Source organism: Tripterygium wilfordii, chromosome 6, assembly GCF_013401445.1.
Source record: "Tripterygium wilfordii isolate XIE 37 chromosome 6, ASM1340144v1, whole genome shotgun sequence".
Lineage (NCBI taxonomy): Eukaryota > Viridiplantae > Streptophyta > Magnoliopsida > Celastrales > Celastraceae > Tripterygium > Tripterygium wilfordii.
The window spans coordinates 6400756-6539362 of NC_052237.1; the positions used below are offsets into that span (position 1 = coordinate 6400756).

At 37.0% G+C, this 138607-nt stretch overlaps 16 protein-coding genes, 3 long non-coding RNA genes and 1 pseudogene across 33 annotated transcripts; 11 read left to right on the top strand and 9 right to left on the bottom strand.

Annotated features, from left to right (window-relative positions):
• Positions 1-3098: 3098 nt before the first annotated feature.
• LOC119999892 (glutamate--glyoxylate aminotransferase 2) lies at positions 3099-10451 on the bottom strand. Of its 2 annotated transcripts, none has more exons than XM_038847688.1 (14): positions 9331-10451; positions 8449-8588; positions 7609-7674; positions 7365-7482; positions 6677-6758; positions 6077-6164; positions 5817-5975; positions 5313-5486; positions 5083-5214; positions 4521-4586; positions 4355-4419; positions 3878-3969; positions 3633-3789; positions 3099-3435 (listed from the first exon to the last, which is right to left on the bottom strand). In XM_038847688.1, the coding sequence occupies exons 2-14, from the start codon at positions 8563-8565 to the stop codon at positions 3306-3308; spliced, it is 1446 nt and encodes a 481-aa protein (XP_038703616.1). In that variant the 5' UTR covers positions 8566-8588; positions 9331-10451; the 3' UTR covers positions 3099-3305. The 2 variants fall into 2 exon arrangements, with proteins under 2 accessions (XP_038703616.1, XP_038703617.1); XM_038847689.1 differs by lacking the exon at positions 9331-10451 and adding an exon at positions 9048-9195.
• A 213-nt stretch (positions 10452-10664) lies between these two features.
• LOC119999891 (anthranilate phosphoribosyltransferase) lies at positions 10665-21539 on the bottom strand. Of its 3 annotated transcripts, XM_038847685.1 has the most exons (11): positions 21462-21539; positions 15028-15462; positions 13994-14473; positions 13753-13910; positions 13314-13400; positions 13158-13210; positions 12978-13059; positions 12601-12708; positions 12267-12390; positions 11983-12068; positions 10665-11257 (listed from the first exon to the last, which is right to left on the bottom strand). In XM_038847685.1, the coding sequence occupies exons 2-11, from the start codon at positions 15401-15403 to the stop codon at positions 11039-11041; spliced, it is 1773 nt and encodes a 590-aa protein (XP_038703613.1). In that variant the 5' UTR covers positions 15404-15462; positions 21462-21539; the 3' UTR covers positions 10665-11038. The 3 variants fall into 3 exon arrangements, with proteins under 3 accessions (XP_038703613.1, XP_038703614.1, XP_038703615.1); XM_038847686.1 differs by lacking the exon at positions 21462-21539 and having other exon boundaries at positions 11983-12071; positions 13317-13400; positions 15028-15403; XM_038847687.1 differs by lacking the exon at positions 21462-21539 and having other exon boundaries at positions 11039-11257; positions 13317-13400; positions 15028-15403.
• Positions 21540-21852: 313 nt separating this feature from the next.
• Positions 21853-25073, top strand: LOC119999489 (protein POOR HOMOLOGOUS SYNAPSIS 1-like). 3 transcript variants are annotated; one of them, XM_038847087.1, is made up of 8 exons: positions 21853-22139; positions 23005-23121; positions 23605-23670; positions 23787-23869; positions 23990-24189; positions 24305-24357; positions 24553-24580; positions 24932-25073. In XM_038847087.1, the coding sequence occupies exons 1-8, from the start codon at positions 21903-21905 to the stop codon at positions 25003-25005; spliced, it is 858 nt and encodes a 285-aa protein (XP_038703015.1). In that variant the 5' UTR covers positions 21853-21902; the 3' UTR covers positions 25006-25073. The 3 variants fall into 3 exon arrangements, with proteins under 3 accessions (XP_038703015.1, XP_038703013.1, XP_038703014.1); XM_038847085.1 differs by having other exon boundaries at positions 21855-22139; positions 23778-23869; XM_038847086.1 differs by having other exon boundaries at positions 21855-22139; positions 23778-23869; positions 24311-24357.
• Positions 25074-25889: 816 nt separating this feature from the next.
• Positions 25890-30506, top strand: LOC119999488 (lysM domain receptor-like kinase 3). Of its 3 annotated transcripts, none has more exons than XM_038847083.1 (12): positions 25890-26025; positions 26111-26240; positions 26929-27219; positions 27645-27848; positions 27952-28091; positions 28174-28263; positions 28354-28459; positions 28547-28698; positions 28996-29093; positions 29210-29348; positions 29843-29941; positions 30105-30506. In XM_038847083.1, the coding sequence occupies exons 1-12, from the start codon at positions 25987-25989 to the stop codon at positions 30267-30269; spliced, it is 1653 nt and encodes a 550-aa protein (XP_038703011.1). In that variant the 5' UTR covers positions 25890-25986; the 3' UTR covers positions 30270-30506. The 3 variants fall into 3 exon arrangements, with proteins under 3 accessions (XP_038703011.1, XP_038703012.1, XP_038703010.1); XM_038847084.1 differs by having other exon boundaries at positions 27055-27219; XM_038847082.1 differs by lacking the exons at positions 25890-26025; positions 26111-26240 and having other exon boundaries at positions 26558-27219.
• A 1202-nt stretch (positions 30507-31708) lies between these two features.
• Positions 31709-37434, top strand: LOC120000928 (AP-1 complex subunit mu-2-like). The gene is made up of 11 exons (XM_038849096.1): positions 31709-32166; positions 32490-32636; positions 32800-32862; positions 32970-33146; positions 33229-33332; positions 35460-35567; positions 35688-35784; positions 35876-35973; positions 36064-36205; positions 36326-36448; positions 37001-37434. The coding sequence occupies exons 1-11, from the start codon at positions 32038-32040 to the stop codon at positions 37097-37099; spliced, it is 1287 nt and encodes a 428-aa protein (XP_038705024.1). The 5' UTR covers positions 31709-32037; the 3' UTR covers positions 37100-37434.
• Positions 37435-38946: 1512 nt separating this feature from the next.
• LOC120000883 (L-tryptophan--pyruvate aminotransferase 1) lies at positions 38947-40991 on the bottom strand. Its single transcript, XM_038849052.1, has 5 exons — positions 40860-40991; positions 40476-40779; positions 39733-40013; positions 39332-39636; positions 38947-39242 (listed from the first exon to the last, which is right to left on the bottom strand). The coding sequence occupies exons 1-5, from the start codon at positions 40952-40954 to the stop codon at positions 39034-39036; spliced, it is 1194 nt and encodes a 397-aa protein (XP_038704980.1). The 5' UTR covers positions 40955-40991; the 3' UTR covers positions 38947-39033.
• A 2043-nt stretch (positions 40992-43034) lies between these two features.
• Positions 43035-46885, bottom strand: LOC120000817 (lipase-like). Its single transcript, XM_038848960.1, has 8 exons — positions 46266-46885; positions 46074-46168; positions 45867-45970; positions 45640-45740; positions 45438-45541; positions 44701-45138; positions 44263-44394; positions 43035-43671 (listed from the first exon to the last, which is right to left on the bottom strand). Exons 1-8 carry the CDS (start codon positions 46503-46505, stop codon positions 43512-43514), a joined length of 1374 nt encoding a protein of 457 aa, XP_038704888.1. The 5' UTR covers positions 46506-46885; the 3' UTR covers positions 43035-43511.
• Positions 46886-48418: 1533 nt separating this feature from the next.
• On the top strand, positions 48419-59609 carry LOC120001016 (pentatricopeptide repeat-containing protein At1g60770-like). Its single transcript, XM_038849230.1, has 3 exons — positions 48419-48711; positions 49530-49989; positions 58604-59609. Exons 1-3 carry the CDS (start codon positions 48460-48462, stop codon positions 59401-59403), a joined length of 1512 nt encoding a protein of 503 aa, XP_038705158.1. The 5' UTR covers positions 48419-48459; the 3' UTR covers positions 59404-59609.
• A 1535-nt stretch (positions 59610-61144) lies between these two features.
• On the bottom strand, positions 61145-64523 carry LOC119999813. Its single transcript, XM_038847569.1, has 7 exons — positions 63836-64523; positions 63648-63734; positions 63346-63558; positions 62912-63076; positions 62666-62719; positions 62425-62571; positions 61145-61755 (listed from the first exon to the last, which is right to left on the bottom strand). The coding sequence occupies exons 1-7, from the start codon at positions 64175-64177 to the stop codon at positions 61378-61380; spliced, it is 1386 nt and encodes a 461-aa protein (XP_038703497.1). The 5' UTR covers positions 64178-64523; the 3' UTR covers positions 61145-61377.
• A 10366-nt stretch (positions 64524-74889) lies between these two features.
• LOC120000508 (deSI-like protein At4g17486) lies at positions 74890-79542 on the top strand. 4 transcript variants are annotated; one of them, XM_038848603.1, is made up of 5 exons: positions 74890-75049; positions 75383-75613; positions 77519-77806; positions 78016-78096; positions 79173-79542. In XM_038848603.1, the coding sequence occupies exons 2-5, from the start codon at positions 75436-75438 to the stop codon at positions 79313-79315; spliced, it is 690 nt and encodes a 229-aa protein (XP_038704531.1). In that variant the 5' UTR covers positions 74890-75049; positions 75383-75435; the 3' UTR covers positions 79316-79542. The 4 variants fall into 4 exon arrangements, with proteins under 4 accessions (XP_038704531.1, XP_038704532.1, XP_038704535.1 ...); XM_038848604.1 differs by having other exon boundaries at positions 74903-75061; XM_038848607.1 differs by having other exon boundaries at positions 74910-75018.
• LOC120000632 lies at positions 79329-80745 on the bottom strand. Its single transcript, XM_038848757.1, has 2 exons — positions 80261-80745; positions 79329-79467 (listed from the first exon to the last, which is right to left on the bottom strand). The coding sequence occupies exons 1-2, from the start codon at positions 80743-80745 to the stop codon at positions 79329-79331; spliced, it is 624 nt and encodes a 207-aa protein (XP_038704685.1).
• A 10338-nt stretch (positions 80746-91083) lies between these two features.
• Positions 91084-93138, top strand: LOC119999685 (high affinity nitrate transporter 2.5). The gene is made up of 2 exons (XM_038847391.1): positions 91084-92367; positions 92446-93138. The coding sequence occupies exons 1-2, from the start codon at positions 91223-91225 to the stop codon at positions 92825-92827; spliced, it is 1527 nt and encodes a 508-aa protein (XP_038703319.1). The 5' UTR covers positions 91084-91222; the 3' UTR covers positions 92828-93138.
• Positions 93139-93521: 383 nt separating this feature from the next.
• Positions 93522-95311, top strand: LOC120001063 (protein transport protein SEC13 homolog B). The gene is made up of 2 exons (XM_038849299.1): positions 93522-93651; positions 94123-95311. Exon 2 carries the CDS (start codon positions 94171-94173, stop codon positions 95074-95076), a length of 906 nt encoding a protein of 301 aa, XP_038705227.1. The 5' UTR covers positions 93522-93651; positions 94123-94170; the 3' UTR covers positions 95077-95311.
• Positions 95312-96320: 1009 nt separating this feature from the next.
• Positions 96321-99167, bottom strand: LOC120000633 (polygalacturonase At1g48100). The gene is made up of 10 exons (XM_038848758.1): positions 98877-99167; positions 98643-98771; positions 98255-98434; positions 98115-98153; positions 97831-98038; positions 97634-97715; positions 97430-97538; positions 96945-97337; positions 96820-96859; positions 96321-96466 (listed from the first exon to the last, which is right to left on the bottom strand). Exons 1-10 carry the CDS (start codon positions 99165-99167, stop codon positions 96321-96323), a joined length of 1617 nt encoding a protein of 538 aa, XP_038704686.1.
• Positions 99168-102454: 3287 nt separating this feature from the next.
• LOC120000773 lies at positions 102455-104502 on the top strand. The gene is made up of 4 exons (XR_005468653.1): positions 102455-103073; positions 103388-103501; positions 103587-103840; positions 104206-104502. It is a non-coding gene; the product is annotated as an uncharacterized LOC120000773 (long non-coding RNA).
• Positions 104503-105986: 1484 nt separating this feature from the next.
• Positions 105987-109440, top strand: LOC120000769 (cysteine-rich receptor-like protein kinase 2). Of its 2 annotated transcripts, none has more exons than XM_038848886.1 (7): positions 105987-107126; positions 107253-107366; positions 107518-107654; positions 107767-107977; positions 108080-108314; positions 108501-108654; positions 108778-108963. In XM_038848886.1, exons 1-7 carry the CDS (start codon positions 106358-106360, stop codon positions 108823-108825), a joined length of 1668 nt encoding a protein of 555 aa, XP_038704814.1. In that variant the 5' UTR covers positions 105987-106357; the 3' UTR covers positions 108826-108963. The 2 variants fall into 2 exon arrangements, with proteins under 2 accessions (XP_038704814.1, XP_038704813.1); XM_038848885.1 differs by having other exon boundaries at positions 105992-107126; positions 108782-109440.
• Positions 109441-109603: 163 nt separating this feature from the next.
• Positions 109604-110784, bottom strand: LOC120000772. The gene is made up of 3 exons (XR_005468652.1): positions 110467-110784; positions 110228-110327; positions 109604-109760 (listed from the first exon to the last, which is right to left on the bottom strand). It is a non-coding gene; the product is annotated as an uncharacterized LOC120000772 (long non-coding RNA).
• A 7028-nt stretch (positions 110785-117812) lies between these two features.
• Positions 117813-120977, top strand: LOC120000768 (cysteine-rich receptor-like protein kinase 2). 2 transcript variants are annotated; one of them, XM_038848883.1, is made up of 7 exons: positions 117813-118857; positions 118984-119097; positions 119235-119371; positions 119484-119694; positions 119797-120031; positions 120221-120374; positions 120502-120977. In XM_038848883.1, exons 1-7 carry the CDS (start codon positions 118086-118088, stop codon positions 120838-120840), a joined length of 1962 nt encoding a protein of 653 aa, XP_038704811.1. In that variant the 5' UTR covers positions 117813-118085; the 3' UTR covers positions 120841-120977. The 2 variants fall into 2 exon arrangements, with proteins under 2 accessions (XP_038704811.1, XP_038704812.1); XM_038848884.1 differs by having other exon boundaries at positions 117814-118857; positions 120498-120681.
• Positions 120978-122859: 1882 nt separating this feature from the next.
• On the top strand, positions 122860-126434 carry LOC120000770 (annotated as a pseudogene).
• On the bottom strand, positions 124028-128422 carry LOC120000771. Of its 3 annotated transcripts, none has more exons than XR_005468651.1 (6): positions 128200-128422; positions 128028-128111; positions 127678-127745; positions 125575-125795; positions 125212-125397; positions 124028-124183 (listed from the first exon to the last, which is right to left on the bottom strand). It is a non-coding gene; the product is annotated as an uncharacterized LOC120000771 (long non-coding RNA). The 3 variants fall into 3 exon arrangements; XR_005468649.1 differs by having other exon boundaries at positions 125575-126491; XR_005468650.1 differs by lacking the exon at positions 125212-125397 and having other exon boundaries at positions 125575-126491.
• Between the last annotated feature and the right edge of the window lie 10185 nt (positions 128423-138607).

Here is a 138607-nt window from a genome sequence, read left to right on the forward strand (position 1 = left end):
GTATTTAAGTTTCCAAACTTTGACCGTTCGTAACTTTTGATCCGCTTGTGTGTTTTCTTATTATAATATGTTTCCGATGACTGGTTTTGAAGACCTAAAAGTTAATTTGGGGTTCACCCCAATTGAGATTCGGTAAGAGATAGAAAATGTGTCGTTTTGAATCATCTGTTAGAGTAATTGTAATTATCGGTTTGAGTAATTGTCATTATCTGTTCGAGTATTTGGATTTATAAAGTGCTTCTAAATGAATTTTACACTTTTCTTTTACAGAAATGGGTGTTTTTGACCTTGTTGTTATATACGGCGGAGACTGGGAATTTTCAGGAGGAATTTATAAATTCATTGGTGTTACTGGGAAATGTTTAGTAGTGAATGAGTCAATTTTCTATGAGGATTTTTTGGAGAAGATATACAATATTATGGGAATTGATCGAATTTCGAATGAGGTGGTCATGAAATTTGTCTATAAGACACATTTCCATATGAAACGGTTGATTGTATTACTCGAACCAAATATAGTATTACTCGAACATATACACCAATTCCATTTAGAAAAAAAATGTATTACTCGAACATATAAACTATATACTCAAACATATAAACTATTTACTCGAACAAATATTTGTAATACTCGAACATATACACCATTTACTCGAACAAGAAAATGTACAAAAAAAAATGTTCTTCACATCTCTTAATCTCTTATTAACTCCGTTAGACTTCAAAACGATACCTTTTCGATCTTCTTCAGAATCTCAACTGAGGTGAACTCCTAATTGAATTTTAGGTCTTCAAAATCAGTCCTCGAAAACATATTATAATAAGAAAACACACAAGCGGATCAAAAGTTACGGATGGTCAAAGTTGGAAAACTGAAATACTCGAACGTATAAAACAAAATACTCGAACAACAAATCTGAAATACTCGAACAATAAAATGAAATACTCAAATAACAAATCTGAAATAATCGAACAATAAATCTGAAATATTCGAACAGATAATTACAATTACTCGAACAAATAATTACAATTACTCTAACATGTAATTCAAAACGACGTCTTTTTGATCTCTTTCCGAATCTCAACTGAGGTGAACCCCAAATTGACTTTTAGGTCTTCAAAATCAGTCCTCGGAAACATATTATAATAAGAAAACACACGAGCGGATCAAAAGTTACGGATGGTCAAAGTTGGAAAACTTAAATACTCGAACATATAAAACAAAATACTCGAACAATAAATCCGAAATACTCGAACAATAAAATGAAATACTCGAATACATTTCCGAAATACTTGAACAGATAATTACAATTACTCTAACAGATAATTCAAAATGATGTCTTTTCGATCTCTTTCCGAATCTCAACTGGGGTGAATCCCAAATTGACTTTTAGGTCTTCAAAATCAGTCATTGGAAACATATTATAATAAGGAAACACACGAGCGGATCAAATAATGGGTTTTGAATGAAACGATGTGGAATAAGGGTATTTGAGACAATTCCTTTCAAAAAAGTGTTAGATTTCATGTTTTTAAAAAAGTGGGTTAGTTTTCAAAATTGGATTTTAAAAGGTGCTATTTTCCAAAAAACCCCTAGCTCAATTATTGTGTCCACAAAAACTTGAGATTGAAACTGGGTTTTATAAATATGAAGTCACGTAAAAGCATTGGCAATTTGATGTTGATGCATCATTGGCGATAGGTCCACATCAAAGGTAATCAACATCAATTTAGATTTTAGAGCCACTTGACAATAGTCTAACTGATCATCTCTTTGGACTTATTCCTTTATTCTGCTTCTGCCTCTCCAAGTCAATGTATTACACAATTCGAAAACTGGGCTCAAAATGTAAAGTAGGCCAAATATCTGGGCTTAATTTTCTAATGTCCATGGAGTCTAACGGAGGATCAAAGCCTCCGTTATGCAAACGACTTTGAGAATTACTTACTCTTAACTAAGCCTCGAATCAGAAGTTTCTCTGGCCATTAAAGCTCCAAGTCTCCAACTGTGTTTTTTGGAATCTTGTCGAATGGATACAGAAAACGACAACTCCAGGTCTTTAAGAGGATCTTAGCAACTCCCAAATTCTAGCTGCAATCATTATTTCAATGCATCGTGCTATTGCAGAATACTACTGACATCCCTCAGAAGAAATATAAGTGTTTACGTTAGCTGAGTTCTTGTTTAAGTGATGGAAAATGACAGAACATTCGTTTCCTTTTTAGCTTCTATCGGCTGGATGGATTGGCCTAAGCATAGCGGGAGGGAATTAATCATTTCAGTTTCTTGTGTTATATTGCGTAAGTGATCTGTGAATCTCTATTTCCACAACATTAAACATTTTCAAATTCATATCAACTTGATATGTCATAAATAGGACTGACCTATGAATAAGCAAAGTCAAACCGAGCTGAAGTAGACAGCTTTCTTCTTAATTGGTGAGTATATTCTTTCTTCCGTCTTGAACAAAGAACAAACGTAAGATATGGTAAGGCGTGCTCGGGAACCTCTCCGATGCTCAAGTCAATACCCAACTTAAGTTGGGATGATGGCTCGTTGCTCTATCTCTTGCTTAATAAGTAACAGTGCAGGAGTGGAGTTTACATGATGGTGAAGGTGCACTTTTTAAATGAGCTTAGGTATTTGAGTTGTAGTGGGAATTAGATTCTCTCATTGGATCTCATGAAGATCTCGCGGAAGGTAAATCCCATCCATATTCCTCTCCGAATGGGAGTTGGACTCCATTAAGAGTCGGTACTTGAGAAGATACCTCAATCGGTCCCGAGGTACTTCCTTACTTTTGCCTAGCTGGCTTGGGAGTGCCACTTGTCCATGTACAATTGGTGAGGTAACTTTGGTAATCTCACAACCAATCATAATTGACTTCAAAGACATCCCTTCTCCAGTAGCAAGTGCCACTGCTGAAAGGGAAGTTAGATCCAACAAACATGGAGGCCTTTGACAGTTCTTCAAGAGAAATGACTAAGATCATAAAGGTCCTGGGTCTATGGCAAATGATTGTTCTAAAATGGCTACTTCATCTCCACAACCACAATTGTAGAATATGCAAGTAAGGGGAAAAATTCAAATACTCAGAGGACTCCAAAAGAAGCTATATTCTCAGATCTTTTAGCGCTGATTTAAAGCAAGAACATGAGATAGCATGGTCATATAAGCGACAATCTTTAATAGGGTAAGTGAATAGCAGAGTGATTACAGAAAAGGTTTGAGATGGAGAACGGTATCAAATGCCAAGTATATAGGCCAAGTTATATGATACAAGTTATTCTACTCAAAGCATTTCTTACATCCTTGAATAGCCAGTGTGGTCCTCGTATTGCTCCATGAATTCATCGTTGAACTTCTTAAAACTGGACATGATCGCCGGCATGTCCTCTTCAGCCGGTAAAATCGTAGTCCTTAGATGGAAGACCCTACATTGAACAAATAGCCCATTAGAGAGGACAACAATGGCCTTATGCAATGAGAAACATAATCATCGGAGAATACACGACCGTGTTATTCATTAAGCAACAACATACAGGCAACACAATTTAAGATAATGTAATGGAAAAAAGCATAAAAGAGAGCAATTTGTGAGATGTTTTATAATGAATCAATGAGTAATTACCCTTCTTTCTGTCCAAATCCGGAACCAGGCACAGTGGAAATGCCAGTGGCTTCCACAAGCTTGATACAATAGAAAACATCAGGAACTTTTCCAGCCTTTTTGGCGGCCTCTATCGCTTTTGGTGGCAACCGTATTTGGGGGAATGAATACATTGCACCTACAAGGAAATTCACATTTCTCTGTCACATTTAAGAGAAGCCTCACAATGGAAGGAACAACTATGTTCAAGGAAATAAACTTTTTACCTTCTGTGAAATTGCAGACTACGTTTCTGCAGCTGTTGAATCCATCGGTCATCATCCTTGCTCTTCTTCTCAAAGATTCAAGGATGCCTTTGCTGCAAGTTTCATAATTCATAAAACACTACCATTCGAGCTCAAAGAGACTCTTAGCTAGACACCACTGAGGAAATTAACATCCCAAATTTCTCACCATCAAGTACTCTAACTTAGAATTCTGTTATTTCTATATGATGACATGTGTTTGAGATGAACTGTTTTTAATGATTGAAAATCCTGCTCAATGGTTTCCTCCAAAATTCTTCAAACAAAATTTGGCACCAGGATCTGGCATTTATTTCGAACTTCAAATAACCTTCAAAAGAATGAAATATTCCAGTTCTTTTCCATCAAATGCAGCAAGAATGAAATATTCCAGTTCTTTTCCATCAAATGCAGAAGCAAAAACATTGGACATAGAGAACCAAGTCTTAGCAGGCATACCTTTCCCTAACAAACTGCTCATATGAAATTTCTCCAGGTTTGAGTGGGTTGACCATCAAACCCATCTGTTGATGAAAGAAGGAAAACATATGTCATTGAACTAATAGCTGAAACGGACGACAAAAGCAGTATATATACTGCATAAGTATCAGTTCAGACTACTTACAAATATCTGGGCTGGAACATTTGGACTGAGTGATATTGATGCAACTTTGTATATTTCATCAACTGTCTGCATCATCAAATCATGATACAAGGAAACTGAAAATGAGAATTCCTATTTTAACTATTATTGAGTCAATGATTTCCTATTCTGCTGAATTTAAAATCCAAGCTGTACACAACGGCATTGGAAGAGAAGGAATAGAACTACAGTAACCAAAGAAAAGGAGAACAACCATTTTATCATGATAAAATTGAGCTGTTAATTAATATCATTCAACAGCATGGGTGAGCATCAAAGACCCTCAACAGATTAGCAACTGAGAATTAGAGAGGGTTGTTTACAATCAAAAGATTTTAACGTAATCTACGTAACTTTATGGAGTTCTATCCATTGTAATTATATGCATTTTCATTTAAACTTAGAACCTAATCAATTATAAAACCCCAATAAAAAAAAAGAAACTCAAATAAGCACAGATACAGTAAAAATTTCAAAATCCTGACACCGAATGAAATCCTTGGATTGGTATTTGAAAAAATACAAAATTCCTATCATGGCAAACCTTTGGAGGAATGTTGGTCATCTCAAAATATCCACCCCTCTGGCCACATTCACCCCAGTATCCTTTAGACACCGTATGGAAAGAAACAAGCTGGATCTCATTGCTTATGGGAGGCCCCATATCTAACAGAACCTTTGGACATTATAAGGAAAAAAATACATTGTCATACAAGCTGAAACCCCAACAAAAACATCAAATTTAATGAGATCTACCAGCAGAAGAATCCTTACCTTTCTAGCACTAATAAATGGGCGCTCATCCTGGTATACATTTTGCTGATAGACTTCATCTCCAAGTAAGACCAAGTTTTCTTGGTAACAGAAGTGCAATATTTCTCTTAAGTTAGCTACACTTAAACACTGACCAGTGGGGTTGCCTGGGTTGATGATCACCATTGCTCTTACCTGATCATATTTCCAGTATATAACAGATTCAGTTGGTGATACTAAAAGTTAAAGACTAGGAGACTAAGGGCTAAGCTAATCAAAAGCACACACCTGAAGAAAATATTACCCATACTCTCATACTCAGTAATGTCAAAGACGTGTTGCTGAATATATAATTGTTATCTTAAAGAAAATTGTTCATTGAGCAAGCCAAATTTGAACATCCAATAAATCCTAATACTAAGCAAAAGAAGGTAAGTCAGTGCCGATTTCACGCCTTTATTTGTTTAGTTTTCAATTTTCAACTTAGCTTTCAAATAGATTCAGCAATAAGCAACGCATACTAACAGTTATCCCCCTGGAACGAGCCTCTGAAACCGAGCGGCGAAGATCAATAATATCAAGGCCCCAGTTTTCTGTCTCTTCTAAGTAATATGGAACAAGGGAACCACCAAAAAGAGATATTGCTGCTGAGTAAAGTGGGTACTGAGGCACTGGAACCAAAACCTGTAATTCCACTAATTTGAATTAACATCTGGACATAGCATTGGGACCTCAAAAAACTCCTTAAGCTAAAGATATAGTTCTGTCAATATGTATGTTATTACCCCATCACCTTCCCCACGGATGATAGCATTCAACATCTGCATCACACCTTTGCTTGCACCATCAGTTAGAAATATGAGCTCAGGGTCACTGTCAATTGAGCAAGAAGAAAATAACCCCTTCAGTATTAACTCAGATACCTACACTAATGAAATTATCATTTAGGGGGAAAAAAAAAAGAGCTCTGCCCTTTAGGTCCTAAACTTGGTGTTTCCTTTATTTGATCTGTGCAGTGTTGAATTGTACTGATTAGGCATTGAGATTTCCCACATCTTACAAATATCATCCAAACTAGAATTGAAGCACATTAGACAGGAATTTTCCATATGATTGAACTCACAATAATGAATGTAACGTGGACATGACCATACATCCAGGTCACCCCATGTCAAATCTTGCAATTTTTTTTTTTTGCTTTTGCTTACACTCTATCCTTTTCTTAAAATATAGCCCTGTCTTGGATGGAATCAAAATGAGTGGAAACAGTGATGGAACAGTTCGTCGAAATTAGATTGTGAGAACCAAAGAGGAATAACTCCACATATGACAGAACAATTACTCTTAAAAAAATAAAAAATATATAGCAAGTAGTAATCTATCACCTTGGATACCCGTCACGTCTTCCAATGAATTCTGCCACCTCCTTTCTAATACCTGGCAGACCTCGAGAGTCACTGTAAGCACCTATATATAGGCATAAGGAATAGTTATTAACCAATTTAAAACCGGTCGAGAAAACTTCTCTGATAAGAGATCTTTGAGACAAATAGTTTGCATATCTATGTTTTGCGGAAAAAGAATAATGTTCAATGATGCAATGATAAGAACTAAAGACTTGAGAGGTACATATCAGAATGAAGGACTTAAAAGTATGAAAATTTGTGTCTGTTGTTAGCAGAACACTGCTTCTTATGAGGAATAAGGTTCATATTGCACCATCAATGAGATGAATGTAGAACATCATAGAGGGAATTGAAAAGGCCAACAAGCACACGCAATAAAAACAATTTCAAGTTCATATTTCAAAGAAATCTAATTTCAACAAACTGGAATGGTGGCTCAGCCATAGTTTTTGTCATAAAATGCTTGCTTGGTTCGATTTTTTTTCATTTCTTATATTATCAACACTCCTTTCAACCCACAATCCCACAATCCAAACTCACTCATTTAAAAAAGAGAGTGAGAGAGAAAAGAAGAAAAGCACACACATACATACGACAAAAAAAGAAAAAGAAAACACTTCCAAGTTCCAACCCATAGTAGTACAATCTTAAAATTCAAGATAGATACCTAGGCCACCAGAAGTCATTGAAAGATAATGTTTGGCTCTAGCAATTGCATCTGCTGGAAATAGTAATCCTACGTTAGGATCGTCTAGCAGAAATGGCGCTTGGCACAGAGCAACCACCTGCCATTAAACATCCATTGGATTAACAAAGACTATATACGCAAGTTACAGATAAGCAATAAAAACATTTAAATTTGAAGTTTACTGAACATTACAAACATACACACTAAAATATCAACAACTTACCTGGCGTGGGAAGGTCAGTGGCTTTTGTCCCAGAGCATGAGGGTTGCCAACATTGGTGAATATGATCTGTGGACATAAAATTTTGACGCTGTGAGAACAGCGAAGCATATATGAGGAGGAAAATGACATGTAATATGAGAGACTGAATTATTTTGAACAATTTAACCTTTATGTACTAGAGGAATACTTAAAGTGGCATAACCAACAATTTTGATAGCAATGGGATAAAAAAAAAAGAATTTTAAGCAAACAAAAAGCTATTTCAAAGAATTTCCTTCTGCATAGGAACTCAAGACTTACTATTTTTCCTCAAATAGTAAACTGGAATTACTCAAAATACTTTCTGGGGGGCAGCTCGGTGATTCATGCAAGAAAATGTACTGCCTTTACAGAAGGCCAACAAACAAAACGACACTGGTGCTGCTGTTTGCAACCTCATGTGCTTAGTTTAGTTCATACCCATAATTTTAACAAATATGCAATAGGAGTATGCCCCAAACTGCTTGTGATAAGAACTTGATAATGATGATGACACAAAAAGAATATGCAATGGAACTGATAAGGGCGCCCGTAGATCTAACATGTCAGCCATTGTTGACTGTGGCCACAACTCATATGCTGCAAGCTTGTCATTATCTGAGCTAAATTATGTCAGGTAAATAACTAATAACCACAACAGGAAGGTTGTTCAAGCTATACAGGCATATTAAGATTAAAGTGTAATTATCAAACTAAAATTTGATGATCTCACAAACCATAAATTGACACGAACTCAAAGCAATTTTCATTTGAAAATGTAAAAGGGTTCAGGAATACTGACAAAGGACAGAGCGTGTATACCTTCTTTCCCTCCTTCTGAAGCTCAGAAGCTCGAAGATACAACTCGCCTCTTACAGCGTATTGAACTTTCTTCACATTTTCATTTATTGATTCATAGTCTAATGCCTTAGGTGCCATGATGAATTAGTACCAAACGTTTCCTGTCATGGAAAATGATACAGACTTCAACTTAAAAAAGGCTCCCAAACTGAAATTTCAGAATAAGACATGATCTAAAAAATAAAAGGATGGATTTGAAAATTCCAAATCTATCAGGAGGTTGTGTTTTGTTTGACTATTCAAATGAAAAGAAAGAAATTTCACTGATTGTAAATAGCCTGATTAGTTTTGCATCCTGTCCCATAAATCTCACAGTGATAGCTCTCTAATGAAATAATAATATCAATCAGTGAGATTCACTCACTAAACATATCAACAAAATCACTAGAATTTTTTTAAAATCAATAGTGGACAAATATGCACACTTCCAAATGGTGGGCGTCTCTGTATCACCCACACAGATGCATAACGTAAGCACCATATACAGATATTGCATCACACAAATCCAATCCAATCCTAATAGTGAGCAAAAAGTGAAAGCACTGCAATAGTGGAATTACAGAAGTTCAAGACCCAGTTCCCCTGACGTATGTCAAGCACGAACAAATTGAAAACCTCCAAAAAAAAGCCTCTTTAGGCCAAAAAAACACACAGCGAAAACACAGAAAGAGTCGGAAAAACAGAGCAAACAAATCTAAGGATGCAGAAAGCACCAATTGACTCTCTCTACCATATAAGACTGATCACACAAATTCACAAAGTTCTCAGTTTTTCACCGTCTTTAACATTACAACAAAACCCAAATTGCCAATCGATAAGATAATGAACAGTATAAATAGCTACCTCTGTAGTTACCCAGGAAGTTTCTTCGGAGAACTCGCTTCAGTTGGGGCCGCTACCAAAGGAGGCAATAAGACCAAGACGCACAGAGACCCAATGAGCGTCAGACCAAATCAGGGAACATTTTTTTTCATTCAACTTATTGAGAATTTGAGATACAGTATATTAATATATTTATGTGGCACTACAGCACGTGAGGTGCCATGGCATGACCAGAACCACTGAAATGTGGCAGATGGATTATTGGAATTTCCCTTGTTGAAATATTTAGCGATTTAAAGGATAAAGTTGATGCGAGAAATGTGGTGTAGCTTCAAACTAGAAAGCTCTTGGTAGATATCAGACTTGTAGTGGTTCACATTTGTTTGTCTGGGCTATCTATTCTCTATGTGATCGGCTCTATGAGGGCATGACCAGTAATGCGGTCGTTGTATGTCTTGAAAAACATGTGATTATTTTGGATTCAATGAAAACTTAAACCTACCCAACTCCAATTTCTGTTTAGGAACGTAAGATTGGAACTAGAGGTAGGTCTTAAAAATGGAAAATTCTACTAGATTGAATCATTGTAGTTTGAAGTTTCTGAGGAGGAAAATGAATGTAGGTTCTGACCAAAGAGACAAAAATTTGGTAAATTTTAGTAGGAAACGGTACTCTGTACTCTGAAGCCACCTGCACTCCGTCAGGTCCACCTGACTGCCACATGGCCGCCAATTTGCCATTCCCGTCTCCACTCCGGAGCTCAAGCTTCTCTGCTACGCCCTCGCATGCATTGTCGTCCCCTGTGCCTTCTAATGTTCAATTCCGAATAGCTAATCCGAAGGGCGTGACCAAAATGCATCGTGTCTCGTGCGAGATCAAGAGCTTCGAGAATCAGCGCTCCCAAAATTGGAGTGTTTCCCTTCACTATGGTACTGACCCCATTCACTTGATTCACAATTATCCTTATTCGGTCTCAATGGCCGCCGCGTCATCGTCGGAATCACCCACTAAAAGGGTTTGCCTTTCTTCTGCGACGAGACCAGGGCCCTCGCTGCAGAGTCGGATGCCATTGACCTTTCGTAGCATCAACTGGAGACGTCGCAACTGCTTTCACTCTTGCTAGGATATTGTCCAGCATGATTGGGTGGTTATACATGGAGTAACGACGAGATTGAGAACTTAAATGTGGCTGATTTCTCTGAACTTATCTAGCTGAACAAATAAGCTGTTTAGCATTCTGAGTAAAAGAAAGCTGATTTGTTGATTTATGCTTTTCTTCAATTTAATGAACTCCATTGCAGTGTTGGGCTAGGGTTTTGATTAACCACAAATTTCTCTATCGTGAACAGAAAATCTATTTAAAACCATAAATTACAATTACAATTGTAACAACTCTCTCATTATCATTTGTACAAAACAATAAAATAGGTAGGGGGAAAAAAACAGCAAACTAGTTGCCAGGCTAATTTTACAATAATAAAAAACAAAACCTCTCCCCGAAGGAACCAAGCACCGCTGGGCAAGGTTCACTAAACTTTGTGAGAGACCTATCTGTGATTCAACCGCCTCACCAAAAAAAACAATTCAACAGCCTCACCAAATAACAATTCAACAGCCTCTTAAGGGCCTTGCCATTGTCAATGGCATCCTTTATGTGAATAATTAGAGGCAACAACAAAAGGGTTTACAGTAATAAACAGCAAAACCTCACACCGCAGAGCCAGGTTCACTATACTTTGTGAGAGACCTTTATGTAATTCAACAGCCTCTTAAGGGCCTTACCACTGTCAATGGCTTCTCTTGCTCTTTCCAGCGCTACAACTGCATCTTGTGCACCATCACATCCCAGTAAGTGATCCACCATTCCAGCGTTCAGGACAATTCGATCATATGCTGGTCCCTTCTGTCCACTAAGAGCTGCTAACCCAAGTTCTATGTTTTTCAAAACCTGACATGCAAGAAAAATGTATTCATACCTGGAATAACAAAAAACCCGTACCAAATATAATGCTGCATTGGCAATTTAATACTGAAGACAAGAATGTCCTGATTGGAAAGGAATTCATAAGCCATAGCAGAGCTGCAGAGAAAACGGCAAAACATGAAACAAACAGTGAACTTGACACATTCTCTATGAGTGAATTATAACCGTCACGAACATTTTACCAACACTTGCATAATGGTTAAATTTCTTTTGTGACCCCTGAATTATGTACATTGTTGAGAGAAGAAAACAAACTAAGCAAAGAGTTCCTCTTAAAAAGAGAGCTTTCACTAAGCTAGATTATGAGCACATCAAATGTTAAGTATTGAAAGTTTGACGATAATTTTAGAAAGTAGAAAGTAAGAAAGCAGCAAGTTGCTTTACAAAAGAGAGCAAGTAACAGGCAACAAGATTTGTTCGTGTTATATATCATCAAGCAATAGTTTCATATGATGTTCTGAAATCACTTACAATAAATATTACCCTTCCTAACTTACCAAGCCTGCGTAGAAAAGTTCAAAGCAAAACTTTGTTTAACCAGTCCATCAACGCACATTTTAAATACATAACGATCATATTAATCACTATCCACTGCCCACGCAGGGAGATGTATGATATCATCAAGCATGGGGAAGAATGATACAAGCAAAGAAGACATAGCAAATGATACAGGACATAGGAAGGTTTACCGATCTATCTGTTCTTGGAGTATCAGTGGGTTCAAACCCATAGTCCCCAGCATTAATTTCAACACTAAAAGTCTGACGCGAAACGCCTGCTAAACAAAGGTTAAGGCCTCAGTCCTAAAGTTAGAAGGATCAACCAAAACTTTCAATCATCTCAAACATTGCACAACCACTGATTACTGTTTTTGGATACACAATAACATCTCAGAAAACTTAACCTATAGATCCTATTACAATAACTAAGCGCTCTAATAAGGATTGGAGAAAAATGGTCCAAGCATGCAAACCATCAAGTTCAATGGCAGATGAGACGCTTGACGAACGAAACCCTGAACAGTAGTTCACAGGAAGTCCTCTTGAGGCATTAACTGACCGCAATCTTGTTGTCATTGATAGTGCCCCTTCCTCACCCTAAACCAACAAAATGGAGAGATAATGAAAAAGTGGTCTCTTCTGATTACTTAGATAAATTTAAATAACAAAAATCCTCTTACAAACTGTGCACGGACAGGTCAAGCCATGATTCAAATCAGAAGAGTCTCTCCAAAAACATGTGAACTAAAAGTTAATGCTAAGAAAGCCGATTATTCAATGATGTTTTAAAGGGGGACAAGCTCCAACCTTCACCACGAGACCAGAATGGACACCTCGTCTTTTCATAAGCATCAGTAGAGGCTCCTCAAAACCTTCATGATAAAATCCTGCAACAATAGATTCCCTCCCACTAGCCTGTTGAAAACAACATATTTAGAACAATCAGCATGGTCACCTTTGAAAACTCAGATGTCCTGCAACAATCAACTTCCTCATAAAAGAATTATAATGGAGAACCATGGAATTCTGTACTCAGATAATTCTTGCACATCAATGTAGGGGAACTTCAATTACTAAGGGTCACCCTTTGTAGATTCTATAGATTTTATGAGGTGCTACAAGTGTCGAAACATAAAAAAAATATTCAAGAAGTAGAAACTAATAGTAATATCTGAGGGGCTTACCCTCACAAATTGTTGAACCTTTTCAGTTGTAGCCAATGGAGGACGTTTCTTTATATGCTCCCTTAACCCAATTAATGAATATCTGGGGGGAAGCAAAAAAAAAAAAAACACAGAAACAAATTTACATTTCAGATTCATCCAGTTGACATTAAGTAAATATGATTGATCACATGTCCATACAGCGAGGGCTGCGATATTCGCTGACTTACGTAGGCAAAACCAACCTCCTCATCCTGAAATTAGATATAAGAACAGTTACAAACAGCTGGGGTGAGATGTGGTAGAGAGAGCATAAAGTTGGCACTGAAAGATAGCACATAGGAAATGAAATAACACCGCCTCTAGAAGTTCTTTCGCCTGTATGGGGGATAAGCTGGTATTTGCTCCCATATACTTCAGCATTTGTTCTTCAGTTACACCACCCTGGGAAGGGAGAAAAGCAAGAGATCGACAACCATCATAAATAAAGAGAGATCATGTTTCAAAGTACACTAGAAAATATTACCACCACCAGGGAAAATAACATGTCAAAACCAAACAAAAGAAGCATCATTCACATTTTAGAATAAAGTTGACTTTCTCCTAAGAAAATGAAATGCCTTGCTGGTATTACCAACATGTTTTACGTCAATGTCACTTTCAAATTGACTTTCTCATACGAAGCTTAAATGCGTTACCAGTATTACCAATGTCTCCTTGAGTTGTCTAAATTTCAGAAACATGGAGAATGATAACAATTGTTTTCATGCGGCATTATATATCAATAATGGCATACCTTTGGTGGCATCCATTCCACACCATGAAGCAAGCAAGATTCATTGTAACAGGATCTAACAGCAGCAACAAACAATGTGCTTCTAAAGTAACGTGTGTTCCCATCGTAAGGCTCACCATAATGAGTCAGTGATCTAACATCGGCAACCGGAGGAGGACCTGATGACCAGTTAATTAACGTATTGACAAGGAACTATGTGCTGATTTCAAATCTGCTGCTTGAACAACAATGTGAGACGTACCAAGTTCATTATCAAATGCAAGGCAGTATGCTTTTAGCTCACGATCCGTTTCCCTGTTCATTCTTTGACCAATTAAAAATGCTGATAACAGTGACTCGCTTACTCTGGATTTTCCATTTTCCACATCCAATGGGAGCACATCCCTCAGAACACCTTGGACTTCTTCGTATCCCAGGTGACCTCCTGCCAAAACTTCTCTGAGGGCACCAACCAATCTCATTTCATTAGTGCCACTGCCAACATATTGGGGGCCAATTGAACTTCCAGCTCCCATAATTGAGCCCTCAGGATCAGCAATAAAGATCAGGTCATGTGGGAGAACTCGAACTAAAAGCGGCCAGAATATGTTCATTGCACGCCTTTCCCCTTGGCTCCATTGGGTTACTTCTGGAAATGAATTTGCACGAATGGTCATTGCTGCAAAAAAGGCCCCAAGCTGTGCTCTAGAAACCTCCTCCTCATCTTTGAGGTTCCCCCCAACTGAAAATTGATGCAACTTTTTATACCTTTATTCCCAGGGAAAACAATTTCCAAGACATAACAATTGAGAATTTCCAGAAAATATAAGTCATTCCAAATATACATGTTACGCTATTGGTCAATACATTTTCATTGTCCATACATACTATAAATGGACAATTTGGAATCTATAGACCAGAAAATTGGTTCAATGAAACCCGTTTTTCTATGAGTAATAACATTAAAAGCTCACGATTGCTGAAAATTAAAACATCCAGATAGCTCAACATAAACCATTTTTGGTAGACACAACCAAATATTAAGGAATGCATTCGTCAAGGCTCTATCAATGCACAGATAACCAAAGACAGCTAGTGCCTTCCTATGATTACCGGGGAAGTTCACGTACTAATGTACCAGAGGCAGCATCTAAATTGTCGTGAATATAAATTTAAAGTGCTGAAACCTGAATCCAAAGATCATATCAAGTCATCAAAAGAAGCTATTCTTCCCACAAAAATTAAACTAATCAACGCGAATTTAGCTCTGTTTATATGCAAATGTATTGCGTCAACCTGATCTTAAGATGGTGTCCAGGACCTTAAAAGCCTGCTCCTCGGTGAGAGGCTTGGTCTGTGTGGGTCCGGTGCAAACCCTAGCATGCGCCTCCAGCACCGTTTGATTCGGCTTGGGTAACTTTGAGCCCCGGTACGTAGACGAAATCCCTGGATTTCTGATATCATGTACCGAGATCCCCAACTGGTCTATTGTGGACGAGTCCAATACGGCTTTCACTTTCAAACGAGAATTTCCTCCAATTGAACGGTTCTGATCTTTTACAGGGAACTTGAGGCGTGAATTGGTGTCTGAAATGGGAAATTTCGGGAACTTGTTGGTGCGAATGGAAGAGAAAGACGAGATGGAAGGTTCGGGATTGAGCAGAGATTTCATGGCGCTTTTTTTTCTCTCTATGTCAACGGAGTTCTGCTCAGGGAAGTTCGCCAACGGAGATTGATGACGTCAAAAATAGGCCCGACCCTACTGGACGAATCAGTTAGTCAGACCAAGTTCTTCCTTCCTGATCGGTTGCCTTCCTTTCTGCACATTAAGCAAACGTAAGCTTCGGTAGGGTCCGAGGGTGTGCTCAAGGGACCTCTCCGACGCTCAAGTCAGTACAGTACTAAACTTGGGAGGATGGCTCTCTATTTGGAGGGTCCCGAGGGTGTGCTCGGGGGACCTCTCCGACGCTCAAGTCAGTACAGTACTAAACTTGGGAGGATGGCTCTCTATTTGGAGCTCTGCCTCTTGGTCAGTAAGTAAATTTGAGTGCAAGAGTTAGGATGTTTATGGAGGTCCCCTTTTTATATGCGCTTGAGCAGTTTGAGTTGTAGTAGGTGTTAGACTCTCTCTCATTGGTTTGCTAGAGAGTCTTTCGGAGGGTAAATTCCCTATGTATACCTCTCCAAAAAAGAGTAGGACTCTGCTTGGGAGTTAATGTCCTGTTCGGACTCTTCCTTGGTAAATCTAACCTTAGTAAGGTATGGCCGAACCTTACTACTTAGGTCAGATGGGACAAACCACATTGGCATGAAGGAGTGTCTTAGGAAGGTCGGTCATGACCTTCCTACCACGCGGTCCAGACATCTTACTCCGATGAACGACCGAAGTAGTGCCTTCAATCCTGTAGTTCGGCCTCTTCTTGGCCATACCGAAGTAGCTACTTCGATCATACCGAAGTAGGAACTTTGGCTGCTGACTGGTCTTGGCATAGCTGTCACTTGTGTGCCAAATGTCCAACTTTTATTGGTGGGGTAATTTTGGTATTATCATATGCCCCCTACACTCTCATCGATACGTCTTTTGGCGAATTGATGGGAGGGTAATTATAGCCTGTATTTATCTCAATGTAGCTTGAGATTCATGACCTTTCACTCTCTATTTTAACGAGCCTTTCCGCACTATTTTTTATTTTTCCGTCTAAGTGGCGAAGTGCCTTCAACTGGGATGACCTAGCTTGGTTACTTTCCTCTGCGTATCTCCTTGGCCATTCTTTTGAGACTTGTGTATTTTAACCAAGTCATTTGTTCTGAGGAGACTTTATTGGGGGAAGAGCTTCTCTGGCTCGGTCTTTTCCCTTCCTTCATCTTTCTCTGTTATGAGCACATGGAGGACCGAACTGACCTGGAGGGCCGAACTGGTCTAGTTGGCCGAGCTGACCTAGTTGAATCACTCGGTCCTCTGAGTTGGACTTGTGATTTTTTACAAATCTTTTGGGTCGACTGACCTATTTGGCCGAACCGACCTATTTTGACTGAGCTAGTGTAGGTGGGACACTTTGGTCTTATTTTTGACTTGGAAAATTTTTACAAGTCTTTTGGGCAGGCCGACCTTACCGAGTTGAACTACCCTAGATGGGACACTTTGGTCCTATTTTGGGACTTAGAATTTTTCTAAGCCATTTTAGCCGAAGTGACACTTTGGGCTGAAGCGACCTAGGTTGGCCGAAGTGGCTTAGTTTAGCCAAAGTGGCATAGGTTAGCCAAAGTGACCTAGGTAGGCCGAAGCGACCTAATTGGCCGAAGCGTCCTAGGTTGACCGAAGCAACCTAGTTTGGATGAAGCGGTAGGTTGGCCAAAGCGTCCTAGATTGGACGAAGCGGCCTAGATTGGCCGAAGCTTCGTAGGTGGGCCGAAGCGGCCTAGGTTGGCCGAAATGTCTTAGATTGGACGAAGCGGCCTAGGTGGGACGAAGCGGCCTAGGTGGGTCGAAGTGGCCTACGTAGGACCTCTTTAGTCCTTTTTGGGACTTAGAATTTTTCTAAGCCATTTTGGCCGAAGTAACCCTTTGGGCCGAAGTGACCTAGGTGGGTCGAAGCGGCCTAGGTTAGCTGAAACGTCCTAGATTGGACGAAGCGGCCTAGGTTGGCCGAAGCGTCCTAGATTGGACGAAGCAGCCTTGGTGGGCCGAAGTGTCCTACGTGGGACCTCTTTAGTCCTTTTTGGGACTTCGAATTTTTCTAAGCCATTTTGGCCGAAGCGACCTACGTTGGCCGAAGCGAACTAGGTGGGCCGAAGCGGCCAAATTGGCCGAAGTGTCCTAGGTTGGACAAAGCGACCTTGGTGGGCCGAAGTGGCCTAGGTCGGACTTCTTTAATCCTTTTTTGAATTTGGAATTTTTCCCAAGTCTTTTGGGCCAAACTGGCCTAGGTGGGACACTTCGGTCTTGATTTGGACTTGGAATGTTCACACATATGCCCCCCGGACCGAGGAAGAGTATGCCCGCTCTGGTTCTATGTTGGTAAGAGGAGTCATCTGTTGCCAAGGAGGATTCCTTGTTGAGTAAAATTCTTTGCCGAGGAGGTCTCTTTCCTTCTGTCTGGCAATTGAAAGGCCGTATTGGAGCAAGTTAAACCGGGAGGACGAACTAGTTCGTGCTATACCAGGAGGGAGGCCGAACTGGTGGTGTGCTCTATCTGGTGGCTGAACTAGTGTGTGCTCAACTGGTATGTGCTCTATCGGGTGGCCAAATTGGTGAGCGCTGAACTAGTAGGCCGAAGTAGTGCATGCTATCCCAGGTGGCCGAACTAGTGAACACTAAACTAGTAGGCCGATCTAGTTTCGCATCCGATAATTTGTTGATGAAGATTTTTTTTTCAATGAGGTACATTTTCTTCTTTCTATTTGGTAATTTTCCTGAGGTAGATTTTTTGAGGAGGAAATGTTCATTTTTCTCTGAGGAGATCTTCCTTCTTCTTTGAGGAGACCTTCCTTATATGAGGAATTTTTCATTCTCTTCTGATGAGGTCATCCTTCTTCTGAGGTGACTTTCATTCTTTTTTGTATTCTTTCTTGGAGTAGACCTTCCTTCTCTTTTGAGGATGTATTCCTTCATCCGAGGAGACATTCCTTCTTTTGAGGAGGTCTTCCTTATTTGAGCAGACATTCATTCTCTTCTGAAGAGATCTACCTTCCGTGAGGAGACCTTCTTACTTCTCTAAGGAGGTCTACCTTCTTCCGAGGAGATCTTATTCCTTCTCTAAGGAGGTCTACCTTCTTCCGAGGAGACTTCCATTCTTCTGAGGAGATCTTCCTTCTCGAAGGAGGTCTACCGTCTTACGAGGTGACCTTCATTCTTTTGAGGAGATCTTCCTTCTCTTTTCTAAGGAGGTCTACATTCTTTCGAGGAGACCTTCATTAGTCGGAGGAGATCTTTCTTCTGTAAGGAGACCTTCTTCCTTCTCTATGGAGGTCTACCTTCTTCTGAGGAGACCTTCATTCTTCTGAGGAGATCTATCTTCCGTGAGGAGACCTTTTTCTTTCTCTATGGAGGTCTACCTTCTTCTGAGGAGACCTTCATTCTTCTGAGGAGATCTTCCTTCTGAGAGGAGACATTCCTTCCCTAAGGAGGTCTACCTTCTTCCGAGGAGACTTCCATTCTTCTGAGGAGATCTTCCTTCTCGAAGGAGGTCTACCTTCTTACGAGGTGACCTTCATTCTTTTGAGGAGATCTACCTTCCGTGAGGAGATCTTCCTTCTCTTTTCTAAAGAGGTCTACCTTCTTCCGAGGAGACCTTCATTCTTCTGAGGAGATCTTCCTTCTAAGAGGAGACCTTCCTTCCCTAAGGAGGTCTACCTTCTTCCGAGGAGACCTTCTTCCTTCTCGAAGGAGGTCTACCTTCTTCCGAAGAGACCTTCTTCCTTCTCGAAGGAGAACTACCTTCTTTTGAGGAGACCTTTATTCTTCTGAGGAGATCTATCTTCCGTGAGGAGACCTTCTTCTTTCTCTAAGGAGGTCTACCTTCTTCCGATGAGACCTTCATTCTTCGGAGGAGATCTTCCTTCTGTGAGGAGACCTTCTTCCTTCTCTAAGGAGGTCCAACTTCTTCTGAGGAAACCTTCATTCTTCTGAGGAGATCTACCTTCCGTAAGGAGACCTTCTTCCTTCTCTTAGGAGATCTACATTCTTCTGAGGTGACCTTCATTCTATTGAGGAGATCTACCTTCCTTGAGGAGACCTTCTTCCTTCTCTAAGAAGGTCTACCTTCTTCCGAGGAGACCTTCTTCCTTCTCTGAGGAGGTCTACCTTCTTTCGAGAAGACTTTCATTCTTCTGAGGAGATCTTCCTTCTCGAAGGAGGTCTACCTTCTTACGAGGCGACCTTCATTCTTCTGAGGAGATCTGCCTTCCGTGAGGAGACCTTCCTTCTCTTTTCTAAGGAGGTCTATCTTCTTCCGAGGAGACCTTCATTAGTCGAAGGAGATCTTCCTTCTGTGAGGAGACCTTCTTCCTTCTCTAAGGAGGTCTACCTTCTTCCGAGGAGACCTTCATTCTTCGGAGGAGATCTTCCTTCTGAGAGGAGACCTTCCTTCCCTAAGGAGGTCTACCTTCTTTCGAGGAGACCTTCTTCCTTCTCGAAGGAGGTCTACCTTCTTTCGATGAGACCTTCATTATTCGGAGGAGATCTTCCTTCTGTTAGAAGTCCTTATTCCTTCTCTAAGGAGGTCTACCTTCTTCCGAGGAGACCTTCATTCTTCTGAGGAGATCTTCCTTCTATAAGGAAGCCTTCTTCCTTCTCCAAGGAGGTCTACCTTCTTTCGAGGAGACCTTCATTCTTCTGAGGAGATCTCCCTTCTGAGAGGAGATCTTCTTCCTTCCCTAAGGAAGTCTACCTTCTTCCGAAGAGACCTTCTTCATTCTCGAAGGAGGACTACCTTCTTCCAAGTAGACCTTCATTCTTCTGAGGAAATCTTCCTTCTGTGAGGAAGCCTTCTTCATTCTCTAAGGAGGTCTACCTTTTTCCGAGGAGACCTTTATTCTTCTGAGGAGATCTTCCTTCTATGAGGAAGCCTTCTTCCTTCTCCAAGGAGGTCTACCTTCTTTCGAGGAGACCTTCATTCTTCTGAGGAGATCTTCCTTCTGAGAGGAGATCTTCTTCCTTCCCTAAGGAGGTCTACCTTCTTCCGAAGAGACCTTCTTCATTCTTGAAGGAGGACTACCTTCTTCCAAGTAGACCTTCATTCTTCTGAGGAAATCTTCCTTCTGTGAGGAAGCCTTCTTCATTCTCTAAGGAGGTCTACCTTCTTCCGAGGAGACCTTCGTTCTTCTGAGGAGATCTTCCTTCTATGAGGAGACCTTCTTCCCTCTCTAAGGAGGTCTACCTTCTTCCGAGGAGACCTTGTTATGAAGTATTGTTGTTTCTTCTTGGTCTGACTTTGTGAGTATCTTTTGGGAAGTTTACTTTCCTTCCCACAGACGGCGCCAAACTGATGACGTCAAAAATAGGCCCGACCCTACTAGACGAATCAGTTAGTCAGACCAAGTTCTTCCTTCCTGATCGGTTGCCTTCCTTTCTGCACATTAAGCAAACGTAAGCTTCGGTAGGGCCCCGAGGGTGTGCTCGTGGGGACCTCTCCGACGCTCAAGTCAGTACAGTACTAAACTTGGGAGGATGGCTCTCTATTTGGAGCTCTGCCTCTTGCTCAATAAGTAAATTTGAGTGCAAGAGTTAGGATGTTTACCTGAGAGTGGAGGTCCCCTTTTTATATGCGCTTGAGCAGTTTGAGTTGTAGTAGGTGTCAGACTCTCTCTCATTGGTTTGCTAGAGGGTCTTTCGGAGGGTAAATTCCCTATGTATCCCTCTCCAAAAAAGAGTAGGACTTTGCTTGGGAGTTAATGTCCTGTTCGGACTCTTCCTTGGTAAATCTGACCTTAGTAAGGTATGGCCGAACCTTACTACCTAGGTCAGATGGGACAAACCACATTGGCATGAAGGAGTGTCTTAGGAAGGTCGGTCATGACCTTCCTACCACGCGGTCCAGACATCTTACTCCGATGAACGACCGAAGAAGTGCCTTCAATCCTGTAGTTCGGCCTCTTCTTGGCCATACCGAAGTAGCTACTTCGATCATACCGAAGTAGGAACTTTGACTGCTGACTGATCTTGGCATAGCTGTCACTTGTGTGCCAAATGTCCAACTTTTATTGGTGGGGTAATTTTGGTATTATCAGAGATGGTGCAAGAACTCAAGCTGTGGCCGGTTATGACTTATGAGCACGAATTCAGCTTCAGCATTTAAAAATTGCAGTTGGAATTGACGTTTGAATCCAAACCAAAACGACTACAGTGGACAGTGTATTGGGAGTTGGAAAATCCGAGTCGGAATCCCATGCTGGTCTCGTTGACTGAGCAAAACCAGTGTATGCTAAACGCTGCAATCTGATTGGGTGACCAAAATAGTTGTGATAGTTAGTGCTGCACTGGATCTTCGTTGCTCGGCTTGGCCCAATTTTGAAGTATAGAGTGGGCCTAAATTAGAAATCTCTGTGGGCCTGATACATGTCATGGGCCCTTATAGTCCATGTACTCCCTAGTCCCTACATATTGTCATATTCATGTTTTCCGTCTCATTTTCAAATCGAGATTTGAGATTGCGAAACAAGAAAGCAAATACATGGCGGGCTCTCCGGTGGCCATTAGAGACCAGTGGCTTGTCGCATTCTCTCGCTTCTTCACCTTCCCCTCCCTCACCTCCACGAGTTCCTATCTCCTTCTTCCTCTTCCTAAAACCCGTTGCGGCAGAAAAGGCACCTGGATATCCACCTCTTCTCCCACCGCTTCCCTTCAACTCCTCAACTGCCACTTCAAGTCCGACGTGATACTCACTGTCTCTCTCCAAGAGACTGTACTTGTGAGTTTTTTGGTTATCGTAGCTCCAGATATATCTTCCTGTGATATCTTCAGTGGTTTCTTTGGATTACGCTTTAATTGATTAAAATTTTTTGAGAGGGAATAATTCGAATTCTGTGAAACTGAAGTGATTAAGAAAATATGTGACAAAAAATTTGATGCGATCATATCCATCGGTGCTTGGAATTTTTCCTGTGTTTTCTTTCGTGCAGTGTTCCTGAAACTTTCCATTCTGGATGTTTTGATGATAATTATAGTTCTATTTCTATGATCCGATTGTGATTGTATTGGAAAATTTCTTTAAATTTTGATCTCCAGAATTTCTGCATCAGCGCTTCTGAACTTGTTTATTATTAACTCTACTTAGTCGACGGGGAAAATTGCAAAGATAATTTCATAAGTTATTGTTATACGTCTCAACATCAAGAAACTTCGAGGAAATTAACTTCAAAATCCATGTTGGATAGTTCACATGTTGATGCTTAGCAATTTTGCTCCTGTAATGGCATCAATCTTCTTAGTTGGTCTAGATCTGCACTATCAATTTAATATACTGATATTTGTAATCCAAACGAGGGAATTATGAGCCAAATCATCTGTTCTTGGAATTTTTTTGATATGGCCTTTTACCATTGATAAATCAACTATGAGAATGTGCCAAGGAAGTTTGTGGTTCCGTTTTGTTTAGTTTTCCTTGCTTTTATGATTCTTCTTTGATGGTTTATGATTGTGTCAGGATTTGCTGCAGTAAGCTAACAGTTTATACAGTAGACTGTAGTATGTTAAGCCACAATGCCTTCGATATCTGGATTCTGGAGCAGAATTGGTACTCAGATACTGATCTTATATACGTTAATATGCTCTAGGAGGAGCACTATGTCTCGAAGCTGCACTTCTCTTGGCCTCAGATAACATGTGTCCCTGGATATCCGTCAAGGGGTAGCAGAGCTGTCTTTGTGAGCTACAAAGATTCTGTTGGAGAGGTAAGATGCTAACCCTCTCAAGTCTGCACCATAAGTTGTTCATTTCAAACTACAAAAATTTTGTTGGTGAGGAAGATGCTAACATCTGCACCATAAGTCGTACATGTCAAATTATTAGACAGAATATTTTTTTATGTTTCAACTGGAGGAAGTTAAATTAGAAAATGGATGGTGCATCCTGAAGTATTTTACCTGCCATGGCTGTTCTCAGACTGTATGCAGTAAGAGAAAGCATCCTGTTTCATCAATAATAGCTGAATCGTCCTCAATGAAAACTTTCAGTTAGCGGAGGTGGGGGTGGGGGTTCATCTCGTAAGCGTGAGTTGTGAATTATTGGTCAAATGTGGAGTTCTCATTTATTTTACCATTATTACTTCTTAGCAAAAGATTAAGTGGTTTCACTTGGATAATTCATTAAATCAGAGAAAAAATATTCTTAATATTGCTGCAAGCTCAGTAGTCTTTTCACATGAATGCGTGCAGATCCAGAAGTTTGCTTTGCGTTTTTCAACAATACAGGAAGCGGAGTCTTTTATGAATTGTTTGAGGGTATAACCAACTGCTGCTACTAGAGTTTGGACTGTTTCAGATCATTGTATAGATATTTATAATGACTAAGAAGCTGCTGCAGTGTGATCTTTTTGTACCTCTTGCGGGATGTGCAGGAAATTGAGCCTCTAAGTTCTGACTTTCGATCTGTAATTTCATCACAATCTGAATTAGTACCTTCTAACAAGACCCCTTCCAGGTGGAATAGGAGGATCATCTCCTAGTTTTCTTTGCAAAAGATCTTTTTCACTGGAAAATATGTATATATGCTGAATCAAATTTTTTAGGGAAGTACTAAATTGCTCTCTGGTGTCTGCAGAGCTTGTGAGGAGGAATTGAGCGTCATGAATCCTCTTACAGCCTATTCACCACAAATGGAAGAGAGCTTGAACCTTGAAGTTGAACAATGCTCATATAAACAGGAGACAGCTCTTAATCACAACACTGCAGGCACTATGTCAGGCTTACCTCCCAGCTTTGCATCATTTCTGACCAACTGCTACCCTGAGATCAACCAAGGTAATTAGGTTGCGTCCACTTCAAGCACAAAGAATCTTTTGCCGCTTCACTTATTCTTTGGTTGAATGCTTCTTGTCCAATTTGATGATACTTTTTCTTATTTGAATTAATGTAGCTGCAGCCCATCCAATTGTGTCTGAGGAAGTTGATCTGAAATCTCAAATTGTGGTATCTTTTCCATATTTGACCTAACATAATATAAGCATATCTGTTCGGTTTTTAAGATTGAATTGGTTATAGGCTGTTATCAAAATCAAAACTAGTGGTTAATACTTTTGAAAATGCACATCATCTATTTGGACTAATTGTTACTCCATAGCCCTACAGCTCCATTGACATTTTTTTTTTACCTTTTTTTGGCAGAAATATATGGAAGACTCTTCCTTTCAAGGTAAGCTTTTATCCCAGGCCCAGCCTTCATCGCAATGACTGAGTTGCATCTGTTTTTGGTTTTATCATGTTCGAGGATGTCTATGTGAGAAACAGACTTGCGTTTCTCTATCTGATAGTTCTAGCTGCCATTTTTTATACATGCTAATGTTCTCATGTTTGGAGCTTGCATATTGCTGTTAACTTAGAGTCAGAGATTCATTGTCTAACTCTGCAAATTCAAAGTTAAGCATCTCAAAGTGACTGGATGCAAAGCTGCTAAGTTTTGGAATTAATCAACTACTACTTGTTATGTTTCATTCATCTTGTCGATGAACATGCTAACTAGTGAAGCATTCTTTCCCATTATCAGAAATGTTAACGAAAGTCGAGAAAGTTATCAGCGAAATGGGAGATGACTTGATGCTGGAATTGCCTTTGGCTTGACTTTTTCTCAAGAAGAGCTTGCGGTCATTCTTGGGTTCGTGAGATGGTCTGTGTTACATACACCCCAAGGCATGTCCATCATAATTTTTTGATGTTTTTTTAAAAAAATTTGAAACTTCGTAAATAATAATCAGATTGTGTTGCATAGAATGTACATTTGTAGGGGTATTAAAGGCAGTTTATTTTCTCATGTTTTTTACTGTAATATAACTAAAATCTAGAGATGCTGCCCTCCTAAAATCAAATTTCAAACCTATATATAAATCAATCCCATTAAAGCATCAAAAAAAAAAACACAACGTTGTTAACTCTGCCCGAGTCAATAATCCTTGTAAGGACTAAGGACATCTATGTTCACGCATCTGGCTTGACCAAACCAAGGCAACAAGTGATCCATAGCCGTAATTGCTGGTTGCTTAGGTTGTTAAATATGGGTTTTGAGGTAGAAAATAAATAGTCATGTTTTCCTTATCCTTCATTGGATTATAAGCAGAATAGCGAGAAAAACATCTGGTTCTTTGATGGCCTACTCCGGGTGCGGAGCTAACAAGTCCAAAGTCCAAACCAAATAGTTGGACTGTAATGCCGATTGGGATCTTCCCATTGTCTGGGTACGACGATGCTCCAATGGAAAGCAACTGCTGTTAATGGAAAGCAAAAGTATTGCCAACATTCGACCGGCATTCCATAAATTCTTGGATTTCAAAAGTAATATGGAGTGCTTGGCCGGCAAAGAAAACTGTTTAAATCTTTGTCCACCTATATATGCTAATGAAAAAGTACTTGATCTGCACCTCATAATATTTTGATGATGTTTACTCGGTTGTTGCTTTCTTACCAAATTAAAATGTTTACACATATCTTTGTTGCATATTCTAACCAACTAAATCATATATACCTAAGAGTGCTGCTGCTAGGGTCAATTTGAAAATCTTAAACAGAACAAAAAAAGATTGCAGATAAACCAACACCCAACAGAAGATGACTGCTAAGGTCAATCGAATTCGAAACATTTACCAGGTTAGGGTTTTCTAAGGACAATTGTCAATTCGCATTGTAGAATATATTATACTCTTGACAACTGCTGTTATTACCAAGTAATTAGTTGTTGCTGGTGAGAAATGAAACTCCAAATGATCAAGTTAATAAGCCAGAGAATAATTGTCCCACTTTGAAGAGGCTACAAGATGCTGTGGTGTTTCCAGCTTCGTTAATCCTGTCACAGACACAACCTGGTGAGTCAAAGACAAACTTATCCTGGCAGCTAAATTGTAATCATCGATGATAATAGACTTGAACAAAACCATTATAATATCCCTCATACAGTGCTACTTCGCCGATTACAAGAATCATATAATTGCTTATAAGATAAGATTGCCAACATTATTCTAACTAACTATGTTGAAATGTATGAAAAATGTTGATTTTCCTGAATAAACTTTTGATTTCCCAAAAGATCCTAGCAGAAATGAAAAGACAAAGACAAAAGGCTCATTATCTTATTCCTCTGTTTCATCTCCTCTCTTGCTTCCTCTTTCTTTCTTCCCATCACTAAAAAAACTAAACTCTCATTTGTGAAAAACATGGCTTCTCGTTGTCTTTTTCCATCTCTTCTCCTTCTCCTTCTCCCTCTGTTAGCAACTGCAGTTTTTGCTGCAACAGATATGTTCCCTTACACTTGTTCTGAAAACATCAAAACATGTAATGCCTCACTTTACCATATCAACACCGGCTACCAGAAAGAACAGATTGCTTCGTTTTACTCTGTCAAAACATCCCAGATGACAAATATTTTTCATGGGGAAAAAACCGACTACCTTATAAAAGTACCTTGTTCTTGCCAGAATGTTAGTGGCACTTTAGCATACTTTTACAATACACCTTATTTGGTGAAAGATGGTGAAATATTTGCAAACGTTTCAGCCCAGATTTACAGTGGCCAGGTTTGGAGGATTGGAGGAGAAGATTTATTTATTGCAGGAAATACCACTATTATGCATCTTTTGTGTGGATGTGCGGAAAGTAGGGCTGAAATAGTGACATACACAGTGCAGAACCAAGATACATTATCGAGTATTGCTGGCTTGTTATCGGCTGACATAAGTAACATAGAGAGCATCAACAAAGTTTTCACTCAAAACCCGCAGTTCCTAGCTGTGGGTTGGGTGTTGTTTGTGCCAAAGGGAGCAGTTGGAATTCCAGGACAAGAGAAAGGTGAGTGTAATTTTGATCAATTTTTCTTCTACTAGGAAAAAAATGCATGAATGAAGTTATGACATTCTTGTTCATTACTTTGATGAACAGGGCAGGTTCAACATGAATTATACCAAAAAAGTTATTCTAAAAAGTTATTCTAATTTCTAAATTTAGATTTGCCTAAAAACTAAACTGTGTTGCACTTCTATAGACTTCCTAGGTCTTTTATAAAATCTTAATTTCTAAGCCTCCAATACAAGTGCCCTTTTTCCCTTAGCTTTTCATCTGTGAAAAACTTATGTCATTAACTGCAAAAAATCCTTGATAGCTCTGCAAAGATCTATTCATACAGCGGAAACAATTAAAAAACGCATATGAACTGATGAAGCCAATTTTCTTTTGAGTCAAATTTTCATTGCCTTGATTTCTCCTTTCTTTTTCAGGATATAGACACAAGGGGGCAATATTCATTGGCATATTATCAGTTGTGACAGTATTATCAATTTCTGCATTGGTGATTATTATTATCAGGAGAAGGAGACGTCAAAATTATAGTGAGGAAGATCACAAAGCTGTTTCCAAGATCTTGAGTTCAACCAGAAAATTTTCCTTTCCAAACCAGCAAATGAACATAGAAACCATGGAAGGTGAATATCTGAGATGATATAAAAAGAACTTGGAACTACGCAGAATCTTTATTAATTGTCTATCTGGTAAAAGTTATTACTTTAAATATATTGCAATGTGCAGATGTGACTGGCCTTGAATCAGAACGACCTGTAATATATACGCTCGAGGAGATTGAAGAGGCTACAAATGACTTTGATGAAACAAAGAAAATTGGAGAGGGTGGATATGGATGTGTCTACTTTGGAGTGCTTGGAAGGAAGGTAAGGCCTTTAGCTATTATATTTCTTACAATTTCTATCGGATGCAAAAACTCATTGAAGATACATATCTTATCAACATTAGGAAGTTGCAATAAAGAAGATGAGATCCAACAAATCGAAGGAGTTCTTTGCAGAACTTAAGGTCTTGTGCAAAATTCATCATATAAATGTGGTGAGTAATACGTTGTCTAGCAGTGAATGTCTAAAAGAGGCTGTAAAAGAAAACTATTTGTATATTCTCAGATGTGAAGTATATGTTCAGGTGGAGCTGCTAGGATATGCCAGCGGAGACGATCACCTCTACTTAGTTTATGAGTATGTTCAGAATGGGTCGCTCGATGAATACCTACATGATCCACTACTAAAAGGTACCTGAATAATTAGCATGCACATTTTATCAAGCTATGTTTATATAGCCTCTGCAAGGTCCTAACAGGATCATGCTTTTCAATCAGGTCGGCAGCCTCTCTCTTGGACAGCAAGAACGCAGATTGCCCTGGATGCTGCAAAGGGCATAGAATACATTCATGATCATACAAAAGCACGACATGTGCATCGAGATATAAAAACTAGCAACATTCTGCTTGACAAGGGACTACGTGTAAAGGTACCGGTTACATTTATGTGTATTGTTGACTTCATAAGGTGTCATGTTTGATACGGGTGAACATAAGGTTTTACATGAAAATGAAAATAGTGATAAATTACCTAATATCTAACTGAAAATGACAATGAAATCTTCCAATATCTAACTGCAATTACCTAATATACTGATAAATTTTTGCAAAAACAATTCAACTGTATTCCGAGATGCAATTCACCTCCTTTATTTACATATTTTATATTGTTTTGAACTTGCGTCATGTCAGTTTTCTTTATGCCATTAACTTATCTCTTCCAATAGGTTGCAGACTTTGGACTGGCAAAGCTTACTGAACGAACTAATGAAGAGGAAGTAATAGCAACAAGGCTGGTTGGAACACCAGGCTACCTTCCTCCAGAGTAAGTTCTAACAACCAGGCTGGTTGTTATGCTGGCATAAACTTTCACTCTCCTATCAGAGATTTTTTTTTTCCAATGTTGACTGACCTACTCATTTTTTGTGTACCTCTTGCAAGGTCTGTATTGGAGCTACAAGTGACCTCCAAAACTGATGTTTTTGCATTTGGAGTGGTTCTAGCAGAGCTTATAACAGGCCAACGAGCACTTACTCGAGATAACCGGGAGCCAAACAAGATGAGATCACTCATTGCAGTTGTGAGTAAACTATTTTTTAAGGAATCCATAAACTGATCAGGAATTACGGTTGAAAAAAATCATTTTAGGGACATTACTTGTACAATAAACTCTAGTTCAGATAAGTTAGAGGATGCTGCCAATAACTTTGTAGCCACAAATCGTCACCAACAAACATGGATCAGGGGATTGGGTTGCTGGTTTTACCCACCTCAACACAAGCCTATCAAAACCTAGGTGGAAGTATGGAGATGATTCACAGTTACTCCCTACACAAAATTTCCAATATATGTCTTACTATTTCAATTCCAATGGTGAACTGTCACATTTCATGCTGATAGTTGATATTTTTCTGCTACTAAGTATAGGCTGTCTAAGCGAGTATGGAAAAGTGTTTCTTAAAAGAAAAAAAACAACACATATTTGTATGGTTTACTTTAGTTATACACGTCATTCAATTTGATTGTCTTGATCAGACAAGAGGACTAACTCTTTTTTGTCCATCACATGTTCAGGTAAATAATATTTTCCAGGCTGACGATCCAGAGTCCGCTTTAGAAGAGGTCATAGATAAAAATCTTCAGGGCAGCTACCCTATAGATGAAGTCTTTAAGGTTGGCATGACTTTTGCTTATCTATCATTCTCCTATTCTTCAATTAGTGCAAAAACTTAAAAAATTTGAGGACGAAAGTTAGACTGATGGTGATGATCTTGTTGTTGTTGTTGTTGTCTTCTGCTTATGCTTTCTCATACTGTAAAACACACGACTCCTGCAGATGGCAGAAATTTCTGAGTGGTGTATAAGTGAAGATGCAGTGAACAGGCCTGAGATGCGAGAGATTGTCGTAACACTATCTCAAATAGCCATGTCCTCGATCGAGTGGGAAGCATCACTAGGAGGGAGCAGCCAAGTTTTTAGCGGGATATTTAATGGAAGATGAAGAAGTTATCTATGGTGTGATCTTGATGATGACTTATAAGCTAATGATGTAAAATCTGATATTTTATAGGGGGTGATTTTGATGTCTGGAATGTCAGTAGCAAGATGGCCTTAGAAAATACAAGAATACATGCTAATTTTTGCAGCATGAAGTGAACTAGTTTTTCTTGTTTTTTTATTTGAATGTTGCAGAAACTTTCCAATTTGGCTAAGAGAATTGTTCAGTTTCCAATTTGCCTATTTTTATTCTATCGTTTGGTAGACAATTTTGACGATAACATATATTGTAACATATATTTTATAGACAAAAGTGATAGTAGATATGGTGTCTAAAATACTGGTAGTGTTTAGCTCAACGTTTGCTAGTAGCATATATGGTTTTTTAAAATTGTTGTGGAAAATTACGTGACATATTATGCATTAAGGGTCCGTTTCGTGCACCATATATTGTCTTTTAACAATAAATTGTAAACCACAAACAAACAACAATTTCTAAACAATATATTGTCAATTTTCAAATGGTCTTATATGGGACAATTTGGAGACAATTTGCAACAATTTTCCTTTTTTAACCCTCACTTTATATTAGAGTGAATATAATACCCTCATTCTCTCCCCACCTTTTTTACCCCACATTTTTAGTTTGAATTAGTTAATAATTTAATTCTTTAAATAAAAATTATTAAAAATTATTTGAAAAGTAATTGCTGATAATATATTTATTTTATTTTTTATTAATTTTATAAATTATTTGTTATTTATTTTACCATTTATTTTAATATGTTTCAACTTTAATGCATAATACTCCTACTCGTAATTTACACAACTATTTTAACACTGTTTATGCTACCAGCAAAAGTACAACCAAACACCTACCAACATTTCAGAAACCATATCTACTACCATTTATTATTTACCATGTATGTTACAATATATGCTACTGTCAAAATTGTACGCCAAACACACCCTAAATGGTAACAAATTAAAATAAATTGAAAACAATTTATCGTCATGATTCATGAGTTTAAAAGGGTATTATAATCAATCCATTTAAAATTAAGGACATAATTAGAAAATTATGTCCAAATTATTTGAGAATTGTCCAAATTGCGAAATGATCATATTATTGTCATGAAATTGTCTTGGAACATGGGTCCCGAAATGGCCGTTTGGTTGAGCTTAATAATATATGGTTCAAGAAGCATAAATTGTTGTCCGAAATTGTCACACAAACGGGCACATATATGTAAAAATACACACATATAACATATTGACATATTTACTCATGTTGTGTAAAAATTAATTTTCTTTTTCTTTTTCTTTTTATGTTCTTCGTTAGCATATCAAAATACGTCGTCGTTTTCATAGCTCTATTTTTTTTTGTTGTCAAGCTCTATTTATACACGGGGGTATCACACACAACAACTGCTATGAAAATTGAAATGAAAGGAGTAAACCTGCGACTATTAAAACTAGGCTTGCGTTAGATCTGTGATATTAAAACTGCGTCGTTTAAAAGACACCCAGAAGAGAAGATCGTCGTTGAGCTCTCTCTACCCCTACGATCAAGACTACCAGACACAGAGAGACAAAAAAGAGAGAGCTCTCTGTGCAACACCTCCAACATCCTTCGAAAGCAATCCAATTTATGGTTTATCCCCCAAATCTGTAGCAGCTAAATGCCGTTCCGATCTCTACGATACTTACGTTTACATCATTTCCCTTCAGATCTTTCCGATTAATCTCAGTAACGCCGATCTGATCAGTGAATGGCAGGGGCGGTCTCCGCGCTGTTTCTTTTAGACATAAAGGGGCGTGTTCTTGTATGGCGCGACTACCGTGGGGATGTCTCTGCTGTCCAGGCCGAACGCTTCTTCACAAAGCTTATCGAGAAAGAGGTCTGATTCTGATTATTTTGTGATTGTTTTTCCTTAGTTTTGGCTTATATTTGATGACGCGTTTGATAGTTTCGAAGGTTTAGTTTAGTGATTGCTTTTTGTAAATAAATTGAAATTATGAGTGTGGTATTCATGATTGTGCTTGATTCCACTGCAATTGAGACTTTGAAGTTAGTTTGAGTGGTTCACCCCTCACCTCCTAAACATAGCACAATCAATTGCAATAGCTGGGTATTCTTAGCTTGGAATTACATGGCTTATGATTCCAATCCATATCTTTTATATTCACATTTTTATTGGTTGGTATTTTTTGCATGCATTAGGGTGATCCACAGTCTCAGGATCCAGTTGTTTACGATAATGGAATCACTTACATGTATATACAACACAGCAATGTTTTCCTAATGACAGCAACGAGACAGAACTGCAATGCTGCCAGCCTTCTTTCTTTTCTACACCGAGTGGTTGATGTAAGTCTAATTTGTAACTGTGGTTTGATCTTAATTCTTTTTCATTTCCGACCAGAAAAAATGTTTAAACCAATGCAGATGATTGTTTTAAGTGAACTAGGGCGTGTTTTTCCACCCCTTACTAACATGGTTGTGGTCGTTTGTGATTCCTTGTTGGCAACAGGTTTTTAAGCATTATTTCGAAGAGTTAGAGGAGGAGTCACTTAGGGATAACTTTGTTGTAGTGGTATGCTAAACTCTTCTTCTGATCCTTGTGTTGCCCAATTCTGTCACTTGTCTGTTGAAATATGAGTCAATTGTTTTAATTTACACAAATTGACATTTTTTTTGCAGTATGAGTTACTCGATGAAATGATGGACTTTGGTTATCCTCAATACACTGAAGCTAGAATTCTTAGCGAATTTATTAAGACGGATGCATACAGAATGGAGGTCACCCAGAGGCCTCCCATGGCTGTGACAAATGCAGTGTCCTGGCGAAGTGAAGGGATACATTACAAGAAGAATGAAGTAATTAACCCTCACCTTTTTCTTAATTGCTTGTTGGTGTATGAAGTCACCGGTTTGTAAAGTTCCATTCATGTTTGTTCAGGTTTTCTTGGACGTGGTTGAGAGTGTTAATATACTTGTTAACAGCAATGGACAAATTATTCGGTCTGATGTTGTTGGGGCATTGAAGATGAGGACTTATTTGAGGTGCGTTGTGCTTTGAAGTTTTGATTTATTTAGTCCTTAGCAAAGGAGAATGACTAGTCGTTTTTCTTTGTCATTCAGTCCTCTATGCATGGTCTTTGGTGAACACAACACTGATATACTTGTTTGTGATATGACTGTGGTGGACCATACGCCTTTTATTTCATTTAACTATATTTACAAAATGCTTCGTGTCAATCTTGTAAACCTAGTTATTTGGCTGGCCTTCATGTTGTAATACTTATAATATCTTGCTGTCTAATGTTATCTTTGTGAAAGTTGGGTCAAATTCTCTGGTTATAATGATAAAGGTAATGCTTTTTTTTTTTGAACGATGAGCAAAATTATAAAGGAAAAGAGAGCCTTTTGCAGGCCATAATAGTAATCGAATCAATTAAATCCAAAAATACAATTCCGTATATTGTACTATTCCCACTACCACTATTCCAAAGAAGTTATAACATTCACTCCTCCATTAGCCTAGTAAAGATGCCGTCGAATTAAAAATTATCACATTTTTCTCTCTCTACGTTTTCCACCATATAAGAACGTAACTTTTGAGCTATCTCTTTTCCGTCTCCAGGAAGTTCCTTTGAATTTGCAAGCTCTTAGTTCCTTTTCAATTGTGCCATCTTATATCCCAATGTAGACACATCCTATGATACCTGGACTTGGGTACGGGTTTTGGGCATAGGTACATATTCGTGTGTCGGGTTCTTCAAATTGAGAATTCATGGGTATGTAGACATAGTCCAAAAAGTAGGATACTGGCACGGGGACACCGTCCAAAAATTGGGTACGTCACACATCTTCCATTCTTCTTGTCCAAGAACCTTTAGGAGGAAAGTCCTTAAGGGAATAGTGAGCACTAAGGAGCCTATAAATACAAATTTAACCTCTCAAATTTAATGTGATATATTATGCAGCCTTGAGATAATTTCCCAGCAAGAGAGTTGCTTTGATTTTGTGATGCAAGGAGAATATCAATGTTTATGAATTTCGAGATTTGCTTGTATTGTTTTCATGTCTTAAATTCTTCTTTTCAAGAGCCCAAGCCATTACACCATCACAATGTTTGCCCAATAGCCTAAAATCTTCTAAAACATCCATTTCAACGTTCATGAGTTATTGTTCATGGTCCAAGAACAAATCGCAAAGTTCCTTTTCTTACTTTATGTCATTACCAATCATTGCCTAGTTTAACCCCTATAAAAGCCCAAAACTCCTAAACCTTTTTTAGCTTTAAAAACTGCCAAATTAGACCCTAAGGCAAAACCTAAGCACAGACCGTATTATTCGTTGTCCTATGTCAACCCCTTTTTGGTTGATTATGAAATTGTTTTCTTTCCAAAGCAGTTCAGATTGCTTTCCAGAGAAAACAAGCCATTCCCACAATCTCTGTACCTCTGAATGTGCATACGATAGTAATGCTCTGCACTAGAGCCGTCTAGAGGTACAGCTGTTTCACCCCAATGTAGACTTCTGTTAAATCTTATTAAAACATATTCAGCTTTTGGAAAATGCCTCTCCACCATATGGACTAATGCTACATAGATCTTAATCTTTCCCAAATCCCAACCGGCACCTACTCTAGGATGCATAAAGCCTTATGCATGAGAGTTGTGTACCTACTTTTCTTCCTTAATTATATTTCCATATTATGCTGTTTCTCTTATCCACGTTGTTAGCTGCTGAAATAGAATTGACACGATAGTACATTACATTACTTTTTTTTTCTTTTCCATAAGACTTGCTGTTATTGATGATTTCCTTGTAATAGCTTTTTCTGGCGAAGCTCTTTTGTTTGTAGAAGTTGCATTCTTGTTCATAACATTCAATCCGATAAGATGATAAAACGCTTGTCATATTGATATAATTAAATTTCAGAAACTCAAGTTGATAAACTTTTTAATGTCAGATTACTAGCTTATAGTGGACAACTACAAGAATGAGGCTCTCCAGAACATGTGTAGCACCTTAACTTTTAGTGTTCAAATATATGTAATTAAGAGTTGAATCAATTTAGACAGTAATTTCAGTTCAAATTCACGCCTTTATTAAAGCTTGCTATTCAACTCAATATGGTGGTTAGTAATACATGGAAACACAAAATGTTTTTCTATGTTGCAGTGGTATGCCTGAGTGTAAGCTTGGCTTGAATGACAGAGTACTTTTAGAGGCACAAGGTCGAGCAACAAAGGGAAAATCCATTGATTTGGAGGACATCAAATTTCATCAGTAAGTTGCTAGACTGTTGTGCTGTCTGAATTCTGTCCTGCTGATTCATTATGGACTGAGTTTGGAATCTTTTACACCACAATTTGGCTTTTTATTTGACTGTTCCAATTTTGAGTCTAGGTGTGTGCGTTTGGCCCGATTCGAAAATGATCGAACCATTTCCTTCGTACCACCTGATGGAGCTTTTGACCTAATGACATATAGACTCAGCACCCAGGTTCATCTTGTTATTATGGATGTTGATTTTCTCTTTATACAGTCTTTTCGTTTTCTCTTGACATTTGATGAGTTTTAATGTCTCCTTTCAGGTGAAGCCTTTGATTTGGGTGGAAGCTCAAGTTGAAAGGCATTCTAGAAGCCGTGTTGAGATCATGGTAAAGGCTCGGAGTCAGTTCAAGGAGCGTAGGTATTAAGTTCTCTGTAAACTATATTATTGTCTCGGATTACTGTGCCAATGATAAGATTTCCCAAGTCTCCTTATATTTTTACCTTGCAGCACTGCAACAAATGTAGAGATTGAGTTGCCTGTGCCATCTGATGCTTCTAGCCCTAATATTCGGACATCACTGGGATCTGCGTCATATGCACCTGAGAAGGACGCTTTGTTGTGGAAAATAAAATCTTTTCCTGGTGGCAAGGTCTGTTTTATTTTAAATGTTCATTGAGCAACTTCTTGTTGGTATCAGATAAGGTGCTGTGTTGTGTGCATCCATGAGTCACTTATGGTTTGGGTGCTCTTTTCAATCTTAAATTTTCAGGAGTATATGTTGAGGGCAGAGTTCAGTCTTCCTAGTATAACAGCTGAAGAAGCAGTTCCCGAGAGAAAAGCCCCTATACGCGTGAAGTTTGAGATACCCTATTTTACTGTTTCTGGGATACAGGTAATATCTTTAGCTTATTTTCTGTCTTTAGCTTATTTTCTGTCTTTAAGTGTTTTATATCTTGCTTCAATATTGGTCTCTTCTCACTCACACACACACCAAAGAAGTGGAGTAATTATTTTTAAATGAGTGAAAAATTATTTGGTGAATCTGCAAGCTGGTGAATTTGCTCTGCTGGTATTCTTATTCTTTACTTTTCCAGGTAGTAAATAATTTAATAGAGGACAATTACTGGTGATTACAAAGCTTTAGAAGAAGTTTAGTGTGAGTTTGATAGACCTGGAAAGAATATTGTAATTGTTGTGGAAAATGGGATGGTATAATATTAGTAGATCCAAACAAGTGAGCTTTAAGTGTTTGTTGAGCTTATAATTAAGCTGTGAAATAAGCTAGCTTATTAGCTGTGAATTTTTTTTTTAGGTATGCTTTTGGTTATAACATTGTTGACCGCGAACAGGTTTTATTTTAGTGTTTGACAAATGTTGAATTTTTTTCCAGCACTCTTTACGGGAAATAAATTTATAGTCATTTATATTTTTTGCGGATTTGTAGGTACGGTACCTGAAGATTATTGAGAAAAGTGGGTACCAGGCCCTTCCATGGGTCAGATACATAACAATGGCTGGCGAGTATGAACTGAGGCTTATATGAATGCTGCTCCTATCTATTGAACTTTCCAGTCTCTTGGTCTATGTATGAACCTACCTGAGGCATTAGGGCGAAATTTCTTCATATCGAAGAGTCTCAAAAGAAGTAATTTCCCGGAAGAATGTTTTGTTTCAAAAGATGTTCATTTTCCCCCGTCTCTCGGCCTCAATTTTTTTGGTTTGTGCATTATAATTGTTTAGTGTTTAAGGTTTGTAAGATTCGATGTTTACCTAGAAAGCCTGTTTATCGACTTTTTCTTACACAACTCAATAATCAATTTTTGTGTATCAAAACATTACAGATCATGGATGCTTTGGGAAAACAAATTTAGCTCTGTCTCTGTGCAAATGATTGGAATGCTAGAAGAAATTGGTTTGTAATGATTGATATGTGGGATAAGAGTTGCAAATGCAGGAATATATTAGTCTCCAAAATGGCACAAAATCAGTCTGGACTATGGAGTGTTGGATAATGGAAAAACAACCGAGCAAATGGATGTTATTAGAAAGAACTCCAATGGGGTTTGGAACGACAGTCTGCTCCGCATGGTTTTGTCACGAGTCATCAGTAAAATGCCAAGGTTCCCGAGTTTAATGCGATTCTTCATTTCTCTGTGTTTGGAGGTAAATTTTTTCTTCATTTGAAGGGTCTTGTCCATACATGGAAATGAGAGAGGTAAAAGAAAAAAAAAAAGTTTAGGGATGGTAAAATTCTATTCGATTCGGATGATCAAATTTGTCCACCTCAAGATTAAATCAAATTTAGACATTACTTATATATGTTCAAACTTTGGTCATAGAAGTTTTGTTTGATTAAAACTACGTCTGAGTTAGGAATCTGGACTAACCAGACATTACATGTGACTTTAAAGAATAAAAAATTATCCGTGGGCCAGCCCACATATATTCCACACGCCAAAATCTAAAAGCTGTCTTATGACTGTTTTCTTCTCAGTTTTAATTCCAACCTTTCATACTTATTGATTTGGATCCCAAACCATATAAAAAAGTCGATTAATGGCATATGATGAATCTATGTGGCAAGTCAATTCAAAACTACCAACAAGAGTTGACTTGATTGGCAATCAACAGGATTAGGTATATGTGTGTCCAAGGTTTAATTCCAACCGCAAATGTAATTCTCTGTGGTATTTAAAAAAAAAAATCAAAAATTAGTATTTGACATTAGTAGCTTATTATAATTTTCTTTATTTCTCAATTTGAATGTTATGTCATTATTAACTCGTTTTTTGTATTTCGAAGTAAACGATTATTTGTTCTATTTGTTGTTTTTAACTTTATTTTAAGGTTCTATAGATTGTTTCGATTAATTGTGATTTTATTTTAAGAAGGAAAAAAAATGTATGTCAGGTCATAAAGTATTATATCACAAAAAAAAATGAAATGACATGTGACCAAATTAGACAAATCAGACAACCTGAATTTGATCAACTAAGTACGTTCGAAATTCAATTTGAGTTAGGGTATGCACATGTAAATATTTTTTAAACTTCTGATAGGATATGGTACAACTTAAAATTGACTTCAAACCCATTTTTTTTTCCACTTCAACTTGCGTAGTTGACCAAAATAATAATAATAACAACACTGGTAGTTGTAGTAGTTGACAAATGGAGGTAAACCATTAAAATTTAAAAGCCACGTTTGTCGTGTTTTATCTGATGTTATTGGAAGTGGGAAGCCAATCTTTGAATTAAAAAGTCAAAATATCCCATTTAATCAACTGCATCATTTGTGGCTCCACTACACATTTTAATATTTGTTCATAAAATTAATCTATCTCGGACTTTGTTTTTTGCGGAAAATTCACTTCACCCTAACCCTAATGTATAAACTCATTAATTCTCGAGTACATAACCTCATTCTTCTTAAATAAAAGTTAAAGAAGGTGATAAACAGATAAGTACCAATTACAAATCAAACAACTTTCTCCACCATTGAATTGGCATTGACCAGTGCTGTTAGCCTCTCCAAGAAAATCTTAAACGCATCCTCTTGATGCAGCATACTTATCCTCACATATCTTTCATCAACCCCAAAACGCCTTCCACTTCTTGTTAACACCTTCTGCCCTTTCAATATCCCCTCCAAATCCTCATCCTCCTTCATCTTCAACCATGCAAATGCTGCCATAAAACCAGGACACACACATACATGTTATAGGAAAGTAGAAATCCAGTTATAACAAATTAATGGAAATTTTTCTTTACTTTACCGGGACTGGCTTCAGAGAATTCTCCACTAAAGTTGCAATACTCTTGTGGGTACTTGGGGAGACTGAAGACTTCACTGCCTTTAACAACCTTCCTCAACTTCTCCCATCTTTCGGCCATGGTTCTTTTGGAATATACAAAGAAGTTGTTTGAATCGTCAGCACAACCAAAACGTTCGCAGTCCTCAGCGACAACTCCTAGAATCTTCGATGCTCGAACTTGTGATTCCTTCGATACTCCGATGGATGAAATCTCCATGAATTTAGTCATTCTTTTAGCCACCTCTTTGTCCTTGACAATTGCCCATCTTTTAAGAATACAAAACAACCAAACAGTTTGACGTTACTAAAACTACTACTCATTGCGCTTCAACTGTAAATTAAGACAAGTGATTTTGAAATACCCGATTCGGGAGCCGGCATGACCAGTGCTTTTGGAGAGAGTGAAGAGCATGATGTCTTGATCAACTGCACAAGTAATGGGAGTGAATTGAGGCCAGTAGTAGGCAAAGTCATGAATAGTCTTTCCTTCTGCTCTGTTCACCACTGCTTCTCTAATGGTTCCGTCTGGATTATTGGGTGAAGTAACGAGTTCAATGTAAGGTTCATCCTTGTCAAATGTGTACGCATCACCTGCCCATTTGTATAGTCCTGAGAGAAGGAAAGTTGTCTCCTCCTCGTACGACTGCACCACCACCACAACCAAAACAAAACTAAACAATAATGATGAGGATCCAGCGACTGGTACCAATCCCAGCTGCTGAGTTGTAGGGTAACTAGGATACCAATCCTTATCATTTTCAAAAACCAAGTCTATTTTAAACTTGTAATTAATTAATGACTAAACTGCACATCTACTAGCAATTAATGTGACCACATGAATGAACAGAGGAGAGCAGAGCAGATCACATTCCCTTGTTTAATATGCCCATGTTACCATGCTGCTCTGTTTTTTTTTTTCCCCTTAAATCCAAAGTGTATGTATATGTTCAAGAAACATGTTTGTCACATTGTCTGGTGCCAACAATTGCATTAAACATACAAAACCCATGTTCAGTTGACTCGTAGTTTTTTTAAATCTTCAAGATCTAATAAAAAAAAGAGTCAAATGTGATTAAAGATGAAGGTTTTTATATGCAGTACTGACCGAGTAGTATGGGGCGGCACAGACGACGCTAATGGGGTCAGGCCCACCGGGAGAAGTGAGAGCGAAGAGCGCGGCCAGATAGAGCTGAGTAGAGCCCGTCCCAACCACGATATGGCGATCCTCCGTGACCGCATTCCCAACCGCACGGTGCAACCGTTTGATGGCCTCCGCCAGTTCAGGCAACAAGAACCAGCATGTGTTGCCGATATCACTGAAATAGCTCATGAAATCAGTCGCTGAAATCACCACCCTACACTTTTCCCCTTGTTTTCTCCAGTATGACTCGAACATCGTCGGATCACCACTAAAAAAACAAAACCCAGCATTAAAACTCTCAAATGAAGTTAATTAAAATCTTAACCCAAAAAGAACAAAAGAACTTACTGGTCAAGATTGATGACGGAGTCCGGCGAGACAGTAGTAGCCTTTGCGGTTTTGTTCAAACTGGATAGAGCAGAAGCTACCTCTTGAAAACCCATCTTCTTTCTCTGTTTCTCTCAAATCATTCAAATGTGCCTGTTGTATTTATAGGAGCAGAGCATGGGAGTGTGTGTTGCCGTGACAGCATCAGAAAGTGAAAAATAAAAAATAAAAATTGGTTGATGGGTTTCCTTTTTTTTTTTAAAGAATAAATTATATTATATCCAGTAGGGATCTAAATGTTTAGAAAGATGTTTTGAAGTCAGTGAAAAGTTGTTTCATTTGATTGACTTGGAACATGAAATTTTGGAAATACCATGAAAAGTTGAAAAGTCAGTGAAAAGTTGTTTTGGAACATGAAATTTTGGAAATACCATGAATTTCACACGTACGTTTATTATCATTGGGTTTATAAACTATGAACACGTGTCAACAAGGCGTTAGACTACCATTTTATTTTATTTTTTTTCCTTTGAATACGTTATAGCTGTTTTGTTTCGAAAGATGTAACCTTTGAAGTCTGTGAAAAAATTGCTTTGTTTAATTGGAGTTTCAACGTAAATTTAAAGGACATAACACACTTGTAACTTGTTGACAATGTTTAGAAAGATGTGTTTGAAGAATATGTGTAGAAAGTTGTGAATTCTATTTTCTAGTATTCAAGTATTGTCCACCTTCGGGGTAGTTTTACGGTTTTTTACTCTTGCTTCATGATTTTATTTGAAAAATAAACTTATTTTCTCACCTCTTTCGTGATTAGAAAAAAGGTAAATACCTCTCTAAATAATGGTGAAATTTTCAAATTGTCGACCCAAAATTTTGTAATCCCATAATCCTGTAGTGAGGTATTTGCTAGATTGAATATATATTTCAATATGGTTAAGTTTTATGTGAAACATTTAATTATTGATGTACATAGCGTTTTTGATTTTTTAGGGATATGTAGTGCTCTTGATTTTTTATTTTCATTAAAATTAATTTGCTTCATCTATAAAGCTTGTACTCTAACCCTAACATTTCATGATTAAAATAATAAGACAATTACTAATAGACACAATACAGTTTCAAAAGCCGGCCATAAACATCTAGAAACATGATTAGGAATCTATATATATTAATTAGGCTGGTCAAACAATAAATTGACTGAGTTTATCTCTTGAACCATAGATTAAGATTAGTGGCACTAATTAATCATGATTAGTGATTTACGTAAGATGAACATAAGAAAGAAAGTTTGGTCGACCAACACATGGAATTGTCTACCCACATGAGTTTTACTGTTTGTCGGCGTTAATTTCATGTGCCAGTGCCACACAAATGATGATTGCATGTGCCAATATCTGCTAACACAGATTGTAATCTACATGGTTTCCACAAGATTTGTTTTCTTCTTTATTTGGTAATTATCGTTAATTACCATAATTACTGACACAAAGTATGATTTTGGTTTACAATATCATTACATCAAGGTTAGTAATTAACATTCGTGAGTAGATTTTTCATGTTTGCTAGCAAATTCTTTAAGAAGAGTAGAGCAATCCGAATATCCAAATATTCACATGAGTCAAAGGTGTATAGATTCTTTGTCACCTTTCACACAATAGATAAAATCCCGAGAAATTTGACTTTTTTATACTCAACCATGTAGGTTGAAGGTTTTCGCGATCAAATATCAATTTGAATGGTTTTAGAGCATATATAGTATTTTGCTACCGATTGCATCTGGTTCGCAGTTTTCACAGTTTGACAGTTTGACTGACGGCATAACACAATTCTAAAAACTATGGTAAAAAGTAGAAAATTAGAAGTATTATATTACAGTGTAGGTCATTTATTAGTGGGCTTAACAAAAAAAAAAAAAACCTTATTGTCCTTGAGGCTTGAAGGCTTCAACAATAACCAAGATTTTGAAAACCGGATCGATCCTTGAATCGGAAAACTCTTCGATTCACGGTTTAAAAAATAAACCGGGGTCAAAACTAAATTTGACCGGTCAATTCTATCAAATTTACAGGACCGGACAAATACCCGGTCACCTATTGAACCGGTTCGATTGGCGGTCCGGTTTTCAAAACCCTGACAATATCTAGTATGGGCTACAAGGCCCTCCACAACTCTAAAATGTCCAAAAGCCTTGTTCCTTGTAATGGCATTGCACAGAATGAATCCAAATAATAAGAGGCATAAGGGATGAAGCAAGCAATCAAGCAACATATACATGAGACTCGGTGGCTTTCAAATTTCTGTGAGAAGCCCAACCCACGTAAACAGCTATATATATGCATACACCATTCTCCTCCAAATAACTAGTCCATAGTCTTCATCTTGTACAGGAAGGATGGAAGCAAAAGCTAGAACATCAAAAATGGCATGGCATGGCATCAAAAATGTAAGGATGGAATCATATATCATGCCTATCTCCATTATACGTCAAGCCGACTAAAATAGCTACAATCTAGGAAACTAGAGAACCTGCTACCTGTTGAATACAAAAGGGGTGCAACTTAAGAAAATTAACCATTTACAACAGCACCAAAAATGGCATGGCATGGCATAAATTTGTTTTCCAGCTCCCTCTTCTAGTTGGTGAATGAGAGAGGAGACACAGAACTAAGACTAATGGTGTGCTTCGTTTGGTAAAGTCTGTGGACTTTTCCTAAATACATGTTTCCTACAACGTTCAAAAATGCTGTCATATATCAAATCAAATTGAACTCCTGCTCTCTCCCGATTCACAATGAACAATATATGATCGGCTTCCACAAGCTTATAGTACCTGCATTGCATCGTATTCAACCTTAAGACTTACACAGTGGAAGAATCCATAATAAAGGGATAGGAAATTATTTGGAGAAGCTGGAAGTTAAACAGAGTACCAAATAATGAGGTTTTATACAGCATATGACTTGCCTGTTCTCAAATGAGTAAACGCTAGAATTGCATAATGCTTTCTAAATTGGTGTCCCATTACGATCTTGAAAAACAGCCATTCCAACTCATTCAAACAAATAGCAAATAAACAATGCCATGCTAGAGTGGTTCCCTACTCTAGCAATTTTCTAGTTTCTACCTAATCATATTTCATTATTGGTTCCGCTTTTAACATTTTTTTTCGCATTAGAATACAGTTTCATCTGTCAAATTACTAAGAAAGATATACTTTCTTCTCCTTGATTAAAAATTTATTAAAGAATTGTTAAATCTGATCAAAACTTTTAAACAATTGTAAATAAGGAGTCATTATAAAATGATAAACGAGTCTGAAAATCTTGAAACAATTGTTATGGTGATTGTGTATAACAATATAAATAACTGTCGATGACACAAAAAACACCCATTTCTATTAGTAGCGATAATAATAACTAACCAGATGCCCGGTTGCAAGGGTTGGCACTCGGAATCATTTTGAATGAAACGGTTTGGATGTTCAATTGGAAGTTGAGGGTGCGTCATCGATATAGTATTCAATGCTCCATCATTGTCCTCCCAATCCTCATCCCTGCACATGTACTTACACAAGTCAGCACTCAGAATCGCAGAAAAGGACTGTTCAAATTCATACAAGTTAGTCTTCCTTCAATTGAATGTCATTAGGGAGTTGAAGTCTATATGAAAATTTTAATCTTCCAATTGAAGCAAAATAGTAAAAGAATAATGCTGAGAAAAGGTCAAATCTTTAAGTTCTAGAGATTTCTATTCAAGTGCCCTGCAAAATACGTAAAAAAATTCAATTTAGCCAAGTTCTGCAAGATTCATATCTGAATAAAATAAACGCAATAAACATTGAATGTGTTTAGTATCCAACCTATAGCCTTTATACAGTGGAGGAATGTCCGGAGGATGACACCATTGACTCATCTGCAATACTCTGATAAATAACAGAGGGTGGATTCCAAGTATGCTTGAAGGAACTGTAATGCCCATGATCTTTCTAGTACGCTTGGTGGCATAGCTGAAATAGTATGTATTCGGAAACGTTTGTATATGGCAATTGAGCTGCATAGACCCTTGAATTGTAAGATCAGGGAGGATCCAATCTCCCGAAGCAAATGGGCCAGCATTACCAAGGAGGCAATCAACAAGACCCCAAACACCCATTTTCTTACATGACATGTTGAAGTGATCAAATCCAAAATTGTAATAAGCCTTCAGCCAGGGGATGTCAAGCCAATCATAAATTATCACTCCTACACGGCATAGCTGAAGAAGACATATGGGTTTCAAGGTTTTCCCATCTTCTGGCCTGACATCAATGGAAACCACAAAGGTTGTAGCAGAAACGAAAGTCTGATAAACTCAAGGTCCAGAGACTAGAATACCTCATAACAGAAATGAATATAACTTACCAAAAAAGTGAATATACCTTATATCTAATTTGCAATGTGTCAGAAGTCACAGTATTTTGCTATTCGAACACTCAAAAATTACATTTGCATATTAAAACTAACAATTTTTTTTTTTTTTTGGAATAAAACTATGAAATTATTGATATAGCAGAAACTTATAAAACTCATGATAAAGAATTCAGGGAAATGTACTCACCGCATTCCATCTAAGTAAGTTCTTGTGGTCCCGTTAAATGCTCCAGACAAGGATGTTATGCTTAAAATCCAGTTCTCAGAAGTGCTCTCATAATGCTTGAATGCCTAAGATATCATTAAGATTTAAGAACATATAACTAAGATCCAATGCTTTAAGACATATTTATTTATCTATGTAAATCCCAGATGCAAATTAGGCTAACCTTATCCGCAAGCATTTGCTGCAGCACGCGAACAACCTGTGCTCCGGCAGAATGTCCAACAAAGTGAAGCGGGTGATCCTCATCCCATTCAGGGTAATGCCCTGGACCCAATTATAACAGAAAGAAAAATTTTCTATTACTCCCACCACATTGGCCACATGGTTAATTTGAAGGAAAACAGAGAACTATTCTAAACTCAGTTAAAGTTTGGGTGTTGAATTACAAACCTTGTTCATAAATGCGCCCAAATTGGGAGTGGCCACAACCCTTGCTGTGTTCTTCACCATAATCAACGTGCCCACCTTTCAAATAATAGAACAGCTCGCGAGCCCTGAAACAGAAAACCTCCTTCAATATCCCTCAAGAATATGCACAAAACAAGGAAAATACATGAAAAATGAGATTGCAAGTTATAATGCTCTTCCAACCCCCACCTATCATATATGCTGGTTAAAGACCCTAAATCTGGCACAAGAACTCTCTCATCTTTCTTCTCTGCCCCAGCGAAATAAGATAAACCTCCCAATCTCTGAAAACAAGTAAAAGCAAACCAAAAAAAAGGGGATTAATTAAGAAGGCGAGAAATACAGCAACTGCAGAAGAAATGGAAACCCAATATCGCATACCCCTTTGCCGAATCCAAAGATTCCATGGACGAGGACGATAGGAGGGAGATCATCAGCATTGGTTGTTGTGCCTCTGGTCACCTCTTCCTTGACCACAGGCTTGAAAAACCCTTCACTCCATGCCTGAGCAAGATCACCAGCAACAGCACTGCTGAAAATGTAAAACCCATAAAGCAAATGCACCACCGAGCTCACGAAAAGCTCCGTTAATTGAAGCATAAGTATCCACCACCGTATCATCTCGTCCCAGATAGCAAAAAAAAAAATCGAGAAGAAGAAGAAAATAAAAAACAAGCCTTGTTCAGACCCAAAAAAAGAGAGAACAAAGAAGGCTCTCTGTATATATCTGCTCAAAGAATGAAAACCCTCTTCGTCAAACCCCTCCTATGAATGAAAGCGTAGAAGGGAATTGATAAGTGGAGGCGTCCTCCTCCTACTTGTCTTTCTTTCTTTTTCTTAATCCTTTGTTCTGGCTTCAAAGTCCGAAAATGGTAGTAGTACCGCACGATTTTCTAATTTCCTACCTCCCTCGCAGAGAAAAGTCACAGCCAACTAACCAATCAGAGAGATTGATGTTCGTTCATTCTGTTTTGTTTCCTCTCTCTCGCCAGAACAAGAAGAGAAGTGTCTTCTGGGTTGGTGACACGTGGCCTGTCAACGACCTTTCCTATGGGAAAAAAAAAATGGTGTAGAAGCTCCTCCTCCTACAAAGGAACCCCGCTAAATAGTAAATAGTAAATAGGGGACAAAAAAAAAAGCATAATTAAAATTTAAAACCAAAAACTCAACCTCGGACGGAATTTATGATAAACCAAATTTTGTAATTTAGGTAAAAGCAATAATAATGCTTTATTTAGGGATAGAATTGTTGGCGTCATTTTCTAAGCTGATGAGCTGGAACACCCAACCCCACCTCTATCCGCTCTTAATTCTATGTATTTTTACAAAATCCAAATTTTCATTTTCTATGAATAATATACTAATATAGGTATCTCCCATCACCAGCCTAATTATTAACGTCTATTACACTGTTTACTATAAAATATTAAAATCCAATATATTTTTGTTTCTCCAATAAAATTTTTATCGTTGTGTTGCTCTAACTAATTAGACTCAAAAATTTTAGGGTGAAGGAACCAATAAATTTATTTTTTATTTGGTCTAAAAGTTCCTTTTTAAGATTATACCAATAATAATAAAGTATTTTTGGATAATTTATTATTATACTCTAAACATTTGATGATGGTGAAGATGCGTGTTACAGGCGCTGTAAAAGATTTGCGCAACCAAAAACGGACATACCAACAAAGCAAATGTTTTCTACTTTTCTTGCACTCTTTTTTGTTTTGTTTTTGATAAACGTTGTCTTGCATTCTTTAAGAGAAAAGTAAAGAAAGATTGTCGATGAGAACCAAAAGGAGGCAGTTGGGGAGCTGGTCAGCTGGATAAGAAACGTCGTGATTGCTTTAATCCATAACACTATTTATTGAGGGTTTTTGCAAGGTATAGGAGGTGTTTGCTTATCCCCTGCAACTCTTTCAATTCCATGATTGAACTAGAAACATCTCAACGACATCACTGTAATTTTTAAAAAAATATATATATTAAATTATACTATCATTACTATAAAGTTAGGTGACCACAAAAAAGAAGCAAATCAAATTGACTAATCGAGAGGCCTAGATTTCCACATAATGGAGTTATGTGGGGGGTGGTGCGCGTTTTTCCACGTTCTTTGGAGAATCATAAGAGCTCCAACCAGAGGCTTCCAGACGATTTGACTTCAGATAATCGGATTTTCTGGAGTGCAATAGCGTATCATACTGTTTTTCAATTCCATTATTTCATGTCATTTGATAATCACTTGATTGATTTGCTATAAAGCTCAAACACCCATTATAATTTATAACAACGTGTTTTGTGTCTGTAATTAGGCCTTGATTTCTCCTTAACCGGCCGCAGGCCTCCCTTATGTGGGCTTATCGGCTAATCCAGTTTTGGGCTCATGACCAGCCAAGTTTCTACTTTCTACGAGGTGTCCGAGGGCCGAGTTTTAGTACTTGGGCCTTTTCGTGCATGCAATAATCCAGCCCAAAAATCGATGTTCAAAAGCCCAGACCAAAGCCCTCCTTGCTTGTGAACAATACTGAACATCGATTTTTGATTTTCCTTCAACGTTGAAAGAGCATCGACCATGGCATTTCAACAGTTTGGGCGAACTAAGAGTGTGGCCAAGAGGTCCAAGAAGTACCTGGAAGAGGCGCTTTACGTGAGGCTCTACAAGGATGGCAGCTCTGAATTGAGCGTTCGCCAACAGTTGAATCAGTTCATCAAGAGCAACAAGCGAGTCTACAAATGGGAAGTTGGAGACACTCTCAAGAAGCTTCGCCATCGCGAACTATACTACCCTGCTTTCAAGATTCACCTTCCCAAATTCCCACTCTTTGTAAAAGCTATTTCGTGCAGTGTTTGTTCGTGGGAATTGGGATTTATATGATTGAGCGATGTGAGGTACTAGCGTCTGCCAAGATTTCCTTTCTAAATACAAGCACACTCGCAAGAACAGTGCAGGCAATGTAATTAGCGGCATGAATAATGGCGATTATATTTATACTTCAATGTGGGCATAAGAAATGATGGTTAACTTACCAATCCCTCAATTTTGTTTGTACTACTTGCCATTTCTTTTGTTGTTTATAGTTTATTCTGTGTCTAATCAATTGATTGGAAGAAATTTGCATGTTCTTAAAACTTAATGGAGAAGATTTGAACACAGCATTTTGTTTCTTCAAACTGTTCAATCTCCTCACATACACGGAGAGGCTGTGGCCTTTGTTTCAATATATTCTCCTGGCCATTGTATCTTTTAACTTCGAGTTTCAGTCTTTTAGTTCTTCATTTAAGACAAATCTTATACAAGCTAATTCAAATGATCGGTATTTGATAATCTAAATTTATGGCATGGTACTTGCCGCATTTCCATTATCAATTGTATCTGAACTGAAAGTCAAGTATGTCCTCCAATTTTATGTAGGTTGGTGTCTAGATACTAGCATATAATAGTTGTTTTGTTGCACATATTCTGTTTTGAATTTCTTAATTTAGTAGAAAAAATATGCCTCTGTATTGCCAACTACTGATTATTAGCTTAGGAACTTTTTTGATCGAGTACTCTCTTTCGTCCTTTCAATGATTATTATTCTGGGATTATAGTTCTATTCTATGCAAGTTGAGTCATTGATATTTTTGTAGTAAAATTTACAGCTCTCTGACTATGTGTCTAAAATGAGGGGCATGAATAAGACAGTCAGTGATCAAGCCATCCATCTTGATTTAGTTGCCAAAGCTCAAGGTATTGATGCTGCTGAAAGTTACTTCATTGATCTTCCTGAAACATCAAAGAACCATCTCACCTATGGTGCCCTCTTCAACTGTTATTGCAAGGAATTAATGACTGAAAAAGCAGAAGCTCTCATGGAAAAAATGAAAGAACTCAATCTTGGTTTAACTTCCATGCATTATAACAGTCTTATGACCCTTTACACAAAAATTGATCAGCCGGAGAAGATTCCTGCCATCATTCAAGAAATGAGGTCTGAATATGTCATGCCAGATTCTTACACGTACAATGTGTGGATGAGGGCTCTTGCTGCTGTTAATGATATTTCTGGGGTCGAACAAGTCATTGAGGAGATGAAGCGGGATGGCCGAGTTGTTGGAGAGTGTGCACTAAAGTCAATCATATGATGATTCTTTAGCACATTATATTATCATGGATATTTTATTAATAAAGTTATTTTTTGGTTATTGCAATTATTTATATCTGTGTAGTATGAATTATTGTAATAATGTCCCTAGAATATAATGTATATTCTTAAATGTCCTTAGCCAAATATTATTGTTAACAGGGACGACAATAATATGTAGAGGCTAATATGTGCTTGATTAATATATGATATTAAGTCAACACGTAGGTACATAAATTGGAGAATTTATGTACTGGATCGACCCACCATGAAATCATTACATGGATCGTGTTATGGATGTCATAAATAATTTCATAGTGATGATGGTGTTATGTAGTCCTTCGACCTGAGATCACCATTGTTCCCGACATAAGAAATTGTTCATTTTGACACTGTCAAACGTTGCCCTTATAAAGGTGGCTATAAAGGTGGTGATCAGGTGTATAATAAATTATGTAGAGGGATATGAGTGATCAAGATGGAATTTATCCTTCTCATAACACGAGATTGATATCTAAGGCCTCTTGATTGAATAGAGCTGATAAATGCATGGCCATGCTCAAATGAGTTGATATAATGATATCAATGTCATTTGTTTTGATCAGCTTATTCGGGAATCAGGAAACATTGATTGAGCTATACGAGGGTGACATATCCATGTCTCGTGTTCAATCAAGATATCGAGGATAAAAGGATTTTACAACACAGTAACATTAGTCGCGGTAAAGGTTGAGTCAAAATATTGACTTTCTCGTAATTTGGGTAGCAATGATATGTTGCTAGACATCACTCACTGCTTGTAATTCTAAAATAGGATTTTATAATTACTACCAACATTACGGGAACCTACAGGGTCACACACTAAGAATGATAAGCAATACGGAACGTAAAATTCATGAGATGAATTTCATATTTAATGTGAGCATTTTTCGGTCCTAGTTGGACTAGGATATTTTGACTTTGGTATTAATAAATTTCTAGAAACCAAGATAAGTATTTGAGTAGGACTCAAACATTTTTTGGAATTCTATTTTATCTTATTTTCTTTATATATATAAAGAGATATATATATATATACACACACACGTTATAGATATATATATATATATATATATATATATAAACACAAAAGGTTTGAATGTGTTATATATATATATATGTATATGTTTACAAATATATATAAAGATATATATAATACATATATATATAGTACGTTGTATATATATATATATATAAAACAACAAAAGTGTTGAACGTGTATATATATATATGTTTACAAAGAGATAGAATTCGAGGGTGAATGGTCATCCATTCTTAATTATTATTATATATAATAATTTTGTTATTAAAAGAATAAGTTTTTGTGAAAACATAGAAGTCATACGTGAGTTTTTCTGAGAAAAGGCTGAGAGTCTTTCGAAAGGTGTTCACCTATTTTGCTCACTGTACTGATTCAAGGTGTTGAATTAGATTTGAAGACGGCGGGTTCGTTTCGGTCTAGCAACCGGAGGGCTCGTGAGTTTCGTTCGTGGACGTGAGACGTACACGAAGATTGCATCGTTCGTGTGGATACCGTAGAGGCACGATCAGAAAGTTCGTGTTCGTTGGATGCTTCGACAGTACGAAAGGCGCGCTACAAGGGTAACTATTCTAAACCCATAATCGAATGTTGTTTTTAAACAGATCCTCGGATTAGGAATCGAAAATTTTTATTCTTCCGCTGCTTGATCGTTGTTCGATTCCTTTCAGTGGTATCGGAGCCATGTTTAAAACATATTCGATTATGTCTAGAGGATTCCATGTGTGCTTTGATTGATTCAAATATATATTAGATATATAATATTTGATTAATTGAATTGGATTATATATTTAATCTGATAGTGCAAAAGTTGCATATGTAAGGATCTATAAAATCCAATTGGCCATAAAAGATTATTTTAAAGGTTAAAATAAATTGATTAGTTTATGCATTTTTGTGTGCTTGGTGAAGCATGGTGCATGATTATAGCCCTGAAGACCCTTGTGAATGATTTACTTTATTCAATATAATTTTATGGAAAATACGGCTTGCATGTCGTGCCTTACCTCCTATTTCTCATTGTAATTCCTTTTCTCATCTCTTCTCCCCTCGAATGTAACTCGAGGTTTTCTATTACATATGATGTAATTAGAATTAAGATTAAAATAGGATTAAAGCAACGGAGAATTCCCTTGGAGGATGGAGCGTTTTCTTAACCATATGAAGAAAAGATGACCGAAAGAAAGGACTTGCGAAGTTTTACCTAGGTTGACTTGTCGGTTCTCTCATTGGCTTGGGAGGACTGATGTAGCTGGGCTATAATCATGTCACGTTTAAATTTTATTGTTTTATTATTATTATGTGATAATAGATAATGATAGTGCATGCTAATCCATCTAGTTTAAAGGCCAATTAGGTAATATGGACTTAATTTGTTGAGATCAAATTAATTAGAATTAATGAGATTAATTCATGATATGGTGAGATGAAATCCCTCAATAAAATTATTAAGTTGATGCCTTCCAATGATTAACACTTGTCAAGCTCTCGATCGAACATAAGTAGTTTCTGCCAAAGCGGGGTGCTTTATTCTATCTTGTAGAAGGCATGAAGGAAAAGGTAGAGTCTGCCAAAGCAGGATGCCTTGTTCCGCTTGTTAATCATTGGGTTCAATTTAACTGGGACAAGTCCAATAGGATTGGAAGCCTAGAGTCAAAGAGTTGGGTTTAATCCATAAGATGAGATTAAACAAGAATTGTTTACCCAACTGATCCAAGAATTGCATGGAGATGCAATTAGCAAAAGTTGCTTACCTAAATAGCTTAGTCTTGGGTTTTTCAGCCAAAGCTGTCTCAAGAGTAAGTGAAATATGGATCTTGGCCCACTAGAAAGTTTAGAACTTTCCGAATTAATGTGAGGGTTATTAATTCGAATTAAATAGTGAGAGCATCATTTAATTAAAGTCCTATTAGATGATCTTAAAGCATGATATTTATTTTGCATATTTTCTGTTGTAGATCACTATGGCATCACAAAATCCAAATAATTTATCTCTGCGATCTGTCCTTGAGAAGGACAAGCTGAATGGGACAAACTTCATCAATTGGTACAGAAATTTGAGAATTGTTCTCAAACATGAAAAGAAGTTGTATGTCCTAGAGCGTGTTGTTCCTGAGGAACCTCCAGCTACTGCCCCTAGGGTAGAAAAAGATGTTTATAAGAAGCATCAAGATGATTCCTTGGATGTTGGATGCCTCATGTTGGCTACCATGAACTCTGAGCTTCAAAAGCAACATGAGAACATGGAAGCTTTTGAGATGATCGAGCACCTCAAGAAATTGTTTCAAGAGCAGGCTCGACAGGAGAGGTATGACATTTCCAAGGCATTGTTTCAGTGCAGAATGGCAGAAGGAAGCTCTGTCAATTCTCATGTGCTCAAGATGATTGGGTACATTGAGGATCTTGAGAGATTGGGCTTCAAGCTAAATAAAGATTTAGCCACTGACTTAGTGCTGCAATCGTTGCCGGACAATTATAGTCAGTTTGTTCTAAACTCTAACATGAATAGTTTTGAAAAAACTTTGCCAGAGCTTCTAAATATGCTGAAGACAGCTGAGCCTAGCATGAAGAAGCAGAAGCCCGGGTCCATCATGATGGTCCAAAAGGGCAAAGGCAAGGACAAGAAAATGGATAAGGGCAAAAAGAAAGATAAAAGGTCCAAATCCAAATCTGCTGCACTGAAACCCAAAGGAGGGGTTGCTAAGGATGCAAAATGCTTCCATTGCGGTGAGATCGGGCATTGGAAGAGGAACTGCAAGAAGTACTTGGAAGATCTTAAGAAGAAAAGAAGTGAGACTTCTGCTACAGGTATTTATGTTATTGAGATAAATCTTTCTGCTCCTACATCATGGGTATTAGATACTGCATGTGGTTCTCACATTTGTCAAAAAGTGCAGGAACTGAGAAGCAGTAGGATTTTGGGCAAGGGCGAGGTGGACCTACGAGTTGGGAATGGAGCAAAAGTTGCTGCCCTAGCTGTAAGAACTTATTTCTTGTCTTTACCCACTGGGCTTGTTTTAGAACTTAATAATTGTTATTATGTTCCTTCAATTACTAGAAACATTATTTCTATTTCTTGTTTGGACAAGGATGGTTTTTCATTTATAATAAAGAACAAAAGTTGTTCTATTTATTTCAATGAAATGTTTTACGGTAATGCTCAAATGTCGAATGGTTTATATGTTATAGACCTTGACATGCCCATTTATAACATAAATACAAAGAAGGTTAAATCAAAAGATTCAAACCCAACCTATCTTTGGCACTGTCGTTTGGGCCATATAAATGAGAAACGTATTTCCAAGCTTCATAAAGATGGATTTTTGGACTCATTTGATTTTGAATCATATGAGACATGCGAATCTTGTTTATTGGGAAAAATGACTAAAGTCCCATTCACTGGACACAGTGAACGGGCCATTGACTTATTAGGCTTAGTACATAGTGATGTATGTGGGCCGATGAGTACACAAGCTAGAGGAGGTTATTTGTATTTCATTACATTTACTGACGATTTCAGTAGATATGGGTACGTGTACCTAATGAGGCACAAGTCTGAATCATTTGAAAAATTCAAAGAATTCAGAAATGAAGTACAAAACCAACTTGGCAAAAGTATTAAAGTACTTCGATCAGATCGAGGTGGCGAATACTTGAGCAAAGAGTTTCGTGACTATCTAAAAGAGTGTGGGATTGTCTCACAACTCACTCCACCAGCTACACCACAGTTGAATGGTGTATCTGAAAGGAGGAATCGGACCTTGTTAGACATGGTTCGATCCATGATGAGTCATACAGATCTTCTATCTCTTTTTGGGGATATGCTCTGGACACAACTGCTTTTATACTGAACCGAGTTCCATCTAAAGCGGTTCAAAAGACGCCATACGAGTTATGGATTGGGAAACGTCCCAGTATGTCTTTCATCAGAATTTGGGGTTGTGAGGCTTATGTAAAACGTCAAGCCTCCGACAAGCTTGCACCTAAATCTGATAAATGTTTTTTTGTAGGATATCCTAAGGAAACCAAAGGATATTATTTCTACAATCCTGCTGAGGGCAAAGTGTTTGTCGCTAGAACTGGAGCCTTTCTAGAGAAACAATTTGTATCTCATGGTAACAGTGGGAGGAGAGTGGAACTTGAAACAGTTCAAGAACCACAAGAAAACAATGAACCATTGATGGAACCTGAGTTAGCTTCACAAATAGTTGTGGAACCTGAGCCCGCTCCACAAGTAGTTGTGGAACCTGAGCCCGCTCCAAGAGTAGTTGGGTGTAAGTGGGTTTTCAAAAAGAAAACCGACATGGACGGAAATGTGCAAACCTACAAAGGGCGATTGGTGGCTAAGGGTTTCAAACAAATTCATGGTATAGACTATGATGAAACTTTTTCACCAGTCGCGATGCTTAAATCCATTCGGATTTTGCTTGCTATTGCAGCACACCAAGATTATGAAATTTGGCAGATGGATGTCAAAACAGCTTTTCTTAATGGAAAGCTCCTTGAGGATGTGTACATGACACAACCTGAGGGTTTTGTAGCTCCAGACGCTACTGGAAAGGTGTGCAAATTGCAACGATCCATTTATGGATTGAAACAAGCTTCTCGGAGCTGGAATCTTCGTTTTGATGATGCAATCAAAGAGTTTGGTTTCATCAAGAACGAAGATGAACCTTGTGTATATAAAAAGTTCAGTGGGAGTACCATTATATTCCTGGTGTTGTATGTAGATGATATACTGCTCATCGGGAATGATATTCCAGCCTTACAATCTGTTAAGGTTTGGTTAGGGAATTGTTTTTCGATGAAGGACTTAGGCGAGGCTACCTATATTTTAGGTATCAAGATCTATAGAGATAGATCAAGGAGATTGTTGGGCCTCAGTCAAAGTACATACATTGACAAAGTGTTAAATCGGTTTAACATGCAAGAATCCAAGAGAGGACTTCTCCCCATGTCACATGGCAATACTCTCTCAAATGGCATGTGTCCTAAGACACAAGATGAGAGAGAACGCATGAGTAAGATACCCTATGCGTCAGCTATAGGGTCTATCATGTATGCCATGGTATGTACACGTCCTGATGTCTCGTATGCACTTAGTGTAACGAGTAGGTACCAAGGAAATCCTGGTGAATGTCACTGGATGGCCGTTAAGACAATTCTTAAGTACTTGAGAAGGACTAAGGATATGTTTTTGGTTTATGGAGGTGAGGAAGAGCTCAGGGTAAAGGGTTACATTGATGCCAGCTTCCAGTCTGACAAGGACAACTTCCGATCACAGTCAGGATATGTGTTTTGCCTAAATGGTTGTGCTGTGAGCTGGAAGAGTTCAAAACAAGAGACAGTAGCTGACTCTACAACAGAGTCTGAGTATATAGCAGCTTCCGATGCAGCAAAGGAGGCTGTTTGGATCAAAAAGTTCATAGCTGAACTAGAGGTTGTTCCTAGCATTGCGGATCCGATTGAGCTATATTGTGACAATAATGGAGCAATAGCACAGGCTAAGGAACCCCGATCTCACCAACGATCCAAACATATACTTCGGCGCTTCCATCTTATTCGAGAGATCATTAATCGAGGAGATGTGAAGATATGTAGAGTTTCCACAAACGAGAATATTGCCGACCTACTGACCAAGCCTCTGACACAGCAGAAGCATGATCAACACAACAATTCACTAGGTATTAGATACATGAGTGATTGGCATTAGTGCAAGTGGGAGTTTGTTGGAGAGTGTACACTAAAGTCAATCATATGATGATTCTTTAGCACATTATATTATCATGGATATTTTATTAATAAAGTTATTTTTTGGTTATTGCAATTATTTATATCTGTGTAGTATGAATTATTGTAATAATGTCCCTAGAATATAATGTATATTCTTAAATGTCCTTAGCCAAATATTATTGTTAACAGGGACGACAATAATATGTAGAGGCTAATATGTGCTTGATTAATATATGATATTAAGTCAACACGTAGGTACATAAATTGGAGAATTTATGTACTGGATCGACCCACCATGAAATCATTACATGGATCGTGTTATGGATGTCATAAATAATTTCATAGTGATGATGGTGTTATGTAGTCCTTCGACCTGAGATCACCATTGTTCCCGACATAAGAAATTGTTCATTTTGACACTGTCAAACGTTGCCCTTATAAAGGTGGCTATAAAGGTGGTGATCAGGTGTATAATAAATTATGTAGAGGGATATGAGTGATCAAGATGGAATTTATCCTTCTCATAACACGAGATTGATATCTAAGGCCTCTTGATTGAATAGAGCTGATAAATGCATGGCCATGCTCAAATGAGTTGATATAATGATATCAATGTCATTTGTTTTGATCAGCTTATTCGGGAATCAGGAAACATTGATTGAGCTATACGAGGGTGACATATCCATGTCTCGTGTTCAATCAAGATATCGAGGATAAAAGGATTTTACAACACAGTAACATTAGTAGTGGTAAAGGTTGAGTCAAAATATTGACTTTCTCGTAATTTGGGTAGCAGTGATATGTTGCTAGACATCACTCACTGCTTGTAATTCTAAAATAGGATTTTATAATTACTACCAACATTACGGGAACCTACAGGGTCACACACTAAGAATGATAAGCAATACGGAACGTAAAATTCATGAGATGAATTTCATATTTAATGTGAGCATTTTTCGGTCCTAGTTGGACTAGGATATTTTGACTTTGGTATTAATAAATTTCTAGAAACCAAGATAAGTATTTGAGTAGGACTCAAACATTTTTTGGAATTCTATTTTATCTTATTTTCTTTATATATATAAAGAGAGAGATATATATATATACACACACACGTTATAGATATATATATATATAAACACAAAAGGTTTGAATGTGTTATATATATATATGTATATGTTTACAAATATATATAAAGATATATATAATACATATATATATAGTACGTTGTGTATATATATATATATATATATATATATATATATAAAACCACAAAAGTGTTGAACGTGTATATATATATGTTTACAAAGAGATAGAATTCGAGGGTGAATGGTCATCCATTCTTAATTATTATTATATATAATAATTTTGTTATTAAAAGAATAAGTTTTTGTGAAAACATAGAAGTCATACGTGAGTTTTTCTGAGAAAAGGCTGAGAGTCTTTCGAAAGGTGTTCACCTATTTTGCTCACTGTACTGATTCAAGGTGTTGAATTAGATTTGAAGACGGCGGGTTCGTTTCGGTCTAGCAACCGGAGGGCTCGTGAGTTTCGTTCGTGGATGTGAGACGTACACGAAGATTGCATCGTTCGTGTGGATACCGTAGAGGCACGATCAGAAAGTTCGTGTTCGTTGGATGCTTCGACAGTACGAAAGGCGCGCTACAAGGGTAACTATTCTAAACCCATAATCGAATGTTGTTTTTAAACAGATCCTCGGATTAGGAATCGAAAATTTTTATTCTTCCACTGCTTGATCGTTGTTCGATTCCTTTCACGAGTTGCTGCAGATTGGACCACATATAGCAATCTGGCGTCAATTTATGCTGATGCTAGCTTATTTGAAAAGGCAGAAAATGCACTTAAGGAATTGGAAAAGAAAAATGCCCATCAAGATCTTTCTGTATATCAATTCCTGATAACCTTGTATGGTTGTACTGGGAACTTGCTCGAAGTTTATCGTATATGGCGTTCTTTGAGGCTGGCTTTTCGTAAAACTTCGAATATAAGCTATCTAAATATGATTCAGGCGTTGGTTAACTTGAAAGATTTACCAGGTGCTGAAAAATGCTTTAGGGAATGGGAATCTGGGTGTTCGACATATGATATTCGGATTGCAAATGTTCTAATTGGAGCTTATGCCCAAAAGGGTTTCCTAGAAAAGGCTGAAGAGATGAAGGAAAGGGCACGCCGTAGAGGGGCAAAGTCGAATGCTAAAACCTGGGAGCTCTTTTTAGATTATCATTTGAAAGATGGGAATTTTAAATTGGCAGTTGATTGTATTGCCAATGCAATATCCACAGGCAGAGGGAATGGTGGCAAATGGGTCCCATCACTTGGGGTTATTAAGACCATGATGACACATTTTGAGCAAGAAAAAGACGTTGATGGGGCGGAAGGTTTCCTGGAGATATTGAAGAAGGCTGTTGAAAATTTGGATGCAGAGGTGTTTGAATCTTTGATAAGGACGTATGCGGCTGCAGGAAGGACAAGCACTATGATGCATCGCCGATTGAAGACGGAGAAAGTGGAGGTCAATGAGGCAAGTAAAAAGTTGCTTGAGGCAATATGTGTGGAGTGAGTGAGTTTACGTCTCCTTTGTCCTTCACTTTTTCATAATGTGTGTTCATGTATTAAGGTTTTGTTGACGTGGTTTTAAAGTTCTAGTTATTTGATTAATAAAATTCTCTGCCAACATAGTAGATGAACACATAATGATGGGAAGAATAGTTTATTGTTTTGACTTGTCAACTGAAATCACATCTGTTATTTATTTTGGTTATGTTGTGCCAAGAGCTCTGAGCTCCACAATGCAAGGTATGAAAGTGCTAGTATGCATCAGCTGCTTGGCTGGCATATAAGCCGATTGATGGAAAATGAAGTCATTATGGAAAAATATGTACCAATACACACACAAACATCATGTATATAGTGAGTTTTCATTTGTAAGATTGTTCTCGTGGATAGTGATTTGGCTAGCAAAGAAAGTTCAACGTACCTGAGCGCTTTTGGCCCTGGTCACTCTTTGACAATTTTACATTCAGTGATACCTGCTACCTCTCTGCTTATAATATGCTTTATTTTCGTGGTATAGCACATAATTCAGCTCTTGTTACTCCATATCCGCTCTTGTTTATGTCTCATTACCTGCTACCTCTCTGCTTATAATATATCTTATAAATTCAAAGACTTGGTATTGAAAATTGGTCATGATTGATTGTTTCTCGAACCTCACGCATTCTTATGCAGAAAGAGTAACGCAAAGCAAGCTACTTCAACACAAAAGTCATACTGTATTTCATGCTTGGTTGCAAGTATTTATTACAGAATCTTGGGCTTGTATTTTTCAAATATACGCATCATAATGTATTGCCTTTGTCTTATATTACGTAGAGTTGAATAGTTGGCAAGGCATTGAATGATAAATCTTAGACTTAAAGAACAAGATACATAGTTGTAAAGATATCCAGTCACGTGGGTTTTAAGTCAAAATCATGTGCAAGGATTAACAAATATTAATGCTGAATCATGATCTTTGGTAATGATTCATTCATGCTAATATTAATTGCCATAAACTATGGAAGGCGTGGAAAAACTATGTCCAGTCAAAATGATTGAATTTGTTCAATCTTGATTAATAAACCAAGTTTGAACATAAGTTATATGTATGAAATTTGGATACAAATATAAAATTTTTGTCTGGTTTAAAATCGGGTCCGGGTCTAAACAAAGAAGTCTGACTCGATTTATTTGTCCGAACCTTAACCCGGATTAGGTTATTATCTGACGAATTTAAACCAATTCGGGTTTGGTCAATTAAATATAGCTGAAGTCCAATACGAATTATGATTCAGATATATAAATATTTCGTAAACACGTGTTGTTGTCCGACTCATAACCGATTTTTTCCCACCCCTTGCAATAATCAATTTCTACTCTGTTTTCATCTTTTTGTCAGTGGACAGGTTACAACTTTAAATTTTGTTTGTTGAGTTCTGTAGCAAGGATTGTCAACAGCCACTTTAAGTTTCAAACTTTCAGTGAGGCCAATAAAAAAAATTCAATGCATGAAAATGGCAAAAATAACTTTCAGATATGGAGTTCTAACTCCTAACTAGAATGAAAGAAAGTGCTCTAATGGTAATATATGGGGCCCTCTGCATTTATCAAATGACTGTGAAGGATTAATGAGTGTATTAAGACAGTGGTTAGATTTCATCAGTATGTATGGGCCCCTAATTAAATGCACCATTAACTTTTGCTCTTAATGTGTATATATATATAATTATATATAGCCAGTGACAACAAGGACAGAAATAAAAATCACAAACAATAGTATTCATATTTCACTATTTTCTTTTGGATCTCCACATTTACATAATTCATCACCAGTTAGTTTCTCTTAAAAAATTTGGATTAACTTAGTAAATAACTATAAGAAATTAAGAATAACCCAACCCAACCCATAAGCAGCCAATTGCAAACCCAACAAGAAAATTAAGAAAAAAAAAATTATAAAAGAGAAAAGAATAAATATTCTGCACTGTTGATCCCACTAGGGACACCTGACATTTCTTCCTGGTCCTCCATAGTAAAAGTAATTGCCCCAAACCCTATTGATGCCTCCTTGTATGTCATAGCAATGGGGGTGGTCAGCCAAAACCTTCAGATTTGATAGAGGGATTAAATTGTTGTCCCAATCAACAACCTGTAGATTTCTAAAATATGATGCTTTTCCAAACCCTTCTCCTGCAAAATGTCCGCTCCCCATTTGTGTTGAAGTGTGAGACCCTGTTTGCCTGGAATTCACAACTTCTCCTCCAAATTGTACCATAGTTGCATGATCCCTCAAGTGGGTAAACAAGAATGATGGCCAATACCCAACTAGAATTCCTGATCCAAATTCTAGCCACCAATTCCCATGCTTTGGATCCTGCACCAAATGAATCTAAGTTAATTAATTGGAGTTGGAGTCAGCCCTCATTCTGGATCATTTTATGCGTCGACTATAACCCATGTGTGCATGCTTAAAATTGTTCAGAATGTCTAGTCTGGTGGGTCAAAAAGCTTGGAGAATTCAAGTTAATGATGATTTTTCTTTTTTTTTTAAAAAAAAGATTTGAATTGAGTGGACTGTAGAGGTCAGGATGACTAAGGTAGGTCTCTCTCTTTCACTTGGAAAAGAAGAGAATCTCACAAAGTGAAAAGGCAAGAAAGAACTTGCAGACACCATTTGTAGTTATCAATGCAGGTGGTGGGTGGTAATGTTCCAATGCTTGCAGTGCATGTTTTTAGATGTATGTGAAAGTTAAGCATATGATGTTAGTCCATAAAAGTGACTAGCAATAATGGTTCTTAAGCTCAAAAATGGTCTCAACCAAGCATTATCTTGGTTTCTAGAGCGGTCCACCACCACTGAGGACTTTCGTCAAATACTTTCTGTGCTTCACAGAAAGCGTTGATTCAATGGTTAATTCAGTGTCTCTGGCTCTCTATGCCACCAAGTCATGCCAACCCAACTTTACCAAATAACTGTAAAAACTGCCGATGTAGTTCAAGAACAATAAAAAGGGAAAATTTGGTGTTGATCCAATTTGTTTACCTTCCAAATCAAAATGCTAATATCGAATTGTCCGCCATTGTAAGATGAGGTTGGAGAGATGGCAGCCCCAATTGCAATTCTGTTGTTGGTTTGTACAAACCCTGAACACAGCAGATTGTAACATCCGGTTGCTTGATACGCGTCGGTCTGCAGATTATTAATTAACATGAATGATTGGTGAAAATAATCAATGAGAAATTATACAGGCGTATGTAACGAATTTTCTGTTGCTGGTACTTACTGTCCAATAAGTAAAGAATCTGGGGTAGCCGTCACCATATAGTTCTGGACTAACCTGCACGAGTAGAGTAAAACAGTGAGTTAATTGAGCTGTATTTTTAGGTCCTTTAATGAGAAAACAATGTTGTTACTTGTAATGTAATGAATAACACAGAATTAGTACACTTGCAGAGGAAACAGAAAACAAACCAAACGATAAAGTTTTCAATTATATTAAATTTTGATAGCAGTAGGGGATGTGACAAACCTGCCAACCAGCTTCAATGGTGTTAAGATCATCACCAAATGAACCAGAGATGACCCACAACTGTGATAGGCTGAATTCATATTGATTGGAGACTCGAGGTACCCACACATTTATGCTTGCTTTTGTTCCATAATATTGTTCTCCAGATACATACCCAACTGCATGCTGTAACCCCAAAAATGACCAAGTAAATATTCAGTCATTCATATAGAAACTACTTGTATTTTGATTTTTCAAGGGTACTGAAACCATGAAAGTTTGTGATAACAGACTGAAGGAAGGAAAAGACAAGAACTCCACAGCCTTAGTTGTTTGGTTTGACTACTTTGTTGTGTGTTTTTGGCTTGATTAAGGCTGTGTTTCTTGAGAGAAAAGAACAAAAAAAAGAGATGAGACTGAGAGAGAACTTTTTTCTGAGAAAGAAAATTAAATACCTCATGACCATTGCTGCTTGTGTCTCTTCTAACATGTCTTCTTAACTTCCTCCCAAATCTTCTAACAGAACTTGCTCTTAACATGTCTTGTTCTGTTGTTCTTCTTATTGGAATTGTTCCTTCTGGACATGATTCACCAGACAAACTCCACAACTGAAAATTTTCAGATGCCATTGCTGCTGGGCTATGCCCTTTTGGCCTCTCTGGTGGATCCTGCAATTTCATAATAAAAATTGAAAATCCTTAATATCACCAATTAAAAGAACATAAAAGGAATGCATTTTATAGTTTATACTGCATACCAATGGTTTTTTTCCTTCCCATAGAGGATGATCGAAAGCCGGTTGCTGATGAGATAAAACACAATCTATGATATCACCATCTGGACTCTGGAAACCCAACAAAAAAAATCAAACCCAACATGTTAAGACAGTACAAAAAACAGAGTAGAAACAGAGCAAAATCAAAGGCAGAGTCTTTAAAAAAATGCCTGAATTGTCTTGACAGCAGGCTTGTTAATCTTCTGGAGATGGGCTCTTATAAATCTCAACTTGTGCAACTCTCTTTGTGGCTTGAAAGTTTGATTGGTATCCGAGGATTGGGCAGGACAAAGTGAAGAAGAAACAACAAGTAGAGTACATACAAAAATTGAGATATTGTTACACCAGCTGCTGCTGCTAGAGTCCATCCTTGAGGAGAAACTTCCTGGCGCTTTCTGTTTAGCTAAAGAATCTGCATATTGGCTTTGTGTACATTGTCTTCTTCTACTTGTATGATAAAAACTACACCATTTATTACTCCATGAATCCATCATCCAACACATGATGACCATTCAAAAATGAATATCATAAATCTCTCACACCATTTCCAAAGCTCTTGAAAACACCCAACAATAACAGTTGCTTCAATTCCTTCCAACCTCTCTCAGGCTTCCAGCTTCTAATGCTGCCTTGGGTTTATGTCTCTGACAAAATTTGGGACTTCTAGGCAGAAGAAAAACTTAAATAACTCAACTGGGTTTGGTTTTCTCAAAGTTTTGCCCATGTGAATGTGGAGATATAAATACTGGGTAGTGATGAAGTCATGGCCCTAGGTAGTTTAGGGAAAAAGAAAATTAGAAAAAAAAAAGAAAAGAATGACGAATATGAGAGATAGAGAGAGATGAGAGAATATGTTTCCAGTCTCCAATACAAAGACTGAACCTTTAACTTTGTAATGTGTAAATAATGTTAGAAGGCAAAACCGGTATCAAGTGTTGTCCTGTTATTCTTTACTTTTGGTGGAGGAGGACAGATGGGAATTACACTTGATTCTGGGTTTTTCTAAAGTTGTTTGCTTTAGAGCGTGTCCTCTCCTTACTCACTTCCCTAGATGTTCTTTGTGTCAGCTGCTCTCTTTTTTAAATTCTTGTAGGTATAATATTTTGCCATTTCACACAACTATTACCTAAAAAAATTTCCACCCCACAAAATTATAATTAAGTTTAAAATGATAAATGGTTAACCATTCAACGATGACTTCATCTAATTGATACACCTCCTAAATCATTGGATTTAAATCCATTGTAGATTCAAAAATTTTAAACAAATTGTGAAATTCTCAAATCTATATGTATGTGATGAATATTTTCAAATACAAGACTCGAATTTAATTTTTTTTTCATTTTTTAAATTTGTCAGAATAATTAAAAGAGTGGCACTATTCAAAAATATGGATTATGGAGTGTAAATCGTTACCAATATAAAAAAAATTAGAAATAATAAATAGTAGTTTGGTGGGTCCCACTTTGTATGCGTGGGGAATCCGTTGTTCATAGCTTCTAAAAATTGTCGTTTTGTGCGGAGTAATTAGTAATTAGCAATTAGTGTGTCTGTGTGCGTGTCGGCACGCGTAGTTGCATGCACATTTTGCGGCATCACTTAAACGTTTTTGGTGGCTCAATCTTGATTTTGTTGGCTTGGCTGATTACTAATTACCTCCCCATCTTAATTATTTTCTTTCTACCAAACTCTTTCAAGATTTATTTAATTAAAAAAATGAAATGATTTGTTATTTTTTTAAAAAAATAATTTAATTTACTAATTTATCATTGTTTTTATGTTAGAGTATTACGTATAAGGATAAAATAAGTTTTTAATTTAGACATAACTTTTGATATAAAAAATGTATAGATAACAAAACTCTCCCTTCCCTTCAAATATCTTCATTTTCATAAAAATTTCACTCTCGATTCTTTTTAAATCTCTCCTTTTCTTTTTCTTTTTTTTTCTTAAACTATCCAAATAAAAGATATTGAGATAAAACTCATTTTCATTATCTTTCATTCCTTCAAATCTCTCAATCCAATCACATTTTAAAACATGAAATAGTATCATATTAAGTATTAACCATGGTGGGCTCCAAGAGTGCAATGAGCCTAGCTGGTAATTCTCTTTCCTTGGGGTCAGGAAATGATGACCACCACATCCTTAGCAGCAACATTTTATTATTATTTTTAAAAAATCTCTTATAATGGAGTTCCAGCAGGCAGCAGCTAATATAGTTCAGGAATATTAATATTTGGCAGCATTGATTAAGAATTCATGATATATACGTATATATCAAAAAGTAGTCGTATAGCATTTAGGTAACGTACATTTGAATTTGTTTATATATCTACAGTCATGCATCTGAACATAAATTTCATCTTAATTTTCTTCTGTTTTGTGTGTTCATGTCATATGAAAAGGTGAGTTCGTCCAAAATTAATATATATATATATATATATATGTATATGTTGTCTGATGTTAACAGTACAGTTACTGTCCCTCTTATCTTACGTTTCGGTCAGCTGGTGTCACTTTATAACAAAGGTTTTGACAAAGTTAAACCCAACAATAAAGTTAACCTTGCTCTCGCTTGTCCCATGGATGTTGATTGTTGACCTCAATTGTACCTTCTCTTATAAATCTTTATAGGTTGTAAACAAGGCTTCCTTGCTGGGTAGAGTCGGAGACAATACGATATACGAAAATTTACCGATATTTACAGGAATTAATTAACATATGACTTTTAAGTTGCACCATTATAACTCTATCAATGAGTCACTTATTCGTTTGTAAAAGATAAATAACATCCGTGTACAAGACTCTCGTTATGAGAGATGAAGATATAGATAAGATGTATGTAAATTTTATCCTCGCATAAAATGTAGAAACATTGTTGTTAGGATTAATCAATAAATTAGGAGTCAATTTGGAGTGTGTGGAGGCAAGTTCTGTTGTTGGAGCTGCCATCCGAATACCTCAGGCACGTGAAGTGGCAGAGGGACCTTATTTAACGTTTGGATCAAGGAAGCTTGAAGAACCATCTGGAAGAATAATAGGGGTGTTCGGACGGGTGTGCTGGAAATTAGGTCTAGAAGCTTTAGACTTCCGGATGGGTTAAGTGGCCATCTAGACGGCTAACGGATTGTAGTATTATTCTATAAATATGAGACTTATTTTCTAGGGTTGTAACCTAATTCCTATTGTTTGTTTTTCTGGATTTGAGAGATGGTTGAGAGAGAGTGAATGAGGATAACTTTGTGGTAAATCTCTTGGATTCAAGGTGTGACAAAATTGAGTGTGTGGTTATACAAATTTTCTACACAGTGATTTTCTTTGGTTATCTTTTGACAACGCCCGTAGTTTTTTCTCCGGTCTTAAAGGTTTTCCACATATATATTCTTGTGTTGATTGTATTTATATTCTCAATTTCAGTTTCTCTACTATCGTGTACGTTACATTTATGTTAAAGTGGGTCCTTCGAGTAAATTTCCCAACAGTTGTTTTCAGATATTAAACACGTGACTTCTAAATTGCAACTATTTAATGGTCATATATATGTATATAAATTATATATGTATGTGTATATATTTATATGCAGTAACAGAATTTTAGGAACAGTTAATAACTTAGTAGTCATCAAATATGATAATGGTGCATCAGTTTGAAGCTTATGTAGATTAACTTTGATTCCCCAAAAGAAGAAAGAATGTTATGGTTTTCAATAATTATGAATGCCAACTCCCCTTCTTTTTTGACATTTGAATGCTTAGTTGTTGCATTGACTCTAGAATTTCAATGGCATATGCAACTCATGTATGTCACTTCAAAGGGATCTCTCTCTCTCTCTCTCTCTCTAAAATAATTTTTTAAACAATTCATGATGATGATGTGGCATGCTTAATTCTTATATATGTTCCTAGGAAACCATTAGAAAAAGCTTAAAGTTGGCTCCATATGGCACTTTTTCTTAACGGCCCGGCCCATTCAAAACATGTAACCTAATAAGTGCCTAGCCCACAAGATTGTTCTCCAAAATTGACCTTGACTAAGCTTTTGGTAAGTTGACCATGACAATATCATTACATAAGGCTTAAGGGGGACAACATGACAAAGAGAGCTTTTTAGGGGGAGACTCAATTTCTAGAAACATTAGAAAAGGAAAAGAAAATAAAAAAAGATAAAGAGAGGGAGATAGACATGCAATGTGAAAGAGAATTATTAATTTAGTGTGGGCTTCATCTTTAGAATTGCTTGTAATGATGACATTGGTGTCATTCCTTGACTTGAATTTAAATTTCGACACCAAGTCATTAGTTAGAGTGTTAAAGATAGTGTATATCACTCTGACGATCATGATTTGAATCTCCCTCTCTATTTCAAAAAATAAAATAAAAATTACGAACTTTTATTTTGGGTCATGTATTAATATATGCTCGGCTCTAATTCAAAGTCTGAAGGATTCTTTGCTTTCAAGTAGTTATTGCAAGTTTCTAGGGAATTTATAGGGCATTAGAATCAATAAGTTCTTATCTTATTCATGAAGTGAGAACTGAGAACCAAAATGAAGACACAAGCTACTAGGATTAGACATGATTTTGTTATATAGACGAAGAATAGCATCAAAGAATCAAACTTTGTAATAGTGATTGAAAGTTGGAATAATAATAAAGTGAATTCGTGTTAAACCAACATCAAAAGAAGAGAATAAAATCATAAGAATATATAAGCTAAAACGTGTGTGTTGATAATTCTGGATCGTTGAATATAAAACAAAAAAATATTTCATACATTTTTCATGTTGCATTTGATTTTTGTTTTGAACAAAAAAATATCGTTCATAAAACTGATCAAAATATAAATATATTTTTTATAAATTTTTAAAAAATATTTTGAACTCTAAAACAAAATCCTAAATGTTAAGATCTCATTTTAGGACATCATTTTAGAACTGTATAGGAGAATTCCTGATATACACGCCTATCATTATTTTATAATGAATTTTCCCATTAATTCCCTCCAATAGATTCGAGATAAAGTAAGATAGATGAGATAACAAATCAAATTTGCAACATTTTTTTTTCGACAAATCACGGGAATAATTCTAAATTTTAAGAGCAAGGAGAATTGAATCTTTGCATCTTGTACAAGTGTAAAGAGTTGGTGAAAAGAGTACTTGAATATCACTATAACATAAATTCGATAATTCCATTATAAAAAATGTCAGGGATCCCAGTAAAAGGGATCTCAATTATCTAAGTAGTAAATATTGTCTCTTGATTGATGTAAGTGTAGGGATCCACAAAACTCGATGATTAAATGAGAGAATGACACATCCTTTACTGAGATAATTGGGATCCCTATTACTTCCGTTCCATTATATATATAAACTATTTTCATCAATCTTTGTGTGGCAAAATATTTAAATAAAGAAAAGCTTCTTGGAAGTAATGAAAAGGATGATAGCCATAGCAAAAGGCATGTAAGGAGGAGCATGGGGACATTGATGCAAATCAATGATGTTGTCTCAAAGCATGGCCAGCTGCGTTACCTAGCTACCTAAATTGAATGTTTCACAAATAAAATTATCCTTAAAAAGGGTTTACAAAAGTAACTTGGCCCTCCAAAGACCTCTTCATGTTTTTCCTACGTACCTAGCTATGACTATGAGTCATGATTTAATTTGGTGGCTTAATCTGAAAATAAAATAAAATAAAAGGCTTCTTCTTTTTTTTTTTCTTCTTTTTGTTTAAGTTAAAATTTTAATTCTCATGGTCCACCAGGACCATCACTCTCATACATCATCATGATGTTGGTTCAACCAATGACATAATCTGAATACATGCATGGTCCAGTAGTTTTGGTTCTATCATTTGATGTGTAAATTTTTTAAAAAAATTTAAAACCATCACGTGAATTATACGAGTTACAATCTTCTCACTTGTGGGTTGGTCCGTCCATTTAGACATCCGAAATGACCAAACGGATGAGGGTTGGACATACAGAACTAAGTCTAGCAAGGATTTCTTTTGAGGCCGCACGATTTTGTCCTTTAAAAAATAGTTGGAGGTTTAAAAAATATATGATGTTTAGAAACCACATAATTTGCTTCTACCAACATGACGTATGACTTTTGTATTCTAACAATTACACATCATCATTAACTATATACCGGTAATAATTCTTAGATAGGTCTGTTATGACGTCATTGAATTATGACTTGGTAGTGAACGGGTTGAAGCCCATTATGTGAATCATGAGGTTGTAGGATCCAGTGATGTGGTTCCTTGTGGCCCAGGGCATCTAACAGATCCAGCCCATGTTCATATCGACTTGGGCTTGATGTCAAAAAGAAAATAAAGGAAGGAATATATTGGGCTTTATCCATTTTCACAGGTATGACCAAACCTAGTCAACCATTTTTTACTAACGGGTCGAAAGTTATACAGATAAGATATTTGGCCTAACGTGGCAATCTCCGACCCCCTTTAAGGGCCCCACACTACAAAATAGATTCATGAACCATCTCAAGTATGACAACTATGAATTTTATTTTTACTGATTGCATAACGTGAATGTCATGATAGTCCGTTCAAATCACCTAAACTCAAGCTGATTGTGGCCCCCACTTGTTCTTCTCGTTTCGTCTTCATCATTTGTTTCGGCCTCAATCTTGGTATCAATTTTATGATTGACCAATCACAACCCTTTCTTCGACTGTAAGGTTGCTAGGTCACCAATCCGAAACAACCTCGAGACTTACATCCATCCTATCTCAGAAGACCTAAACTCAAGTTGATTGTGGCCCCATTTGTTCTTCTCGTTTCGCCTTCATCATTTGTTTCGGCCTCAATCCTGGTACTAATTTTAGGATTGACCAATCATAACCATTTCTTTACCTGCAAGGTTGCAAAGTCACCTACCCGAAACAATCTCGAGACTTGCATCCATCCTATCTCAGAAGACAACTCACAATAAGTGACTTATTCTTTTAGTCACCAATCGCATAATTAAGTTGATGAATTTGTAGACTGCTACACTCAAGGCATATGAAATATATAGGATTCATTGTCATCTTTTTTCTTATACCATCAAGGTCTCCAACATAAAGGATTCCATGCAGATTTCAAATACTGGAACATTAAGTATGCTGATATGATCCTTACTTGGAGTGAGGGTGCAATACACTGAATCCCTCCAAGAACATGCGGCACATCTGCACTGGCACAAAGGACATCACAGAACCCAGTTTCAAGCCGCGGGAGATTTGGATGCATCCTATCTTCTCAACAACAAGTGGCATAGCTCAATATATATGAACTCTTAAGAACTCCAACTCATAACAGGATATCTCAGTTCAGGCATATTTCATTAGGAGAAAGTGCAGCACCAAGTTTTGGAGTCTCATCATGCACTCTCCACCAGGTCGCTTTGGGGCATCTGTGGCAGCATTAAAATGCTCCCTAGTGTCATCACATTCATCTAACTACTTGTATTTTGATTTTCTTGCTATTACGTTTTTTTGGTTTCTGTTTTCTTTGTCCCTGTCCTTGGTTCTTGCTTATTTCTGCTTTTTCCTTGTACCTTTGCTAGGCCATCCAACATGATGCCCTATTTTTTTTTCCCCCTTTTTTCCCTTTTGATATATATCGTTGCTTATCAAAAAAAAAAAAAAAAAAAAAAAAAACACACCACTGGAGATTACATAAGGCAGTTGTATTATGAAGATTAATATTTTGGACTAACATTTATTGGATATTCATCATGCAGGGTTAGACTCAGTGTTGGTCTTACCCTGTAAATTAAACTCTTATTTTGATGTGTTGCGTTCATCTTCATACAAATGTACGTACGTACGTATGATGTATTTATTATATCATAATCCATATTAATCTAAGCTTTTTCTCACGAATATCTTCATCATAAAATAAATTATATATTGGTAAAACATTTATGTTTATGAGATTATGGCAATTATAAATACTAAAATTCATGAATTTTTTTCAATGATTGCAAGAATCCCCAATAAAACAAAAATGGTTTGCAAGACTTGATTTGTTGGCATGAGTTTGGAGTTAATTCAACTCAAGCGGTCAAATCCATTCGTTTACTTTCTTTTTTTTGTCTTGTTAAGCCAACACAACCAGGATGATCCCTACCTCATGTTCATGCAAAGTCATTGAACCTGTCTGTGACTTTGACCAACACTTAGGCGAATTCTTCCAACTTTTGCATGAACAAGTACGAGTCAAAAATGCCGTTGAAAGCTTCAAATACAGAAGGACAGACACTCTTCCACATGGTGCCAAGAATAAGTCGAGTTGACTCTTATCATATGTTCAAGTTTATTTGTTTCATTGTTTGTGAGCGCCAAAAATTTCTTTAAACTTATGGAACTCGGGTTTGTACTTTGTTGAACTCTTAACAAACTTCTTTATTAATTAGGCCATTTTAGAGCAAATTAACTATTTGTTTGTAGAATTTTAAGAGGGTTGGTTGTGTGGTAAGTTGTCGTCGTGATAACACTTATCAAATAATCAAAGGTAAAGGAAAAGGATATGGGTTTAAGTGTTTAACTCCTATGTCCAATGAATCAACCTGCAGGCTGGTACTGGTTTCATTCTTTCTATTCAAAAAATATCTCTTCCCAAAACTGGTAAATCAAACAGACTAAGAATGTAGGCACATATTGTAATTTTCTTTATCCTCATATTCATTAAAATTATCCCAGATTTATAAAAAAAAAAATATTGTTACAATTTTACCATGTATGTTGAGATTCAATATGATTGTGTCTTGAATGAGTTTTTTTTTGTCAAATATAATATTAGTGAATATCTATAACAAGGTCACTATAACATTAATAAACAAGTGATAGATTACTGGTCAATAAATGATTTAAATTGTTCATGACTATAGTCTATATAATTAAATTTATTTATGAAGAAATAATTTCTTGTTCTACTCCTTCGACAAACAAGCTTAAAATTTATGTTTGAACTTGTTTGTTAACTTTGTAACTTTGGCGGACGAACATAACGAGTCCTGATCACATAGCAACTCCAACAATGAGATGTAGAATGAGTTTTCAAAATGTGTATTATAATCTATACAGGTTTACATACTCATTTGTAAATTCTAAATAATCTTTATTCCAATAATGATTCATAAATTAACAAACTCATTTTTATTCTCTAAAAAATATACAAACTCACTCTCTCGATCCCCTCTCTGAACAATGTACCAAATGTACGGATTATTAGTGAATTGGTGCTACAAAGTAAATGTCGATAAAAACTAAAAACGACATGTAAATTGGTAGTTATAATTTTAGGGTTTAGGGTTATAATATTACATTCTCGTACACATCATTTGTTAGAGTTGCTCTTACCCTGTTCAAGTATCAGATGTATTGAAAATGGGAGATAGCCTGATTGGTCAGGTTGTCTGCCCAGGACCTTGAGGTCCAGAGTTCTATTCTCACAAAGGGGATTTGGGATTTGAGTATTAGATGACTATGGACTCCATAGTTCGACTGCCTCTGATTGGTTAATATCAAATCTTTCGTGCACCATAATTAACAAATGAAGTACTGCCTCTGATTGGTTAAAATCAAATCTTTCGTGCACCATAATTAACCAATGAAGTACAGTAACACCTGCAAAAGGAAGAAGAAAAATAACCGAAAGGAAATTTCTTTTTGATAACTTCGTTGAACCATCAGCTGTGCCTGTGTACAAACCAAGATGGGTGTATTATGTTCCAGTTAGCCGCCAACCAACTAGACGGCGTCAATGCCGCCACCGATTCGTCTACCTTCACTGCCTTTACTTCTCTCCCAATCCACCTCACTACTATCAACTTCTCTCCTCCGCTTCCGCTCGTCATGGCAGTTGAAAGTGCGTGCTTCACACTTGCCGACCTCGAGCGGGAAGTTGAGGATCGCTTTTGAGCCGCGCATTCTGAACGCAGCTCGGTCATAGGCCTTGGCGGCTTCAATGACTGTGTCGAAGGTCCCCAGCCACAACCGGGTACCTTTCCGGCTGGGATCTCGGATTTCGGCCGCGTACTTGCCCCACGGCCTCTGACGGACCCCTCGGTAATGCCTCTTCTCCTCTACAACTTTCGCATTTGAACTCCACTGTACGCAAACCTCCGGATCCACATCTACATCCACATCCAAATCCACTTGCGGCTGATTCGGATTTGTGAAACAAATCCACTGTGTTTGTGTTTTGTTTGGGAGCGAGATCTTCAGTGACGGTTTTCGTCGACTATAATTCAAGGAGTCGTTACTCGATTGGAAGCAAAATGTAAGGGCTGCTGGAGATATTTTCCGTTTCGTTTCAAATTCGAAGAAGTCGTGACTTAGGTCGGGTTTTGGCCTTGTGTTCGATTCGAATTTGAAGGGATCAGTGACCGTGTCATGGCAGAATTCCGAGACAGAATCGAAGAAACAATCAGGTACAGCGATCGGAGAGTCAGAGGTGGAGGTGTTTGCGAAGCAGCTGGAATTGCAATTGGATTGTGAGATGCTGCCAAAGTTACTAGATGGTAAGGCAGCCACCGGTGAGAGATCGCCGAGTAGATGCTGCCTGATAAGCTTCAGTGTTGACGTTACATCCCTCTCTTCTTCCATATCGAGAAGCAAACGCGGAATGATTCTGGAAACTACAGAGGGCAAAAGAAAAGGATTGGAAGTGTGACGAGAGGGAGGAGTACAATACTGGAGGAGAAGCCATGCATATATATAGGGAGTCGGAGTCAGAGAGAAGCGACTTTTCCAGAAGACATAATCAATATATCTATCCATTTCAAGGACTTATTTAATTTGTTGCTCTGTGCACCCTCCGATTCGCAGTCAAAGAACATCAAACGGCCATCCATTCGTGGTTTGCTATCCTTTAGCCAGTTTAAGGTCAATGAACACAAATTAGAAGAAAATGGGAAGCAGTCAAGTATGGAAGTTACCCCCCTAGGTAATCAATCACACTCACTATTATTTTATACAAACAGAGAATAATTTGGAACAATTCTTTCCCTGAAATGTTTTGAATGACTCAACCATGTTAATAGGCTTTTTACATTCTTGGGCCGATAAAGTTGCCCAATAGGCTGGACAATGATCAGCCCATTTGTTTAGTTTTCGGCCCACCTGAGACTTGTCTCTGAAACTTTTTGTTCTTAGGTTTACCCCTCTGTAAATCACAATCCCCGGGCTGTTAAAAAAAGCAAAAATTGTGAATAATCAAATCCAATTGAAGCACGCCTTCAGTTTTATCCGTAATTAAGTAATTCTCTGGTTTTTTATGTCGTCAGAGCAAAAAGTTCTTCAATTCTCGAAGCCATTCACGACAATAAATCCTTCGTAAGCCGATTACTTCGTTCTCTCTCTATAGGTACATAAAACTGTACGTATACGCATCCCTGTTTGTTCTCTAATTTGTTCTTCTCTGCTTCTTCTGCCCCAATTCGCGTTTATATGTTTGTTTTTGGTTGGATCCGTTGGAGTTCTGTCATTCCTAACTGTATCGGGCACTTTGTTTGGTCCCCTGGAAAGCGCGAGAAAATCAATCGTCTCTATTTTCATTTCAATTCACCATCCCATTTGTTTCTCACTCTCCTCTTTGTTGTCAATCACCAAAAGGTTTCTTTAGAATTTCTTGAACTATTTTCTTATGCTGTGATCGTGGATCTTCGTAATTTAACTTTCCTCGGGTGTGGATTTTTAGGGTTTTATTGGTTTGATGTTGAAGATGATGAACTAAAAATTGGAGCATTGATTATGCCAATGCGGCTGTTTCCGTTGAGCTCAAGTTCGAGCTCAAGCTCCAGCTCAGACAAGGAGCAGGGTAGTAAAGGCAGCAATCACGCTTTCTTGTACCTGAATGTGTATGATCTGACGCCTATAAATAACTACATCTACTGGTTCGGGCTTGGGATCTTTCATTCGGGCATTGAAGGTATCATGTGGATTAGTATATATTCTGTTTGTGTGATTCTAGTTCTTCCATTAGTTGTGGATAATTTTAACTTGTGCATTTTATTTTCTTGTCCATTGTTAACACTATGGCAATTCCTAGTCTAATGAAAGGAATTATGTTTACACACAATATTCAGATTTTCGGTAAAGAACTACTTTTGGTACTTTTTTTGTCTTGTTAGTAAAACTTCAGTTTGCTAAAGAAATAATTATTAAAGTTTGCAGGAGGTTGCCACTATGGCTGTAGGTGATTGAAAATTCAATAAAGAATATGCAAAGGGAAATGAGTTCGTGCAATGGAATTGAGAGCTAATATAGTCTGTTTAGAGTTTAGATTACAATTGTGTACTTCGCTACTTTAGGCTTTAGTATTCAAATAGATTTCTTATATAATTATCTGTAGTAACATAGTTACTACTCGGCATAACAATGCAAGCAATAGAATACAATCTTTTATGAGTTTTATCACTTTAATTTCCCAGTTATTGACTCTAAAGTTGATACTACATGAAGCAAATGATAGGATACCTTCACACATGCATTTATGCATATATTTGAAGTATTAATTTTCTTAGCTGTTGCATTATTTAAGTTTACCATTGTTGTATAAAGTGCTTTTACTATCTGTAGATATTTTTTCATTTTGTGGGAAATATAGTAAAGTAGTAATCATGACATTAAATTATTAGAATATTTTGTGCATTTGCTTGTTGGTAAGTTTTTCTCCAGGACCAATATGCAAAAAATAAGGGTTCAGCCAAAGTAAGACTTCCTCAAACTCATACAGCAATAAAAGATTGTGAAGACTTTTTGAAGATATGTGAAACAAATGCTCAAATACATTTTTCGCATTCATTCATGCATGTATTCAAAGTATTATTGATATATTATCTGTGGCATTGTTAAAAATTTATAATTTCCTTGCTTTATGAAATCCAGTTAAATAAATCATCACTCATGGTAGCCGAGGAGATTCGAACTTCAAATGACGGTGTCCCCTTCTTCCCCCTTAATATCCAAGGCTTGTTTTTTTATACTCTTAATTTAAAATTAACAGAGGCCCTGAGTGCCAAGCAGCAAACTTTAGGCTGATGGATGAAGACCATAAACTTTAATAACAAGCATTCGTGGCTTTGTAACTATACATCGACTTTACAGGACAGCTAATATTTCTTTTGTATGTTGTACTCTAAATTGATATTTTAAATATCAATGGGAGATCTGGAATGACTGAGGGAGAATTGAAACTTTACATTATTGAGGAAACTTTTAAAAACTTCTAAAGGTAAGTCCCCCCAAGAAACTGATTCTCACGTGTTATTTGATATTGGCCGAATAAAGATCTACATATCGAGGAAACTTTCCCTCATTGAATTTATTTATCAAAAACTTTGATGCATTTAAGGATTTTTTGTAATAATTGATGTTAACCTGTCAGCATCTGTTTGTCTTTATGATAACGAAAGTACTGTTATACTGATATATAAGAATGGTCAAACTAAATTCTATGTGTATAATTGATGACAAAGAATATTTGCAATATTTAGTTTGTTATCTTACGAGATCATAAATATAGTATGGTGAAATTTGAAACTAGCAGTATTTTCTTCTACTCAGAAAAGAAAAAAAGAAAAAGAAACTAGCTGTATCTCTCGGTTCTATCAATTCTATTTTGCTGCATTAACAATATTGGAATCAGAAGCTGATGAGCAAATATAATAATATTGGTAAAATATAACCTGAGAAATTTGACCTCATTTGCTGAGCTGGTGGTGTCTGTAGGATTTATGTGGTCAGATTGAGTAATCGCTGTTTTTTTATGTGGGAACTGTGTAGAAAATATTAACTTCTGTATCAACTCTATTCTGCCTTATCTGATAATCAGTGCATGGGTTGGAATATGGCTTTGGAGCCCATGAGTTCCCTTCAAGTGGGGTATTTGAGGTGGAACCAAGAAGATGCCCAGGCTTTATATATCGGCGATCCATGTTGTTAGGCAGCACTGCCATGTCTCGTTCAGAATTTCGTACGTTCATGGAACATCTTTCTGCAAAATATCATGGGGATACCTACCATTTGATTGCTAAGAACTGCAACCACTTCACCGATGAAGTCTGCCTGCAACTTACTGGAAAGCCCATCCCTGCATGGGTAAATCGAATGGCTCGACTAGGTGAGAGAAGTTTCTTTGAATGTCATTTTCCCTAGGAGCCAACCTTGGAGTTCACCAGGGTAGCTTTTAGACAAGGTGCATTGGAGAAACCGGTTATGGTGGTTTCCCAGGGGAACAGACAGTGTTACTCCTGACATTTCCCTGGCATTGTGCATGAGAGTTCTTATGTCTAGGTTTTGCTTTATCTGATAATGGAGTTAAGTTTTCAGGTTCTTTTTGTAATTGTCTGGTACCAGAAAGAATTCAGATTACAGCAGTTCAGCATCTTCCTGATCGTCCAGCCTGTTCTGGTAAGTTTGTTCGTGCAAACTGTCTTGAGGTTCGTTGCTTCTGCGTTTTTGAATATATACCTCCTTCTAGGGGATTATCAATTTAATTGGTTTGTCAAGAAGCTTGGGCACTCATTTATAACTTTTGCGGGGATCAATAATGGGGTTATATTCTTAATTTGCTGGGGAGGGGCCCCGGGGGGGGGGGGGGGGGATCGAACCTTGCACCATGTGCAAGTGTAAGGAGTTTGTTACCTCTAGGCCACAAAGCTCCTTCTTGCACTCATTTATATTGCGTGTCTGTATCAATGTATGTCATTGCATTGATTTGAAATGACAAAAAATTAAGATAGGTTATCTTTTTTTCTTTGTTTTAGACAAAAGGTTGGGGTTAATACAACTATTGGCCACTGAAAGATGGTAAGCGTTCCAATTTGGCCACCGACTGTCAAATTGGTCACCGGCACTTCAATTTGTGCCAATTAAGCCACCCGGGCAGAATTGGACAATTTCTGTCCGTCAACCTGCTGAGGTGGCAGGTTGACTGTTAAATCAACCTTTTGGTCCTGGATCCCCTCTTTAAATGTGCTTGACCTGCTGCATATGACTGTTGGAATTTCATTTTAAGTATCTTATAGAAATCACTACACTATTGTCTACGATCTAGTTTTTAGTGATCCTGCCAAGCCTGACTAACAATTGGTAGCGGATATTTAGGGCTTAGGACTTTAGGGGTGGTTGCATCCAGTCAAACATAGGGCTGTTACCCCTGATTGCATATCTTTCTAACTAGGGGTGGTTGGTAGAAACACGTTTAAAGGTTGCCTTATATGGCTGTTGTCGTTCAGCAGGAAAGATGTCGGGATTTTGGCCAGTTGGTCACCTTTTAGAAACTCATTTATATGACAAAAGATGTCGGGATTTTGGCTCCCTTTTAGAAACTCATTTATATGAGTGTCATATGCCGATGTAGTTGTTAGCTGATGAAATACGGTTCTTATGCAAGCTTCCATGCCGTGTTTCTTGTGGATGAGAAAATGCTATTTGTGTTTTAACATGTTCAACATTGGCTTGATTCACACATCATTTCGATGCAGATGATGATGGATCAGATTCTGTGGCATCATCTACAGCAGGGAGTGAGGAAGAGGTCGCAGATCAAAATCTGCTGACATCGGCAAGCAGTGATGTTGCATTTGTGAAGGAAAAACCTGAGAGGTTGGTAAGGGAAGTTCTGTAGTACGTGATCTCAGCTACAGGAACATGTGTCTGCTGGCTTCCTTCAATATTTGTTTCCTCCTATTGTAAAAATACCCAGAATCAGTCTGCATTTGTTTTGTAATTGTATGATTATGCTTATAGGGGCATTGCCAAACATTGAAACTTTGGAAACTGTTGTGGAGCAGAGATTGAGCTCATTGTCTACAATATCCGAAAATTAATTTTATATTATGTGAGTACGATCTACAATGGAGGTGGTATTTTATTAAGGGTACTTGTAGATAAATATAGACAAGAAGGAAAAAGAATTTATTTAGTATTTATAAACTTGGGGAATGTATATGATAGGGTGTATAGAGAGGTAGTGTAGTGGATTTTCGAGATTAGAAAAGTCTCGATTAATTATATTATTATGATCAAAGGATATTTATGGAGTCATAACTAGTTTTAGGACTAATGGAGAAGTTACAAGAGAGTTTTCTATCATAATAAGTTTGCATTAGGGTCGACACTAAACTCGTTGTTATTTGTTATAATGATGGATGAATTCACACGACATATTTAAAGTGAGGTACTTTGGTACATGTTACTTGCGGATGATATAATTTTAATATTGGATGAGATTCTTGAGAGATAACTTAAAACTCGATATGTGAATACGAGCTTTAGAATTTTTTTGTTTGAAAAAGAATTAAGTAGAATGAAAACATAATCTATTGAAATGTAAATTTAGTAATAGCACTCAAGGGAAGAAACAAACAAAGATTGAATTATATGAGTAATCATATATGATACAATGAATAAGTGACTTGCAGAATTATTCAGTTTACACCTTCATAACCACCCATAAGGACCCTTGAGTACCCAATTCCCTCTTTGTTCATAAATAATAAATTTTTTTTGAAACAATTTATGTCAATTACTTAGGAGACAAGGCCACCACCCCCAAATCCCAGATCTTCACCGTCGAAGCACGGTTGAAACGGCCAAGCAATTACTAGCCAGCCGTTGCAAGTGAGTACTAATCCTTCCATAAGGAGACGCCCTCCCCCTTTCACTATAAGCATCATCACAAGACAAGAAATCCGTATAAGCCGCGGACAGGTTGCTGTTGAGGGAACCTTTGTCGTTGTCCCTAACGTTGTTCAAAGACGCCTTGAGATTGTATATTGCATCCTCGTAGCTCTCCATGCAAACCTTAGCGATCTTGTCTTTCTTAATATCAGCAAACCGCTTTGCCTTAACAATGCTGCGTTGTGTCTCTGAAATGAGTGCTTTGATTGCAACTTGTGTGCCGGTGGCTGGGTTTGTTATTCCCCTCAATGCGGCCCTGCAGAGGTCCTTGTAGTCTGCGTCCGCGCATAAATCGACAGTCGAAGCAGCGGGGGTTGCTAGGAAGATTATGGCCAGAAAGACCAGTGAGAAAGAGCTACAGCTTTTGAAAGCCATTTTTTTTTTAACTTCTCAGGGTCTCTCTAGCAAGTTAGGGAGGGGTTTGGTTGTGGTCATGGTTGGGTTGATTGGGAGTTATATAGGGTGTGAATGCATGTGATTGATGTAGTTTAGTTAGGGGGGTTTCAATATTGTGTTGGTTTTTGCTAAAACTGATGGTTGAATGAATAGTTGACGGGTATTTGGTGTAGTTTGCCTTTATTTTAGGTGAACCCTTTAGCTAAGTAGTTTGTTTGTTATATTGTTGGGGAAAATTTTCTGCTCCTCCGCTCTTTGTTTGACGCCGTAACTGTTCATTAATCTTGGGCCGAAGGCCAGAAAAAATTGTATCAAGCCCAATACCTTGGCCAGCCCATTGGACATTCCCGGTCCACTATATTAATCGGTCAATGCTAATAATGATATCATACAAATTTGTCTTTTGTACATTCGGTATGGTACTAAATTACTCGGGCTTTTAGTTAAGTTCTAACATGACGACATGGTTACAGGTGTCCATTAGGTTTTCGGTTCAGTTTTTTAACCTTAACCGAAATGTCCGAATTGATTCAGTTATCGTATTTTAGAATCCATAATCGGACCATGCATGTTTGGATAATCAAACCGAAATAATCATAACCACGGTTCGGATAATCAAACTGAAATAACCATAATCATGGTTCGGATTGCTTATGGATAGCCCTAGACTAAGTTGAGTCAAAACCAAACGCGTGATAACAAGGGTATTGCTCCCAATAAGAATATAACTCGGGATATCATAAGGGTATTGTTCCTAATGAAAATGAACTCATGACATCTAAAGTCTATACAATTTTGCTCCAGAGATTCACCAATTAAGATATCACCCAATACTTCAACGAATGCTAAACACCACCATACATACTCTTTTTTTTTTTTTTTTATGAAGAATGTTTCAATTTAAGTTTAATCAATTATTTCTAGTGTGTTTGAGGATTCAAGTTGTTGGAAATACTAGAGAAATTGACTACCACGGCCATATCAACATATAAAAACATTGGCACATCATGTGGCAGCTTGTCATTGGACATATTAGAATATTTATGGACCGTCTAAGAAGTTGTTGTCGGACTGTTGATCAAAGCCAAAAACTATTAGTAAGTATTTATTCAATTTTACTGTAGTTAATAATTTTTTTATTCAGTCAAATAAGTCATTATTAATTTTAGTCTCTAATTTAAGCACGACGAAAGGTGAGTGTCGCAAATTCGACGTTCGACTTTGTCAAATAACTTATTTATTTTTGTCGTGTTTCGAAAGTGTAGAAAAAAATAGAAGCAATTGTAGAGAATAGAGGTAATATTTGGTGTGTATGTATATTGATGAAACATTACAATTACAATCTCATATATATAGGGATCAAACATTACACCCTAAGACAAATGTTCCATAATTTGAGGAGCAATTTATGGGACAAATGTTCCATAATTTGAGGAGCAAATTGTGGGACAAAGGTGTAGAAAAAAATAGAAGCAATTGTAGAGAATAGAGGCAATATTTGGTGTGTATGTATATTGATGAAACATTACAATTACAATCTCATATATATAGGGATCAAACATTACACCCTAAGACAAATGTTCCATAATTTGAGGAGCAATTTATGGGACAAATGTTCCATAATTTGAGGAGCAAATTGTGGGACAAAGGTTCCATAATTTGTTCCATAATTTGAGGAGCAAATTATGGGACAAAAGTTCCATAATTTGTTCCACAATTTGAGGAGCAAATTATGGAACAAAGGTTCCATAATTTGAGGATATCAATAAGGTCAATACTCCCCCTCAAGCTGGATCAAGGGGATTGATTGAGCCAAGCTTGGACAATAATCGGTGAAAATGACCAGAAGACAAAACCTTTGTAAACACATCAGCAAGTTGATCATGACTTCGAGTGTAAACTGTTTGAATAATGTGATTCTGAACTTGATGACGAATAAAATGACAGTCAACTTCAATATGTTTTGTGCGTTCATGAAACACGGGATTAGCAGCAATATGCATAGCAGCTTGATTATCACAAAAAAGAGTCATAGGAAGACTACTTGGAAAACCCAAATCTGCGAGCAAACCCTTAAGCCATATGAGTTCACATGCACCGGAGGCCATTGCACGATATTCAGCTTCAGCACTAGAACGAGCAATCACATGTTGTTTTTTGCTACGCCAAGAAACAAGATTTCCACCAACAAACATACAATAGCCAGTAGTGGACTTTCGATCAAGAGCATTTCCAGCCCAATCAGAATCACTATATCCTGTAATCCGTAGGTGACCGTGCTTAGCTAGAACTATGCCACGACCAATAGAGCCCTTGAGGTAACGTAAGATTCGTTTGACAATGCCCAAATGAAAAAGAGTAGGAGCATGCATGAACTGGCTAACAAGACTTACGCCATAAGCAATGTCAGGCCGAGTAATAGTGAGATAAATGAGCTTACCAACCAATCGTTGGTAATCACTAACTGCTTGTAAAGGTTCACTGGCTGTATCAAGATTTAATTTGCTATCCAGCGGAGTAGATGCTGGCTTTGAATTCATCATTTCGGTTTCCTCTAGCAAATCAAGAATATACTTCCTTTGATTTAGAAATAAACCTTTGCTCGAAACTGCCATTTCAATGCCAAGAAAATAATTTAAGGAACCAAGATCCTTAATAGGAAATCGAGATTGAAGAGTGGTTTTGAGTTGAGAAATATCCTCAATACTGTTCCCAGTAATTATAAGATCATCAACATAAATTAGGATCACCACTATAGCATTGGAAGAACGGCGAATGAACAAAGAAGAATCAGCTGTACTGCAAGAGAAACCAAACTCTTTTAGAACAGTACTTAACTTGGCGTGCCAAGCACGTGGAGATTGTTTCAACCCATAGATTGATTTGTGTAGGTGACAAACCAAAGAAGAGTCCGAACTCTGTGGATGTCCTGGAGGTAGTTTCATATAGACTTCTTCTTCAAGATCCCCATGAAGGAAAGCATTTTTGACGTCCATTTGACTCATAGACCATCCACAATTTACGGCAACTGAGAGGAGAGTACGCACTGTATTCATCTTAGCAACAGGAGCAAACGTCTCTTTGTAATCCACACCAAAAGTTTGAGTAAATCCTTGGGCCACAAGGCGAGCTTTATGCCTGTCAATGGTACCATCCGAGTGAAATTTAGTTTTATATACCCAGCGGCTCCCCACTGGTTGTTTTCCAGGAGGAAGTTTAACAACACTCCAAGTCTGATTTTCAGCAAGAGCTTGAAGCTCTTCACCCATGGCTTGTCGCCATATTTCCTGAGAATTTGCTTCCTTGAAATTCTTAGGTTCATGAACAGTAGAAATAGCGGTGAGAAATGCCACATGAGCTGAGGAAAGACGATGATAAGTGACATACTTGGAGAGAGGATGACGAGCAGAAAAAGTTACGTAATCTTGAAGTTTTGTTGGAGGAACGCGGTTTCGAGTAGGATTCCGTCGAACCAATGACTGTGAAACCTCAGGATTATTAGTGGAAGCAAGCACATGCACATCTTGGAGACTCTCGGGTTGTTCAGCTGGAGGATTCTCAACCAGATTTTCAGCTAGCACATTTGGACGGAGTTCAGTCTGTATATCTGGAGGATACTCGGCCTGGTGTGGAACAAGCTCAGCAATATTAGGCTTGTGAGGAACCCCTTCAGAAATATTCTCGGATATAGGCAAGGGAAACACGTCCTCTAAATCATCTTGAGAATTTGTATAATAAGGTGTTGCTTCTTCAAACACAACATCTCTGGAGACAAATAATCTTCGCGAATCAGGATGATAACATTTATACCCCTTCTGGGTCGAAGAATACCCCAAAAAAATACACTTAGCAGCTCGGGCATCAAGCTTATCACGATGAGCTGCTTGTATATGCACAAAGCAAGTGCAACCAAATACTTTCAAGTGAGACACATCAATAGTTTTCTCCTGCAAAACTTCAAGGGGAGATTTAAAAGACAACACTCGGCTCGGAAGCCGATTGATGATATAAACTGCTGCTAATACTCCATAAGACCAAAAAAATTTTGGAACATGCATGTGAAGCATCAAAGCACGAGTTTTTTCCAACAAGTCTCTATTTTTACGTTCGGCTACTCCGTTTTGTTGAGGAGTACCAACACAACTAGTCTGATGCACAATGCCATGAGAATATAAATACTGTGTCATAATTTTAGACATGAATTCTGTGCCATTATCAGAACGAAGTGTTTGAATTTTAGAGGAAAATTGAGTTTGAACAAGCATATGAAAATCTTTGAAGATATTCATAACTTCACTTTTTGATCTCAACAAGTACACCCAAGTAACACGTGAGAAATCATCAATAAATGTAACAAAATATTTAAAACCATCAATTGATTCAAGAGTAGGTCCCCAAACATCAGAGTGAACAAGTTCAAACATTCTAGTAGTTCTAGAAGAAGAAGACACAAAAGGTAATCTAGTAGATTTTGACAAATGGCAAATATCACAAGAAAAATGATTGGTATCAACATTTGGCAACAATTTAGTGAGAATATTATCTGAAGGATGTGCTAAACGTTGATGCCAGAGAACATGATCTGCCGAGGAAGAAGGAAAAAATGAGACTTGAGTACTTTTGCTAGGTTGAAAATTTCCGGAGATGTAGTAGAGGCCTTTCAGAAAAAAACCTCTACCAATGATCTTCTTGGTGACAAGGTCCTAAAAAAGTACCGAATGAGGAAGAAATATAGCACAACAATTTAAATCCAAAGTGAGTTTGCTAACCGAAAGTAACTTGACTGGAAAGGATGGAACATATAAAGCTATTGAAGTCACATCTTTAGATAACAATTTAAGTTTACCTTCACCAAGAACAGGAACACCTTTTCCATTGACAATTGACACATGAGGTGGAGTAGAAAATTTTTTGAAGTCAGACAAATTTGTTAATTTATTTGTCATATGATGGGTGGCACCAGAATCAACAATCCAAAAATCATGCACAATATTAAATTCTATAGTAGTAGAGAGTGCACTGAAAATACCTTCAAAGTTGTCATTGAATTGATGCCCCGAGTCTGCTAAGAACCCAGCAAACTTACCAAGAAGAGCTGTGAAATTAGAGTGTTCTGTACCAGAAACTCTATGTCCTCCCTTCTCCTGAAGATAGGTTGCAAATTCATTTATAAGAGAAATTGGATTTGAGGTGTAATTTACCATATCTCCATGTAATGTTTTTGCAGCATGGACTCTTGGTTTAGAAAGTCCCTTATCCTTAGCAAACTTTGGTTTCAATTCTGGATGGAGAACCCAACACCGTTCAACTAGATGTCCCAGATGATGACAATGTTGGCATTTTAAATCCGGTCGCTTGCCTTTGTATGATGCATAAGCACGAGACTCAGAAAGGTTAGGCCTTGCTTCCACATTCATGACTTTCCTTCTTAATTCTTCTCTCTGAATCATGGAGATGACAGAAGCAAGCGATGGAAGTTCTGGAGACATGAGAACTCGGCTGCGGAGATCTTCATATTCAGGTCCAAGACTTGCTAACAACTGAAATATTTTGTCCTCCATTACACGATTGCGAAGAATCGTGGCATCAATTGTGTGAGGACGATACAACTCAAGTTCGTTCCACATCTTTTTAAGACAGCTAAGCAATTGAACAAAAGGTTTTCCGGCTTGTTGAAGATTCACAATATCTCGCTAAAGTTCAAAAATTCTGGCAGAATTATTTTGTTGGCCATACATATCACGAATTGCCGACCACAAGATAGAAGCAGACTCTGAGTAACTAAAGATCTCTGCAAGAGAAGAATCCATGGAATTAAGAATCCATGACCGCACCAATTGGTCTTTTGATAACCATGCTCCATAATCTGGAGATTTTTCATCAGGAGAAGGAATCTTTTCATCAATAAAATCGAGTTTAGATCTTCCACCAAGAGCCAGTGTAATAGATCTGGACCATGGAAGATAATTAAACTCATTAAGAAGCACAGAGCACAACCGTTGATTTGGATTGGACTCTAACTCAGGAGCACTTGAAGCACCTATAGAATACGACTTTGCGCCAGAGAAGATAGAATCGTCGTTTGCCATAATTGTTGAGCAAACAAGAACTTAAACAAGACAATAAACCTCCTCTGATACCATGTAGAAAAAAATAGAAGCAATTGTAGAGAATAGAGGCAATATTTGGTGTGTATGTATATTGATGAAACATTACAATTACAATCTCATATATATAGGGATCAAACATTACACTCTAAGACAAATGTTCCATAATTTGAGGAGCAAATTGTGGGACAAAGGTTTCATAATTTGTTCCATAATTTGAGGATATCAATAAGGTCAATAGAAAGATATCATGAGATGTCCAAATTGAGATGGAGAGCCGCATAATTATAATTCAACAAATTGATGGTTTTACTTGTTTGAAAATGACATATTAAAATTTAGAAGTTAAGGTTTAGTTTTTAATTTTTAAGATTTAGGGTTTTAGTTTTAGAATTTAGGATTTGTATTTTTTTTTCTTCAAAATCTATGATATTCCAACACTATAAATATCAAAATACTCAAGAACACATTTTAATTCGTGATTTAAAATAATTTTCGGGGAGAATTGGTGATATGATTGTATCAAAAAATTAGAGCTCCCCCTATCCCATCCAAATTAAGCCGGCTAATGATTGTGCGATCTTTCATATATGTCTGTACGTACTATTGTACAAAATTCGTAAGTGTAATAGTGAAAAATATAGTGTCAAACCCATGAAAAATTGATTGAAATTTTGTAAGTACCGATTGTGATTGAACCCTAAATTCTATTTGAAAGATCGAAAGTTGATTTTGTAGTTAAACTAAATAAATAAACTAGAAAGCAAAACGTAAACAAACAAAATTGGTAACTTGAATAAAGAGAAAAACACTAGAGCGTCTAATTTCACCATCACCAATCTTATTCTATTCCTTTTTCGTACTAATTACAATTATCATCCATGTTGACAGTTGATTTTCCTAACATATTCAATACTCCATTCCAGATTATAACGAAAGTACTTTCACTAAGAATTCCTATTATTCATAACATTCGAACTCAACAAGTAAAAATCCATTAAGTTATATGAACAATCATGTAACAATCACATAGATCATGCCCCTATATTCTCATGGTTTATACAATCTATGGTATCTATTGCGAGAAGCATAAATATGAACATCTCCTTCCAATATTAGTTTATAACATCAAATCATTCAAATATTGTTATGGTATTTGAAAACATTAAACATACAAATAGATACTAAAAAATGAAATAATAATTATGAAATAGCACAACCAAAATCATAGAGTATTCATGGGTAGGCTACTTTAAAGCCTAACAAAAAGATTAGTTCTTCATAGTGCAAGAACCCATGAAACAAAGAACACGAAAAAAGTTAGAGAGAGTGTGGCTCTCCAACTCCCCTCTCCTTCTGCCTTGACTCTTTTTTAATAGTATAGCAAAAGTTTCGTTCACAACCTACCCCTAATTGAATTACTAAACTGGCGGACCCCACATGATTTTCTTCCATTGGAATCAAACGCCTCTTTTCCTTTTGCCTTTTAGGGTTCCATTTTCCGACAACTCCTTTCCTTAAGCTTCTCACGTGAAGCGTTTCTCTCCTTATTCCTCCTTGTTTCTTCCAAGCATTGACTTTTCTGTCCTTTTATTTCAACATAAGTGGGCCCCAAAATCTTCAAATGTCACAATTTAATTGGATCTTTCAAGTTAAACTTCTCATTTTACAATAGCCGACCACATTTGTGACTTCTTTCCTATGTTCCGTGCGCAAATGTTCCTAAAAGCATCTCCTTTCATCACTTTTTTTTTGTCAATATGCCTGAAAATTAAGAATCAAGAATAATTGTGTAGTACTCATGCTCAATTCAATTAAAAGAGACAAAAAAAAAAAGAGTGTAAAATAAGGTCGAAAAATATGTAAAATATCACACTATCGTGTACCAAAAATGATTTTCAATCACCTAATAACATGTGGCATCATGGGGTTTACATTTGGATACTCTCATTCAATCACCTGATGACACGGGGAGAGACAATGAGACTTTATACTAAGTTACTAATTGTTTGTTCGTTTTGTAGGGAGTTTGAATTTATGAGTTGGATTCAGTTGTTGGAAATCAAAGATGTATGGAGGAGTATTTCCGAAATAACTAAAATTCAAGGATTCGTTTGTAAAAATCGTTTCTTCTATTTTTAAGCGGTTTGTTACTAAGTGCGAGATATTTTAGCTGGATAAGCACCAAAAAGTTTAAAAGATCATGGAGTTCAAAGGTCAAACACACCTACTTTATCTCAAACACACTCTCTGCTATTGCGCAATGACCAGAGTCCAAAATTGACTTCCTCCTACACTTTATGGGTCAAACCACCTTCCCACATTCATCAATCAGTAGCATCCAAAAATGACAATTGTTAGCCTCTTTTCATCAATAACAAGCATGAAGCCTACATTCCAGGGGAGTGGGACGAGCTACATGTTCTGAGTGCTCCAACAACCTCCATGAAGAGAAACCACGATCTGGATTCATCACCATGATTCACACAACTTGAAGATATTATGGTTACATGAGAATTTAGTCCAGTAACCCAAGCAGTAAGCAAGTAAACATTTTTCCATGACCTACCATGACAGGACGTGCCAAGATCATGCCCATGAAATATGAGATGATGACGACATGAAGACCAAGAACACTATAAGAAGAAGAATAAGCAAGATTTGCAAACACCTTGCGTTAAGCCCAGATTGTGCGTCTCTAATCTTTATCATTTACATTAGTATGACTTTGGTCAACTAGTTTTAGCACAATTATTTCCTTTTAAGCCTCCATGGTTGTAGCCTCCGTGGTTATTATGTTGATTTAACTTATAAAATACTTTTTTTTTATACAGTCAAGATGTTCAATTAAAATCCTAATACATTCTAACGATGTGTTATTTTCATTCTATCCAATAGAAGTATTCTCATTCCGGTATTTGTCTCCTATCTCTTACTTTTCTCTTTTGACACTAGATAATTTTTAAGTCTTTTTTAAGAAGGCACCCTCGAACTAGCAATTTTGTGTTCTCAAATTGCACAATTCATTTGGTGACAGGTTAAATTGATGCGCAAATCTCGTATCAAAATTCTTCGAACTGATAGCAAGTCCTAACACGCTCGAAACACACATCATCGCATCATAAACTCAAACACTCATATCCCTAAAAACTAGAATCGATAGATCTCTTGTGTAGCACAGAAGATAACCAATAATGCCACACAAATCCGAAGGGACTGATTATGATATTTTCAAAATATGTCTGGTGGAAATTTAATTGCTCTCTAATTTCCATGTTGACTTGCAAGTTGCAATCAAAGAGGAAGCAGGTGAGGACTGAGGAGGGCCTGAAGTGGCCAGATTTTTCTTGAAATTTACTGAATTGTTGTTTTTTATTTTTTAATTGACTAAAATCCCAATAAGAGTACATGTGACTTTTTTTTTTATTTTTTTTATTAATGAGGAGTGAGATTCGAACACACACCATCTTTATCATTCAACTATTGGGTCGGGTGTAAGAATACATGTGACTTGTGAGTGAGTGATTGTGTGCGGATAGATTTATATGATATGGGGTCGAAAAATAATAAATGTGACCATGTGAGTTTTACAAAGAAAAATGTAAGTCAACCATCCCTATTCCCTACCCAACTCGATTTCTTGTTCAATACATTAGTTGGAGACTTGGAGCTTATTGATGTTTGTTCTCTTAACCAATGAAATTCCAAGTCGACTAGATTACCAAAAATAGACACTTTTTTTGTAATATCTCTTTCTTTGAAACGCAACAAGCCTTGGATTTCAACACAGCCGGCCACTAAAAATCAAACTTCCCCACACTTGCTTCCAACTCGTCCCTTTTCATTACGCCAAGGCGTTGTTAAACGATGAGACTCGGCGCAAGTGTTGATCTTCCTTGCCCCCCAAAAGTCCAATCTCTCTACATACAATTCTCCCGTATTATAATTTTCAGAGAAGAAGTATTTGCAGACTAGAGGAGAAGAAGAAGACGACAGAAAAAAAAGAGATATATATATATATATATATATATATATATATTACTGTTGACAGTTGACACGTTCCTTGTATAACTGGAACACAAGGATAGAAACACCTTAAATACGTACTTCCATAGAAACCCTAAGCTCCAAAGCTGCCGCGTATTACTCCAAGTCACAGATTACAGATGTTGCAACCAATAATAAGGTTCAAATCTTCAACCTTGAAAAGTCATAATGACAGTTACCTTGTCTAGAGAAATTAGACACATGAGATGACTGAGGCAGCCCGTACAATCTGCGAACTTCCAACTCTCTATATAATCAGGCAAGCTCAAGAGAACTAAAACATCGAATTTATACAAATAAAAATGGAAGTGTTAGGTACTGACCCTGAATCTCAGCCTCAAAAGTTTGCTCTTCCGGTGGACTCGGAACACAAGGCAACTGAATTCCGGTTATTCTCAATTGCAGCGCCGCATATGCGAGCATTTCATCTTTCTTGGGTATCCTTCTTCGCTTGTTTTGTCTCCACTTTTGCTGCACCTCCCCTGCTTCCGATCATACGTGACAACCTCAACCTCACCGCCACCGACATTGGAAATGCAGGAATTGCATCAGTTTCCGGCGCAGTCTTTGCCCGGCTTGCCATGGGAACTGCTTGTGACTTGTTCGGACCACGAATTGCGTCCGCTTCTCTGTCCCTCCTCACTGCACCAGTGGTTTTCTTCACTTCCATGGCCTCCTCCCCTATTTCATTCCTTCTAGTCCGCTTCTTCACAGGCTTCTCTTTAGCCACTTTTGTCTCCACCCAGTTCTGGATGAGCTCCATGTTTTCAGGTCCAGTAGTCGGAACAGCAAACGGTGTCGCTGGCGGGTGGGGAAACCTGGGTGGAGGAGCAACACAACTTGTCATGCCACTTGTTTTCGGTCTCATACGCGACATTGGAGCAGTCGAATTCACAGCTTGGCGTATCGCGTTTTTCATACCTGCTCTGTTTCAGACAATAACAGCATTAGCCGTCTTGATTTTCGGCCAAGATTTGCCAGACGGGAACTTCAAGAGGCTACAAAATTCGGGGGATAAAGCAAAAGACAAACTTCCTCAGGTCTTCTATCATGGGATCACTAATTACAGAGGATGGATATTGGCATTAACATATGGTTATTGTTTTGGGGTGGAGCTGACAATAGACAACATAATTGCTGAATATTTTTACGACAGATTTGATTTGAAACTCCACACTGCTGGAATGATCGCAGCGAGTTTCGGATTGGCTAATATAGTTTCTAGACCCGCCGGAGGACTAATTTCAGATGCTGTGGCAAAGAGATTTGGTATGAGAGGTAGGTTGTGGGCATTGTGGGTGGTGCAAACTTTAGGAGGAGTGTTATGTATCATTCTGGGAAGGGTTGGATCACTAGGTGCTTCAATTGCAGTGATGATTGCCTTCTCTTTGTTTGTTCAGGCTGCCTGTGGCCTCACATTTGGAGTTGTCCCTTTTGTCTCCAGAAGGTAAAATTTCCAGTCAGTCAGTACCCAGATTCTAGATTTCAATTTTAATCCAATCAATTGATTTTCTTGATTCTTCAGGTCATTGGGAGTGATATCTGGCATGACAGGAGGAGGTGGAAATGTAGGTGCTGTTGTAACTCAATTGATTTTCTTCAAAGGTTCCAGATACTCAAAAGAAACAGGAATCAGTCTGATGGGTGTCATGATCATATGCTGCACACTTCCAATACTCTTTATTTACTTCCCACAATGGGGTGGCATGCTTAAAGGTCCATCTTCTAAAAGGAATGGCAAAGCCACAGAGGAAGGCTATTACTTGTCTGAGTGGAATCAAAAGGAGCAAGAGAAAGGACTGCATCAAGCAAGCTTGAAATTTGCTGATAATAGCAGAAGTGAAAGAGGTGGAAAAATATTCTCTGGGCCCGCACCTTCAGATGATACATCACCCACAAATCTCTGAACTTTATGCTTGGTTAAACCAAGCGATGAAGTAACAAACATCTCTAAGGTCCAGGAATTAATTTGTTCAAGCTGTCGAAGTCATAAAGAAAGCCTGTTCTGCATCGAATATTTCTTTACTCAAAGCTTCATACATTTCTGTCTTTTACCAGGACATATTTTATGTTTCCACTTTGTGTTTTATGTCATCTAAGATGGTTCTGTTTACTTTAGTGTCTTTTTTCTATAGGTAAATTTCTAGTGTGCATAAAAACACATATCATGTAACTCATGAACACTTTCAATAAGACGTGGACAGCTGTAATTGTCGGATCTGGGGATTTCACAATTCGTTTAAAATTGTAGACTCTAAGAAACTACGAAACCCCTAAATTTGTAAAGGTCATGGTTGTATCATTATGATGCGAACTATAAACCAAGGCTGACGTAAAGATGTAAATGGAGCATTTGATCAAGCACCTGGTTTGCATTCAACTTGAGAGTGATTGTGTTTTTTACTTTTTTGCTCCGACAATTGGAACTTTTCCAAAAGTCCAAACTCCAAATACACTGGAGCAAAATCTGAAAGCGATAGATAAGTTAAAGCCCGTACTAGAAATGGCAATGGCCCATGAGGCCTAATTCCAACCTTAAATAAGATCAGGCCCAATAGAAAGCCCAATAGGCCCAGAAGATCAAGCACCAAATACTAATAGTTGACCGGCTACCTCATCGAGCTTGAACTGTAAAATCCAAAGCTCTGTTCTCTCGTGGGTCTCTCTAATCGTGCTTCAACGTGAAGATCTCAGTCATCGCGATATCAATTCCGGTGACGAGAGGCGGCAGGTCTGTTTTCTGTTTCATTCATTCTTCCATTTCGCTTCACCGTGAACTCTCTTACCTGTTATAGTTTTTTTTTTTCCCTTCGCCCACGAATAATTGCGTGCGATTTATAAGATTCATTGCCAAATCGATCTGTTTGATTTTGTTTTATGGAGAATTGAGGTGATTCGGGATGTAAAATTAGGGTTTTGGTTACTGTTAGATCTATTTATTAATGAATTTGTTCAATTGGTTGTTGCGTTTGCTTTTACTTTCAGTTCTTTGTTTGGTAGATGTGGGAAGAAGAGGTAAGTCAAATATCCGATTGTAGATCTTATTAGTTTTGTGAATTATAAACTCTATTTCACTGTTTGTCAGAATTTATGAAATTAATCTGAGATGATGAAAACATACGAACTTAGAATTACATGTAGAATCAACGATGGGAATGTGAGAAATTCTAACCTTCACCATTTCTTTTCCTGATTATTTCAGTTTAGTTCTCAATTTGGCTTTTGAAATATAAGAATAAGGGTGCCAAATATGCCTTCACAGAAGATTGAAACTGGTCATGAGGATGTGGTACATGATGTGCAAATGGACTACTATGGCAAGCGTGTTGCCACTGCATCATCTGATCATACGATTAAGATAATTGGGGTGGGCAACAATACTTCTCAGCACCTCGCAAAGCTGACTGGTCACCAAGGGCCTGTTTGGCAGGTGGCTTGGGCTCACCCCAAGTTTGGTTCTATTCTTGCATCATGTTCCTATGATGGTCATGTCATAATATGGAAGGAGGGTAATCAAAATGAGTGGACCAAAGCTCATGTTTTTGAGGATCACCAATCATCTGTCAACTCAATTGCTTGGGCTCCTCATGAACTTGGACTTTGTTTAGCCTGTGGTTCATCTGATGGGAATATATCGGTTTTTACTGCACGGCCTGATGGTGGTTGGGAGACATCAAGAATTGATCAAGCTCATCCAGTTGGTGTCACTTCCGTGTCATGGGCCCCATCAACAGCACCTGGTGCTCTTGTTGGTTCTGGCTTGCTTGATCATGTTCAGAAACTTTGCTCAGGGGGGTGCGATAACACTGTGAAGGTGTGGAAGCTCTACAATGGAGTTTGGAAGATGGACTGCTTTCCAGCTCTTCAGATGCATACTGATTGGGTCAGGGATGTTGCTTGGGCACCCAACTTGGGACTTCCGAAATCCACTATAGCAAGTGCCTCGCAGGATGGGAAGGTTATAATATGGACTGTGGCAAAGGAAGGGGATAAATGGGATGGTAAGGTGCTGCATGATTTCAAGGCCCCTGTTTGGAGGGTCACATGGTCACTGACTGGAAACATTTTGGCTGTTGCTGATGGGAACAACAATGTAACATTGTGGAAAGAAGCTGTAGATGGGGAATGGCAGCAGGTGACAACAGTTGAGCCCTAGAACTCAACTTCATAAAATGTTTTTGAACTGTAATATTAGATGGGGCTCAGGATTATTTTCTTTACATATTTTAGGACTTTTTGATTTCTTGTGGTGATGTTGATTGCGTGTCTGGATATTTTGAAGTTTGACTTTTATACTTCTATCCAAGGCTTCTGCTTGGAAGAACCAGAGTTTTAGGTTGCGTGCAGGTAATATCATTTTCGATAGTTTAATTCTGAAATCATTGATATAATGCTGTTGCTTTTTTTTATTTTCTTTCCTAGTTGCTAAGCATTCTCATTTATTTTTTTATTTTCTCTGCTATCCCTTGGCTGAATGTTAGGTACATAGACCTCTTGGCGCTTTATTAAAATCTTTTTTGCATTTGAAAAAAACCGAAAGAGCAAAAGAATTTACGTACATGCAATTCAATAATTTTTTGGCTTCATTTTTATGCTTAGTACTGTGCTGTGCTAAGTGTGCAATTTTATTGTTGTATTTCGACCTCTGGTATTTTGCTTGAAGCTGAATGTTTTGTTGGCATTACTTGTTTCAATGATTCAAAATATCAGTTGTTTGTAGGAGGATACTTGAATGAGTTCAAGAAAGTTGTATTAGAAAACACTAAATGGAAAATTTTCTGGTACATATATCAGTAAAAATAGCATTGTAGACCTTGGATGTCTATTTCATGAATAGTTGTGGGTAGAATTAGGAGCCAGTTTATCGGTGTTAGTAGAAAACCATGGTTTTCAGACTGGGGCTTTGTTGGGTTGGGTCATTATTTGCTTGAACTAAAGTCTATAAATTTTTATCATTGCTCAGTCCTTGCCTTTTGTTTTGCTAGTGAGCTGGTGCAGAATGAGTCTATAGTTCTGGTCTTGGGAATCTCTTTGTCCCTGTGTAATTGTTTAGGCTTAGCTTCAGTTGGTAGATTGTTTAGAACATTTAACTCTGTTCCTGTGACACTGGAAACTTGGTAATGTCTAATGATGAAGGCTACTTAAGCTTTTGCTTGGAAGCCAAAGTCTTGGTTGTTGCTGTTGAAAGAAAGTGGTAAAACTAATTTTGGTAAAGCGCGTCTGCTGTTGAGTCCCTCAACTGGTTGATTCTTAGTTGCATGCAACAATGAACATTTTGAAGGACAGTGCCAGTGTATATAGTTTAGGTAAAGCTGACACGGCTCTTCAGATTTATGTTTTCTTTTCTTTTTCACAAATATATATATATATATATATATGGAGACCATGCGTGCCATTGTTTCAAGTGACTGAGTGAGATTCACATGAAGGCTGCGTTGGGCGGTGCACGCTCTCCCCAAACCAACTCCCACGACAACCATTACATCTACACTTGACACCCCACTCACTCCTAAAGAAGTAAGGAGTTAAGGACTGCCCTAGCTCTCCTATTGTTAAGGTTTGATCGTACGTGCGTTATATGGTTAGTATTTATTATATTTACAACTTCCCATTCCTTTTCTCCTTTTACTTTTTCTGCCAGGGTATGTAAGGTTGCGCTTCCCACTACCTACGAGTCCTCACTCTCCCACTCTCCTACTTCTAGCTGCTTTTGTTCTTCTCAACTCTCCATGTCTCTCGAGATCCCAAGTGCATGTATATAGATAACTATATAAAATATACTGCCACTTTACACTGTGCAAATATAAATACAATGAAACCAATGAAATGTGGGTTCTCAGTTCTCACTCAATCAAACACAGTTAATAATACTTAATTACTTAATTAATTACTACATCACCTTCATAAGCGATAAAGTGTGTCAGAAGGGAAAGCATGACCTAAAAAGAAAAAGAAAAAGAAGAAGAAATATACACACAGTCGTGATCACAAACAGATCATCCTCTCATGTGACTTTTCAATTACTCTTGAGACTGAACCACCATGACCATCCCTTCTCAAGCAATAGTCAATGCTTGAAGGAACCAATGGTGCCTGTGACTTCCCATAAGAGTTCCAACACAAAGCCTGTTGAGGAAAACCTCGCGACTGTCCTAAACCTAAAGAAGCTGGCTTCAACTGAATATTCATGAGATCAACGTCTGTGCATGGCACCTCACTGCTACATGCCAGATGAATTGGTTGCACTGAATATGTTCCAATTATTTGGTCATATTTAACACCAGATACTGCCACTGCCCCTGTCTGGTTCTTGCACAGTTTCTTGTCACAATAGTACTGGTCGATTATTATAGGAACCTTAACCTCCGATACTTCAATGTTTGCAAATGTCACATTCTTCACTGATCCATGTCCTCCCTGTCATTAAACATAAATAGATTAAAAATTATAAGAATGATTTATTCAACTCTTCTTTCTTTAATTTTCAATCTAAATTAATAATTTGGTACCTGCCATGTTTTTATTCTAACTCCAGCTAATGTGTTCTGCAGTGAGACTTCCTCCACTAAGATGTCTGATACACACGCGACAGTATTGTCTTTTCCTAGTCCTCCTAAACTGCAAGTCATGATCAAATCATAACCATAAATATTTTGTGTGTTTTCTTTAACAAAAAGCCCTAAATTTTATAGTAAAATGTTGATTATTAATACCTTATACCATGTCCAGGCCCACAATTTATGTGATGAATGTGGATGTTAGAGCAACCAGTTTGTATGGATACACAGTCATCTCCTGTTATTATAAATTAAGATTTAATTTCTATAAAACTATATATTCTCATAAAAATAATATTTAAGTGTATTGCTTCAATATATATATATATATATATATGTATGTATGTTCTCACCACAACCAATATTAGAGTGGTGGATTTCTACATCCCGAGTGTTTTGCAGGTGAATTCCATCAGTGTTTGGGCTATTATCTGGAGAAGAAATGGTGACATTCTCGACTTTGACTCCACTAGAGCTGTCAAATTTTAGGTGGCATTGAGGACTGTTTATGATTGTTATGTCACGGACTGTGACATTACTGCTGCCATAGAATCTCAAAGCCTGCAATACATGTAGTTAATCAGTGAATGTATAATAAATAAGAACTAATGAAAAATTATTAATAAACTAATCTTACAGTAGGTTTCATATATGGAACAATATGCTTGCTTTTCTTCTGCAAAAAATACATTTTAGAAAGAAAAAAAAGGTTACAAAGATTACATTCACATTTTTCAGAAACCAAAAAACAAAATGTTTGAAAGAGAGAATAAGTACCTGATCATCAATAGAGTAAACTTGGGAGGGAGTAGTAGTCCACCAATCAAAGCCTTGACCATCAACAATTCCAGAACCTTGGATTGTGAAATCATGAACCCATTTGAAATTTAACCATTGAAACAAACTTGTTTTGGGCCATGAACCTACTCTTGGAGGACCTAAAATTGTTCCATCCACCTGTTTAATTGGAACTCAGTTAACATCAGCTGAGTATGAACCATACATAATACAATAAACATTAATTAGTTGGAAAATTATAATTAACCCGATCCAATGCATTAGCGCTGGTATGCTCACTCCTAATGACTTTCAATTTTTTTTTTAAGTTTCTTTATTTGGGATAAAATATATCTGTTGGTGAGCTAGTAAAGAAGAGAAAGCAAACCTGAAAAAGTAGTTGAGGCATGCATGGACCTTGAAGAGTTATGGGGTTCATCAGAAACTTCAACTTTGCCGGAATTTGCAGTGTCGCCCCACTCACATTGCACGCAGCTTTCCATGCCGCCACAACTGCCTGTTCAATAAAACTTAATTATGTCAAACTCAAAACACATATAATTAAAGGAAAAAACATAATAAAGAAGAAAATTAATTAGTCAAGTTTTTCTTTTTTTCTTACTTGTGAATCATCAGAGACTCCATCACCCTTAGCTCCAAATGACAAAACATTGAAAACGGTGGATTGTGTTGGTGCAGGGCTGGGGTTAACAAATGAGTCATGATCAGGAGGAGCATTATTGTTATTATTGTTGTTGTTGTTGTTGCCATTGCCACTCCGCTTCTTTTGATGGTTGTCGTGATGAGGTTTGCTCTTATTTTTGTTGTGATGCTTCCTTGCTTCGACTGAGACAACGGAAAATGTAGTGAAGACTACTAAAACAGCAACAGCAAGAAGAATAAAAGGCTTCATTGTTAAGGCCAAAGACTTGGACTCTGCTTGAAAAGGGGGGAGTTGTAGATAATACAGAAGCAAAGGAATCTGAACAGCCTACTTATATTTATATATACATACGCACTGCATTAATTCACTCAATTATTTACTATTGATCATCTATTTTGTAGTCTTAATTATCATGAGGCTAGGGCTTGCTACTCAGATTAAAACAATACAAGAGTCTCTTTGGGCAGGAAATTCGGAAGATGAAATGACTATATTAACCCGTGTGCCAACCCAACTTTTATTACCAACTACATTCGAGAGTCCGAACCAATTAGCTGAGATATTTCTTTGTGCAATTCTAGTTCCGTGAACTTGTTCTGCTCCGGGTCTCCACCCACATGGGCTTTGGCCCAGTCTTACCTGTCGCCAGAGTGGTGCAACTTTTTTGACAGTCCGAGATTTACACCAACTCAATTGTCCAAAGGGTATATTGGGCTGGGTGGTTCGTCGATTACCAATATATATATAGTCTAGAACCACTTAGGTGATAACATTGTTGGTAAATCTCTGGGGCCAAAGCATTTGGACTTGGGAGGTCCTGAGTTATATTTTCACTAAGAGCAATACTCTTATGGTCACGAGCTAGGTTTTGGGTCAAACTTACTCGGTTGTCAGGTGAAAAAAATTTATGCGCGCAGGCTTAATGGCATGAGTTTGGCCCATGTTGAATGCCCAAATGACAAACTTGTATGATATCATTCTCAATTACTAATATATATATATATATATAAGTCTGGACCTAAAATTTCCATCTTCAAGAATCGAGAGTAATAGTGCATGCTTACAAGAATCTACTCAGAAAGCAGATGATAATTAATTAAATACTTTACAAGCAATGATAACCACTGGTTAATTTTTATGTAGAACCACAAGTTGGAATTGTTTATCCATGCATATATGTGTCATTAGTTTAATTAATTTTGCATCCTCGCGAGCATCCATTATTTTTCAGTTTAGTGGCCCAAGTTAGTTGATGAAAAGTTACATATATTAAAAGAAAATTAAAGAGGTTTTGGATATAATCTAAATTATCTAATTAACCTACAAGTAACATCCTAATCTAACCAGCTGGTTAGTGATGGATATTCCTCCTATGTTATATATATAATAATTTGATAATGAGGTTTTTTTTTTGATAGGAATTTGATAATTAGTTGAGTTGTCCTTCTTGCTCTTTTAATGGATATAATTAGGTTATCATTACAGATAAATTACCTGTAACCTTTTCAATGCTCCATGCGCCAAATCATGATTGTTTCGCCCACTGTATATCTATATCTATATCTATATATAACTAATCCCTTCTTTTTGAACCGACCAACAGTATATATATTATGGTATAAAGATTATTGTTTCCACTTTCAATAATACTTTTGTGATATTGCCGAAGTTAAAGAGAGATGGAAGGGTTGGTGGTCCTAGGACCTAGTTTTCTAGCAAGTTGAAGATAAATGGGAGCTGGCCACTCATGTACTTCACTTTTGCAGTTAGGGGACAAAATTAATATACCCCCACAACAACATATAATTAATTCAATATTACAGACAGTTTTTAGGGTTTTGGCAGTTTTTCTAGTTATACTCTAGATATATAGATGATGAGGACCCCATGGCATGGGGAAATTAGTTAAGTGGTTTACACGTGCAAGAGAGTCTCAGAAGTAGAAATACAAAAGGGAAAAAAAAAAAAGAGTTAAAGAAAGACTCTGAACTTATGAATGAAGTGGTGGTAATTAAAAGAAAGAGACTTTAATAGCTATGGACTGTAATGGGTGGCAAAAGGAATGTCAAGCCACTTTGTCTCTGTCCACGGTGGGTCCATTTGTAAGAGTGGTCGGTGCCAGTTTTAGCCCATGACTTTGTCTTTGTGTAGAATTCAGACTATTTTAGTTGATGGGCATGCATAACCCTATGAAACAAAGCCTAAGGCGGCCTTCGGGCTGGGGCTGGGGCTGCGGTGGGTTGGTGATGGCCATGCACGGATAATACGATCATTTTGGACCATGCCTAAGTTGGTCTATCTTACAAAACCTACAATTAGGAGTGTCCATCAGATTTGGTTTCGGGTTATCGGACCGGTTTGATCTGACCCGATTTTTTTTTGAAGGAGTGACCCCTCCGATAACCCTATTAAAAGATACCGGGTTATCGGTTCCAGGTTTTCCAAGTTATCCGGTACCCTTAAGAGGCCCAGCCAATTCTCCCAAGCTTTTCATCTCTCCTCCCTCCTTCTGATTTGCAAGTCCCTTTCTTTCTCATGGTCGCCGAGCATCTAAATCTCGACATCTCCGTATCTCTATGTCGTCTGAGACATTAGGGTTTAGGGTCGCCTAGACATTACTGATTTAAAATACAATAACTGGTCGAGATTTATGACATTGCAGTAGTAAATATGGTGCCCACCCTCGACATCTCCGTGACTTCATCTCTTTATGCCGTCTGAATTTGCACTACTATTGTTGATTTGTTTCTAAGATGGTGGGCACCATGTTCTAGACTTCTAGGTTTGTTGCTTATTACATTGGGCCTTTATGGACTAGTTTTTAGTATTTGACAATTTGTCTATTTGACAACTCAACAATCATGTATATATGTAAGTTGTGTCCCACATCGGAAACAAATAAGGATGAGTTCAAGAAAACACTTTAAAAGCACATATAAGTTCACTTATATCTTATATCTTTAATATTAAATATTAATATATATTTTTTAATTGAGTTATCGGTCACTTGATAAACAAAAAATTATAAAAATAGTCATCTACGACCCGACCCTATTATAGAGTTATTGGGTTGGGCTTGGCCTGGATCGATAAAAAGGGTTTCGAGCTCACCCGACAAGCTTTGGGTCAGTTTGGATCACCAAGTCGGTCTGGGTTTATATACCCGGTGGACACCCCTATTTATCAAACAAGACATGGCCTGAGCTGCAAAACAATAGAAGCCATTGGGCCTGACGTTTGATTTATAGGAGTGGATTGGGTTTGGACTTGGAAAATTAAGGCCGGTGGACGCAGCAAGTATTGGGCATGAGGCTTGATTTAGTAAGTAACGAAAAATCTGCGTATTGTTGATTTACCCCTGATACCTCAAGTATATCGAGACACTAGACTATTTGGAGTATTCTAGCCAAGAAAATCGATATGACACAGTGGGTTTATCATGGGTTGGTTTTATCGACTATCGATCTATTATCGGTCAATCAATAATCAATCTATCTACATAGTGAGATAATTTCATCCCATTCATGTAGAGATAGAACCATTGATAGTTATCAAAATACTCTCTCTTTGTCCTTCTCCACTCTGTTTACGATCAATTCTTGACTCCTTTCTTAAATAAAAAAAACACCAAGTCTCGTGGGTTTTTAGGCTCTTGATTTTGATCCGCAATCATGCTCAAAAACCCAATTAAGCCTCCCTAAATTCTCTAATTTTTATCTAATACGTTTCACTGTCTGCTTTCGTGTTCTCTCAAATTTTATGTTCTTCATCAATTCGTGCTTTTACATTAGATTTTGTGTATGTGAACCGAGAGGTATAGAGGCTGCTCTGATATGCACAAACAGGATGGCCCCAACACCGGAATGACAAACCTTCACATCAAATTTCTCGGCTATGCTGGACACATTGACACAACTGATTGCGCGATAAAAATATGGGGTTGTTGTGAACGGAACAGGGAATTCAACAGTTTATGCATTCCATGAGTGCATGAAAGACCACGACCAAATATATTGTAATCTCTGCTTCGCCCAGTGGAAGACCCGGATCCTGCGTTGCCGCCCTTTTCAACAAGCCACCCGAGGAGGTAGAAAAGGTATTCCACACACAAGTTCTATAACAATTCGGGAAGTTTCGCAACAGGAGGACCTAGAGGTGAGTTGGGTCTTCTTGATTTCTAATGTTCATCTTCTATTTAGCATTTGTTGTTGTTGGGTCTTCTTGATTTCTGATCTTCATCTTCTGTTTAGCATTTTGCTATGTTGTTGTTCTGGTAATTGTCATGATTAATTGAAGATTAGATGTTCGATAAAACACACTTATGTAAAAAAGATTTCCACGATAATGATATGATGGAAGCAGAATGCCAGAATCTTAAGGCAGTGGTTTGTGATGACAATTTATTCCTCTATATGCTTGACTATTGCTTGGGGTGTTTATTGATGGAGATTTGTATTTTTGTTTATCAGGGCGTAGCAAGTTAGCTATGATTCTGGCTGTCACATCTTCTGTTGTGGCCTTTGTGTTGATTGTTGCAGTGACCATTTTCTTAGTGAAGATCAAAGTTGTGAAGAAGAGGAGAGGTATATATTAGAAGTCTTAATTTTTCTGTCGTTAGTGAGTATGAAAGCTAATGTTATATACTATATGATTTGGTATTTTCCTCAGAAAGGAAGGAACTGGGTGCTCTATTGGCAACTGTGAACAAGTCCAAGCTCAATTTCTCATACGAAATGCTTGAGAAGGTGACAAATTATTTCCACCAATCTAATAAGCTCGGACATGGAGGATCTGGTGCAGTTTACAAAGTGAGTTATGCTTTCAAGATCATTTTCTCCGCTGAGAATTAGCACTTGCTGGACCTGAGAGCATTCTTGTTTATGAATATGTGCCTAATCAAAGTCTTTACGATTACCTCTTTGGTATGTTCATTATCGTCTCAATCCTTAATAGAGTTTATGCATTTTGTTGATCATCTCTTCAACTAATAAATATATTAATTTCAGTTCGAAAGAATGTTCCACCACTAAGTTGGGAGTACAGCTGAGGGTTGGGCCTTTCTACACGAGGAATCCAACTTTAGAATCACACATAGAGACGTAAAACTAAGCAATGTTTTGCTTGATGACAAACTTACTTCAAAGATTGCAGATTTTAGACTTGTTAGACTATTTCCAGACGATAAGACACAAATCAGCATAACCATTGCTAGAACACTGTAATAAATTCATTCGTGATGGGTACTGCTTTTATGATTATCATTTCATGCTTCACATTTTTTTCACAGCACATTCAACTGTTTTCTTGATTAGCGCGGGACTGTTCGCGAAATCAGAAAGGAAGGGTTAGCAACATCGTGGCAACTTCACTTTGATTAGACTTGCTGCAATGCTACCATTCCAACCCTATCAGACGGTGAGGAAGTGGCTTGCGTCTGTCAATTCCGATGTTTATTTGGTGTTCTTCTTATTGAAGTTATTTGTGGAAAGAAGAACAATTCCTTCTCTCAAGATTCAGTTCCTATGCTACACATGGTAAATTTTAGTTCAGTTCCCAAATGAATAATATTATCTATTCTATTTCTCCCCAAGTTACTGATATATAATTAAACAGTAATTAAGATAAGATTGATGTGATTATGTTGAAATGTAAAATTGAGCACTATCCTTACAAGTTAGACAAAATAAGACTAAACAATTCTGCTATTTGTCCCAGTGATCCCAGTTGCTGAGATGTGTGGACCAGATTTAAAGAATTTAGACAAAATAGGACTAAATAATTCTGCTATTCGTCCCAGTGATCCCAGTTGTTGAGATGTGTGGACCAGATTTAAAGGACATGTAGAGCCCATCACATATTCTTTATATCTGGTATATACATGTTGCTGCGAGCCCGGGAAAAATGTCATTTTCGAAAACTAAATCGTTGTTTTGAATTCATAGGGGACTGGAAAAAAACGTTGTTTTGCTCTGACGATTGGAAATAGAATTTTGCTTTGGCAACATTTTTTCTTCTTGGGTTGGGCTTGGACCCATGTCTGCTGCCCATTGATGAAGACCAAATCCGCACGAGTAAGAGTCCGCAATGCGTCAGATGGATGGCATAATAATTTTAACATTTAATTTAAATAATAATTAATAAATATTATAATTATTCTTATAGTATATTCAAAAAAAAAAGTCTACAACTAAGCTAATAAAATCTGACCAAATAAAGTATTTAAATAGTGAATTAATCTAGAATTTGATTTATAATAACAGAGTTCTAATAGAATTAGTATTCTTTTTCTTTATTATTATTAATAGATAGAGTTATAATTGAATTTTTAGTAATAATTAATTATCATCTTTAGACGAAAGTAACATTTACTTGAATTATTTATTTTTTGTTATTAATTTTTATTACCTTTTCTAATAAAATGACATGTATCATAATTAAACTAAAAACAGACGTTAATAAGTGATTATATCTAGAGTAAGATGTAGGCCTACTGAATTAGTATTTTCAAATATTATTAAATATATTTAAGTAATAAAATAATAAATATCAATGATTTTGAATCTAATAATTAAAAAAAATGTGTTATCTTTTTTAAAAAAATATAATATTTCAATACATGATCCGACGGTCAGAATTTTACACGCTTTTTATTTATTATTTTTATAAATTTATATTAAAAAAATGAGAAGGTATAGGGACTATTATTATTTTTTTTCCTAAAAAGAGCCCACCTCAATTGGTCAGCCGACAATTGAGACTGAAAAATTATCTCTCTTAAAGTCTTGAGTCTTAATGCGATAATGGTGAGACCAAATTCTTGATGAGATAAGTGCTTGACGTTGAACATAACATTTTGACAATTAACAGCACTTTCTGATTCGAGAAATGTGATAATCATGCTTGCATTCAACACCAAATTCTTAGGAAAAGTAATGCGGTGTGCACCAAAGGAGAAAAAAGTATGCAGCTGCCTTCAAATTCAACATTGTGACGTTTATTTACTAATTATTTGAGAAAGACTTCTACAATCTCTGTGGGCTATTCCCAATTGCTCATTTAATTACTAATTATTTGAGAACGATTTCTGTCTCTCTGTCTTCCTGGTCTTCCACTCCTTTTTGGAATATGGGGGATAAAGACTATTGAATCTCCTTCTTTCTCATTTCTTTTCCTCCTAATCTGGTTGAACCCACTTTCTGACAAAGATCTTGTTTGCCCATATGTTCTCAAATTCCAATAATCAATCCCTTTAAAGAGCTGCTCATCACTACCAATAGAATCAAAATCAAAGCTCAGTCTTTTAGTTTTCGACTTTGCCATCTTCCAATGTTCATGATCACAATCATGGAAATTGTAACATAACAAAACTCCCAGTTCAACAGACATCTTGAGGATAAAGGTTGGCCAAGATTGAGCAGAAACATTAAACTTGATGAATCATGAGGAGTAGAAATTCAAGGATTCGAGCTCCATTATATGCGTTCTTCATTCTGGTTGTATGTCTGCTACTAGCAGAAAGAGTTTGGGGAGATGCAAGAACGGAGACAGTCAAAATCATATGTGGAGATCTACTTGAGCAAAATTCATCAATCTTTGTTCCAAATTATGTGATTTCAATGGAAAGTCTCAATCAACAAATACGCAATTCAAATTTTGCAGTAGTAACTACAAATGCACAGGATGCACCAAACGGCCACTATGGCTTTATACAATGCTATGGAGATCTCAATACGGCTGATTGCATATCCTGCTTTGCCCAGGCAAGATCACTGTCTTCCCAATGCTACCCTTTCACGACTGGTCGCGTTTACCTTGACGGCTGCTACCTGAGATCAGACAATTATAGCTTCTTTCAGGAGTACCAGACGTCTGATGATGCGGTTGTATGTGACAATACAACAAGGATGGGTTCAAATTTTGAAGCCTCGGCAAGGCAGGCTGTTATGCGAGCAGAGGCAGATGCTCCCAATAATGGAGGCTATGCACGCGTTGATTTGGCAGCTGCCGGCAATGACTATGCCTATGTGTTGGCGGAGTGCTGGAAGACATTGAACGATAGTTCTTGCAAAGCTTGCTTGGAGAATGCAACTGCAGGTATAGGAGGGTGCTTGCCATGGTCTGAGGGGCGAGTGCTAAACGCTGGGTGCTTCATGAGGTACTCAAATAGAGATTTCTTCAACAGCATACCTGCAAGCAAAAGATCAAAAGGTAATTCCATCATATATGTTGATTCATCCGAGCCGAAGCAGTTCTTCTAATGGAGCATACTAACTCTGTTTCATTTAAAAACATTCAAGCTACTGCCTTATTATGGATTTCTGTTGAGTTTTGCAGTGAAGATAATAATAATAGCGGTTTCAGTAAGCGTTTCCCTGCTGTTGTTGGTGGTCGGAGTGATTGTAGGAGTCTATATACGCAAGCGAAGATACATTCAGAAGAAAAGAAGAGGTAAATGAACTTGGTCATACACTCATTCATTGCTTCTGATTACTACTAAAGTCACAAGACAACAATAGCTCCTAATGGGTTTTGTCGTAAACAAAACAACAAACTTTGAATTTTCCTAGTTTTAAATTAACCGTAAAATGGGGCATTCCAGGTTATGATGCTAGAAAGTTGGTCAAAACCCTTCACAACAAGAAATTGGATTTCAAGTACTCTACATTGGAGAAGGCTACAGGATATTTTGACAATGTCAATAAGCTTGGGCAAGGAGGATTTGGAACAGTTTATAAGGTTGTTTTGTCTTCTTCCTTTTCTGCATGCTGCTATTTGTTTATCAATTAGGACAACATTAATGACAAACTATAGATTTTCTGGAGTTCTTAGTTTCCTCCCTCCATTGCAGGGTCTTCTGCCTGATGGAAGAGAGATTGCTGTGAAACGACTCTTTCTCAATAACAGACAGAGAGCATCAGAGTTCTACAATGAAGTCAACATTATAAGTGGTGTAGAACACAAAAATTTGGTTAAGTTATTGGGGTGTAGTTGTTCTGGACCTGAAAGTCTTCTTGTCTATGAGTTTCTCCCTAACAAGAGCCTCGACAATTTCATCTTTGGTAAATTTCAAACTTTGTGAGTTCAACTAAATACTTAAGCTAAAAAGATTCAATTTGCACATGCTAATTTGGTTTTATTTTCGTGCTATTTAAACATGACAGATTCATTAAAAGGTAAAGAACTTGATTGGGGGAAACGATATAAGATTATTATTGGGACTGCCGAAGGTCTAGTTTACCTTCATGAAAACTCCAAGATCAGGATCATTCATAGAGATATCAAAGCTAGCAATATATTGCTGGACTCGAGGCTCCACGCTAAAATTGCCGATTTTGGATTGGCCAGGACTTTCCAGGAAGATAAAAGTCATATTAGCACAGCCATTGCTGGAACACTGTAAGCATCTACTTTCTCTTTGGTTTATCTGAAAAAGTGATCACATTTCTGCTCAATAACCTCATGACACAGTTAAATGCAAAGAGTATAGTAAACATAGTCACTAAGTTCAATCATCAGCGGCTTATTGAAAAAAGTTTAGTAAAAGCTGTTCACAATCGTAAGTTTACCTTAATGATTCTGCAGAGGATACATGGCTCCCGAATATGTAACCCATGGTAAGCTAACAGAGAAGGCAGATGTATATAGTTTTGGTGTGCTTTTGTTGGAAATGGTTACTGGAAGGCAGAACAACAGGAGCAACTTCTCAGAAGACACGGAAAGTACTCTTATAACAGAAGTAAGCTTCATTACCTTAGCCTTTCTCAGTAATTCTCTTCCGCCCAGTAAACTATTGAAAGAAAGATCAATTATCAAAATAAACAAGACTTAATCCTCTCTTTTTAATAATTTTTTTGCAAAGATAGGTATGGAAGCATTTTCAAGCAGGGACTGTGGAGGAACTGTATGATCCCAATCTAAAGCTTCAAAATTACCATGATGGCAATGTAAAGATTCAGATCCTGAGAGTTGTGCATATAGCACTTTTATGCACCCAAGAAAATCCATTGCTGCGACTAACAATGTCAAAGGCACTACAGATGCTTATAACAGAAGAAATACTTCCTGCACCCACTAGTCCCCCTTTTATGAGTGAACGATCCTTGGACCTTAATGACATATGTGAAGACCCATCAGACCCCTTCAATACAGGTAGCTCTGCAACAACTGCTAGCATGTCCAACAGTTCGTTCTATCCTAGATGATATCCAGAGGAGAGGGAAAAAAACAAGTTCTGCATTTGAAATGCATAAAGGTTGTAGATAAGTAGAAGCATTGAGGATCTCAGACCAGAATGTGGCCTCATCCAGCGGTGCAACTGGTGTGCCATCTGCTGTTTAGTTCAAATCCTTCCGTGTAGTCATTGTATGCTAGTTATACAATGCAGACTTGCATCTAATGTCATTGTACATATGGTAGTGGGGATACTTATGCTAAATTTTCTAACCTAATCATTATAGTATACGAGTGCACAACTCTATAATCTTAAAGGACTGATATATTTTAAACTTATTCCTATGTGTCATTTCACGTGAAAGTAGTGAAAAATGATAAAGGAATAAGAACTACAATGAGGTCATGAACATCCAGCAACAAGGGAAAGAGGATTAAAATTGATTTATTGATGCCTTCCACTGCATAAAAACTTCATTGTTTAGTTTCTCAATAGAAATAAGAAAATAAAACCTTGCAGTTCGCCTTCCTCCAGACTAGCAGAGGTTGCCAGGGCCAATCATGAGTACGATCTAAGATCTGGCTACTAAGTTACCCATGAGCCCTCCATTGTAGCATAATATTTGGCATCGGAAAATCCTGCTTCCACAGAAAGTGTATCCAACTCCTTCCCTGGTTCAGAAAACACATTATCATCATCCATTCAAGATAGAAAGAAAGAAGCCATGAGGTGCAATAAACCTCTCAAGCATAAGCATTGGTCTAGATGCTATCCAAAATGATAATTGAATGCATTAGACATTGGACTGTTTATGAGGAAAAAAAAAAGTTTAGTCGAATAAAAATATGTCAGACTCCACTGCAACATAGACTTCAAGATATTTGACTAAGTTGATAAGCACAGTAGCAACATGCACCCTTGGCTATGATATTCATAGGAACAAAAGCTAAGAGCAACTATGAAGAATCCAAACTCAAACATAAACATAGATAGCAGGTAATCCAGAATAAGTTTTCAACCCAATACATACTAGACTGAGCCCATATTGTACACCAGCATTCATTTTTTTGAAATCATATGTACATAAATCAACGACAAAAGAGGACAGCGTACAAAAAGTTTTCTTGGAAGTGCAAACCTGTGAAGAATTCCTTGATTGAACTCTTCAAATACTGATATTCTTCTGCAAGGCCATAAGCAGTTGCCACTAGGACGACAACATTTTCTATCATCCATTCCTAATGACAATAGAAAATTCCATTAATGAGTATTCTTCACGTTTGTCATAGATACATTTACAGAACTATAAATTCACGTCTACTGAGCATTAAATTAACTAATGGTGAAAATAAGGTACAACAGTCATTAAAATCCAACCATATTATTATTTATCCGTCCTTCCGTCGAAGTTCAAAATCGTTTCCATACCCGATGCTGATCCAGACCCAACGAATCCTTGAACTGCAGTTCGCACCAAGATACCACCAATATATAGATGAATACATAACAAAGAACAACACGCGTCGAAATGAAATAATCTTAGGAAAAGATGTGAAAAGGAACAAATTATCATGGACAGGTTCAATGCGGCGCCTGTTGTTCCGCCGCACATCGAACTGGTCCGGTCCTGAATCGGGAAGTAGGAAGAGTAAGCTGAAGAGAGGCCATTTCAGAGACTTGTTAATTCTTTCTCAATTGAAGAACAACATATGGACCTGGATTATAATGGATGCCCAAGGCCCACAGCTTACTACTTGTTACTTGTTAGTACTTAGTATTCTATAATGGGCCAACTTAGGATTAGTCAGTGTAGAACCCAAAAGCCCCTCACTTTTGGGCTCGTTCAAACCCATTGAAGAACAATATTGTCACTTCTTTTAAGTCATTCGAAATTTTGATTTGTATCTTGATCTGGTTTTTCCTCAATTTGAACAGTCAACATGATAATATGAGTTAATGCAACTTTTAGTCATGTAAGGTTAGCCAGGTTAAAACTCAGTCACATACTATTCAAACGTTCCAACTTAAAAAACCTAAGTTAAAAATTGTTCCAATATACACACTTTTGTAGTTTACATTCATTGATTGTTCGAAACGTCGAAAATATGTTTGAGTGTGCATATTAGAACAATTTTGAACTTTGAGTTTTCAAAGTACATTTGAACATTTGTTAACTGAGTTGGAACCTGGCTAACCTTTCGTGACCAAAAGGATACTTTAACCCCTAAAGGACTATTAACCCTTTTAATAATGTAGCTTACATTGATATTGTTCTTATATGAATCTAGGAGTTAACTTGGTTAATTAACTCCTTTCCTAGGTGATCTTACAGCAAAAAGATCAACCAGAATCTGAAATTCTTATTTCAGGATTTTATTGCTTAATTTCTGATCTTGAATCTTGAATACAAGAACAAGACTTATATAGAGATCTTAGAACTCTCTAGAGTTTAAGTTTTCTGGTACAATAAGTTTTCTTCTCTGGAACACAAAAAGACACTAATTCTGGTCAAACCAACTTAAATACTTATGCATAATTCAAGAGTCTTGGAACTAAAGAAAAACCTTATTCACACTAACACTCCTCCTTAAGGTTTTTTTTGACAAGACCTAGCCTTGTTCTCATCATTTCAAATTTGGCTTTAAGCAAAGCCTTTGTAAATATATCTGCAAGTTGATCCTCTGTCTTGCAATAAACCAGCTTGATTTCTCCATTCTTCTCAACTTCTCTAATAGCATGGTACTTCACACTCATATGCTTTGTTCTTCCATGCTGCACAGGATTTGCAGCAATAGCAATAGCTGATTTATTATCACAAAACAAGTTAGTAGGTTCAGCTTGCTTCTGTCCCAAGTCTGCCATAAGCTTTCTAAGCCAAATAGCTTGATTTGAAGCTCCAGCTGCTGAAATATACTCAGCTTCAGCTGTCGATTGAGCCACCACTTCTTGTTTCTTAATACACCATGAAAATGCAGCTGATCCAAACATGAAAACATAGCCAGAAGTGCTTTTGCAATCATCTATACTGCCAGCCCAGTCACTGTCAGTATATCCCTTCATATCTTCACCATCTTTCCCTTCAAACCACAAACCATAATCAGTTGTACCCCTAAGGTATCTTAGCACCCTTTTAGCTGCTCCAAAGTGATTTTGGCTAGGAGAGTTCATGAATCTTGACAACAAGCTTGATGCCAACATTAAGTCAGGTCTTGTAGCTGTAATGTATAGCAAACTTCCAACACAACTCCTATAAAGTGATGCATCTACAGCTTCAGCTCCATCATAGGCAGAGAACTTGGAATTCACCACAACTGCTGTATCAACTTCTTTACATTTCTCCATCTTGAATTTCTTTAAAACATCTAAGGCATATTTCTTTTGAGAAAGAAAAATGCCATTTTTACATTGATGAATCTCCATTCCCAGAAAATAGGACATCTCTCAAAGATCTGACATCTCAAACTCAGCCTTCATTTCAGCCTTAAAAGCTTCTATATTTTCTGGACAGCTTCCTGTGATGAAAAAATCATCCACATACAAAGATATAATCAGCTGTTGTTCACCAATTTTAACATAAAGTGTTGGTTCATTTATGCTCCTCCTGAATCCATGCTCTAGAAGATAAGAATCAATCCTGCTGTACCAAGCTCTTGGAGCTTGTTTTAGGCCATACAAAGCCTTCTTCAGTTTGTAAACCATATCTTCCCTTCCTGCAACAATAAAGCCAGGAGGTTGCTCAATAAAAATATCTTCTTCCAATACACCATTTAGGAAAGTTGATTTTATATCCAAATGATATATCTTCCATCCCTTTTGAGCTGCCAAAGCAATCAACATCTTGACAGTATCATGTCTTGCCAAAGGAGAGAAAGTGTCTCCATAGTCATCACCAGGTAGTTGTGCATATCCCTTCACAACTAACCTTGCCTTGTATTTGTTTATAGAACCATTAGGATTTAGCTTTGTTCTGTAAACCCATTTGACACCAATTATATTGTGATTCTGAGGTCTGGAAACAAGCTGCCATGTATCATTCTTGTTGATCATTTTAATTTCTTCTTCCATAGCTTTTTGCCACTCTTCAAGTCTATTAGCTTCTTCAAAACTTGCTGGTTCTGACAGCATCTGATTGCAGCTTTCATATACCTCAGATAGAGGCCTAGATTTCTTGACAAAATCTTCATCTGTAGTTTCAGCTACCAATTTGTCATTAGCAGATTCTGAAGTAGAGATGTCTTTATCTGTAGAAGACTGAATTGAGCTTTTGATCTGCTCACTTTCCCAGTCCCAATATGAGTTCTCATCAACAACAAGATCTCTGCTCACACCAATCTCTTGGTATTTAAGTTATATATCCTGTATCCCTTGGATTGAGATGAGTAACCAAGGAAGATACTCTTCTCAGCCTTCTCATCCAGTTTTGTTCTTTTTACCGATGGGCCTTCTCAGCCTTCTCATCCAGTTTTGTTCTTTTTACTGATGGGATATGAGCATAACAAATAGATCCAAACACCTTTAAGTGCTTGGTAGAAGGTTTAGATCCAAACCATGCTTCACTTGGAGTCTTGCCTTTAACAGCCATGGTTGGCAGCCTGTTAAGAATGTATACAGCAGTATATACTGCTTCAGCCCAGAAACTCTTAGGCAATTTCTTCTCCATAAGCATACATCTTGCCATCTCCATTACTGTCCTATTCTTTCTTTCTGAAACTCCATTTTGCTCTGGTGAATAACTCACAGTGTATTGATGAGTTATACCAGCTTCATCACAAAATTCTTTGAAAGAAGTAGATGAGTACTCCTTGCCATTGTCACTTCTCAAGGTTTTTATCTTCTTTCCACTCTGAGATTCCACAAAAACTTTGAATTTCTTGAAAATATTGAAGACCTGAGACTTATTACTCAAGAAATATACCCAGGTCATTCTTGTATAATCATCAATGAAGAGAATAAAATACCTATTTTGGTTGAGAGAATCTTCACTCATAGGGCCACACACATCAGTGTGAATTAGTTCAAGTTTTTCACTTGCCCTCCAAGTAGAACTAGATGGAAATGCTTTTCTACGCAATTTGCCAAGCTGACAAGCTTCACAAACCTCCTTAGATTCATTGATTTCAGACAAGTCTTTGATAAAACCATTTTCAACAGCCCACTTCAGAGTTCTGAAATTGAAATGCCCAAACCTTTTGTGCCACAAGACAGAATTATCAATTTTTGCAACATAAGAAGCTTCTTCAATTGCAGAGCACTTCAGAGGAAAACTCATTTCACTCATTTTGACTTTAGCAGTTTCTATTTTCTGTGGATTATAAATAGTGCACCAACAGTCCTCAAAGTGTAGTGAATAACCCTTAATCATCAATTGAGCTACACTCAAGAGATTATTATGTAGGCATGGAAGATAGAGAACATTAGGCATGAGTTTGGTACCTTTCTTTGTTGTTAAAGCAACAGTCCCTCTCCCTTGAGCTTCTACTGTTTCTCCTTTTCCAAGATTTACCTTAGTCCTCACAGACTTGTCCAAATAGGTGAATAACTCAAGATCTTTGGCCATGTGAGATGTGCAGCCGCTGTCTATGAACCATACATTTTTTTTAGAATTTTTGGTACAGTCCTGAGCCATGAATAAATGATCATCATGCTCCTGCTTCTGGGCATCAATAAAGTTTGCTTGCTGTCTACTTTGCTGTTCTCTAGATTGCTTCTGTTTCAGCCAGCAGTCTGTCTCTCTATGTCCCATCTTATTGCAATACCAGCATTGCAACTGCTTCTAGCCTTTGAATCTGCAGTCCTTTTCCAAGTGATTGGTCTTTTTGCAAACTCCACAAGCAGGAAAATTTCCCTTCTTAACTGATTCACTTGAACCTTCACCAGTTTTACCTTTTCCAGCCTTATTGAAGAACCTTCCTTTGCCACCATTTGATGATCCTTGCTTCCAGGTTTTATGGTTTGCTTGAAAGGCCCCTTCAGATGCTTCAGTGTGCCTTAAGGAAACTCTCTGCTCTTGAGCTTGCAACTTACTACACAATTCAGAGACAGTAAGCTTTGTGAGATCGCTAGACTCCTCTATTGCTGAAATTTTTGCTTCAAACCTTTCAGGCAAGCTTACTAGCATTTTCGCCACCACCTTTTGATCACTGCTCTTTTCTCCATATAATCTCATCTTATTTACCAGATCTATTAGCCTATCAGAATAGGCTTTCACTGAATCACCATCTTTCATTCTTTGTAATTCAAACTCCCTTTTGAGAGTCTACAGCTTCACTATTCTAACCCTTTCATTTCCTTGATATTCATCTCTAAGCTTGTCCCAAGCCTCTTTAGCAGATTCAACATCAATAATTCTAGAAAAAATTTCTTCTGTTATTACAGAATGAAGGAAAGTTAATGTTTTAAAGTTCTTTTGCTCAGCTTCTGTATGATCCTTAAGTTGTTGAATAGTTGGATCATCTGGAAGAGAGCTACAACCCTTTTCAACTATATCCCACAAGTTGTGAGCTCTGAGAAAAGTCTTCATTTTTATTGACCAGAAATCATAGCCTTCTCCCTTAAAGGCAGGAGGAACAGGAATGGAAGTTGCAGACATGCTATCTCCTGTAACACTGTTTGTTCTCCTTGTTTTGCTGGAAAATTCTCCACAGATCCCTCAAGATTTCTGCTTCGATACCACTGTTCTGATATGAATCTAGGAGTTAACTTGGTTAATTAACTCCTTTCTTAGGTGATCTTACAGCAAAAAGATCAACTAGAATCTGAAAGTCTTATTTCAGGATTTTATTGCTTAATTTCTGATCTTGAATCCTGAATACAAGAACAAGACTTATATAGAGATCTTAGAACTCTCTAGAGTTCTAGTTTTCTGGTACAATAAGTTTTCTTCTCTGGAACACAAAAAGACACTAATTCTGGTCAAACCAACTTAAATACTTATGCATAATTCAAGAGTCTTGGAACTAAATAAAAACCTTATTCACACTAACAGATATGTCAGTCTGTCTCTCTCTCTCCAAATTCCTAGAGATTAAAGAAAACTAATATTGTACACAGTTTTTCTCTATCATAGCTCTCGAATTTGTTTCAAATGTGTCTGAGTTAGCTACATATCTAATATCTTATTGGGAACAATAAATATATTTTTATTAAATATGACCACAATTTTCGATTCAACATTTTATATATATATATATATATATATATATATATACACACACGTATATGTACATGTGTTCTATGTACATGTATATGTACATGTGTTCTAAGGTCGATCTCTTTCCAAGCTTGGTTTGATTATGTTCCCCCTTTTCTAGAGAGTGTAGTGATGAAAGATAGGTTTCAGGGGGAGGTCCTTCTTCTGGGTAAGTAGTTCTTTGTGCTGCTTGTGTACAACTTTGTTTTTGCTTTGTTGTTTTGTAGTCATAGTGTTTCGTCTACCTGCGGGTAGAGAAAGTGTCCTCCTGATGAGGGTTTGTATTGGTCTTTCTAATACATTTGGTCTCTGACCTTTTTTTCAAAAAAGAAAAAAGTTATACATATTAAGTTAACAGGAGCACAAACAATTTACTATGATTAGCACTATTTAAACCCCACGTTTTATTAAGTGTACCCCAAAATCTCATAAAAATACCCACTCTCAAAACACCCCAGATCCTTACCACATATCCAACCCTTCCTCCCTCTGTTCATCTTCATCACGAAAACCCAAACTCTTCTCTGTATAGACAATCAACCAATTCTTCTTAGAATCCATCAATTCACCACCAAATTCAAACAACCAGTCCAACTCCACTATCAATTCATCATAACTGTTAAATTTAGTAAGATCCACAGATCTACCAAGCAACATAGGCGGAGGCGCCGACGACAAAAAAACCCACCAATATCGAGATTGTGATCCAGATCCGTAGTAGATCCAGTAGTAGTTGATCGATTCAGACATCTGGACAGTGAGATCTCAGCCTTAGATCGCTTGGGCAGTGATGACCTTGAGGCTTTCAGTTCAAAATTGAAAGCAAAACCCAGAAAAATATTAACCTAATTCAAGGCTAATATTTGAAAGACGGAACTGCGAGAGTGTTTTTTCTAAAGAATTATTGTTAGCTTTCTCAAGATTGATCAATCAATTGATGACTGTTAGTGCGGTGGTGGATGACCGGAAGCGATTGACAGATTGAGTTGGGGTAGAGGATGACTTTAATTTTAGTATTGTGCACGTCTTTCGATTGAAAATCTCTTAAAATGTTAAATGTGGAACAATTTAATAATTAATTGCTCTTTATTTATGGTAAAATTCACAATGATCTAGTATGAAATTTGCGATAGCTTTTGAATAGCATAAATGCTACTAAGAAAAATTAAACCAAACAATCATGAATATCAGTGATTTAGTTATACACTATATCTGATTAAATTATACATCAACTTATTCAATGATTAAATTATACATGAGACATCAAAATTATATTATTCTATACGAAACATCAAATGAAACTTCAAGTGTTAATGCTACAATGGTAAGACCAAATTCTCCAAAACATGAGTGTTTGACGTGGTGCATAAACTTTTTGACAATTAAGACCACCCGTCCGATTCTATAAATATTCAGCTGCCTTCAATTCAACATTGTGATGTTTATTTTCTAATTATTTGAATTGACTTTAACCAAATCGTGGTCTATTCATAATTGCTTATTTAATTACTAATTAAGACTATTGAATCTCGTTCTTCCCTTCCTTTTTGTCTCATAATCTGGTACCCATTTTTTGACAAAGATCTTGCTAAAGCCAGATGTTCTCAAATTCCAACAATCACCACCTTTCGACTCAAAATCAAAGCTGAGACTTTTAGTTTTCAACTTTGTCATCTTCCAAATGTACATGATCACAATCATGGAAACCAATTAATAAGATTTGGTTTGAGCAAGAAAACTCCCCGTTCAACAGACATCTTGACGATCGACGGTTGGCGAAGATTCAGCAAAACATTCAACTTGATGAATGATGAAGAGTACAAATTCATGGCTTCAAGCTCAATTATATGTCTTCTTCATTCTGCTTGTATGTCTACTACTAGCAGAAAGAGTTTGGGGAGATGCAAGAACGCAGATGGTTAAAATCATATGTGGAGGTCCACTTGAGCAAAATTCATCAATCTTTGTTCCAAATTTTGCAGTTTCAATGGAAAATCTCCATCAACAAATACGCACTTCAAGTTTTGCAGTAGCAACTACGAACCTACAGGATGCACCAAACGGCCACTATGGATTTACACAATGCTATGGAGACCTTAATACGGCTGACTGCACATCCTGCTTTGCTGAGGCAAGGCCACTGGTTCCCCAATGCTACCCTTTCACGACTGCACGCATTTACCTAGACGGCTGCTACCTGAGATCAGACAATTATAGCTTCTTTCAGGAGTACCAGAGGTCTGATGATGCGGTTGTATGTGACAATACGACAAGGATGGGTTCAAATTTTGAAGCCTCGGCAAGGCAGGCTGTTACGCGAGCAGGGACAGAAGCTCCCAATAATGGAGGCTACGCACGCGTTGAATTGGCAGGTGGTGGAAATGTCTCTGCCTACGTGTTGGCGGATTGTTGGAAGACATTGAACGAAAGTTCTTGCAAGGCTTGCTTGGAGAATGCATCTGCAGCTATACGAGTGTGTTTGCCATGGTCTGAGGGGCGAGTGCTAAACGCTGGGTGCTTCATGAGGTACTCAAATAGAGATTTCTTCAACAGCATACCTGCAAGCAAAAGATCAAAAGGTAATTCCATCATATATGTTGATTCATCTGAACCGAAGCAGTTCTTCTAATGGAGCATACTAACTCTGTTTCATTTAAAAACATTCAAGCTATAGCCTTATTATGGATTTCTGTTGAGTTTTGCAGTGAAGATAATAATAATAGCGGCTTCAGTAAGCGTTTCCCTGCTGTTGTTGGTGGTCGGAGTGATTGTAGGAGTCTATATACGCAAGAGGAGATACATTCAGAAGAAAAGAAGAGGTAAATGAACTTGGTCATACATTCATTGCTTCTGATTACTGCTAAACAACAATAGCTCACAATGGGTTTTGTCGTAAACAAAACAACAAACTTTGAATTTTCCTAGTTTTAAATTAACCGTAAAATGGGCATTCCAGGTTATGATGCAAGAAAGTTGGTCAAAACCCTTCACAACAAGAAATTGGATTTCAAGTACTCTACATTGGAGAAGGCTACAGGTTATTTTGACAATGTCAATAAGCTTGGGCAAGGAGGATTTGGAACAGTTTATAAGGTTGTTTTGTCTTCTTCCTTTTCTGCATGCTGCTATTTGTTTATCAGTTAGGACAACATTAAAGACAAGCTATAGATTTTCTGGAGTTCTTAGTTTCCTCCCTCCATTGCAGGGTCTTCTGCCTGATGGAAGAGAGATTGCTGTGAAACGGCTCTTTCTCAATAACAGACAGAGAGCATCAGATTTCTACAATGAAGTCAACATTATAAGTGGTGTAGAACACAAAAATTTGGTGAAGTTATTGGGGTGCAGTTGTTCTGGACCTGAAAGTCTTCTTGTCTATGAGTTTCTCCCTAACAAGAGTCTCGACAATTTCATCTTTGGTAAATTTCAAACTTTGTGAGTTCAGCTAAATACTTAAGCTAAAAAGATTCAATTTGCACATGCTAATTTGGTCTTATTTTCATGCCATTTAAACATGACAGATTCATTAAAAGGTAAAGAACTTGATTGGGGGAAACGATATAAGATTATTATTGGGACTGCCGAAGGTCTAGTTTACCTTCATGAAAACTCCAAGATCAGGATCATTCATAGAGATATCAAAGCTAGCAATATATTGCTGGACTCGAGGCTCCATGCTAAAATTGCCGATTTTGGATTGGCCAGGACTTTCCAGGAAGATAAAAGTCATATTAGCACAGCCATTGCTGGAACACTGTAAGCATCTACTTTTTCTTTGGTTTATCTGAAAAAGTGATCACATTTTTGCTCAATAACCTCATGACACAGTTAAATGCAAACAGATATAGTAAATATAGTCACTAAGTTCAATCATCAGCGGCTTATTGAAAAAAAGTTTAGTAAAAGCTGTTCACAATCGTAAGTTTACCTTAATGCATTCTGCAGAGGATACATGGCTCCTGAATATGTAACCCATGGTAAGCTAACAGAGAAGGCAGATGTATATAGTTTTGGTGTGCTTTTGTTGGAAATGGTTACTGGAAGGCAGAACAACAGGAGCAACTTCTCAGAAGACACGGAAAGTACTCTTATAACAGAAGTAAGCTTCATTACCTTAGCCTTTCCCAGTAATTCTCTTCTGCCCAGTAAACTATTGAAAGAAAGATCAATTATCAAAATAAACAAGACTTGATCCTCTCATTTTAATAAATTTTTTGCAAAGATAGGCATGGAAGCATTTTCAAGCAGGGACTGTGGAGGAACTGTATGATCCCAATCTAAAGCTTCAAAATTACCATGATGGCAATGTAAAGATTCAGATCCTGAGAGTTGTGCATATAGCACTTTTATGCACCCAAGAAAATCCATTGCTGCGACTAACAATGTCAAAGGCACTACAGATGCTTATAACAGAAGAAACACTTCCTGCACCCACTAGTCCCCCTTTTATGAGTGAACAATCCTTGGACCTTAATGACATATATGAAGACCCATCAGACCCCTTCAATACAGGTAGGTCTGCAACAACTGCTGGCAAGTCCAACAGTTCGTTCTACCCTAGATGATATCCAGAAGAGAGGGGAAAAAAACAAGTTCTGCATTTGAAATGCATAAAGGTTGTAGATAAGTAGAAGCATTGAGGATCTCATACCAGAATGTGGCCTCATCCAGTTGTGCAACTGGTGTGCCATCTGCTGTTTAGTCGAAATCCTTCCATGTAGTCATTGTATGCTAGTAATACAATGCAGCCTTGCATCTAATGTCATTGTACATATGGTACTGGGGATACTTATGCTAAATTTTCTAACCTAATCATTATAGTATTTGAACTCTTCAAATACTGATACTCCTCTGCAAGGCCATAAGCAGTTGCCACTAGGACGACAACATTTTCTATCATCCATTCCTAATGACAATAGAAAATTCCATTAATGATTATTCTTCACGTTTGTCACAGATACATTACAGAACTATAAATTCACGACTACTGAGCATTAAATTAACTAATGGTGAAAATAAGGTACAACAGTCATTAAAATCCAACCATATTATTATTCATCCGTCCTTCCGTCGAAGTTCAAAATCGTTTCCATACCCGATGCTGATCCAGACTCAACAAATCCTTGAACTGCAGTTCGCACCAAGATACCAATAGATAGATGAGTACATAACAAAGAACAACACGCGTCGAAATGAAATAATCTTAGGAAAAGATGTGAAAATGAACAAATTATCATGGACAGGTTCAATGCGGCGCCTGTCGTTCCGCCGCACATCGAACTGGTCCGGTCCCGAATCGGGAAGTAGGAAGGGTAAGCTGAAGAGAGGCCATTTCAGAGACTTGTTAATTCTTTCTCAATTGAAGAACAACAAATGGACCTGGATTATAATGGATGCCCAAGGCCCACAGCTTACTACTTGTTAGTATTCTATTCTATAATGGGCCAGCTTAGGAGTTAGGATTAGTTAGTGTGGAACCCAAAAGCCCCTCACTTTTGGGCTCGTTCAAACCCATTGAAGAACAATATTGTCACTTTTTTTTAAGTCATCCAAAATTTTGATTTGTTTAATGCAACTTTTAGTCATTGAAAGGTTAGCCAGGTTGAAACTTAGTAACATAATATTCAAACGTTCCAATTTGAAAAACCAAAGTTGAAAATTGTTTCAATATACACACTTTTGCAGCTTACATTCGTTGACTGTTCGAAATTTCGAAAATATGCTTGAATGTGTATATTAGAACAATTTTCAATTTTGAAAACTCAAAGTACATTTGAACATTTGTTAACTGAGTTGGAACCTGGCTAACCATCCGTGACCAAAAGGATACATTAACCCCTAAAGTACTATTAACCCTTTTAATAATTTAGTTTACATTGATATGTCTGTCACTCTCTCTCTCCAAATTCCAAGAGATTAAAAAAACCTAATATCGTACACAATTTTTCTTCATCCTAGCTCTCGAATTTGTTTCAAATAAGTTTGAGTTAGCTATATATCTTATTGGGAACAATAAATATAGTTTTATTAAATATTTCCACTATTTTCGATTCAACATTTTTTTTATATATCTTATTGGGAACAATAAATATAGTTTTTATTGGAAGTACATATTAAGTCAACAGGAGCACAAACAACTTATTATAGCTTTGTTTGGCAAACAATTCCAAGTAGCATATATACTATGTTTTACTTTTTAATATATATATACTGTTTGAAATACGAAACGCAAATAAAACATAGCATTGTAACAATTTAATTTTTCAAATATGTAACAATTATTTTTCTTTAATTTTAGTATTGCCCATGTCTTTTGATTGAAAATCTCTTAAAATGTTAAATTTGGAACAATTTGATAATTAATTGTTTCTTATTTATGGTAAAATTCATAATGATCCAGAATGAAATTTGCGATGGCTTTTGAACAGCATAAATGCTATCAAGAAAAATTGAACCGAACAATCATGAATAACAGTGATTTAGTTATCAATTTATTTAATGATTAAATTTTCCATCAATTTATTTAATGATTAAATTCTCCATAACATGAGTGTTAATGCGATAATGGTAAGACCAAATTTTCCATTACATGAGTGTTTGACGTGGTACATAAGCTTTTGACAATTAAGACCACCTGTCCGATTCTAGAAATATGCAGCGGACTTCAATTCAACATTGTGATGTTTATTTACTAATTATTTGAATTGACTTTAACCAAATCTCAGTGGTCTCTTCATAGTTGCTCATTTAATTACTAATTATTTGAGAAAGACTTCTTTCCCTCTGTCTGTCTCGTCTTCCACTGCTTTTTGGAATGATGAGGATTAAGACTTGAATCTCCTTCTTCCCTGCCTTTTTGTCTCATAATCTGGTACCCATTTCTTGACAAAGATCTTGCTAAAGCCATATGTTCTCAAATTCCAACAATCAATCCCTTTAAAGTGAGCTGCTCATCACCAACAATAGACTCAAAATCAAAGCTGAGACTTCCAGTTTTCAACTTTGCCATCTTCCAATGTTCATGATCAGTCATGGAAACCAATTAATAATATTTGGTTTGAGTAAGAAACAATTATAACATAAGAAAACTCCCCGTTCAATATACATCCTGACGATCGAGGGTTGGCGAAGATTCAGCAAAACATTCAGCTTGATGAATGATGAGGAGTACAAATTCATGGCTTCAGACTCAATTATATGTCTTCTTCATTCTGCTTGTGTGCCTACTACTAGCAGAAAGAGTTCGCGGAGATGCAAGAACGCAGACAGTTAAAATCATATGTGTAGGTCCACTTGAGCAAAATTCATCAATCTTTGTTCCAAATTTTGAAGTTTCAATCGAAAATCTCAACCAACAAATACGCACTTCAAGTTTTGCAGTAGCAACTACGAACGCACAAGATGCACCAAACGGCCACTATGGATTTACACAATGCTATGGAGACCTTAATACGGTTGACTGCACATCCTGCTTTGCTGAGGCAAGACCACTGGTTTCCCAATGCTATCCTCTCACGACTGGACGCGTTTACCTAGACGACTGCTACCTGAGATCAGACAATTATAGCTTCTTTCAGGAGTACCAGAGGTCTGATGATGCGGTTGTATGTGACAATACAACAAGGATGGATTTAAATTTTGAAGCCTCGGCACGGCAGGCAGTTAGGCGAGCAGGGACAGAAGCTCCCAATAATGGAGGCTACGCACGCGTTGAATTGGCAGGTGCTGGAAATGACTCTGCCTACATGTTGGCGGATTGTTGGAAGACATTGAACGAAAGTTCTTGCAAGGCTTGCTTGGAGAATGCATCTGCAGCTATAAGAGTGTGTTTGCCATGGTCTGAGGGGCGAGTGCTAAACGCTGGGTGCTTCATGAGGTACTCAAATAGAGATTTCTTCAACAGCATACCTGCAAGCAAAAGATCAAAAGGTAATTCCATCATATATGTTGATTCATCTGAACCGAAGCAGTTCTTCTAATGGAGCATACTAACTCTGTTTCATTTAAAAACATTCAAGCTATAGCCTTATTATGGATTTCTGTTGAGTTTTGCAGTGAAGATAATAATAATAGCGGTTTCAGTAAGCGTTTCCCTGCTGTTGTTGGTGGTCGGAGTGATTGTAGGAGTCTATATACGCAAGTGGAGATACATTCAGAAGAAAAGAAGAGGTAAATGAACTTGGTCATACATTCATTGCTTCTGATTACTGCTAAAGTCACAAGACAACAATAACTAACAATGGGTTTTGTTGTAAACAAAACAACAAACTTTGAATTTTCTTAGTATTAAATTAACCGTAAAATGGGCATTCCAGATTATGATGCAAGAAAGTTGGTCAAAACGCTTCACAACAAGAAATTGGATTTCAAGTACTCTACATTGGAGAAGGCTACAGGTTATTTTGACAATGTCAATAAGCTTGGGCAAGGAGGATTTGGAACAGTTTATAAGATTGTTTTAATGTTTTGTCTTCTTCCTTTTCTGCATGTTGCTATTTGTTTATCAGTTAGATTTTCTGGAGTTATTAGTTTCCTCCCCCCATTGCAGGGTCTTCTGCCTGATGGAAGAGAGATTGCTGTGAAACGGCTCTTTCTCAATAACAGACAGAGAGCATCAGATTTCTACAATGAAGTCAACATTATAAGTGGTGTAGAACACACAAATTTGGTTAAGTTATTGGGGTGCAATTGTTCTGGACCTGAAAGTCTTCTTGTCTATGAGTTTCTCTCTAACAAGAGCCTTGACAATTTCATCTTTGGTAAATTTCAAACTTTGCATTCATCTAAATACTTGAGCTAAAAAGATACAATTTGCCCATGCTAATTTGGTTTTGTTTTCATGCTATTTAAATATGACAGATTCATTAAAGGGTAAAGAACTTGATTGGGGGAAACGATATAAGATTATTATTGGGACTGCTGAAGGTCTAGTTTACCTTCATGAAAACTCCAAGATAAGGATCATTAATAGAGATATAAAAGCTAGCAATATATTGCTGGACTCAAGGCTCCACGCTAAAATTGCCGATTTTGGATTGGCCAGGACATACTAGGAAGATAAAAGTCATATTAGCACAGCCATCGCAGGAACATTGTAAGCATCTACTTTCGCTTTGGTTTATCTGAAAAAGTGATTCCATGTCAAACAATAGCACATTTTTGCTCAATAATCTCATGACACAGTTAAATGCAAACAGATATAGTAAATATAGTCACTAAGTTCAATCATCAGCGGCTTTTTGAAAAAAAAGTTTAGGAAAAGTTGTTCACAATTGTAAGTTTATGGACTAAAAATTTACCTTAATGATTCTGCAGAGGATACATCGCTCCTGAATATGTAACCCATGGTAAGCTAACAGAGAAGGCAGATGTATATAGTTTTGGTGTCCTTTTGTTGGAAATGGTTACTGGAAGGCAGAACAACAAGAGCAACTCCTCAGAAGACACTGAAAGTACTCTCATCACAGAAGTAAGCTTCATTACCTTAGCCTTTCCCAGTAATTCTCTTCCACCCAGTAAACTATTGACAGAAATATCAATTATCAAAATAAATAAGACTTAATCCTCTCTTTTTAATAAATTTTTTGCAAAGATAGGCATGGAAGCATTTTCAAGCAGGGACAGTGGAGGAACTGTATGATCCCAATCTAAGGCTACAAAATTACCATGATGGCAATGTAAAGAGTCAGATCCTAAGAGTTGTGCATATAGCACTTTTATACACTCAAGAAAATCCATTGCTGCGACTAACAATGTCAAAGGCACTTCAGATGCTTATAAGGGAAGAAATACTTCCAGCACCCACCAGTCCCCCTTTTATGAGTGGACGATCCTTGGACCTTAATGATATATATGAAGACCCGTCATACCCCTTCAATACAGGTAGCTCTGCAACAACTGCTGGCATGTCCAACAGTTCGTTCTATCCTTGATGATGTCCAGAGGCAGAGGGAAAAAAAAAAGTTTTGCATTTGAAATGCATAAAGGTTGTAGATAACTAGAAGCACTGAGGATCTCAGACCAGAATGTGACCTCATCCAGTGGTGCAACTGGTGTGTCATCTGCCGTTTAGTCAAAATCCTTCCATGTAGTCAGTGTTTTGTCCAAGTATTACTCTGTGAACTCCAAATGCAAACACACGTACGATGGTTGATTTGGGAATGCTAGTTACCCATGAACCCTCCATCGATCGCATAATATTTGGCATTGGAAAATCCTGCATCCACAGAAAGTGTCTCTAACTCCTTCCTCATATGAGAAAACACATTATCATCATCCATTCAAGATAGAAAGAAAGAAGTCATGAGGTGCAATAAACCTCTGAACCATAAGCATTGGTCTCGATGCTATCCAAAATGATAATTGAATGCATTAGACATTGGATTGTTTATGAGCAAAAAAAAAATTTAGTCAAATAAATTGTTTTTCTTCATGTTTGTCACACATACACTACATAATTATAAGACAATGTCTACTACTGAGCATTAAATTAACTAATGGAGAAAATAAGGAACAACACATTATTATTTATTAGTCCATCCGTTGAAGTTCAAAATCATTTCCATACCCGATGTTGACCCGGACTCAACAAATCATTGAACTGCAGTTCGCAGTTCGCACCAATACACCATGTATGAATACACAACAAAAAACAAAACGCATGGAAATGAAATAATTTTAGGAAAATATGTGAAAAGGAACGCATAATCATGGACAGGTGCAATGCGGCGCCTGTCCTTCCGCCGCACATCGAACCAGTCTGGTCCTGAATCGGGAAGAAGGAAGAGAAAGCTGAAGAGAGGACATTTCAGAGACTAGTTAATTCTTTCTCAATTGAAGAACAACATAAGAACCAATGGATCTGGATTATAATGGATGCCCAAAGCCTAGAGTTTACGACTTGTTAGTATTCTATAATGGGCCAACTAAGGATCAGTGTCAAACCCAAAAGCCCCTCAGAGCGGCCTTTTTAAGTCTTCACTCTAAAATACTATCTTGCTTATGAGTCATGTATGAATTCTCCAAAAGCCTTTCAGGTCCAAATCAAAAGTTTGATGGGATCGCCTAGGACTAGGATACATCAAGAATTAGACTCGAACCAATTTTTTATCACACTTTCAACTTCAACTTTATATTTGGAGAGAGTATACAATACAAATACCTGAAATTTGTGAGTGGGAGTTACATAGTCATCCAAAATTTTGATTTGTTTCTCAATCTGGTTTTACCTCAATTCGGACAGTCAACGTGATGATATGGGTTAATATGGGTTTCATATATATAATCATTTATATGAAACCCATGCCGAGATATGAAATTCAAGTTGAAAATATAGGTATTGCCATGCATATCCATTAAAAACATCCAAACATTGAATAATATATAGTTTTAGTATCACTCACCTTTAATCAAATCTTGCCCATCTTTTCTAGGCTCCTTCCCAGATAGATATCGTGCTCCTTCTTGTTTCCTAGAAAATTAACATGTCTTATATCAATTCCTAATCAGTTATACTGATCCCACTAATTCCATGTCCAACCCTTACTTGAAACCAATCTAAAATTCATTGTGCTACTGCAGTTCAGGTGCTATTTGAAAAGAAAGAGTCTTTTTTGGAACATAGCAATAGGACTCATTACCAGGTTGCTTTTTCCTCCGGCAAGAGAAGCCCCATCCAAGTACAATTGATTTAACTTCCTCAATCCATGTAAAACTATAAGTAGATAAACCCATTTGAATAAGAACATCGTACCTTAGCTTGAACACCAGCAACCCTTAATTGAACAGATCATCACACACCCTTCTTTCAATTCTCCCAATCAAGTAAAATTCCTAACTGTCATATGCCATCAAATTTATACCAGATTCAATACAAATTCCTAATTTCAACTCAAATAACATCCCAAAAGATGTAGAATTCTTACCTCAAACCCCAAGCTGCTCAAGGATTCATTCATAAAGCTTTCCAATTCCATCCCTAGGCGATGCTTAATAACCCAAACGCTGATTACTTCATCTAGAGAAATTTCCAACACTCAAAATTTGCTATATGGAGCTCCCAATCCCCCTTCGCCAGAGCACTTTTTTTTAAGAACATTAACTTGTGTATTCCTCTGGTATTTTCTCGAAGAGGAGCTGAAAGACTGAAGAGGAGGTGACCTCCTCTCTTATCCTTTTTTTTTTTGTTAAATTAAGCTTTAATTAAGCAATTACAAAATTGTCCCCGGTTAAATTTAAAATGCCTATTAAGCCCTCTATCGTTTTATTTGCTTGGGTTTTATTGAAAAATGACCGTTGTTAATAAACATTTTTCAAATATAACCCTTCTTTTTAAAACACTTAAATCTGACCCTTTCAGTCAAAGAAAAGACAGAGATACCCTTTCACGTCTTTTTATGCATTTCCCTCTCACTTGCAACCTTAAAAATGTTTTCACTCCTAAAACTACTTCCCTCTCTCTATGAAACCTCTCTCTCTCCTTCAAACCCAGTAAAACCGCCCCATCTATACCTCTTTCCTTCATACTTTGTCACAGATTTAGTGAAATCCATATGCCCAAACTCAAATCTTCAAGGTTGAAGTGTCGCGACGTCAAATCTCCGTAAGCTGTCATAGCGATGTCGCTCACAATGCTAACAAGCCTAAAGTCAGCAATGCAAGCTTCGTCTTCGTTCCCGTTGAACATAGAAGTGCTCACCGTCGTCGATAAGTGTCCCTCCCTTCGTACAAAATATTTCGTTGATAAATGCCTGTTTTTTTCGTTGAGAACTATATTTGTTTTCGTTGATGTGAGACAAATTTTTCGTTGGAAACTTCGTTTGTTTTCGTTTAACTCAGACAATTTTTTCGTTGATAATATCACGATTTAAATGAAGGGGTTTCTCAACCAAGGACTTTAACCATGGCTAGATGCATAGCACAGAACATGGTTTGACCAGTCAAAATGAATGGGATGGTTATTACTTAAGTTTTGCTAAATGCTTAAATGGAATATTGAGGGATGTTCGAAACTTACCTATTACAAAGTTGATGGATCATCTATGGTCTTTATTACAACGATGATTTCATGAGAGACGATCAATCATTGTTGAAATGAAAGGCGAACTGATTAACTATTATGATAAAGTTTCAGAAGAAAGAAGGGATAGGTATATAACGTAATTTATTTTTCGTTGATATCGTTGAGAATTTTAGTTGATGATCTATTTATTTTGTTGGGAATTTTGTTATTTTGGTCGATAAACTTTTTTGTTGATAATTATCATTTTCGTTTACTACTTAAGTTTTTTCGTTTATAGTTAGTTTAATAGTATTTTCGTCGACAAATGACTTAGCTTACGTTATAATTTTGTTTACTACTATAATTTTATCATTGATAATTAAAATTTTTATTAAATTGACAGGGTTAGAGTCATAACTGTGGATCTATTTAACAAGTATCCATGGGGTATTTTGTCCTACAAGAAAACAATTCAGTGCCTGAACAATTGTCTTGTTGGTAGATCTGAGAAATTTAAGGAGAAGAAAAATGATTATAAGTGGTACAATCTCTTGAGTTTTCCTTGGGCTTTTCAATTGTTGGCTTATGAGGTTAGTCTCAGTATTGCTGAACATTTTCCCAACGGTCTTGATATTAAATTGCTGCCCATAATGTTGAAGTGATCATCAACAAAGGCATCAAAATCCAAGACAATCAATGATTTATTGGAAAACGAGGAGGTAAATATATTTTTTCTCGTTGATAGTGAAAATGTTCACGTTGTTAATAAGAATGTTTACGTTAACAATATAGATGTTTACGTTGCTAATGTAAATTTTTACGTTGATAATTACCATATTTACGTTGATAATATATTATATTTTAGTTGATAAGTGTATTATTAGGTTGATAATGATTTACAATATAGTTTATTAATTTATATGATTTTTTTCATCTTCAGGTACATGTCATTGAAATGGTTCCCACACATTCAGAACGTGACCAGAATTATACTACTAATATAGATGAGAATGTTGAATTCATAGTGAAGATGGCAAAGAAATTTAAGTAATCCAAGAATATGCCCGAAGTTGAACTTGATGTCACTTCAGCTAAAAAGTTGGATGATACAATTGATATTTCCGTAAGGCTTAGTTCAATTGAGCAGAAAATTTTGGCCCTCAAATCGGCTCAGAATACGTACAAAAAAGGAAGAGAAGAAGAGTGTAGAGGAGATTGTTGAAAAAAAAGAAGAAAAAAAGAAAATGAGGATGAAAAGAATGAAGGGATTATTTATATTGATGATCAGGAAAACGATACTGTATTTAACTGTATTTAATTTATATAACTCTAATTATTTAATTTCTATGTATGATATATTATATTTATCAACGAAAACAATTATAGTAATAAATGTTACAAACAATAGTTATCAACGAAAAATTAGGGACCCTAAGAAATAACTATCAACGAAAACAGTTATAATAATAAACCTTACATACAATAGTTATAAATGAAAAATTAGTGACTCTAACAAATAACTATCAACGAAAACAATTACAGTAATCAACGTTACAAATAATAGTTATCAACGAAAAATTAGTGACCCTCACAAATAACTATCAACGAAAACAGATACAATAATAAACCTTACATATAATAGTTATCAATGAAAAATTAGTGACCCTAACAAATAACTATCAACGTAAACAATTACAGTAATCAACGTTATAAATAATAGTTATCAACCATAATTCTCATGGTCCTGACGTGTTAGGGTGTAAAACAATGGGCTCACTACAAGTTTGATGGTTGTGACAATCTTGTTTGCAATGACTGTATTTTTTTTTGATATTTGCGCACCGGAATATGATATTCAACGTTTCCTTGGTCTCCCACTTTTCTCCTGGTTGCTGGTGGTAGCAGAACTCTCACTTCCTCAATCAACACATTAGTGTATGTGTTTAAAATAGGGTTGATTGGTTCTGCGTATGTTAGTAGAAACATATCAGTACAGTAACAAGGCGACCACAAGGAAATTGTTGGTAATTTCCTAACTTTACATGCTGCAAATGCGTGGACGCAAGTTATCTGATCACGATCAAAAACTCTGCAGGAGCAAGTCTTGTTGGCCAAATCCACTTGTCCTCCAACATCACCATCTTTCATAAGAAAAATATTTATACTAATAGGCTCCACAGTCATGACTCTAACCCTGTCAATTTAATAAAAACTTTAATTATCAACGATAAAATTATAGTAGTAAACAAAATTATAACGTAAGCTAAATTATTTGTCGACGAAAATACTATTAAACTAACTATAAACGAAAAAACTTAAGTAGTAAACGAAAATGATAATTATCAACAAAAAAGTTTATCAACCAAAATAACAAAATTCCCAACAAAATAAATAGATCATCAACTAAAATTCTCAACGTTATCAACGAAAAATAAATTACGTTATATACCTATCCCTTCTTTCTTCTGAAACTTTATCATAATAGTTAATCAGTTCGCCTTTCATTTCAACAATGATTGATCGTCTCTCATGAAACCATCGTTGTAATAAAGACTGCAGATGGTCCATCAACTTTGTAATAGGTAAGTTTCGAACATCCCTCAATATTCCATTTAAGCATTTAGCAAAACTTAAGTAATAACCATCCCATTCATTTTGACTAGTCGAACCATGTTCTGTGCTATGCATCTAGCCATGGTTAAAGTCCTTGGTTGAGAAACTCCCTTCATTTAAATCGTGATATTATCAACGAAAAAATTGTCTGAGTTAAACGAAAACAAACGAAGTTTCCAACGAAAAATTTGTCTCATATCAACGAAAACAAATATAGTTCTCAACGAAAAAAACAGGCATTTATCAACGAAATATTTTGTACGAAGGGAGGGACACTTATCGACGATGGTGAGCACTTCTATGTTCAACGGGAACGTAGATGAAGCTTGCATTGTTGACTTTAGGCTTGTTGGCATTGTGAGCGACATCGCTATGACAGCTTACGGAGATTTGATGTCGCGACACTTCAACCTTGAAGATTTGAGTTTGGGCATATGGATTTCACTAGATCTGTGACAAAATTTGAAGGAAAGAGGTATAGATGGGGCGGTTTTACTGGGTTTGAAGGAGAGAGAGATGTTTCATAGAGAGAGGGAAGTAGTTTTAGGAGAGAAAACATTTTTAGAGTTGCAAGTGAGAGGGAAATGCATAAAAAGACGTAAAAGGGTATCTCTGTCTTTTCCTTGACTAAAAGGGTTAGATTTAAGTGTTTTAAAAAGAAGGGTTATATTTGAAAAATATTTATTAACAGATGTCATTTTTCAATAAAACCTTATTTGCTTCAACCATGTTTATTGGGTAACTTCATACCAAGATCATGTATCAATGGTCTAAAGTGTACTACAAATTGGCATACCTTATTGATCAAATGTTGTTTGATTGTCCTTGAGAGTGAGAGTGAGAGTGAGAGTGCAGAGATTCAGAGTTTTTTTTTTCTTCGTGTTTTTCATTCTTGTTACAAGTAAGTGTAATAGTAGTGTCTTGGGGGTTTGTAGCTTGCATTGTGGAGTTACATCCTTCCTTGGAGTGAGTTGACCCATCTAGGCCCTAGGGTGCTACTCCAAGTGTACCAAGACTAGCACGCCGTGCCAACACTAACAAAACCCTAACTCCCAATTTTATTGATTCTCTCATAGTTTACATAAGAATCAAAAATTAAGAAAAACTTTGACATAATTTGAATCAATTGTTACTTTCTATTTGAATGGCTTATAAAGCTGTTTACCTCGTTTATTTAATCTTTAAAAACTTTTGAAAACCCATTGAAAGATAAACTCAAGCATAGGTTTAAACTTCTAAACTCGTGATTAAAAAGACCTTAAAAAGTCAAAACACGACCTAACGGAATTTGTAATTCAATAGTATTGATTCAAAACAGAAAGATGAAGAAGAAGAAGAAGTAGAGAGAAGTTAGAAAGAAGTAGCTTTCATTGTATTCAAAAGTGACAGAGCCAAATGGCTAACAAGGTATAAATAAAAGAAGAGTACAAGTACAGTTGTAGCCAACGGCTACAATCTGAAGTTGTCTGGGAATAAAACAAAATAGATAAAAGGATTACAAATAATGAATACTGGGCTTATTAAAAGTAAACCCAAGTGACTAAAAGAAAAGGCCCAAAGGTAAAAGGGCTGTGATAAATTCAAAGATTAAAAGCCCACCAACTAAGAGCTCTATGTGTTTCGTGCGTTCATGAAAAACGGGGTTGTTAGCAATATGAATAGCTGCTTGATTATCACAATGTAAAACCATTGGATGTTGAATAGGTAGATTGAGTTCTTTGAGAAGATTAGAAATCCAGCTTAATTCACTGGTTGCAGAAGCAATTGCCCTGTATTCGGCTTCCGTAGAAGACCTAGATACCGTAGTTTGCTTCTTTGATTTCCAGGAAATCAAAGAATTTCCTAGTTTGACCGCATACCCTGTGATTGATCTTCGATTGTCAATGCATGATGCCCAATCAGCATCACAATAGGCTTCTACCTGTAAAAGGTTAGTGCTAGCATAGAAAAGTCCATGATCTATAGATCCTTTAAGATATTTTATGACCCTATATGCAGCATTTAAATGACAATCTGTTGGTTTTTTAATAAATTGGCTAAGGGTATTAACAATGTAAGTAATGTCAGGTCTGGTTTAAGAAAGATACATGAGTCTACCTATTAATCTTCTATATTGTAAAGGATCTTCTAAAATAGTACCTATGTCCTTAGATAGTTTTGTATTTGTATCTACTGGAGTGTTACTAATTTTAGCATGAGTATGACCTGTATCTTTAATCAAGTCTGTGATATATTTCTTCTGACTTAAAAATAAGCCTGATTTAGTGTTCTGAATTTTTAATCCTAAAAAATATTTTAATGTTCCAAGATCTTTGATTTTAAGACAGTTACTTAAGTAATTTTTAACCTTCTGTATTAGTTGGTAGTCATTCCCTCCTAGAGCCATGTCATCTACATAGAGTAGAAGCATAACAGTACTAGTTCCAGTAGAATAAAAGAAAAGAGAGTAATCTGCCTTACTTTGATAAAAACCAAATTCTTGAAGAGCTTGCCTACATTTGTTGTTCCATTGTCTAGAAGCTTGTTTTAGACCATATATAGATTTGTTCAACTTGCAAACTAGTTTAGATTTTGGTTTTTCATAACCTTGAGGGATTCTCATATAGACCTCCTCTTCTAAATCACCATTTAAGAAAGCATCATGCACATCTAAATGTAGTGTAAACCATTTATTCATACTAACTAAGGCTAAGAAGAGTCTTACTGTGGTGATTTTGACCACAGGAGCAAAAGTCTCCTTGTAGTCAAAACCTTCACTTTGATTGAAGCCTTGAGCTACCAACCTTGCTTTGTATCTTTCTATGCTACCATCAGCATTGTATTTAATTTTAAAAATCCATTTTGATCCTATAGCTTTTCTGCCAGGAGGCAAAGTAACTAGTTCCCAAGTTTTGTTATAATTCAAAGCTTCTATTTCTAAATTCATTGCATTGCACCACTTTTTATCTTTTACAGCTTCTGCATAACTTCTAGGTTCAGTGTGCAATGATATGGATGCAATGAAATGTGCATGATCTGGATGAGAATGAGAAGTAGTAGTATTACAGTCATATTCTGTTAAAAATGCAGGAGTCCTTTTTATTCTAATAGGCCTTGTAGGTTGTGTATTATGCCTGATGTTTATTGTAGAACTTTCTGCATTGTTTTGGGAAATTTTTGGATTGTATTCATTGTTTTGATGTACCTGAGTGGTAGACAGAAAAGGAAACTCATTTTCAAAAAATTTGACATCTCTTGAAATGAAGATTTCTTGACTGTCCATATCCGATAACTTGTAACCCTTGGTTCCTAAGGGATAGCCTAGAAAAATACAAGATTTAGCTCTAGGTTGGAACTTAGAGGTAACAGGTCTATTATCCTTAGCAAGACAATGACACCCAAAAACTCTAAGTTCTTCATAATTGAAAGATTTGTTATACAATATCTCATAAGGAGACTTTTTGTCCAGAATTCTAGTGGGCATTCTATTAATAAGAAATACTGCTGTATGAACACAAAAAGACCATAAATGATCAGGAAAACCGCTGTGCAGTTTTAAGGTCCTAGCAGTGTTAAGTATATGTTGATGTTTTCTCTCCACAACTCCATTTTGTTGTGGAGTGTAAGGGCAGCTTCTCTGATGCTGTAGGCCTTGATTTAGGAAGAAATCTGACACGTTAAATTCCAAACCATTATCTGATCTAATGGTTTTAATGTTTTTATTGAATTGATTTTTAACTAATGTTACAAAACCTTTAATATAATCTCTAGTTTGAGCTTTATTATTCATTAGATATACCCAAGTCATCCTTGAGAAATCATCAACTATAGTCAAGAAGTATTTGAATCCATCTAATGAAATAATAGAATTTGATCCCCATATGTCAACATGAATTAGATCAAAGATATTTTCAGAAACAGATTCACTAATAGGAAAGGCCTTTCTCTTTTTTTTTTCCCAAAAGACAATGTTTACATTCATTGGTATTTGTATTTGGCATCTTACAAATAAGTTTATGAACCTTCATGGAAGGGTGCCCTAATCTTTGATGCCAAACATCTGTGCTTACAGCTGCATTAATACAATTTTTATGGCCTAATTGAACAAAATACTCTTTGTTGAGAAGGTATAGGTCTCTAAGCCTCATTGCCAAGCCAATTTTCTCCAATGTGGCCATGTCCTACATTTCACAATGTCCTTTTGTGAATATTATAGAATATTGATTGTATTCAGTCAATTTCCCTACTGAAATTAGATTGAAGCTAAAAGAAGGAACACATAGGACATTTCTTAGAATGATTTGGTCTGAAAGTTTAACTGTTCCTATATGAGTGATAGGGTGCTTTTGTCCATTTGGTAAATGCACATATTCATTTCTAACATGATGACATGATTGATACAAAGATGCATGGCATACGATATGATCTGAAGCCCCACTATCAATAAACCATTTTTCTAAAAATTTATGAGCTTTGAAAGAGTAGTTACCAGTTACTGAAGCTGCCTTGATTGCTTTCCATGAGTTTTGCCAGAGTGATCTCCCTTTCCTTGTAGCAAATTGATAAGTTGATGATATTGATCCTCTGTGAACTCCATGGATTTATTGTGCTCAGTATCTGTCCCTACTTGATTGGCATATGATTTCCCATTGCCATTGTTGTAGTTGTTGTTTCTTGGCTTCTTTGAAGTGTCATTTGGATATCCATGTAGTCTGAAACACTTATCAATAGTGTGATTAGTCAACTTACAATAATTGTAAAACAGAGAGTCTTTCTTGTTCTACTGATGCTTGCTGGTTCCTTGAGCATCTCTCTTGTTTTGTTTTGTCTTGTGAAATGGTTTTGATGTTCCATTGTTGTTGGAGTTAACCAACTTGTTCACTGCCATGATTAGAGCTTCTTGATTGATAGAAGGAGTCTTTTCAATGAGCTTTTGCTTCCTCTCCTCCTGAGAGACTATGTTAAATGCTTGTGTAATGCCTGGAAAAGGCTCCTTGATAAGGATTTGACTCATCACTCCACTGTAGCTCTCATTCAATCCCATCAGGAATTGCATGACTTTCTCCTGATTCCTCTTGACTAAAACAGGTTTCAGGACTTCACATTTGCAATTGCCACATTTGCAATGTGACAATTTTTCATACTCTTGCAACTCATCCCAAAAGGCTTTTCAACTTGATGTAATAGTCATTGACTGACAATGAAAGTTGTTTCATTGCCGATATCTCTCTTGCTAACTCAAACACCCACATTTTATTAACAACAGAGTACCTATTTTTAAGATCCTCCCATACCTCTTGAGCTGTGTTCCAACCTGAGATGCTTTGACTTATGTTTGGAGTGACAGAGTTGGTAATCCATGTTTTTATCAATCCATTGCACTGCTTCCACAATTGACAGTTAGGATCAATCTGCATAGGTACTGGTAAACTTCCATCCACAAACCCCACTTTGTTTCTGGCTTCAAGAGCATTCAAAAAATTTGAACTCCGCACATGGTAATTGTTGCCATTCAATTCCAGAGCAATCAATTTGTGAACAGAAAAATCACTTGGTAGAAAAACATATGGATTTTGAAAAGGGTTAGCATTATATTGATTGCCTAGAGTTGAAAGCAAATTGTGTAGATTTGGGTGAGTTGAAGCAATTGGGAATGTATTTGTGTATGTGGGAGGTGTTGGTAAAATGGGTTGGCTTGTGTTAAATGATGGTAGTGCAGAAGCAGTTGGATTTAAACATGAAAATAGGTTGCTATGTATACCTGCTGTTGCATAAGCTGCTCTTAACAAATCTGATTGACTCATTGCAGGTATACGTTGTGATGCAGATGGAATTCCATTTGAGAAAATATTGAATCTTGATGAAGAATTGATCAACTCAGCTGCGGATGCTAAGGTGCTCGAAGTGAGTACATGAGTACCCCTCATCAAGTCTAAAACTCCAGAAATTGGCACATCTGAAGTTATTGGAAATACACCTGAAGATGGTGCATCTTGGACCAGACCAGAAGTTTGACCTTCTACGGTTAGACGATCTTGCTCCGATACCATAACGTAATTTGTAATTCAATAGTATTGATTCAAAACAGAAAGATGAGGAAGAAGTAGAAGTAGAGAGAAGTTAGAAAGAAGTAGCTTTCATTGTATTCAAAAGTGACAGAGCCAAACGGCTAACAAGGTATAAATAAAAGAAGAGTACAAGTACAGTGGTAGCCAACGACTACAATCTGAAGTTGTCAGGGAAATAAAACAAAATAGATAAAAGGATTACAAATAATGAATACTGGGCTTATTAAAAGTAAACCCAAGTGACTAAAAGAAAAGGCCCAAAGGTAAAAGGGCTGTGATAAATACAAAGATTAAAAGCCCATGAACTAAGAGCCCTAAAGCTCAAAAACAGAAGCATGAAATACAACTTCCAGCTTCATCCAACTTCGATTCTGTCATGACCCACCCAAAATACCCCAAAAGTCAATCATAATCATAAAAGATGTTATTCTGTTGAATGTTGTAATTTGTAGACACTCTTGTTTTCTTTTAAACTACTATCGAACTCGTCGAGAGCAAGTGATACGTGAGATGGATTTACAATTTTATATTCTCAAATTCTAAAGGATAATAATTAAGAACTTTTTTCATAAATACAAATCCATTAGTGGCACAATAATTTTTAGGGTTAATGATGTAATAAATCTCGCAAGTGCACGATTGACTGTGAATAACACAATGTATGCAAGTACG

Bases quoted from the DNA above. Each gene is read 5' to 3' on its own strand.
- LOC119999488 (XM_038847082.1), top strand. From the start codon at position 26,589: ATGGCTTCTCGTTGTCTTTTTCCATCTCTTCTCCTTCTCCTTCTCCCT. The intron at 27,849-27,951 runs GTGAATATCTGA...TGCAATGTGCAG, and splicing joins GAACATAGAAACCATGGAAG to ATGTGACTGGCCTTGAATCA. The intron at 29,349-29,842 runs GTGAGTAAACTA...TCACATGTTCAG, and splicing joins TGAGATCACTCATTGCAGTT to GTAAATAATATTTTCCAGGC.
- LOC120000508 (XM_038848603.1), top strand. From the start codon at position 75,436: ATGCCAATGCGGCTGTTTCCGTTGAGCTCAAGTTCGAGCTCAAGCTCC. The intron at 75,614-77,518 runs GTATCATGTGGA...TCTGATAATCAG, and splicing joins CTTTCATTCGGGCATTGAAG to TGCATGGGTTGGAATATGGC. The intron at 77,807-78,015 runs GTGAGAGAAGTT...TTAAGTTTTCAG, and splicing joins AAATCGAATGGCTCGACTAG to GTTCTTTTTGTAATTGTCTG.
- LOC120000632 (XM_038848757.1), bottom strand. From the start codon at position 80,745: ATGGCTTTCAAAAGCTGTAGCTCTTTCTCACTGGTCTTTCTGGCCATA. The intron at 79,468-80,260 runs GTGAAGATCTGG...GCTCCACAACAG, and splicing joins GTTTCAACCGTGCTTCGACG to TTTCCAAAGTTTCAATGTTT.
- LOC120000769 (XM_038848885.1), top strand. From the start codon at position 106,358: ATGAGGAGTAGAAATTCAAGGATTCGAGCTCCATTATATGCGTTCTTC. The intron at 107,978-108,079 runs GTAAATTTCAAA...TAAACATGACAG, and splicing joins CCTCGACAATTTCATCTTTG to ATTCATTAAAAGGTAAAGAA. The intron at 108,315-108,500 runs GTAAGCATCTAC...ATGATTCTGCAG, and splicing joins ACAGCCATTGCTGGAACACT to AGGATACATGGCTCCCGAAT.
- LOC119999685 (XM_038847391.1), top strand. From the start codon at position 91,223: ATGGAAGTGTTAGGTACTGACCCTGAATCTCAGCCTCAAAAGTTTGCT. The intron at 92,368-92,445 runs GTAAAATTTCCA...TTGATTCTTCAG, and splicing joins GTCCCTTTTGTCTCCAGAAG to GTCATTGGGAGTGATATCTG.
- LOC120000768 (XM_038848883.1), top strand. From the start codon at position 118,086: ATGATGAAGAGTACAAATTCATGGCTTCAAGCTCAATTATATGTCTTC. The intron at 118,858-118,983 runs GTAATTCCATCA...TGAGTTTTGCAG, and splicing joins TGCAAGCAAAAGATCAAAAG to TGAAGATAATAATAATAGCG. The intron at 120,375-120,501 runs GTAAGCTTCATT...TTGCAAAGATAG, and splicing joins AAAGTACTCTTATAACAGAA to GCATGGAAGCATTTTCAAGC.
- LOC119999489 (XM_038847085.1), top strand. From the start codon at position 21,903: ATGGCGGGCTCTCCGGTGGCCATTAGAGACCAGTGGCTTGTCGCATTC. The intron at 22,140-23,004 runs GTGAGTTTTTTG...AATATGCTCTAG, and splicing joins CTCTCCAAGAGACTGTACTT to GAGGAGCACTATGTCTCGAA. The intron at 24,581-24,931 runs GTAAGCTTTTAT...TCCCATTATCAG, and splicing joins GGAAGACTCTTCCTTTCAAG to AAATGTTAACGAAAGTCGAG.
- LOC120000817 (XM_038848960.1), bottom strand. From the start codon at position 46,505: ATGATACGGTGGTGGATACTTATGCTTCAATTAACGGAGCTTTTCGTG. The intron at 46,169-46,265 runs GTATGCGATATT...ACTTGTTTTCAG, and splicing joins TCTTTGGATTCGGCAAAGGG to AGATTGGGAGGTTTATCTTA. The intron at 43,672-44,262 runs GTTAGTTATTAT...GATGCAATGCAG, and splicing joins CCCTTGCAACCGGGCATCTG to GTACTATAAGCTTGTGGAAG.
- LOC120001063 (XM_038849299.1), top strand. From the start codon at position 94,171: ATGCCTTCACAGAAGATTGAAACTGGTCATGAGGATGTGGTACATGAT.
- LOC120000633 (XM_038848758.1), bottom strand. From the start codon at position 99,167: ATGAAGCCTTTTATTCTTCTTGCTGTTGCTGTTTTAGTAGTCTTCACT. The intron at 98,772-98,876 runs GTAAGAAAAAAA...TTTATTGAACAG, and splicing joins GAGTCTCTGATGATTCACAA to GCAGTTGTGGCGGCATGGAA. The intron at 96,860-96,944 runs GTAATTGAAAAG...TTTTCTTTTTAG, and splicing joins ATGGTGGTTCAGTCTCAAGA to GTCATGCTTTCCCTTCTGAC.
- LOC120000928 (XM_038849096.1), top strand. From the start codon at position 32,038: ATGGCAGGGGCGGTCTCCGCGCTGTTTCTTTTAGACATAAAGGGGCGT. The intron at 32,167-32,489 runs GTCTGATTCTGA...TGCATGCATTAG, and splicing joins CAAAGCTTATCGAGAAAGAG to GGTGATCCACAGTCTCAGGA. The intron at 35,785-35,875 runs GTTCATCTTGTT...GTCTCCTTTCAG, and splicing joins CATATAGACTCAGCACCCAG to GTGAAGCCTTTGATTTGGGT.
- LOC120001016 (XM_038849230.1), top strand. From the start codon at position 48,460: ATGGCATTTCAACAGTTTGGGCGAACTAAGAGTGTGGCCAAGAGGTCC. The intron at 48,712-49,529 runs GTAAAAGCTATT...TAAAATTTACAG, and splicing joins TTCCCAAATTCCCACTCTTT to CTCTCTGACTATGTGTCTAA. The intron at 49,990-58,603 runs GTGCACTAAAGT...TCCTTTCACGAG, and splicing joins TGGCCGAGTTGTTGGAGAGT to TTGCTGCAGATTGGACCACA.
- LOC119999813 (XM_038847569.1), bottom strand. From the start codon at position 64,177: ATGGTCATCATGTGTTGGATGATGGATTCATGGAGTAATAAATGGTGT. The intron at 63,735-63,835 runs GCATTTTTTTAA...TTGGGTTTCCAG, and splicing joins CTGCTGTCAAGACAATTCAG to AGTCCAGATGGTGATATCAT. The intron at 62,572-62,665 runs GTAAGTACCAGC...AATAATCTGCAG, and splicing joins GATTCTTTACTTATTGGACA to ACCGACGCGTATCAAGCAAC.
- LOC119999892 (XM_038847688.1), bottom strand. From the start codon at position 8,565: ATGGCACCTAAGGCATTAGACTATGAATCAATAAATGAAAATGTGAAG. The intron at 7,483-7,608 runs GTAAGTTGTTGA...GTTTAATGGCAG, and splicing joins CACTGACCTTCCCACGCCAG to GTGGTTGCTCTGTGCCAAGC. The intron at 4,420-4,520 runs GTAAGTAGTCTG...TTTCATCAACAG, and splicing joins ATGTTCCAGCCCAGATATTT to ATGGGTTTGATGGTCAACCC.
- LOC120000883 (XM_038849052.1), bottom strand. From the start codon at position 40,954: ATGGGTTTTCAAGAGGTAGCTTCTGCTCTATCCAGTTTGAACAAAACC. The intron at 40,780-40,859 runs GTAAGTTCTTTT...TTGTTTTTTTAG, and splicing joins TCCGTCATCAATCTTGACCA to TGGTGATCCGACGATGTTCG. The intron at 39,637-39,732 runs GTATTTCAAAAT...TATTCTTAAAAG, and splicing joins CATGCCGGCTCCCGAATCGG to ATGGGCAATTGTCAAGGACA.
- LOC119999891 (XM_038847685.1), bottom strand. From the start codon at position 15,403: ATGAAATCTCTGCTCAATCCCGAACCTTCCATCTCGTCTTTCTCTTCC. The intron at 12,391-12,600 runs GTTGGAGCTTGT...TTGTTGGTTTAG, and splicing joins ATTCTGGTCTCGTGGTGAAG to GGTGAGGAAGGGGCACTATC. The intron at 12,069-12,266 runs GTTTGCATGCTT...TTTGTTTAGCAG, and splicing joins ATCTGCCATTGAACTTGATG to GCGTTTCGCGTCAGACTTTT.